The sequence below is a fragment of the Cryptomeria japonica genome, chromosome 9 (genome assembly GCF_030272615.1).
Source record: "Cryptomeria japonica chromosome 9, Sugi_1.0, whole genome shotgun sequence".
NCBI classification, from domain to species: Eukaryota; Viridiplantae; Streptophyta; class Pinopsida; order Cupressales; family Cupressaceae; genus Cryptomeria; species Cryptomeria japonica.
This window is the reverse complement of record NC_081413.1, coordinates 404,017,798-404,161,976: the sequence shown is the minus strand read 5'-3', so window position 1 is coordinate 404,161,976 and position 144,179 is coordinate 404,017,798.

Below are 144,179 nucleotides of genomic sequence, written 5' to 3'. Positions count from 1 at the left end.
TTGTGTTATGTGCTTAACGGAAACTGTAATCAGGCATGAGGAGATGATATTTCATCAGCTCATGATCCCCCAAATGTAATTTGAATATTTTTGTAAGGCAATTAGCCTTCCTAGGGTTGTAGCCCTTCTTGTTAATTGTATTTGAGTAGTGAGCTCTAGGTAGTGTGCTTGAATGCATGTGCATTCCCCATTGTAATATTGCATTTACTCCTTACAGGGTATTATCTCATTGTGGGTAGGTTCCCACTGTGTTTTTTCTCTTAATTGGGTTTTCCACGTCAAAAATCTGGTGTTAAGTGTGCTATTGATGTGGTGTTGATTTGTGCTTTAATTTCTAATTATCAAAGCTGAATTTGTGTTTGAGGTTAGTAAATTTTTTGAGCAAACTGATTCATCCCCACCCCTCTCAGTTTATTGCATTGTTGCCAACAATTGGTATCAAAGATAGACACTCCAAAATAAGCTTGACCCCTGAGTTTACCTAGGATGGAAACCTTTGATTTCAAGAAGGATAGTTCGAGATTTGATGGAACAAATTGCACTTTCTAGAAGAACTGGATGGAATGTCATTTGAGATGCATCGGTGAAGATTATTGAAAGATTACTAAGAATGTGTATAATTCTCCTATGAATGGTTCTACAACTCTAGATGAGATAAATGAAGTTGAATTTCATATTAGAGCTAAGGAAGCATTGTTGAGTGCCTTGTATAATTTTGAGATGACTAATGTGATGGATTTGCAGACTGCTTATGAGATCTGGAAGAAGCTAGAGACTTGGTATGAAGGTGAAAACCATGTGAAAGTTGCTAAGTTGTAGAGCTTGAAAGGAAATTATGAGATGCTAAAGATGGGCGAAGATGAGAACATTACCTCCTTTATGCAGAAAGTGAATGAGCTTGTGTTGAATATCTGATGTGTCAGTGGAGTGTTGAAAGAATATGAGATTGTAGATAAGGTGTTGATATCCTTGCCTCCTTATTATAATCACAAGTTTGATGCTATCAAGGAGATCTAGACTGTGATAGATGTCACTAGAGACATGTTGATTGGAAAGCTTGCTGCTTTTGAGTTGAGTCAGTTTGGAGAAACTCTTCCTAAGTCTAAATCTGCATTGAAAGCTACTATTTTTGGGAAGCAGAAATATGATCCGAGAGAAAGTTCTACAAGGTTGTCCAGATATGAGAAGGATATGAGAGAGCTTGAAGAATAAGAAGGAGAGATTGAAGAGCTTGAAGCCCTGATTTCCAGAAGATTGCCTAAAGGTGCTAGTAAGTATGAAGGAAAGTTTCCTCTTAAATGTTTTTCATGCAATAAGATGGGACATTTTGCCCCAAGGTGTCTAGAGATATTTTCTAAGAAGCCATTGAAGACATATAATCCTAAATATCAAAAGAAGTGTTATTTTGATGTTGATGAAGGTGTGATAGATGATGAATTCGATAAGGGAAATTTAGGAGATGAATGGTTGTTCATTACTATCAATGAAGATGATTTGGTTATTGTTGATTCTACTAGTTGTGTTAATGAGGGGAAAACTTTGGCTACTAAAGTTGAAGAGAAAGATGAATGAGTTATTGACATTGGTTACTCTCATCATATGATAGGTGATAAGAGTAAGTTTGTGAGTATGGAAAAGTATGATGGTGGTGTGGTAAGATTTGTAGATGATAAAGCTAGTATAATATGTGGTAGAGGTTCTATTTCTCTTGATGGATGCATAACAATGATGACGTCTTATATATTGAAGGAATAAATCATAATCTTTTTAGTGTTGGACAAATGGTTGATAAGGGATATTATTTGCAATTCAAGAATAGAAAATGTAAGATCTTGATTAACTCCGAAATTGAGATTGCATCAGGTACAAAGAGTAAACGTAATATCTTTCACTTGAATGCTGGTGGTAAAATTTATTTGATTTCTCAAGTTGATGAAAGTTGGTTATGGAATAGAAGGATGTGTCATGTAAATTTTGATTGCATGGTTAAGATAAGTTCTACTCAAGCAGTGAGATATCTTCCTAAGTTGGTAAAGCCCTCTAATCTAGTATGTAAGGAATGCCAATTAGGGAAGCAGAAAAGAGTTACTTTCAAAAGAAAATAGTATACTTCTAATGGAATATTGGATCTTGTGCATACTAATTTGTGTGGTCCTTCTAGGGTGAGAAGCTTGTAGGGTGACAGGTACTTCATGTTGTTGATTTATGACTATTCAAGGATGATGTGGGTTACTTTCTTGAGGGATAAGTCTGAAGCATTGGAGAAGTTCAAGATTTCCAAAGCTATGGTTGAGACTAACACTAGATTGAAGCTAAAGTGTCTAAGATTTGACAGAGGTGGTGAATTTACTTCTGGCGAGTTCAATTCTTTTTGTGAAGAGCATGGGGTCAACAGATAGTTATCTGCTCCACGAACCCCTCAACCGAATGATGTTATACAAAGGAAGAATAGAACAGTTCATGAAGCTGCTAGAACAATGATGATTTAAGGAAATGTTCTACATATCTATTGGATATAAGTTGTGAATACTATTATATACACCTTGATTCAAGTACATATCAAAGGTGATACCGGTAAGACTCCCTATGAGTTATGGTTTGGTCATGTTCCTACAGTTAGATATTTCATAATTCTTAGTAGTAAATACTATATCAGAAGAGATGAAGATCTAGGAAAGTTTGATGCTAGATGTGATGAAGGAATGTTTCTTGGTTATTCTACTAAGAGCAAGGCCTATCAATGTTATAATAAGAGATTGAGAAAGATAGTTGAGAGTGCTCTAATATAAAATTTGATGAAGGAAATAGTATCAGCTCGATGGTCTGGATATGATTCAAATGATCAGGATGTTAGTGCAGATAAAGGAAAGCAAGTGTAGACCCAGAATCAAGTGCAGAGTGTTCTAGACAAGTCGAGGAATGAAGGAGAAGGCGCAAGTGCTAGTGCAGAAGAAAGAGCTCAAGAGTCAGAAAATCATGAAAATCCTAAGACTCCCGGGTATGTAAGGTTGAATCATTCAGAGAATCAAATCATAGGTGATAAGAATAAAGGTATGATGACTAAGAGAAGAATTTTTTAAGAGTATTTCTTGATTTCTAAGATTGAACCTAAAGATATTGATGGAGCGTGTAAAGATAAAAATTGGGTTAAAGAAATGGAAGAAGAATTGAATCAGATTGAAAAGAATAATACATGGAATTTTGTTCCCAGACCTAAGGATAAAAATGTAATTGGAACTAAGTGGGTGTTTTGGAATAAATTGAATGAACGAGGTGAATTTGTTAGGAATAAAACAAGACTTGTTTCTAAGGGTTATTCTCAAATGGAAGGAATTGATTTTGAGGAGACTTTTTCTCTAATATCTAGAATTGAAGTTGTTAGGTTATTTCTTGCTTATGTTGTTTACAAAGATTATAAAGTTTATCAGATGGATGTCAAGCCAACATTTCTTAATGGTGAGCTAGAAGAAGAAGTCTACATTGAGCAACTAGATGGATTTCAGTTGACAGATCAAAAAGATATGGTTTGTAGATTGAAGAAAGCATTGTAAGGATTGAAGCAAGCCCCAAGAGCTTGGTATGCCAGATTGGATAAGTATTTGATGAAGCTTGAATTCAGTAAAGGTACTACTTGTAGTAATCTGTATTTCAAGATTGATCATGATAACATCTTAATTATTGAGGCATTTGATGATAAAAAATTGTTGGTGGAAATGATGGTTTGTGCAAGAAGTTTGTTGATGATATGTAGAATGAGTTTGAGATGTCTATGATTGGTGAGATGAAATTCTTTTTGGGGTTGCAAATTACTCAGTTGGATAAAGGTATTTTTGTTAGGACTTGAGAAGGACAACTGAGAGGGGGAGGTGAGCCAGTTGTGAACCAGTTGTATATAAATTATGATCCACGGTAAACCAAACTTAAGTGCGGTAAAACATATTAACAGTTATAGCAGTATCAGTTTAGATTAATGCATGAAATAGAAAGAGAAACAACATCCACAACACATGACACAAATATTTTGATGTGGAAACCAGGTAAGGGGAAAACCCATGGTGGGAAACCTTACTCACAATCAAATGATACTATTGTAGATAGTAAGTGTATACAATGGGGTCTACACACGTAGAAAGGCCAACTGCCTAGAGCTCACTACTCAATCACAAAATAGGAGTCACACTGACTACACAATTGGATGGTTAAATCCAATGATAATGTACTTCTCAAAATAGCATCTGCAATGCAGAATTCAGTACCAGTTTAAGCTCTGAACATGAGTGTCAAACACCTTCATTAACTTCCTTCAATCTTCAAATAGTGTCTGCGTGATTCACACAAGGATCTACTTATTTTCGCTCTTCAATATTTGCACACACTCATCATGATGATCTTCAATAAGATCTTACAATCATTTATACAAAACCTAAGACCAAATGTATAGGTCCGCTCACTAAAGATATTATAATTAAATAAATTACAAATAAGTCTTGATGCAATAAAACATGTCGGCTTAATATATTTACCATATTATCCAATCAATAAATAATCTCCATATTGTGTCATGTTGATCTGGAATACCAGTCCATAACCTAGACCTAACTGCCAATAAAGGCAAATCTGTCAACCCGATTAGACCAATAAGCAAAATACCAAATCCAAACTTCCAATCCATGTCTTCAACATAACCAAATGATCTTCAGATGATAACAAGTCGTCATCATTGTTGGTGAACCATATAACCTGCTGGTGAACATATATCGGTGACTGTGCATAAGCTACTAACCATACCAATGAACATAATGTTTCGGTTCAACAGTAAACCAATATAACCATAGTGCCAAATCAATAATGTAGACCTCCAAGAAGATAACTATTGACATCAATGACAAAACTAATGGAACACATAACAAAGTCATCCATAATACCAATAATATCCCCCTTTGGCATTGATGGAAACACTAGATGGAAAAACATCTAAGTGCCAAAAACAAAATGCCAAAAACCAATAAACCAACAATCTCCCAAAATAAATCAATACAAAGTTCTGTAATAGAAATAGAAACCAAAACCAAAATAAATCTCTCCAAAGAGTATATCTCTCCTCCAAGGAATAATGTTTTTCCATAGATTTCTCTCCCCCTTTGACAACAAATGCCAAAGCAGTTAAGAATTCAAAACTTAACATTCAGCCAACTACTCCCCCTGAGAAGTGCCTCTCCTCCATCAAAGCTGAAAAAAGATTTTTTTGTTAGTCCCTGTCGGTTTGATGCCAATGTTCATCATCTAAGTCTCTTCCGATGGGGAAATTATCCCAAGCTTCTCTCTGAGATATTCAAATGTTTCCTTAGGCAAAGGCTTTGTAAAGATATCTACAATTTTCTCTTTAGTATTCACATAAACCAATCTCACTTCATTTGCTTCAACATTCTCTTTTAGAAAATTATACTTAATAGAAACATGCTTTGTCTTAGAGTGAAATACTGAATTCTTTGATATATCAATTGTTGTTGAATTATCACAATAAAGGATTATTGGTTCTTTGCATTTTACCTTTATATCCTTCAACATTTGCTTGATCCATAATACCTGAGTACAATTAGTTGTTTCTGCAACATATTTTGATTTTGTTGTTGATAATGATGTATAAGTCTACTTCTTTCTTATCCATGAAATCAATCTTCTACCAAGAAAGAATGCACTACTAGTGGTACTCTTTTTTCATCTACATCTCTTGCCCAATTAGCATCAATGTATGCACATAAATCAAAATTTTCATCCTTGGGATACCATAAACCAAGATTTGTTGTGCCTTGTAGGTACTAGAAAATCTTTTTAACTACTGATTCATGATTTTCATTAGGATTTCTTTGAAATATAGATACAATACATACTACATTCATTATATCAGGTCTGGTTTGTGTCAAATACAGTAAACCTCCAATCATATATTTGTATCTTGTTGGATTAATAGGAGTTGAATCACCCTTCAATGTCAATTTATCAGTTGTAGTCATAGGAGTGCTTACCGATTTGGAATTTTCCATACCAAATTTCTTCAAAAGTTCCTTCAAGTACTTTGTTTGACATATGAATATGCCTTTATCTGTTTGTGAAATCTGCAAACCTAGAAAAAAATTATCTCTCCAATCATATGCATTTCAAATTCTTCCTGCATCTGGTTAGCAAAGTCTTTACATAATCCATCTTCACCTCCAAAAATGATATCATCTACAAATAGTTCAATAACCAAAATATCATCATTGGTGACTTTTTAATACAAATTGTTGTCAGCATTACCTTTTGTTTAACCAAGCTTCAAAAGATATTTATCCAATCTAGCATACCAAGCTCTGGGAGCTTGCTTCAATCCATATAAAGCTTTCCTTAACCTGCAAACCATATCCTTATTATCTGTCAAAGAAAATCTATTAGGTTGTTCAATGTAGACTTCCTCCTCAAGATCTCCATTCAAAAATGAACATTTTACATCCATTTGATAAACTTTATAGTTCTTATAAGCTGCAAATGCAAGAAATAGTCTAACTACCTCAATTCTGGCTACCAGTGCAAAGGTTTCATTATAATTTGTTCCTTCTTTCTGTGAATAACCTTTACAAACTAATCTTTCTTTGTTCCTAATTACTTCACCATCCTCTTTAAGTTTATTTCTATATACCCATTAAGTTCCAGTTACATTTTTGTCTTTAGGCCAGGGAAATAATGTCCAAGTATTATTATTTTCAATTTGTTCTAATTCATCTTCCATTTCTTTTATCCAATGTTCATCCTAACATGCTTCAATAACATATGCTGGTTCAACTTGAGAAATTAAACATACCCCTTCATTTGCCAATCTTCCTCTAGTCATAAAACCTTGATTCTTGTTTCCAATTATCTGATTCTCTGAATGATTCAATCTTACATACCTAGGTTTGTTCTAATTAACATTCATAGACTGTTGTTCTTCAGGCATAGTTGAGTTTTCTGATGATGTCGGTATGACTGGGTCTTCATTCTGTACTGGTGCAATCTGTGGCAGTTGACCTATGATCATTTCAATTGTCGGTTCTACAGATTTTGAATCTCCTCTAAAGTGTTCATTTATCTTCACATTAGTACTCTCAATGATTTTCTATAACCTTTTATTATAACATCTATATGCCTTAATTTTAGATGAATAACCAAGAAATATTCTTTCAACACTTCTAGGATCAAATTTTCCAATATACTCATCTCTTCTAATATAATATTTTCTTCCAAATATTCTGAAGTACTTACGAGTAGGAATATGACCAAACCATAGTTCATAAGGGGTCTTACCAGTTTCACTTTTGATGTGAGCTCTATTGAAAGTATAAACTGTTGTATTCACTAATTCTCTCCAATACATATGAGGTAGATTTTCTTCCATCAACATGGTTCTTGCTGCATCCAGAATAGTTATGTTCTTCCTTTCCATAACACCATTATGTTGGGGTGTTTTGGGTGTTGATAGTTGTCTTTTGATTCCATTCACTCACAGAATGCATTAAATTCTCTAGATGTAAATTCACCTCCTTGATCTGATCTCAAACATTTGATTTTCTTGTCGTTTTCATTCTCTACCATTTCCTTGAATACCTTGAATCTTCCAAAAGCTTCTGATTTCTCAAAAAGTAACCCAACACATTCTAGAATAATCATCAATTATTAGTATAAAGTATCTATCACCTTGTAGACTTCTTGTTCTTATTGGACAACATAAGTCAGTATGAATTAAATCACGAATATTATTGGATTTCTTAGTAATGCTCTTAAATGTTGTTCTAACTTGCTTTCCCATTTGACATTCCTTACATAGTGTTTTACCTTCATACTTATTTCCTGTTGGACCTTTAGGCATCTTCCTTGCAAATAGTGATTCAAGTTCTTCAAGTTCTTTTGCATAAAGTGCTTTCCTATCAGTTTTGTCAGATGATGATGATGTTGATGATGATGATGCTACTTTGAAAGCTAAATCAGTCTTATAAGTAGCAACAGGACCAAACTCTTCAAGTTCAAATGCAGAAAGTTTTCCAACCAAACTATCTCTAGAAACTGAAGTATTAGGCATTGCTCTCATTTCATTAATAGCAGTCACTTTCATTTTGTAAGCCGGTGGCAAATCTCTTATAACTTTAGACACAATTTCATCTTCACTTAAGAATCCTCCACAACATTGTATTCCTAAAACAATTTCATTAACTCTTTCCATAAATGCAAAAATTATTTCATCTTCTTCCATTTTTAAATTTTCATACCTGACCTGGTAACATTCCATTTTTGCAATTTTGACAATGGTATCTCCTTCATTCAGTGTTTTCAATTTATCCCAAATAGCTTTAGCAGTAGATCGGTTTGATAATCCCATGATTTGTTGATTTGATAATGCGCTTAGAAGTGCTTCTCTTGCTTTGCAATCATTGTCCAAGTCCTTAGCCAATGTTGGTGGATGAGGTTGATTCAGAATAGGAGCAACATAGCCATTATTTGTAACATCCCATATATCTCTTCCAATGCAGTTCAGATGTGTTTCCATTCTAATCTTCCATATGCAATAGTTAGTTCCATCAAGTTTCAAACTGTCCTTCTTGAAAATATGTGTTGCCATAGGATCTCCTCAAGTTGTTAGACTTCTGCAAAAAGAGGACTTATCTCTTATACCAATTGTTAGGACTCGGGAAGGATAACTGAGAGGGGGGGTGAATCAGTTGTGAACCAAATGTATATAAATTATGATCCAAATACAAATTATTCCAACTTAAACTTAATTTTGGTAAACCAAACTTAAGTGTTGGTAAAATAGATTAATAGTTATAGCAGTACCGGTTTAACTTAATGCATGAAATAGAAAGAGAAACAACATCCACAACACATGACACAAAGATTTTGGCGTGGAAACCTGGTAAGCTGAAAAACCATGGTAGGAAACCTTACCCACAATCAGATGATACTATTGCAGATAGTAAGTGTATACAAATGGGGTCTGCACATGCAGAAAGGCCAACCGCCTAGAGCTCACTGCTCAATCACAAAATAGGATTCACACTAACTACACAATTGGATGGTTAAATCCAATGATAATGTACTTCTCAAAATAGCATCTGCAATACTAGATTTAGTACCGGTTTAAGCTCTGAACATGAGTGTCAAACACCTCCATAACCTTCCTTCAACCTTCAAATAATGTTTGCATGATTCGCACAAGGATTTGCTTATTTTTGCTCTTCAATATTCGTACACACTCATCATGATGATCTTCAATAAGATCTTACAATCATTTATACAAAACCTAAGACCAAATGTATAGGTTGACTCACTAAAGATATTATAATTAAATCAATTACAAATAATTATTGATACGATACAACATGTCGGCTCAATACATTTACCACATTATCCAATCAATAAACAATCTCCATAATGTGTCGTGTTGATCTGGAATACCGATCCATAAACTAGACCTATATGTCAATAAAGGCAAATTTCTCAACCCGATTAGACAAATAAGAAAAATACCAGATCCAAACTTCCAATCCATGTCTTTGACATAACCAAATGATCTTCAAATGATAACAAGTCATCATCATTGTCGGTGAACATATACCGGTGACTATGCATAAGCCACTAACCATGTCCGTGAATATAATGTGTTGGTTCAACGGTAAACCAATATAACCATAGGTTCAAATCAACAATGTAGACCTCCAAGAAGATAAGTGTTGATATCAATGACAAAACCAATGCAACACATGACGAAGTCATCCATAATACCAACAATTTTTATATCACAGACAAAGTATGTGAAGGAATTGTTGAAGAAGTTTGGTTTGGATGATGCAAATCTAGTTGGTACACCTATGGTAACTAGATGTAATTTGACTAAGGATGATGATTCTCCAAAAGAAAATTAGATTAGATACAAATCTATGATTGATGCATTGTTGTATTTGACTTAGACTAGACCGGATATTATGAAATTTGTTTGTCTTGTTGCTAAATTTTAATATGATCCCAAGGAATCTCATGTTGTTGTTGCTAAGAGAATTTTCAAATACTTGAAAAGGGTAGTTGGTTTTGGTTTGTGGTATCCAAAAGCTGATTACTTTACTTTGAGTGCTTTTATTGATGCTAATTGGGTAGGTGATGTAGATGACAGAAAGAGTTCTAGTGGTGGTGCATTTTTCTTGGGTAAGAGATTGGTTTCATGGATGAATAAGAAGCTGAATGCAATTTCTTTATCTACTATAGAAGTTGAATGCATTGTTCCTACTAGCAATTGTACTCAGGTGGTATGGATGAAGAGATGTTGAAGGATATAAGAGTTTTTTTATTATCCCATTATTGTATATTGTGATAATTCAAGTGCTATCAATATTTCTGTGAATCCGGTGTTGCATTCTAAGAGCAAGCATATATCAATCAAGTTTCATTTCTTGAGACAGAAGGTGACTGAGAAGGAAGTCAAATTAGAGTATGTATCTACAAAGGAACAAATTATAGACATCTTTACAAAGCCTTTGCCTAAAGATACATTTGAGTATCTCAGAGAGAATCTATGGGTGCTTCCTCCTCTCGATGAGAACTAAGATGTATGGATTTGCATCAGTCCAATGGACTTCATAGAGATATCTTGTGATTCAGATTGATGAGTGAGGTTGCTACTCAGAGGGGGTAGTCAGTGTTCTAGTTAAGATGTTCAGATTTGTGTTTTGTTTTCTAAGGGGGAGAGAATAATGATTTGTATGTGCCTTTTGCATTGATGTCAAAGGGGGAGAAGTGCATGTGAAAAATTGCTATATCCTGTGCTGAACTCAGAGAGAGATTGTTGTTTGTTGTCTTTGTATTGATTTTTTTTTACATTCATATGTTTCCATCAATACCAAAGGGGGATATTGTTGGATATTGTTCAGAAATTTGTTGGAGCTATGTGTTGTCATTGATGTCAACATATTCTTCTGTGTTCCAATGTTCCAGTCAAATTGGATGAGTTGGTTTGGACGTTGTGTTGCAGATGAGTTGTTGATGATTAAAGGGTTTTGAGATAAGTATCTCTAGATGATTCAACGAAAGTTTTATAGATCTGCATGGTGATTTGATCAAGTTGTGAGTTCTCGTATTGGTGTTGGTTTTTTAGTTGGTTTTGTTATTCAATGTTGTGGACTTTGCTCTGCATTGCTTCAGAATTGCAATATCTTGGTTTGCGGATATGGTAGAGTGTTTGTGACATTCAAGTCTACCCTCAATTCAGATGGTTCATGATTTGGAGGTCTGCAAGTGAATTTTTCAGTTTGACAGTCAGTTATGTTGATGTTCTTGAGGTTTGGTATAATGATAATGAAAATTCTAGTATGTGGTGGTGTTGCAGTTGTTGTTGTTGTGGTAATTCATGTTCCTTATGGATGTTTATAGATCATGTTCTTGATAGACTTATAAAGCACTGAGGGGAGGGTGAATCAGTGATAGCAAAAACAATACCACTTTAAACACAGACTGGTAAAGACAGTTAACCAGTTAAGGTAACTGACCGGTTAAGGTCTACAAAGTGCTCTGCTAGGAGTGAATCCTATTAAAGATCCCAAATCTTTGTTAGGAGCTATACCCTGGTAAAGGTAGTACCCTATTAGGATTAACCTCGGTAGAGGAATTCAAACCCAAACTAATGGATCACTTGTTTAGAATATTTGTACAATGAAGCTTGTTAGAGCTTACCCGGTTAAGGTATTTGACTATTGTAGTGATTAGAAAACAATAGGTGGTGTGATCTAAAAATAATACATCTTACTTGAATAGATCCTTGTTTGCTCACTCAAAAGTGCATCATCAACATACTCTACAACTCCTTCAGTAAATCGCATCAACTTATCACTTTTATCTCGCATCATAAAAATAGTTCATCATAATGTCATTATATAGACATTAGATTTCATGTCAGCTCAGGAACCTCATCACAATTTCCTAGGAGTAGTGTTTCTGGACAATCTTTCATAACATATCACAGATTGCTGCCAAATCTGTCGGTTAGGGATAACTCATCACGACCGGTGATAACTCATCACACAATCAGTGAACCCGTTTGGAACACCGATACCGGTTAAGAGTTAACCTCTTCCAACTCATAGACCAATTGTCCTCCACTTGCCTCTTTGATGATCTTCATAGTATCTCCAAGCTGGTGTCATGTCATTCTTACATATATTGGTTGTCTACATATACCGGTTAGACACCTTCAAAACCAATTAGACTTCTCTATGCAAATAATACCAGTTTGCAAGAAAAAGACTTAGGAGTAGTACCGTTTTGTCTTAAGTAAGATGACTATGACAATGTGAACATATGTGTGTGTGTGTATATGTGCCATCAATGACAACACATAAAGTCATCTATTACAAAAAATTATCATCAAGCCAACAATCTCCCCCTTTGGCATTGATGGAAACACTTAGAAGATTTTACAACTTTACAACTAAGAGTGCTTAAAAAAATTGTACATACATATTTCTACTCCCCCTTAACAATACATACAAAATTTTCACAATGCATACATATTTCTACTTCCCCTTTGACAACAATGCCAAATTGAAAAGTTATATATATATATATATATATATATATATATATATATATATATATATATATATATATATATATATACATATATATAGATGTATATATACATATATATAGATGTATATATACATATATATAGATGTATATATACATATATATAGATGTATATATACATATATATATACATATATATATACATATATATATATATGTATATAATATCAAAATTTGCATCAAAACTACATATACAAAAATATAAGGGTTTTTCAAGGAGTGTTCACTGCAATTTTCAAGAAAATGTCACTGAAAATAATCTTCATCTGAGTAAAATCATTATCCCATGTTTCCAATAATGTTTTAGTGATCTCAATAGTTGTCATAACTTGTGCAGTGAATTCTTCCATTGCATACACTATGCTCATCTCTGGAGTCGCCAAAACTGCTTATGCATCCTTGTATACCCTTTGTAGGATATCCACTTTAGGTCTCAATTGGTTCTTTAGGTCTTTCAAGGATCAAAGTCTCTAAGCTTGTTCACAATCATAAACATCTAACCGATGTTGCAAATCATCAACTGATTTGCCAAAAGCTAAGGTTGAATCCTGTAAAGGTATGTAAGCAGTACATATCCTTTCCAGATCTTGTTTTGTCTCTTCTCACCTCTTCTTCAGATCAAGATAGAAAAATGAAACGTTAGATGTATAGGCCAAAATACTTCCTCTAGTTTCAACAACAATTCTCAAAAGATCTTTATTCAGGGATAAAGTAATCTTCCCTTTATCAATATCTATCAATGATTGCTCTCCCATCTTCTTTCTGTAATTCTTCTCAGCTAAAGTTTGTGAAGCTTCTTCTAGTGATTTCAGCTGGTCAGAAGCATTAGCAACCAATTGTCCAAGCTTGTCAATAGGAGTTGACAAGTTGCCAATGTCAGTCTCTGGTAGGAGACTTGACGGGATGTTAACAATAGTTTGTATAGTTTATGCTTCTTTCCTCTGTTCTTTTAGCCTTTTCTTTTGAGCTCTAGATTGCATCATTGTAGCAATCTCCATTAGTTCAAATGCACTCATATTATCTACATCTATAGGTCCTTTGATGTTTATTGAGTCATCCTCACCTTCAGTTTGTTGATTCACCTTTTCTTTTTCCTTTTCAATTGTTTTATCTATTATCTTCTCCTCTCTTTTCTCTTTCTCTTCATCCTTTTCTTTTCAGTTTCCTTCACTTCAACCTCTTTCTCTGGTTTCTCCTTTTTTGCCTCTGATTGTTTCTCCTGTGTATCTGTAGTAATCGGTGGCAATTTATTTTCAACTTGGTGTTCTTTTTCAGGTGGCGGTTAAATATCCACGCTAGATTCAATGACCTGTGCTTCAGCTTCTTCCTATGTATCAGTAGTATCTAGTTGTTGTACAGGTTCCTTAACTGGTTCAATGATATTACTAGTTGTATCAATAGTGTCTTGGATTTCTTTAGTATCATCTACAAATAAAATAACCGGTGGAGAAGTTATGTCATCCTTATTCTTAATAGGATAGACAACATTTGGTGTAATAATCTCTTCTTCATCTAGCTTTGGTTGAGCTCCAGTCTTTGTTTGGTCATTTTTATGAGACTACAATTGCCCATGCATCCTTTGAATGTCTTTATTTATCTAGTGAGTAACATCCTCAAAAAATTGAACCTTTTCAGCCAATAAATTTAATGTCCTTGACTTAGAATGAAACTGTCCTTTGAAATTATCAAGTAATGCTAATAATTCATCTCTAGGTAATTCAGAAAAATATTGAATGAAAACTCTATCAATATTTTCTTGATCCTATTCTACAGCCATTTTCCACTTATTTGCAAGAATAAAATACAAAGAATCATAAATATCCTTTTCAATATCTTGAAGCAACTCATTGTATTGACACAAGTGGTTGATTACCTCTTGAACAATTTGTTGTTTCTAACCATCATCAAATGAATCAAAATACTCTTTCACGTTATCAAACCATTTCCTCCCTAATGTTTTTAATATCCTCTCAAAATCAGTCATAGGTTTGTATGATGTAACATTAATAGGAGTACTTTGCTTTGAAGTGTCTCCTATTGGTTTGGCTTTCTTACCAATCACTTTCATCTTCTTTGGTTCCTCTTCAGTGTCAGTATCCTCAAATTCTACTTGAAGAATGAGTTATCTACCTCTCTTCTTTGTTGTAGTCTGCTTCTTAGCATATACTTTGGGTGTCAATTCCTTTCTTACTTGAATACTTCTTGTCACCCTTGTAACAGTGGACACTGAAGGTGCTTTCTCAACTTTCTTCTTCTATTTGGTACTACTAGGTTGAGCAGGTGCAATCCGTTCCTAGTAAGTTCCTAGTCTTTTCTTCTTCTTATCCTTGGGAGATGCCAAAAGTTTGTTGTCATAACCAATTAATAAGTCATGGTTGACTTCATAACACATTTCTTCCATCTCATCTTCCCTGGGTTCAACGGCCTCCATAATGAAAAAGTTAGTGGTGATTGTGAAACAGATGTCTTTTGCAAAGTGTTTCACCACATCTTCATGTAACCTTAACCTCATGCTCATCTTCTTTTGGAACTCATTAAAATATGTGTTCATGGCAACAAGAAATGTGTTCTTTACAGCCTTAATGTTGTTCTTTATTTGAGTTGTAACCGGTATGTCCTTCGACCATTGAATGTCACCAATTCCTAGTAGGAAATTCTGAAAATAGAAGAATAGACCAATCAAAAGTTGACCATACTTGAACTTTTGACTATTGTCTTTCTTGATTGATTTTAGATTCAACATCAATTGGCTCCTCATTGCCTCACACAAGTCATAATCTACATTCTCTACAATCATCATGTGAGTTGCATGCACAACAGCAGATGGTACACTGTTCATCATGCTGGAATGAAATATCCTATAACCAATGACCATATTTGCAAATCTGACTACTTGATTTGCAATGTTGTTGACCGAAAATGCACGATCATCAATGGTGGTCTTAGTCAATGCAATCACAATATCTTTAGAAATTGTCCTTAGCTTTGGAACTTCACCAGTTTGCCAAAAACCAGTCACTGCATGAATTCCTTCCTTCATGATTATGTGTGACCTGTCAAGATACATATTCTCTTCATGGACATAACTAAGGATTATCTTAACATGCTCTTCTTCAACATCTTCAAGAAAATATGCCACATTAGGAAAACCATTTTCATAAACCCTAATGTACTCGGGTTTGATTTTCCTACTTTTATCACACAAGGATTTGAGTTGTGAATAGATTGATAGTGATCCTAGATCCTCAATTTTATAGTCTATATAACTGGATAAATCACTTTTGATCATAACACCATCAATAACTTGAGACAATGCATTATATGATACTATTTTGTCTGATTCCATAGACTCCATAGGTTCAGCAGTAATCATAAGTCTCTCTGCTTGTGTAGACGACGATGCCATTGTGGATAATCTTGATTTAAGAGAGATTAACAAAATAATACCTTATTCCCTTCATGTTGGCAAGGTTTTCAGTTGATCTCTCAAATGCATGCCCGTTTTGCCTTCTCTAATCTTTGAATCCGAATCAATTTTTGATCTGCGACACAAATCCATTCACAATCATCTAGCAATTCTCTTTTTTGCTCTGCAGGTGCTCAAAAAATATTCTTCGAATGTAATTAGGGTAAAAGTAACTTAGTAAAACTTGCTTTTATAAACTTACCTACTGCATTAATTACTCAACTGATAGGGCAACAAACCCTAATATACTTCTTAACAGACTCACCTAAACTGATAGGTATATAACCGATTGGTAATCATATAGAAAATCGATAGAAAATGATATCAAGAATTCTCATAATACAACTAAAAATGAAAAACTCTCTTACCATACACTCTTCAAGGGTTTCGAAAGTAGATTTATCGCTATGCTCCCCTTAGACTTGTTGAAAAACTTAATTCACCAGTGCGGGATTCTCCACACTGGGTGAAGGGTTAGATTCTTCTGTTGGCTTGTCCTAGCTCTTCTTCTTCCATATTTTGTTCATCTCTACTTTGGTTTCCTTAACATCAATGTTTTGTTTACCTTTCTAATCTTCAGAGTGGTTAACTGGTTTGTTCTTCCTAGATCTACAGAACTTTATCATGTGTCCCGATTTGTGACAATGATAGCAGGCCATCCCAGATGATCTCCAAGGTCCTGCATTACCTCTTCTAGTTCTCCTTCTACTATTCATAGCCACATGTCCATAATTATTGCAAATGGTGCAAATCACATTTGTTACCTTTTCCATTTCATATGGATTGAACCGATTGACATAGGGTTTCTGACAGTTCATTTTTCCCTGGATGTCATAGGTCCTTCTCTAGTCACCATTAGGTCTTAGATTCATGTGAGGTTTCAGGTTGTTTTCTCCATACATGTTGCATGTGAAACAATGACCTTCAAATCTTCTAGACACATAGCTAGCATTATCATTATAGCCTATGTTCTCATTACGTCTTCTTCTACACACATTAGCAGTATGTCCAAGTTTGTGATAGATAAAGCAAATAGGTCTGAAAGCTTTCTTACCGGTAGGCTTGTTAGCCTTAGGAGAAGATTTACCTTTGTGCATGTTGCTCTTGATACCGAAAGATTCTCCTTTCTCAAATTTATTGAAACCTAGTCTAGATGTGTCCCCTTTCATCCTCTGAGATTGGATCTACTCATCCAGAATAGAAGAACTCTTATTGAACTTTTCAAGCTTCCCATTGGCCTTAGTAAGCTCTTTGGTAAGATCTTCATTGTGTTTTGTAAGTCTCTGTTAGAGATATTTCCATTTCAAAATCTAACTTCAAATCCTCCTTCTCTTCTTTCTCCTCATACCAATGTTCATGCAAAGCTGCATTCTCCTACTTGATCTTATAAATATCATGATCTCTCTCTTTGATTAGGTCTTTAGCTGCCCTCCTTGCTTCAAGTTCTTGGGTCATGTGGATTGTTAGGGCTTCAAGTTCTCTTCTTGGATTTAGATTTTCACCATTCAGTTTTTCAACTTCTTCAACCAATGCATCAATGTTGGCCTCATCTGAAGAACTATTGTTAGAGATCTCCAATAGTTTCTCTATTGGCTCTCTCCTTTTAACTTGTGAATCTTTGAATCTGACCCTCAGGGTTTCAAGATCTTCCTTGGTTGCATCAAGCACTCTAGCCATCTCTAAATAACTCATATCCCCCATAGTGGCTTTAGGGTTTCCTTCCAAGCGATTAAGCCTTAAGGAAGGTAGGCTCTGATACCAATTGATAGACTTATAAAGCACTGAGAGGGGGGTCGAATCAGTGATAGCAAAAAGAATATCACTTTAAACACAAACTAGTAAAGATAGTTATCCCATTTACTTAAAACTATGCATGCAATCTAAAGTGATATTAAAGCATCCACATCAAGTAAAACATCCACCATAATACAAGTGTTTATACATGGAAAACCCAATTGGGAAAAACCACGGTGACATGGGACTCAAAAGTTAATTATCTACAGTAATAGGTAACTGGCCGGTTAAGGTCTACAAAGTGCTCTACTAGGAGCAAATCCTGTTAAATATCCCAAAGCTCTGCTAGGAGCTATGCCCTATTAAAGGTAGTACCCTGTTAGGAGTAACCTCGGTAGAGGATTTCAAACCCAAACTAATGGATCGCCTGGTTAGAGGATTTGTAAAATGAAGCTTGTTAGAGCTTACCCAATTAGGGCATTTTACTATTGTAGTTATTAGAAAACAACAGGTGGTGTGATCCAAAAATAGCACATCTTGCTTGAATGATAGGGGTTCACCTAGTTTTCTCAACACTTCACCTAGTTGGTGTTGCTCAATTCCACCAACTCTCCAAGCCTAACTACATTCTAGACCTCCAAGTCCTTCTCAATCTCTTCTAGGGCTTTCTTCTTAACCATTCAAAGGTGTTTTCTTCAAGTTTTTTAGCTGAGAACCCTACCAAGTTACAATGCTTCCCATGTGCTCAGTTATGGCTTTCTTGGCTTCAACTTGTCAAATTGACCTCCTATTGTTATGAGTTGATGTAGAGGTGTGGAGGTTTCTACTAACATGTTTTTAATGCCTTTTGGGTCCATTTGAGCTTTACAATATTTTCCCTCCTTAAAGATTTCACCATTTTGCCTAGAAAAGGGCTACAAGGAATTAGCCCTATTAGGCCTCCAAAATCCAGTTTTCTAGGGCTTGGAGGAAAATGGTCCAAAAGACCCCCTAGAAAGTTTGTATTTTATTCAAAGATACACCTAGCCTCAAGTTATTTTTTATTTTTTGGCTCCTTACTCCACCGTACATATGCTAACCCCAAAATGAGGGTTTTGAAGGGTTTCTAGGCCTTCTAGCCGGCAGTGACTGGTCAAGTTGGTGTTTGGGAATCAAATGATTTTTTCAAGGCTTCTCCTTGCATTGGAAACTCTTTCCCAACTTCATGAACCCCTCCAAAATCTTAGATGGTGGTTTGGCATTCACCCCTACACTTAGCACATCAATTTCACCTTGTTTCCTCTAGTCGAGTTGCTCCTGGACTTGCCTAGAACAAGGTGACAGTCATATTTAAAATCATCTCTATCACTTTTCCCTACATATGTACACTTTACAAGTGGTTTCCCTTCAACGTGATGGTAGCACGTGTGGAATTCATGGGGCAAACATTTTACATAAAACTACTACATACAAGCCAAAACTGGTTGTGTGCAAACCAAAACAAGAAAACACTAATGTAAACTATCTAAAAAGCTTGAAATGGAACTAAAAAATCTATAACACACCAAAGACACTCAATCCATTTCTAGATTAATGGATTCAATACATTTGCAATTACAGAAATGAACAAAACAAGCTAAAATGTTGCCAACTAGTTTGAAAATGAGTAGTTTCAGATTGTTGAACTTACAAAACCAAGTCTCCAACCTTGGAACCATGCAAGAGAGGGTTCTTATATAATTTCCCATGTGTGGAGTATTTCTAGGGTATTTTACAATCCCTAACTCCATCGCTAATCAAATTAGGACAAAAGTTGTCATAACAACTTTCAAAAGTTGTCATGACAACTTTTTGCAACTTTGCACTTTTTTCACTTTTTGGCCTTCTCAACCTATGAGGCCTATTCTAAGTCATCACACATGACTTTTTAAACATTTATAAGACTAATTTAACCCTCCCTAATTCCTATACCAAGTTTTGACATTTTTGACCATCAAGAAGGTCAACTACCTACTCAAGCCACTATTTATGCACAAAATGCAAACCTAAGAAGAATGAACTCAACCTAGGCCTACATTGACTCTAAACACTAACTCTTGGACCTTCCTAGAGTCCATATTCACTAAATGACTTGGCTAGGGTCATTACAAGCCAAAATTGAGAAATCACCACTAGCCTAAGTCCTAGGTGCTCCTGCACCATTCCCCCAAACAAAAGAAAATCATGTCACGTCCTTGGGAATCAGATTCTAATAAAATCCTTGCTTCTTAAACTATGTCTCAAGCACCCATGTAGCTTCATAATCATCCATACCCTACCATTTTATTAGGTACTCCCAATAGGCTTGATGCCTTGTCTTCTTGGTGATCCTTAAACTCAACACCTTCTCGGCCTTTGGATTTGGTTTGGCGGGTAATTGAAGGTTGTTCACATCATCTAATACCTTTGAGTGACTGAAATCTGAACCTTGAATTGGTCCCTTGTAGGCAACTAAGTCTTCTATGTTGAAAACCAGTAACAATCCTATGTCACTAAGTAGATCCACCTTGTATGCATTTTCTCCATTCTTGGCTAGAATGGCACATGGACCTATCCTTCTCATTTGCAAATTGTTATGCACTCCTTGTTGTAGACTTTCTTTGTTTAGGTACACCATGACAAGATCTCCCACTTGAAATTGTAGATTCTTCCTTCTTTCATCAACTTTTTGTTTGAGTTTTCTTGTGTTTTCTATCAATGATTGCTTGACTGATTCATGGACCTCCTTCATTGATTGAGAAAAGTCTTTTGCATATCCACTTCTTGTTGATGCACTTCCTAAGTCTCTCAACTCTAAAATACCTCTTGAGTGCACACTGTAGATCAGGAAATTGAAAATCGTCAAAACAATAGCAATTAGGACAACCACAAAACCTAAAGCTACTATGAAAGCAATCCCAATCCAATCAATGAAGACATAAAGACAAGATATTCAAACCAAATGAAATCGAAACAAACCGACACAGATATCTCCTTCATGTGGCTCCATTGTTCTTCTTTCACCTTCAAATTTGATGTGGATCTCACCTACAAGTGCAAAATGCAAGTGGAAAGCAAGTTGTTGATGAAATTCACAGTATAAGGTTACTTGAAAATGTGATTGATTGATTGATTCCTTCATTGAAGAAAATCATCCAATTTATAGACAAATTGGAGAGAGGAAAAGATTAGCATGAAGAGATTTGAAAGGAAATTCAAATCAAGAATGGCAAAATTAAGACAAATGTATGACAAATTATGACAAGATTGAAATGCCATTCCCATGAAATTAGGGGAAATATTAGAAAAATTAAAGAAAATAGGAGAAATAGAAATTAGGTGAATTAATTAATAGGTTTTCATTCATTAATTAATTCATGAAAGAGACCTAGGAATAAATAAATAGATTTATTTAACCCACAAAGAAGAAGAAAAGGATTAAATGAACAAATTATAAAACCCTAGAAATAAGAGGACAAGGAATTAGGTCAAGACAATAAGAAATTAATGTAGGTTCGATCATGATTCTGATTGACAAAGGACCAATGTTGATAACTAATTGAGATTGGTTGACAAAAATCAATGACAAATTGACCAAGATTGACAAGGAGACCAAATTGATAGGTGCCAATTGATGAGGAAAAATGACTAATCGATCCAAATTGACATGATTGAAAAGGACAAGGATCGATGACGAATCGATCACAAAATGACAAGATTGACAAAGACAAGGATCGATGATGAATCGATTGCAAAATGATGAGATTGATAAGGACAAGGATTGATGACAAATCGATTGCAAAATTATGAGATTGACAAGGACAAGGATCGATGATGAATTGATCGCAAAATGACGAGATTGACAAGGACAAGGATCGATGACAAATCGATCGCAAAATGATGAGATTGACAAGTTGATAATCGCAAATGATTACTAACAAGCTAAAGATGATTGAAAGATTGACAAGAGGACAAAACCCTAATTCCATCATCGATTAGGATTGACGATGTCCAAAATAATGATAAATGAGCACGCACCATGATGCGACAGGATAAGATCGACCAAAATCATGACTGAAGATTGCTATCAACAAGACTTAATTTGAAAGCAAGAAAAATGAGGAATGCAAAAGAAGGACTCGATGCTCGCAAATGATAAAGACCAAGTGCACAACATAGAAGAAATGTTAATGCAACACAAGAACCCTAAAATAAGGCAATGCACAAATGTTAAAGTATGACTCCACAAGCATTGACCATTTTTAGATGTCTACACACACCATAGATCACTTCAAAAGGGCTCTTTCTGGTAGTCCTATTTATGGTGTCATCATATGCATATTCAACTTGTGAGAGTACTTGTTCCCATGTCTTACCATAGTCTTTAGTAAGCCATCTTAATAAGTTCTCTAAGCTTCTATTCACCACTTCGGTCTGTCCATCTATTTGAGGATGGTAGTTTGATCCAAAAGAGAGGTTGGTGCCAAGCTTTTGCCAAAGTGTCTTCCAAAAATGACTCATGAACTTTGAGTCCCTATCTGAAACAACGCTCATGGGTAAACCATGTATCCTCACTACCTCTTTGAAGAACAAATGAGCTATTTGGCATGCATCATGAGTAGTCTTGCAAGGCACAAAGTGATCCATTTTGATAAATATTTCCATAAGGACATAAATGCTATCATATCCCTACATTTTCCTTGGTAAACCTACTACAAAGTCCATACTAATGCATTCCCAAGGTCTATTTGGTATGGGAAGAGGTTGGTATAAACCGGCATTTGAAGAAGTACCTTTGGCCTTTTGGAAAACTATGCAAGTCTCCACATACTTTTTCACATCTTGATTCATCCTTGTCCAATAGTAATACCTCTGAACCAACTCTTGAGTCTTATTGACCCCAAAATATCCACTAAGGCTGCCATTATGCTTCTCTTGAATGAGATTTTCTCTCATTGAGCCTCTAGGCACACAAAGCTGCCCACCTCTAAAAAATAGTACATTTTGCAAAGTAAAATCAGAATGCTCACTATGGAAGTGATTTTGATACTCCTTACACACCTTGTAGTCATTTGAGAAGTCTTCATCCTCCAGGTACAAGTCTCTAAAACTGTCAACACCTATGCTTCTCAATTGGATTTCTTGGACTGTCAAAAGTCTCCTACTTAATGCATCAGCAACCCGGTTTAACTACCCTTTCTTGTGCTTAATTGTGAATGTGTAGGCCTGCATGTACTCCACCCATTTCATGTGTTTATGACTAAGTTTGTCTTGTGAGTTTAGAAAACTCAATGCTTGGTTGTCTGTATAGACTACAAATTCCTTAGGGAGGAGATAGTGTCTCCACTTCCTCAAAGCCTGCACTAAAGCATATTATAGATAGGAATCTGGAAATCATCAAAGAAAGTAGATATTAAACTAGTTCAATCACAAAAACTCAAATGCAGTGATAGCAATCCTAAAAACACTCAATAAAGACATGAAAACAAGACATCAATTCAAACGCAAACCATTGCAAACTTGAATGTCTCCTTCATGTGGCTCCATTGTCCTTCTTTCTCCTTCAAATAGCTTTTGTTTGTGGATCTCACCTACTAGTGCATGAGCATGATGTGAAAGCATGTAGACAAGATGATAGCATAAGAATACTCGAATTGTGATTGATTCGACCAGGGATCAGGGGGTTCAAAAATGCGATCAATTGGGGATCTTTGATTGAAGAAATTCTTCCAATTTATAGATAAATTGGAGAAAAGACAAGATTAGCATGACTTTGATATTAGAGGCAATTGATTTTAAAAATGGCACAATTGAGTGGAAAGAAGAAGGTTATGACACCTTCTATGTCATGAATTATGACATATTGCCAATGCAAAGGTTAGATGACTAAAAGCTTTATGACATCTTGCTATGCCAACAGTATGACACATGAGAAATTCATGCTTCCACCGAAGCACAAAAATAGGGAGAGACTAGAGAGGAATTGATTAGGTGGAAATTGAATTTAGAAAATGAGGTGGAAATTGAAATTAGGAAATTATAAATTGATGAAATTAGAAAAATAGGTGAATTAATTAATAATTTTTCATTCATTAATTAATTCACAAAAAGAGGGGGAATTAATTAGCCAATTAAATAAATATTTAATTGTGACAAGAAGACTTAGGATAAATAAATAAATTATTTAACCTAGAGGGAAAATGGAGAGAAAATGACAAACAAGGTTAAATGAATAAATCATAAAACCTTAGAAGATTAGGTCTTGACAAAAGATAATTGATGTAGATTCGATTTGATCATGATTCTGACTTGATAAATGATTTGATTGATAAACAATTGAAATTGGTTGACAAATTGACCAATATTGATAAAGAGACCAAATTGATATGCGCCAATTGACATGATTGAAGAGGACAAGGATCGATGACAAATCGATCGTAAAATGATGAGATTGACAAGTTGATAAGAGATTGACAAGATTGACCAAAATCATGACTGAAGATTGTTATCGACAAGACCAAATTTGAAAGCGAGACAACTAAAGAATGTAGAAGAAGGACTCGATGCTCACAAATGATAAAGACCAAGTGTGTGACATAGGAGAAATGTTAATGCGACGCAAAAACCCTAAAATAAGGCAATGCGCAAATGTTAAAGTACGATTCCGCAAGCGTTGACCATTTTTAGGTGTCTACATTTTGCCCCTCTTTGAGACAATGTGATTTTAAGCATTGTTTCAAAGAACAATAATGAAAATGCCCCAGACACTAACAATGACATATGTATGCCCCCTCAAGGAATTGGCCGGAAACATCTAGAAAAGAGGCCAATTGATCGATAAGAATGATAGAACATGATAGGAGCAAACAGACTGAAAATCGGAGATCGGATATACGAATGACAAGCAATTGAAGGTGAAAAAGACCATGACCAACATGAGATGGAGAGAGTGCATGTCCATCTATGCATTGACAAAGATCTATAAATGAGACAAAGAGAGTAAAAATTGCTCATTTGCACTAGCCCAAGAAGAGGATTTGTTGCTCTGGAAACGGACACTTGCAGAGAGATGGCGAACATTCCAATGGAAGATCACCTTAGAGAATGTGTACACACCTACAAATGATCAGATGACGTGGGAGCAGTGGTATGTATCTCAAAAACCCATATTGTCAATTTTATGAATTTTGATCGCTTGCGGGACATTGTGGGGCCCACAGGGAATGCAAAAACTGACTTTTACGCTTCTGTGAGCACATCTTGTGCTTATGTAAGGTAACCTACACTTGTATAAGGTACACAGGTGTAGGTTGTTGCTACACAGGTGCAGGACTTAGCACACAAGCGTAGTTGTGCATGGGGAACCCTAATTTGGCCAAAAACAGCATGCGAATGATCCGAAAAGGGGGGATAAGAATAGGATAGGTCAAAATAGATGAAAAACACCCTGATTTGGACATGAAACAAGGAAATGCAGCCCATAGGAGAAAACCCTAAAACTAACAAAATGTGCCCCAATTGTGATGCAAAGTCGACAGTATCCACTGATTACACGGGAGAACTGACCAGACTGCTTCATGTTACAGCATAGACTTAGGAGCACGGACAGAGATACATTAGCAGGACTTGGATTATACTATATCACATTCATGCCTGAGATTAGGGCAAACATAGGACTGCTTACCACATTGGCAGAGCAATGGCATTCAGAGACTTCCTCTTTCCATCTGGCGACTAGAGAGGCGACTGTGACACTAGAGGATGTATGGCGTATCCTCCGCATTCTAATTCATGGAGAGATGATAAAGTATGACCCAGTTACAGGGAGAGACACTTTGTGTAGATTATGTGAGTACGACATAGATGATTTGGATATTGTAGAGAGGGAGATTGGCTGGGAGACAACGGCATCAGAGTATGATCGGCGATATGTGGTGATAGCAGTGGTTATAGAATGCCTACTAGCAGGAGACAGACGAGGACATGGATTCCCTATTGGATGGGGAAGAGTGCTAGAGTGGATGGTGACAGAGGGGATGGTGTACGCATAGGGACCATGTGTGCTTGCCATGCTATATTTTCAGCTGCATCAAATAGCATATCAGGGAGTGTAGACTTTGAGCTATGGAGTCACACTGTTATAGGTATGGGCATTTGAGCACATAGCCATATGTCGACCGATCGCAGAGAGACAGGTAGTACCACACCGACCATATGTGTACTATTATGGGGGAGCACTGAGATAGGGTCCATTTGGATACATACTGTATTGGCAACATGAGCTAGACAGATTGAGAGAGTTCACATGGAGGCCATATCTTGATTGCCCTGGATGGTCAGATGATAGTGATGAGCTATTGTATTGTAGATGGGAGAGATACCTGATTGGGTGACCAGTGAATCGCCAAAGAGTGATTGAGATGTACCTGCCAGAGAGAGTCAGATGATAGTTTGGAGAGAGGCAGGATGTACGTAGAGGGACTACACACTTTGCCTGATCTCACAGAGAGATGAGCTAGTGGGGGAGGATGATTCAGCCACACATTGCATATACTGACTTAACACAACTACAGCAGAGACAGTGGGATTGGAGATCAAATGTAGTGGATGTTGAGATGACAGACGAGTATGAGTGATGGTTTGCACAATGATGGCCAGTGCCATTGACAGATCCTGATATTCCAGTACCGAGGAGACAGGAGGACTTCCCACTCATTGGAGAGGAGGAGGGAGATGATGAGGATGAGGAGGATGAGGGTGATGAGTATGAGGAGGATGAGGGGGATGATGATTATGAGCTAGACTCAGCTGGTCAGGAGTCATTGCAGGATATACCCATAGAGCTAGAGACAGCTAGGATAGAGGAGATGGAGATGTGCAGGGCTACCATAGCGAGTCAGCATGATCATATTGCGACATTACAGAGATAGAATTCCATCTTGAGGACAGAGCAGGATCGGTTTAGAGCAGAGATAGCCATACTTATAGTGGCTCAAGATACAGCAATAGCTCACGCACAACGAGAAGAATAGAGAGTCACTGACTATATTGGGTCGATTAGGGATGCCAATGCACGGGAGATGGCACAGATGTTGGTAGAGACCAGAGAGGTGATACGCCATTGGAGGACACTATGTGAGAGTGCAATTCCACCAGAGCAGAGAGCAGCTTCATATCGGGCATGATCGAGGACAGAGAGTAGGGCACGCTCTCGGAGGTCAGTGAGCAACATGGGGGTGAGTGGACCTATGAGACCACCACAGCCAGGACCAGGAGGGACATCATCCATGAGACATGGCATGGATGAGGAGGACAGAGGGAGCACCCAGTGACAGAGGCATGTGCTCCTTAGGACAGAGATAGATGTAGTTTGACATTATGTAGTCAGCTTGCGGGCCATACTTAGGACAGACAGTCCAATTTTGTATGCCGATATTATGTGGATATATGATATGATATGCATCGATATGATGGGATGCAATGTGTTACGACTTATGTTATTTTCCATGTATGGATAACTTATGCATTGTTGATGTATGAATGTATTTTTATGTATTTTTGATGCATTTATAATATGAAATGGATAAAAATGCTTGATGTGATGCTTGATGTGATGTTTGATATAATGCAAATGTACTAACCAATGAATGCAGGATGCAGCATAGGTGTTTGGGGAAATTGGAGCACTAGACCGAACTGACTATCCAAACTGATGGAAGAAATGTTAGTAAGAAGAAATGAGACAGAGGATAGTTAGAGACGAAGAAAAACTTGCTTTCAGTAATGCACTTTATAGGTGAGAACCTTTATTTTAATGTAGCAAAACAGACACATAGCATCATGGCATTGAAGGCCAGAGCTGAAACGCAACCATTTTTGCAAAAGATAGACACATCGCAAACAGACAGCAATCACAACAACAAAAAAGAAAGGGACCATGAACCATCCCGGTCACTCTAAATCACTCAGTGACATCATCAAGCAACATAGGAACATGATCAAAGATAAATCAATAAATAATAAGACTCACTAATTCCAACAAGTCAAACAAACATCTTGATCTTCATCGTCAAAAGTTGAAAGTGTTGATAGGATGTTCATGTTGTCTGGTTTCAGGACATTCGATACCCCATCTAAGAAAGGACACAGTCTAGTTTCAAGTATACCACACCCTGTATAAGACCCATGATAGTAGTGACAAAGTCAAATGATATTGATGTTGATGTTCAAGTGATATGACAATTGTGATCATTTTGAATGTCTGGTTTGATTGAAAAAGTTCATCTATTAAGGCGTGATTTCATTAAAGCATAGTGTGTGATTGTGTGTCGTCAGAGGTATGCTCAGTGATCTGTCTTATGCACAAAGGGGATATTTTATTTTATTTTTGGAGTTTTATAATGTTTTTGTTCATTTTTTTAGGACTTTATTTGATTTTTAGGGATTTTTTCAGGACATTTTTTTTTTATGATTTTTTCAAGACATTATTTGATTTTTTTGGATTTTTTCAGGACATTTTATGAATGTTTTTGAATTATTTCATGACATTTTTTGATGTTTTATGATTTTTTCCCCCAATGTCTAGCAAGGCAAGGAATATGAAAGGTGAATAAATAGGCTTTTTGAAATGATGGTGGATAGAGGGAAGACAAAGGCCTTTTATTATGGAGACAATACGGATGCAATTTTCAAGGGCTATTGCGTGATGGCACAAGAGACTGGATATGACAATGTAAAGAAGTGACATGGCATGAGGGACATGTCAAGAGGTTTTTGAAACCATGTTTAAATTTTGCATCCTTATGTCAAATCAAGATCAAGGAATGAAAAAGAGTGTATGGATAGTGATAAGATATGGATAGGATAAGCAAGACCAAGAATGGATAAGGGACATGGACTGAAGGTCGGGATAGGATAAAGGATAGTGGCAGAAAGTTGCAATAAGCTAGGGAATATGGATGAAAGGTTGTAATAAGAAAATGGATAAAGACCAAAAGCTATGATGGACTAAAAGCTGCAAACAAGATGCATGATGCTCATGAAGATTGTCAGCCTTGTCAAGATCAAAGGTGGAAAGAGGAAATGGACATGAGGGACAATAGGATAATGGAACAATGAAGGACAAAAGGATATGAAGGAGGAAACCTGCCCCCAAGTGTGGTGTGCAAGAAGTTCATAAATTACACATGACACCTATTTGCCAGGTTTTCATCATGGTACTTGTCCAAGGTGCCTATTTGCTAGGTTTTCACCAGAGGACGAATTATTTTTGCTTTACTTTTTTTTTCTTTTTTTTTCACTTTTTTTTTTTGTATTTTGAATTTTTCAATAGAAGATGGACACGTGATAGGGGATGGAAGAAGGACTCAAGCATCTTTTTGTTTGGATAGTAGCCTTGAAAAAAATGGACCATGACCTTTAAAAGTATGCTCAAAGACGTTGGTAGGATAAAGACATGGAAAATGAGATGAAACTAAGGCAAAGATTTATGCAAAGGATGGGATCAAAGGGATCGAAAGATGGAAAATATGCATTGGATAATGGATAGGGTATTGGAAGAACTATGCTTCACTGGATGGAAATGAAGGCAAGATCAACATTAGCACACACCTTGAGGGGTGATTGACTGATGGAGGAAAAATGTATTTTGGATATTGAGATTTTGATGAAGGAATAGCTAGGGATTTGTGGACATAAGGGCCCAAAATGGAAGAAGGAGGTGATGGAGGAACAAATTTGAGAGGTTTGGATGGAGGAATAGCAATTTTGGATGCCAAGTTGGATTTTTCTCTAGGCTTTTGTGCTTCAAGGAGCCGCTTAGGGATCCACATGGTTTTTGATTTTTCATTCTTTTGTGGTTCCTTGGAGTGCATTGCTTGCACAAGGGATTTAGGAACCCATATATATTTTGACTTTTCTTTATTTTTCTCAGTAGGCCTTTGTGGCCTTTTGGATATTTCTTTTTCTTTATAGATCATATTGTTCTTTGTTTTGACATGTCGATTATATTGGACATGTTGATCCTTGAATACATGTGGATTTCTAGACTTATGACTTTTATGCTTGGCATCCAAATTGCTTGGAGGGGGAAAGGAATGCATGGATGGATATGAATGAAATGGACATCTTTTGGATTGATGAAATTTACTCAAGGATGTGTGCCTTTGCTAACCTTGTATAGAGGATGAAGGGATATAAGGACCTAAGATGGATGGAAAGTATGATGGGGAAGGTGTATGTTTTGATTTTGATGGAGGGATACCAACGTCTTGAGAGTGAGTTGTGTAGACATGACCCTTAAGATCTTCTTCGATATGGAGGGGTTCTTCCTCATGAAGGTCTACTCCTTTACCTTTATGAATATCTTAACTTGTAGGATACTCTTTTCTTTGGGAAGAAGACGCGAGTCCATTATGAGGTGGATATGATATGAGAGAAATAATGAGATTCTGAAGTGGATCAGATTGCACCAAAGTGGAAGAACCCATTATGCATGTCAAGGGTTCATGAACATCTTGCACTGACATGTTAGAATCATGAGGGGTATTAGGATCACTAGGGGGATCAGGATCACGAGAGAGACTAGGATTGTGTAGTGGACATGGTTCAATGACTGGTTCTTCAAGAGATGGAATGGGAGAAATAATGGGATCATCAAAAGGAATGAGATCTTGGAGTGTATATGGAGCATTAGGATGTGGAGATGGAGGAACAAGTGGGTCTTGTGGAGGATCTGAAGGAATGATAGGGTCATGTGTTGGAAATTAATTTGGAACGATACTTTGATCTTGACAAGGAGGAAGATCATTGGATTCCTCTTTAAAGGTGCTTTGCTCTTGACTTTTAATGGAATCATCGGAAAATATGGAAGGGATATCTTGATCTTTCTTAGGAAGTGGAATGTCAATGGGATTTGAAAGGACATTGTGTTCTTGGATAGAATTGACGGGAATAAGTGAATCATCGTGAGTGTTTGGGAACATGGGGTCCTGTTCAATAATTGGATGGGATGATAAGGTTTCAGGATCTTGATCTTCATCTATTTCAAGACACGTTTCTTCATGCTCTAAATTATCCTCTTGACATGGGGTTGGACTTTGGATATGCATGGGGTATTCTAGCAAGGAATCAATGCTTGAACATGAGGAAGAGGGACTTCGAATGGGGTCCTCTAGAATAGGTAATGGCAATAAAGTGCATGGTGGCATTGGGTCTTGTATTTCTAAAACATGACAAGGATATGCGTCATGAAGTGGATTATCTTGGAAATCAATTATGGATAGTCCTTGGATAATTTCATCCTTGGGTGTATTGTTTGATGAGGACAATATAGAAGGTTCTTGTGAAACTTCTAAAGGTGTAGGGATAGATGCCACTGGAGAGTCAATTTGTTTATGGGGGGATGAGGCATTGCTAGACATAAGTGTATTATCTTGATCTTCCTCAAAGAACTCACTTGGTAATTTCCTTAAGATCATTGCAATAAAGCCACCTTTCTTTCGAGGTTTTGACATAGTTGTATCTGGAATTTGAACTTGTTTGGCAAGGAGTTGGTTCTGATCTGATGTCATGTTTTGATGTTGAACTAGATGTTGATCAAATTGGTTTGACATGTTCAAAATTTGGCTTGGTGCATGCTACAACCTTTGTTTTTGAATGTTTGGTTGTAGTTGTTCACATTGATATGTTGATTGAACTAGTTGATATTCCACCATTGGTTGAACTATTTGTGGACATTGTATAGGTGGTTGGACATATTGTTGAAATTGGACCATTGGTTTTGTTGGTTGAATATGTTGGACCATTGGTTGTGTCTATTGGAAATGTTTGAACTGTTGAACCATTGGTTGTGATGGTTGAAAATCTGATTGATAGTAAACACCTTCTTGTTCTTGTTGTGGAGGCAAATAATGTTGAAATTGATGTTGTCTCTTTTCTTGAAATTGTTTCATCATCTCTATTTGTGAGAGGAGAGCTGGTATGTTTGATCGTTCAAGAAGAGATCTTACATCAATTGGCTCAATCTTTGGATTTCGACCTGGAAATTTTTGAAACATTTTGGACATTTGTGATCTATTCTTCTCAATGTTTTTCACTCTTTGTTCCAAAATCTATTGAAATGATGTCTAGACCTCAAAGGACAAAAGGACCAAGTGACAAAAGGACAAAATGACAATGTCTCCCCTATATGCTTGGATACTAAGCTAGGTTTGACCAAATGACATTGATGAGAAAAAGAGAAAAGGTTTGATAAGGTCTAGACCTCCTAACAATGACTTAGGGTTTATCAAAGATTTGGATTACTCAAGTATGACAAAACCTAGTTTTGACACTATATGCCAAGGGAAAATTACTATGCAAGTGACCCTAATATGATATGATAATGACCTAAGCTTAATGAAGAAACCTAGGGTATGCAAATGCAAATGTATGACAATGTCAACCTAAGGTTGAATTTTGAAATGGTATTACTCTAATGCAAGAGGACACATGCAAATGGATGACCTTTATTGATATGCAAAGGAGTATGACCTAGGTGAAACCTAACCTTGGTAGTTGACAATGAATTTGCAAAATGCAAACCTAGGATGAACCTAAATCTAACTGACATGAATGTTGAGACAGGATTTTGGAAAATGTTTGACAACCATGTTTGAAGGTGTTTTTGAACTTTGTTGAATGAAATACTCCTATGTTTAACCTTGTTTTGAATCAATTTATCTTGTTTTTGAAATGAGACACAATTCAACTTTAGACAAGCAAAGAAGACAAGATATTTCAACTTAGACTCAAGACAATCATGCTCATTCACACATTTCTTATGGTAGGCAAGGACAGTAGGTACTTGAGAGGTAGACTCGTTATGAGATTCAAGGAGAATACATAGATGCTTGACCCCACGAGCTCCCCTCCATGGCACTCACTTGTTAGGGCAGCCAAGCAACAGTCCCCATGGAAATCTCCCCATGGCAAACTTAGTATCTCTTCCAAGTATCCGAACTTGTCCTTCTCAAGCAACTAGAAGGATTTTTGGCCTCTAAATACAAGGTGTTTAGTAAGGATTTCTGTTAAGCGTTACTCCTTGGTGTCACGGAAGCGTGATTGAGACATTAAGCCCACCAAGATACCAAACAAATGTAGTCATGCAAGCATGATTTAGACCATGAGGCCCTACTTAGATGTTGATATGAGAAAGAGTTCAAGGGTCATCACTTCCCAAGTAACTACAATTCCCACGTAACCCTTCCTTCAAAGCTTTCGCTCATCAATTTATAGTGAGTTAGAATGCCAAGGTATTCTAGCCATACTCACTTTGGGTCGTTCCCTTCTCACGATTTGTCACTTGCTTGCAAAAGCAAATGGTTGGGAAGGCAGGCCCTCTAAAGGTAACACACAATCAAAACATGAGAATGATATTGAAGATCTAGATTTCTGATCACCGTAAGAAGGATGAGAGCATACTCTCCTGCTCCAATGTCAAACTCAACAATCAAAGCAAACATACATTCATTCCATCCTATTTAGAAATCATACTAGGTGCCTAAATATGAATTACAAACATAAAGTTTAGTTGTAATCCAAGGCAACCTGCAAAACCACCAAGTTAGAAGTTTGATATGTGTGATCTTTGACTATCAAATCTGCATAAAATTTGTTAGTAGTTTCATCTTTGTATTTTCCATGCATAATGCCAAGGTGCTACACAAAGAATCAGTACCATAAAACCAAAAAGCAGAAACAGAATGCAAAACAAATCAATTTGCAAGTAAAAACACTGCTTTTTTACCTCTATTTCTGGCCTTACACAGGCGCAGAAGTCTTGACACAGGCGTAGAATGATGCAACACAGGTGCAGATCCCTTTGACACAGGCACAAATCCCTTTGACATAGGTGCAGAAGTCTTTAACACAGGCGTAGAATGCTTGACACAGGCATAGATTGCTCCTACACAGGCGCAGAAGTGCCCAGAAAGGCCTACATTACCTTATTTCTTGGGTTTTTTACCTGCAAATCATCTCAAAAGCACTCAAAAGCATGGTTAGGGGGTTAGTTCACATCGGGTTCACCAATTAATGTAGATAGGAATCTAGAAATCATCAAAGCAAGTAGATATTAAACTAGTTCAATCATGAAAACTCAAATGTAATGATAACAATCCTAAAAACACTCAATAAAGACATGAAAACAAGACATCAATTCAAATGCAAACCATTGTAAACTTGAATGTTTCTTTCATGTGGCTCCATTGTCCTTCTTTCTCCTTCAAATAGCTTTTGTTTATGGAACTCACCTACTAGTGCATGAGCATGATGTGAAAGCAAGTAGATAAGATGATAGCGCAAGAATACTCGAAGCATGATTGATTCGACCAAGGATCAAGGGGTTCGAAAATGCGATCAATTGGGGATCTTTGATTGAAGAAATTCATCCAATTTATAGATAAATTGGAGAAAAGACAAGATTAGCATGACTTTGATATTAGAGGCAATTGATTTTAAAAATGGCACAATTGAGTGGAAAGAAGAAGGTTATGACACCTTCTATGTCATGAATTATGACATGTTGCCAATGCAAAGGTTAGAGGACTAAAAGCTTTATGACATCTTGCTATGCCAATAGTATGACACATGAGAAATTCATACTTCCACTGAAGCACAAAAATAGGGAGAGACTAGAGAGGAATTGATTAGGTGGAAATTGAATTTAGAAAATGAGGTGGAAATTGAAATTAGGAAATTAGAAATTGATGAAATTAGAAAAATAGGTGAATTAATTAATAATTTTCATTCATTAATTAATTCACAAAAAGAGGGGGAATTAATTAGCCAATTAAATAAATATTTAATTGTGACAAGAAGACTTAGGATAAATAAATAAATTATTTAACCTAGAGGTAAAATGGAGAGAAAATGACAAACAAGGTTAAATGAATAAATCATAAAACCTTAGAAGATTAGGTCTTGACAAAAGATAATTGATGTAGATTCGATTTGATCATGATTCTGACTTGATAAATGATTTGATTGATAAACAATTGAAATTGGTTGACAAATTGACCAATATTGATAAAGAGACCAAATTGATATGCGCCAATTGACATGATTGAAGAGGACAAGGATCGATGACAAATCGATCGTAAAACGACGAGATTGACAAGTTGATAAGAGATTGACAAGATTGACCAAAATCATGACTGAAGATTGTTATCGACAAGACCAAATTAGAAAGTGAGATAACTGAAGAATGCAAAAGAAGGACTCGATGCTCACAAATGATAAAGACCAAGTGCGTGACATAGGAGAAATGTTAATGCGATGCAAAAACCCTAAAATAAGGCAATGCACAAATGTTAAAATACGATTCCGCAAGCGTTGACCATTTTTAGGTGTCTACACATATAACTCATGATCATAAGAGTATTTCCTCTTGGCATCACTTAGCTTCTCACTATGGAAAGCTAGTGGTCTTTCTTCTTGGCTTAGGATAGCACCTAGTGCATCATTGCTTGCATCACATTCCACTATGAAAAGTTTCTCAAAATAAGGCAACACTAGCACCGGTAATCCCAACTGCTTCTTAACAAACTCACACTTATCCAAGTTCATGGTTATCTTTTCATCATACAATCTTTGTAATACATCTTGCAAATGACTAATATGATCTGCCTTATCCTTACTGAAAATGAGAATATCATCTAGGTATACCACCACAAATTTAGCTATGAAGTCCTTCATCACCTCATTCATGAGTCTCATGAAGGTTCTTGGAGCATTCGATAAGCCAAATGGCATTATAAGCCACTCATAGAGACCCTATGTTTGATAACTCAATGATGAAAGAATAGTACCAAATCGGTACTGAGAGGGGGGGGTGAATCAGTACAGACAAAAACACACTCTTAAATTGGTTTGTCAGTAGACATTGTGCATTGACAGACAAACAGTAACATCGGTCCTAAAACAGAGTACAACTGGCAAAAACCCAAAATAAATGAGACAAGCATAAACTGGTTGATACCTATCTTCTCATATACTCTAACACTTCATTTCCATTTCACCCTAATACATGAACAAGTAATCTACCATCAATGATATACATATGAGCAACTAGATCAATAATATTTACCGCTTGACAGAATACAACAAAGCTTCACATGAGAAAGACATCACACATAACACACATATTTTTCATGTGGAAACCCAACTGGGAAAACCACAGCGGGGTTGAATACCCACAAGCTTGTTTTTGAACTCTTTAGAAGTTCGCTTTGGTAGGAGCCTTGTCTGGTTAAAGACTGATACAATAGCTTCTATTAGGAACCAGTCTTAGGGATCACCCGGTTAAGGGATGGCAAGAATACCCAGTTAAGAGTTAAACCCTGTTAAAGGTTACCTTGTTAGAGGATTTCAAGAACTCAATTGTTTTGAGTCACCCTGTTAAAGGATTTACAGCAAGCCGGTTAAAGCTACCCTGTTAAGGGATTTTCCAACTGTTGAGGTGGTTAGAGATCAACAGGTATTACAATGATCTGGTAATAGCACTCAATGCCAATGCAGATCCGCTTAAGCTCCTCTTCACCTTCTGCACTTACACTCTATAGGTATCACTTCTCTCCTTTGGTCTGGCAAGAATCATGTATCCCTTCTCTTGGATACACACACAACTTTTGCCAACAACCTCAGAAAGAATCAAAACATTGACCTTATAGGAAAATAGATAGGTCGGTAGCATAAACCCTAAACCCTAAAACCTGTTAGGTTAAGGAATTCAAATGGTTCAATCCTGACCATTGAGCACATTGCATTAAATGCAACAGTCTTGATCCAATCTCCATCATCCATTTTCCACCGATTTCATAGTGGCTGATAACCCATCACATGTTATCACCGTTTACAGACTTCGCATATTCCCAAGGTAGATAGGAACAATCTCCTTCATGCAAGATCCTTCACCAGCACAAGGCTTACGTGGCAACATAATCTATTCTTTGTTACCATGCTAACTCATCACACAAAGTCATTGGTTGAGCCACATAGACCTAAAGCACTTCAACTAGAAACCCTGAAGTTGAGACTACCAACTGGTAGTCATACAACGCTTCCATGTGTCGGTTCCCATACCATATGCCGGTTCACCTTGAACAAACACACCGCTTCACTTTGGTACAAATGTCGGTTCACAGTGTTACACTGGTTCTCACATATGCCAATTCTCACCTCTTCAACATATTGACATCAATGACAACATACAATGTCATTATTTCCTCATACAGGTTCACATAATGCCAACAATCTCCCCCTTTGGAATTGATGGCAATATACAAAGATATCTCTCCACTTCACATCTTCTCCCCCAATTTCTGCAGATATCTTCTTTGCTTCACATCTTCTCCCCCTTTCACAACAATGCCAAAGTGGAGGCACAAGCTTCCCTATTCCATTATGCTGCTTCCCCTGAAGAGTAGCATCCTTCAACATAACAATCCTGAAGAAAAATTTGACTATGGAATACCTGACTGATGTGGAGCATATACCTTTAGTTTACCTCCTAAAGGGGCAACACCCCTAATTCACCTCTTAAGTACATAAATGTAGCCTTTGGGAGAGGCTTGGTGAATATGTCTGCTAATTGCTCCTAACTGGAAACATGTTCCAGTACAATCTCTTTGTTCTAAACCTTTTCCCTCAAGAAATGATACTTAAGCTCAAAGTGCTTGGTTCTAGAATGTAAAATCGGATTCTTGGAGATATTAATTGCACTAGTATTATCACAAAGTATACTTACCAATTCAGATACAGGAACTTTGAAGCCATTTAATACATGCCCAAATTGTCTGAGTGTAGTTCATGAAAGCTGCAACATACTCTGCCTCTGCTGTAGACTGAGAGATACAACTCTGCTTCTTACTCATCCATGAGACCAGTCTACCACCGAGAAAGAATGCACCACCGGTTGTGCTTTTTTGGTCATCTATATTGTCTGCCCAATCAACATCTATGTATACTTTCAAGTTGAAATCCTTGCAATATGGATACCACAATCCATAGTCAACAATTCCCTTCAGATACCTAAGAATCTTCTTGACTGCAACCAAATGGGATTCTCTTGGGCTTTTCTAGAATCTTGCAGTAATGCCAACTGCATGTGCAATATCCACTCTGTTATGCACTACATAATGCAACTTACCAATCATTGATCGGTATTCCTTCTCATCAACCAATGCTGAGTCAACTTCTTTGGATAGTTTACAACCAGTCACCATCAGAGTACCAACCAGTTTGCTATCTTCCATGCCAAAGGTCTTCAACACCTCTTTGACATACTTGGACTGAGTGATAAAGATTCCATCTTTCATCTGCTAGATCTGCAGTCCAATGAAGAATTTAATCTCCCCTATGAGTGACATTTCAAACTCTTTCTTCATCTCATCTGCAAACTCATGACTCATCTTGTCATCTCCACCAAAGATAATGTCATCAACAAATACCTCATAGATCAAGATCTGATCTCCTTCAGACTTCAAGTAGATATTGCTATCTTCACTTGTTCTCTCAAATCCAATCTTCAAAAGATGGGAATGCAGACGTTCATACCATGCTCTAGGTGCCTGTTTTAGACCATATAAGGCTTTATGTAGCCTATGTACCATGTCACTATCTTCAGATAGGTCAAACCCATCTGGTTACTCAATATAAACCTCCTCTTCAAGTACACCATTTAGGAATGTAGATTTTACATCCATTTGATATACTTTGAAACCTTTAAAAGCTGCATATGCAAGAAGCATACGGACTCCTTCCAATCTGGCTACAGGAGTAAAGGTTTCTCCATAGTCTTCTCCTTCTTCTTGAGAATATCCTTTGCACACCAATCTGGCTTTGTTCCTAATCACTATGCCATCCTCATTCAGCTTATTTTTGAAAACCCATTTGGTACCAATGACATTTTTATGCTCCAGTCTGGGTACCAAAGACCATGTACCATTTTTCTCTATCTGGTAAAGTTCCTCTTCCATTGCCTTGATCCAGTCTTCATCTTTATGGGCCTCTTTGAATGATTTAGGCTCAAATTCAAAGATCATACATGACTTTTCTCTGACCTTTCTTCTTGTAAGGATTCTTGCATCCTTATCTCCTATGATCTGCTTAGGATCATGATTCAGCTTGACATACCAAGGAATGGTCTTAATGGATTCCTCTTTCTTTTCTTCTTCATCCTCATCTCCATCAGTATCAGCATCTAAATCTACCAGTGTAGGAGCACTGTTACTCATACTTGGTTGACTGACAACCGGTTCATAGAAGGTTACAACTGGTTCATTTACCGCTTGCTCACTATCAGTTTCCTTAGTTTTCTCAGAGGTTTCATCAACTCTTACATTGATGCTTTCTATAATTCTCTGAGTCCCTTTGTTGAAACACTTGAGAGCTTTTCTCTTGGTGAAATATCCTAGGAATATTTTCTCATCACATTTCGCATCAAACTTGCTCTGGTGTTCACTCCTCTTGATGTAACATTTGCTACCAAACACTCTAAAGTAGCTAACCATAGGTGTCTTACCGGTCCAATACTCATAAGGAGTTTTATCCTTACCTTTCTTGATGAGTACCCAGTTCATTGTGTCGACTGCAGTGCTCACTACTTCTCTCCAAAAGGTGTGAGCTACCTTTCCTTGAATCAACATGGTTCTAGCTACTTCAACCACTGTCTGATTATTTCTCTCTGCTAGGCCATTCTGCTGTGGAATCCGGGGGGTAGACAATTGCCTCTTGATTCCATTTTCTTCATAGTACTTGTTGAATTCACCAAAAGTGAATTCCCCTCCTTGATCAGTTCTCAGGCACTTGATCCTTTTACCACTTTCCTTCTCCACTAATGCTCTAAAAGCTTTGAACTTTACAAACACTTCAGACTTGTCTTTCAAGAATGTGACCCACATCATTCTTGAGCAGTCATCAGTGAGAATCATGAAGTGCCTATCACCCTGCACACTTCTAGTTTAAATAGGACCACACAAATCAGTATGCACAAGATCAAGCAAGTTGTCAGCAGTGAAAGATTTACCTTTAAAGGTTGAGGAAGACATTTTCCCCAATTGACACTCTCTGCACAAGGTATTATCTTGTTTTCTTAGCACCGGCAACCCTCTAACTACCTTGATCCTACTAGCCTTCACAATGTTATCAAAGTTTACATGGCAGAGTCTCCTATGCCATATCCAGCTATCATCAAATTTAGCCATAAGACATGTACTTATATTTGCATTCAACTGAAATAGGTTACCTTTGGTTTGCATGTCGGTCACCACCAATTCACAATTCTTTCCTTTGATTCTAAAAACTCCATTCTCGAATTCCAAAGTGAGGCCAGTGTCATTCAGCTAGGCAACACTCAGAAGGTTGTGTCTGAGACCATCAACCCAATACACATTGTCAGCACTACTCTTTCCATTCAGAGAGATGGACCCTCTGCCTTTGACCATACATGGTGCATCATTGCCAAAGTGAACCACACCACCATCATACTCTTCCAAGGATAGAAACTTGCTCTGGTCACCAGTCATATGGTGAGAACAGCCACTATCAATAATCCACTCATTGGAATTATCAAACCGGGAGACAAGAGCCTTCTTGTCTGACACATCTTCCTTGACAGCAACAAACACAATATCTTCATTTTCTTCATCCTCTGATTCCTCATCTGTGACACCTTCATTGACTATCACAAAACAGTTTCTCCAGTTTCCTCCTTTGAATTTCTTGAACCTTTCCAATTTATCCTTGTTGTCGCCATTAGGACAGTTTACATCAATATGTCATATCTGGTTACAACAAAACCATTTCAAAGGTAGCTTACCTTTGTATTTTGTGGTTCCTTTAGGAAGTTTCCTGGCAAGGAGAGCTTCAAATGCCATCAGAATCTCCTCATCATCCATTTCTCTGCTCTGTCTTGGTTCACCACTAGTGCTAGCTTCTTTTCCTTTTCTGGATGGTACAGCAGAAACTTTAAAAGTTGATTCAGTCTTTTGAACACTACCATCAAAACTATTTAGCTCATAGGCTATCAGCTTTGCAATGATGGAGTCTAGGGATACCTTAGTCTTATCTATTGATCTCAGCTCCTGAATAGCAGCAAGCCTTATTGCATAGACCAACAATAGGGATCTCAGGATTTTTCTTACCATAGTGGAATCTTCTATTTTACCACCTGCATTGTTGATATCTCCAACAATGGTTTTGATTCTTATTCCATACTATTGAATGGTCTCACCTTCAACCATCCGCATATCTTAAAACTTCCCTCTAAGGCTTTCTTCCTTAGCTTGTTTTACATGCTCATCACTGCCATAGATATTTTCAAGAGTATCCCATAACTCTTTGGGATTTGCCTTATCTTGGACATCAATAAACTCAATGTCAGATAAACTACTAATTAAGGCTTCCATGACTTGCCCGTTCTCCTGCATCTCTCTCTTTTGCTCATCAGTGAGAGTACCGGTAGGGGAAACATAGGCATTCTCAACATAGCTCCAGTGTTGAGCACCCATGCTTTTGATGTATATCTTCATTCTATCTTTCCATATACTGAAAGTTTCTCTGTTAAACTTTGGACCTTCCTTCTTCATCATTAGACTAGGATCTTTACCTCAAGCAATTAAGCTTATAGCATAAAGGACCTGGAGGAAGCTTTGATACCAATTGATAACTCAATGATGGAAGAATAGTACCAAACCGGTACTGAGAGGGGGGTTGAATCAGTACAGACAAAAACACACTATTAAACCGGTTTGTCACCAAACACTGTGCATTGACAGACAAACAGTAACACCAGTCCTAAAATAGAGTACAACCAGCAAAAACCCAGACTAACTGAGACATGCATAAACTAGTTGATACCTATCTTCTCATATACTCTAACACTTCATTTCCATTTCACCCTAATACATGAACAAGTAATCTACCATCAATGATATACATATGAGCAACTAGATCAATAAGATTTACCGCTTGACAGAAAACAACAAAACTTCACATGAGGAAGACATCACACATAACACACATATTTTTCACGTGGAAACCCAACTGGGAAAAACCACAGTGGGGATGAATACCCACAAGCTTGTTTTTGAACTCTTTAGAAGTCTGCTCTGTTAGGAGCCTTGTCCGGTTAAAGATTGATACAATAGGTTCTGTTAGGAACTGATCCTGTTAGGGATCACCTAGTTAAGGGATGGCAAGAATACTCGGTTAAGAGTTAAACCCTGTTAAAGGTTACCTTGTTAGAGGATTTCAAGAACTCAATTGTTTTGAGTCACCTTGTTAAAGGATTTACAGCAAGCCGGTTAAAGCTACCCTGTTAAGGGATTTTCCAACTATTGAGGTGGTTAGAGATCAATTGGTATTACAATGATCTGGTAATAGCACTCAATGCCAATGCAGATATTCTTAAGCTCCTCTTCACCTTCTGCACTTACACTCTATAGGTATCACTTATCTCCTTTGGTCTAGCAAGAATCACGTATCCCTTCTCTTGGATACACACACACAACTTTTTCCAACAACCTTAGAAAGAATCACAACATCGACCTTATAGGAAAATAGATAGGTCGGTAGTATAAACCCTAAAACCTGTTAGGTTAAGGAATTCAAACGGTTCAATCCTGACCGTTGAGCACACTGCATTAAATGGAACAGTCTTGATCCAATCTCCATCATCCATTTTCCACTAATTTCATAGCGGCTGATAACCCATCACACGTTATCACCATTTATAGACTTTGCACATTCCTGAGGTAGATAGGAACAATCTCCTTCATGCAAGATCCTTCATGCGCACAAGGCTTACTTGGCAACATGATCTGTTCTTCGTTACCATGCTAACTCATCACACAAAGTCACTAGTTGAGCCACATAGGCTTGAAGCACTTCAACCAAAAACCCTGAAACCCTGAAGTAGATACTACCAACCGGTAGTCATACAAAACTTCCATGTGTCGGTTCCCATAACCATATGTCGATTCACCTTGAACAAACACACCGCTTCACTTTGGCACAAATGTCGGTTCACAGTGTTACACTAGTTCTCACATATGCTGGTTCTCACCTCTTCAGCATATTGACATCAATGATAACATACAATGTCATTATGTCCTCATACCGGTTCACATAATGCCAACAATGTTGTCTTAAAGGTAGTTTTCCATTCATCGCCCTCCTTAATCCTAATTTGGTGATATCCACTTTTAAGGTCAATCTTGGTAAAGTACTTGGCTTCCCCTAAACAATCTATTAGGTCTTCTATTCTAGGAATTGGGAACCTATATCTGATGGTGATCCTATTTATAGCTCTAGAATCAATACACAATCTCCAAGTACCACCTTTCTTTGGGGCTAACATGATAGGGGCAGCACAAGGGCTAATGCTTTTCCTAATTAGGCCTTGGTCTAAGAGCTCTTGGATTTGCTTGGCAATCTCAACATTTTGTTGGGGAGTCATTTTATAAGCTACCTTATTAGGCAAGGATACTCCGGGAATGAAGTCTATTTGATGGCTTATGGTTCTTTTAGGAGGTAAGGTGGTTGGTTGGTTGTCCATCACTTACTATGCCTTTGAATTTCTTCAATAAATCTTGCACCTCTATTGGCAAATTTGGTTGCTCTTTCTTGTCTTCCTCTTTGGGCTTAATTACTAGTGCAAACCCTATACCTTCACCTTCCTCAAGTGTCTTCAAGAACTATTTTTGACTCACCAAAAGAACATTAGGACCTGTTGTCCTCTTTTCACCTTCCTCAAGGATAGACTGAATCTTGAATGTGACTCCATCTTTCTTGAATGAGTATGCATTCTTGGCTCCGTCATGGATAGCTTGTCTATCAAATTTCCATGGTCTTCCTAATAGAAGATGGCATGCATCCATGGGTAGGACATCACATAACACCTTGTCCTTATACCTCTCAATGGTAAAATCCACCCATGCTTGCTCATTGACTAGGACATGTTGGCCTTTGTTCAACCAAGTGACTCTATAAGGATTCTTGTGAGGTATCCTTTGCAATTTGAGCTTACTCACTGCCTCTTCTGACACAATGTTGTCTGTAGACCCTGAATCAATTATTACTTTGCAAACTTTGTCCATAATCTTGCATTTGATCCTAAATAAGGACCTTCTTTGGCTTGGCTCTTCTCTGACTAGTTCTTTGATCAAAGTTCTCCTTATCATCAAGTTGTCACCTACCTCAAACTCTAAGGTAACCTCTGGAGTATTTCTTCTTGAAGACTCTTCTTGAAGATAGTTCACTCTTCTTTCACTACCATGTGATGATATTCCCTTCTCTGGACACCTATATGCTGGATGACCAAGTTGGTTGCAATGGTAACACTTCATTGTTGCAAATATGAGGAACCTCTACCTTGTCCACTAGATCTTCCTCTAAAACCACTGTTTGATGCCCTTCCTCTATTGAATCCTCCTTTACTAGTGCCACTCTCTTGTTTCTTAGTGAGTTTAGACTCTCCTCGTGTTCTTTGTTCAGAACTTCTTCCTCCAAAGCCTCCCCTATAGCCTCTATTATCTTTTCCTCTACCCCTGCCCCTATTGTTGCTTGAGTCATGTCTTCTTTTTAGTTTTTCCTCCACTTTAAGGGAAAGTTGATAGGTTTCATGGACTATTTTTGGGCTCATTAAACTGATTTCTTCTTGGATGTTCCACCGTAGTCCATTTAGGTACCTAGCAACCATGAGACTCTCTTCTTCCACCGCATGAGATGTAAGGATAATTTTGTGAAACTCCTCCATATAGCTACTGACATCAAGTTCTTTTTATCTTAATTTTTGCCTCTTCCTATGAATTTGCACTTCATAGTCATCAGGGAGATAGACTTCTTTGATTTTGACTAACATTCCTTTCCAAGAAGAGATGGGTGCTTTGCCAATTTTCTTCCTCTCATCTTGTAAAAATTTCCACCATGTGAGAGAAGCTCCTCTCATCCTTCAATTGGCTACTTTGACTCTTTGGGCTTCAATTATGCCTTCACATTCAAAATTATTCTCCATGCCTTCTATCCATTCTAGGACCACTTCTGCCTCCATCTTACCAGTGAACAATGGAAATCCTTCTAGTGATTTACCACTTAAGGTCTTCAATGCCTTCAGGAAAGGTTCTTGTCCTAGGATAGGATCAGGTTCACGTACTTTGTCTATCTCTAACACTTCTTTACCCTTCCCTTCTGCTCCTTCAACCTTTACCAACACTTCATCTGCCTTGGTTTCTACCTCACCAAGCTTACTCTCCAATTATAGCAACTTATCCTTCAAGAATCTATTCTCTTCCTCCTGATCATCCACTTTCTTTGTGAAATATACATTGGTCACCATTTTTTATCTCCTACAAATTCCATTGAGTACATCTACTCACCTAGCCCAAATCTTATAGCCTCTGATACCAAATTGATAGGGGTTCACCTAGTTTGCTCAACACTTCACCTAGTTTGCTCAACACTTCACCTAGTTGGTGTTGCTCAATTCCACCAACTCTCCAGGCCTAATTGGATTCTATACCTCCAAGTCCTTCTCAATCTCTTCTAGGTCTTTCTTCTTAACCATTCCAAGGTGTTTTCTTCAAGTGTTTTATCTAAGAACCCTACCAAGTTACAATGCTTCCCATGTGCTCAATTATGGCTTTCTTGGTTTCAACTTGTCAAATTGACCTCCCACTATTGTGAGTTGATGCAGAGGTGTGGAGGTGACTACTAACATGTTTTTAATTCCTTTTGGGTCCATTTTAGGTTTGTAATCTTTTCCCGCCTTACTGATTTCATCATTTTGCCTAGAAAAGGGCTACAAGGAATTAGCCCTATTAGACCTCCAAAATCTAGTTTTCCAGGGCTTGGAGGAAAACAGTCCAAAAGACCCCCTAAAAAGTTTGGATTTTCTTCAAAGATACACCTAGACTCAAGTTATTTTTGTGTTTTTGGCTCCCTACTCCACTGTACAATGTGCTAACCCCAAAATGAGGGTTTTGAAGGGTTTATAGGCCTTCTAGCCGACAGTGACTGGTCAAGTTGGTGTTTGGGCATCAAATATTTTTTTCAAGGCTTCTCCTTACATTGGAAACTCTATCCCAACTTCATGGACACCTCCAAAATCTTAGATGGTGGTTTGGCATTCACCCCTGCACTTTGCACATCAATTTCACCCTGTTTCCTCTAGCCGGGTTGCTACTGGACTCGCCTAGAACATGGTGACAGTCATATTGAAAATCATCTTCAGCACTTATCCCTACATATGTACACTATACAATTGGTTTCCCTTCATTTTTGAATAGTATTTTATGGTAGCATGTGTGGAATTCATGGGGCAACCATTTTACATAAAACTGCTATATACAAGCCAAAACTGGTTGTGTGCAAACCAAAACAAGAAAACACTAATGTAATGATGCGGAGCTTCAAAGGACCCAACTCAAACTTAACAATACAAGACTATTTGATGATAAAGTTTACACAAATGGTATCATGATACTAAATCAAGAGAAGCATGACCCTTTGAGACTTTACAAACTGCCTCAATGTATTGACAAAGAAAAATCATTGCAAAACTACCACCTTGCTGCCATATTGATAGACCCTTACACAGTCACCCATAACTTTTGAAAATGAAAAAATTTATTTTATTTCTCTAGTATAATTATTTTTAACTTTTTTATACAAAACATATCCAAAACTTAGAAAAATCCAAGGTGGAAATGTGAGATATGGCCCCCATATTAGGACTGTATTTTCTGCAATAGCCTGCCCCTAAAATTTCAGACCTTTACTCCCACAATGAAAATGCCATCTTGTGCATGGCCTCCTGAAACCAAAAATTATGAAAATATACAATATAATACACCATCATACCTATTTTTGGGGTTAAATCAATCTTGAAATAAAATATAAAACATTTCCATGCCCACTATTAACTCTAGGGCAGGGATATGACTGTTTTCACAAGAAATTAGACATCTTCACCGAAACAAAACCAAATCACTTCAAACCAAAGCCAAAATAAAATTATTTCATTATATAACCATCTCCAACCATGAAGGAATGAAAAATAATTCATTAAAGTACTCAAAACAATGGAAAATCATACTGTTCTACGTGGAAACCTGGAAAATACACATGAAAATTAGATTTTTATTGCTTCAAAAATCCAAACTGTCAAGTTTGACAACTATGTATGTCAACTTGCCAAACCTATATCTGAACCTTCTAAAATATTAAAATGGTCATTATATGACCTTATAAACATATTTTATCCACCTAAACACACTTCTACCCCAAAAACCCAATTTTAGCCTTTTCTAGGCCTAATTTCTCAAAATGGCAATTTTACACTTTTTGACCATTACATTTTATGGCTCAAATGGCCATGTTACATAATTAAAAGACCTTATAGGTATTTTTTGTCTTCATTTTTCATCAAATCCTCCATAGGGCCTATCAGTGACCTTGCTCCACCTTGTCTTCCTGGGTGCTCCTGCACCATACTCCCGGGGATAAAAAGAATGCAAGGTCCCCTTGCATGGCTGCCTCCTCTTCCTGGTTTTCCAATTCATTGGAACTTGCATTGTATTCCCTACAAAAAATTTTACATTCTTTGGCAACTCATGGCACCTCCTCTCAAAAAAATGGTACTCAAGGTAAGCACCTCCAACGTGATCATCCTTGTAAACACTCAGCAAACCTGCATACAAAACATTAGGATAAACAAAAACATCTTCTTCATTGATTACAATATCATCTTGTTCCAGAAAACCCATTTAAATCTCTTCATATTCAAAATTCCATTCTCCTTGGCATGTCACCATAACCTCACCCATCATCAAGGCTTCATCATGAGCCTTCTTCTTTGTTGCAACTAGCCTCTTCACATGCCAAACTACCTTCTTGTGCACCCTCAAGTGCCAACTCTTTGTTGTACCCTCTAGGTTTTCCAATTTCAACTTCATTTGTGCTTCCCTAAGTTCATCTTCCTTTCTTTTTTTCTCTACTTCCTCTTTAAGCTCCCTCAATCTTGCTTCATTTGCTTCTAAAGCCCTTCTTAAACTTCTCAACTCATCTTGTTTCTTTTCTTCTTCTTCTCTCTTCATTCTTTCTACTTCTTGTTTCATCAACTCTTCTTCCTCTATTTTCTTCTTTCCACCAAACATTAGTTCTTTCCACTTCTTGTAAGCACCTACTATCTCTTTCTCAGATTTTGTTAACTCCATCTTCACCCCTATATCCCAGACCTTTTGCTTGCTCTGATACCACTTTGATGCGGAGCTTCAAAGGACCCAACTCAAACTTAACAATACAAGACTATTTGATGATCAAGTTGACACAAATGGTGTCATAATACTAAATCAAGAGAAAGACAACCCTTTGAGACTTTACAAACTATCTCAATGTATTGACAAAGAAAAATCATTGCAAAACTACCACCTTGCTGCCATATTGATAGACCCTTACATAGTCACCCATAACTTTTGCAACTGAAAAAATTTATTTGATCACTCTGGTAAAAAATTTTGTAACTTGGTTATACAAAACATATCCAAAACTCAGAAAAATCCAACGGTGGAAATGTGAGATATGGCCCCCATATTAGGACTGTATTTTCTGCAACAGACTGCCCCTAAAATTTTAGATCTTTACTTCCACAATGCACATGTCATCTTGTGCATGGCCTCCTGAAACCAAAAATTGTGAAAATATACAATATAATACACCATCATACCCATTTGTGGGGTTAGATCAATCTGGAAATAAAATATAAAACATTTTCATGCTCACTATTAACCCTAGGGCAAGGATATGACTGTTTTCACAAGAAATTAGACATCTTCACCAAAACAAACTCAAATCACTTCAAACCAAAGCCAAAATAAACTTAGTTAATTATAGAAACATCTCCAACCATTAAGGAATGAAAACTAATTCATAAAATAACTCAAAACAATGGAAAATCATATTGTTCTACGTGGAAACCTGGAAAATACACATGAAAATTAGATTTTTATTGCTTCAAAACTCCAAACCTGAACAAAACACCTTTACCAACAACCACAAAATGATTCAATTTCATCCATTTATAACCCTCAATGCCTTCTAGGCTAAAATCCAACCTAAAACCAACTTATAACTAACTTATGACAACTTTTTGCATTCTTAACAACTTTTTGACAACAAAAAGTTGGTCCAAAGTTGTCAAGTTTGACAACTATGTATTTTAACTTGTCAAACCTATATCTGAACCTTCTAAAACATTAAAATGGTCATTATATGACCTTTTAAACATATTTTATCCACCTAAACACACTTCTACCCCAAAAACCCAATTTTAGCCTTTTCTAGGCCTAATTTCTCAAAATGGCAATTTTACACTTTTTGACCATTACATTGCATTTCACTACATTTTATGGCTCACATGGCCATGTTACATAATTAAAGACCTTATAGGTCTTATTTGTCTTCATTTTTCATCAAATCCTCCATAGGGCCTATCAGTGACCCTACTCCACCTTGTCTTCCTAGGTGCTCCTGCACCATGTAAACTATATACAAAGCTTGAAATGGAACTAACAACTCTGTAACACACCAAAGAAACTCAATCCATTTCTATATTAATGGATTCAATCCATTTGCATTTACAAAAATGAACAAAACAAACCAAAATGTTGCCAAGTAGTCTGAAAATGAGTAGTTTCAGATTGTTGAACTTACAAAACCAAGTCTCCAACCTTGGTAACCATGCAAGAGAGGGTTCTTATAGAATTTACCATGTGTGGAGCCTTTCTAGGGTGTTCGAAAATCCCTAACTCCATCAGTAATCAAATTAGGAGAAAAGTTGTCATGACAACTTTTTGCAACTTTGCACTTTTTCACTTTTTGGCCTTCTCAACCTATGAGGCCAATTCTAATCATCACACATGACTTTTTGGAAATGTATAAGACTAATTTAACCCTCCCTAATTCTATACCTATTTTTGACATTTTTGACCATCAAGAAGGTCAACTACCTACTCAAACCACTATTTATGCACAAAATGCAAACCTAAGAAGAATGAACTCAACCTAGGCCTACATTGACTCTAAACACTAACTCTTGGACCCTCTTAGATTCCTTATTCACTAACTGACTTGGCTAGGGTCAGTACAAGCCAAAATTAAGAAATCACTACTAGCCTAAGTCCTAGGTGCTCCTGCACGATTGAATAGATCCTCTTCTGCTCACTCAAAACTACATCACCGACATACTCTGCAACTCCTTCAATAAATTGCATCAACTTATCACTTGTATCGCACATCATAAAAATACTTCATCACAATTTTATTATGTAGACATTAGATTTCATGTCAGTTCAGGAACCTCATCACAATTTCCTAGGTGCAGTGTATCTGGACAATCTTTCATAAAACATCATAGATTGCTGCTAAATCTATCGGTTAGGGATAACTCATCACACAATTAGTGAAACTAATTGGAACATCGATACCGGTTAAGAGTTAACCTCTTCCAACTCATAGACTGATTGTCCTCCACTTGCCTCTTTTATGATCTCTGCAGTATCTCCAAGATGGTGTCATGTCATTCCTGCATATACCGGTTGTCTACATGTAGTTGTTAGACACCTTCAAAACCAATTGGACTTCTCTATGCAAATAATACCGGTTTGCAAGACAAAGACTTAGGAATAGTACCGGTTTGTCTTAACTAAGATGACTATGAAAATGTGAACATATGTGTGTCTGTGTATGCGCCATCAATGACAACACATAAAGTCATCTATTATAAAAATCATCATCAATCCAAAAGTTTTATCTGTTTTGTTGGTTCGCATTGATTGGTGTCTGATTTATTGATCATTTTCTTGATCTGGTGGTGTTCTTCATGTTATGCAATATTCATGATGATTGTAGCATGTTGCGGATGTTTGAGGCATAATTCTTGATGGTGTTTCATGTTTGCAGTTTTTATTTAGGTCCAGACTATGTCTTAGCCAACATTTTTTTGGTATGCATGTATTATTGTAGTGTGTTAGGTTATTGCTTTGTAACTTGTGTTGAGAATTGAGCCGACCTTGAAATATAGGTTGATGATTTATATAAATATATGTAATAACCATGTGAGAGGTATATTTGCATGTGCGAACTTTGATTTGATCTTTCAGTAGTAGAAGAGAAGTGTGAAGAAGTGTATAAGAGTAGAGTTTGTGTTATGTGCTTAATCAGAACTACAATTAGGCATGAGGAGATGTTTTTTCATCAATTCGTGATCCTTCAGATGTAATCCAAATGTTTTTGTAAGGCAATGAGCCTTCCTAGGGTTGTAGCCCTTCTTGTTATTTGTATTCGAGCATTAAGCTCTAGGCAGTGTGCCTGAATGCATGTGCATTCCCCATTGTAATATTAAACATTTACTCCTAACAGGGTATTATCTCATTGTGGGTAGGTTCCCACCGTGGGTTTTCCCTTAACTGGTTTTCCCACGTCATAAATCTTGGTGTTAAGTGCGTTATTGATGTGGTGTTGATTTGTGCTTTAATTCCTAATTATCAAATCTCAATTTGTGTTTGAGTTTAGTAAAGTTTGTGAGAAAACTCATTCACCCCCTTCTCAGTATGCCATATGGTTGCCAACATACCTTTTATTCCCTTTCATTTCATGAGGATGAAAGCTATTATCCACCTCCTTACCAACAATATCAAACTAGGATTTCTCCTAGTTTCATCCCAACCAATCTTACCAAATCAGCAGGTGGATATTGTCCTAATGCTTGCCACCCACCCACCCCTGCATGGCCTTCTTAGTAGTCTAATTGTACTCATCATCCCAACCAGTCCCAAGAGAGTTTTTTTGTTCAAAGCTAGTAGTAATGTCTCCTAACTAGTTCCAAAATAATCAAAGAATGGAAGTTGTAAATATAAAAAATATAGTGCTTGACTTCACAAAATAATTGAGTGAAATCAAGAAGGAACAAGAATATAATATGTGTCGACTTGAATTTCATCCTCAGAATGTTACCTGCAATAAGTTAGTTTCACAAAATACAAATGGAAATACTACAAGAAATCCAAATTCAACCAATGAAACTACATGAAGTACATATGAAATAAAATACTAATATTACCTCCATGGTTTATGTCTCATTGTGTCCTAACTCCACTATTCCTAGTTGCAGATGGTGTGCTCTCAAACAATGCACTGATGGCTTCCAAGATGGCATATGAAGAATGGACTGATAACTTGTAGTTAACTGATGCTATGATATGCAATACTACATGATTATGTTAAAAATGATTATGCTATGATGCTATATGATAATTGCTATTTGCTTCAAAACTAAAACTCACGGATGCATATGATTAGCTTGCAAAATGCACTTGAAGTATCTTGAAGTCTAACTCTCTCTCAACTGAAGCTCATGATTTTATAGACTTTGAGAGGATGAGATGATGTGGCTTAGATCAACGGTCAAGATCAGATCTGCAGAATTTGAATGGTTGTGAGCAAAGGTGAAGGTTGAGAGAAAGGGGGAAGGAGAAGATAGGTGTCACTCATCTCACTTTGACTGGGTTGTTGACTGAGGGAATCTAGGGATGGTTAGAGGAAATTTAGACATGAGAGGACAAGTGGACTCAAGTCCTTCCTAAGATGTAGGGGGTGTTGGAGAGAATATAGGAAATGTTTATGAAATATGTGTACATACACAATTTTCATTAAGTTTGGAAGTTGAAGATAAATGATAAATTAATATTTAAGAAATATTAATTTCCTTAGCCACCTGTTGAATGAGTTGGAAAAGGGAAGATGAAGTGGAGATGGAGGGTGAGTTGGAAAAGGGATTAAATAATTTGGAGAATTATTTAATATTTGAGACTATGGGATAGGAGAATAACCATTAAATATTGGATATTTAATTAATTAGAGAAGATAATTAAATATTAGATATTTAATTAACTTGGTTAAAAGGATAATTAAATATTAGATATTTAATTTATTTAGAGAAATATGATAGATAAAAATTAATAAAATATTAATTAATTGAAAGACATGAAAATGAATTAAATAAATTAATCTTTTCAAATTAACTATTTAATAAAAGAATAATTATTAAATAAATATAAAATATTTATTTAATTGATCAAAGCCAATTTTTATGTGTATACATTTTGTCCCTCTTTGAAATGATGTGAAGACAACATTGTTTCAAAGATTAAATCAAGTCTCGATAATGCGCCTGATGGAGATTGAAAATCTTGATTGTGTGCCCCCTCAGGAGATTGATGGTGAAATTGTCAAAAATTTTGGTTTGAACGATTAATCTCATGATAATTGATAAAAATTTAGTCAATTAAATTCATTTGGAAAAAACAAATTAAATTTCCCCATTGAAATTAATTACTCTTCAAATAGTAAATATAAAATTAACCAAGACTAATTTTAATTTCATTGTTATCCTTGTGAGCTTGTGGAGAAAATATTATTGGTGAGGTGGCGAAATGGTGATTCATGTGGAGAACCATTTATTTGAGTGTGTTCGGCATTATTAGCAACCTGTCAAGCATGGATATATGGTATGTATCTTATCCCGAGCTTTATTTTCATGTTTTGAGCATGTTTTGTTTTAGAGCATATGCAATTAAGTTTAGCACATGTGCATTTTTTAGCGCAAATGGTCTTTTTGTTAGTGCTTATGCATAGGGTGTTAGCGCTTTTGCATAGGATAGCTCAAATGTTTCGTTTGTTAGTGCTTTTGCTTAATAAGGTAGCATTTTTGCATGTGTTTGTGCATATGCTTGTAGATTTAGCGCATTTGTTCAAAAGAATAGTGCAAATGCCTTTAGATTTAGCGCATTTGTTGTAGTTTAGCGCAAATATTCAATAGGATAGCGCTTTTTCTCAAATTTGATATTTTTGATGAGTACAAAGGCTAAAAATCACTTTGATGATTAGATTTAACATGTTTAATGTGCATTGATGATGAATAGGGACCTGATTGAGTGATTACGTGTTTGATAGATTGATAGATAGCTTTGATTGTTGGATTGATTGATTGATAAATTTGATTGATAGATTTGATTGATTTGATTGATAGATTTTTTGATTGATCGCTTGATTGATAGATTGATAGATTGATAGAGTATCTCTAAGAAACCAATTTAGTTTCTGATGCAAGAACTTAGCAAATTTTTCATTGAACTCAGTGATTGATAGAAAACCATGATTGATAGGTTTTAAAATGATTTGATGGCTTAAGTTACTTAAATTTGATTTGATAGATAAATAGATTGATTGCTTCAGTTTGATCTGATAGATAAATAGATTGATTACTTCAGTTTGATCTGATAGATAAATAATGATTGTTGATCGAATTGATAGATTGATTTGATAATTTTGATTCCTTCAATAAAGAGGAGAAACTTGATGTTCTCCAGTGTTGGGAGAAATTACCGACAGTGCATCATTTACTTCCAGAGCTGACCCAGGTAGAGATTAGACACATAGATGCCTGTAGTTTATGTCATTTGTTGTATATGCCTGAGATTACGCATAATAGAGGATTATTGACAGCGTTGGCCGAGAGATGGCACGGTGAGCATAACACTTTCCACCTACATACGAGTGAGATTAGTGTGACTCTTGAGGATGTCTATAGGATTCTACACATCCCAATGACTGGCGAGCTAGTGTAGTATGATTTTCAGGATCGGGTTGGGACAGAGGTTTGCAGATTTGTGTTTGTTGATAAGAGCATTGGTAGAGGAGAGATGTGATGGGTAGATATGGTGATGTATTACGAGGCTCTTCCCATTATTCTTACTGGTCTGATTGGAGGATTTATATGTCCTAATAGGAGATCACGAGGTTTTTCCATTGGATGGGGTGAGATTCTCCTGAGTATGATGTAGCATCATACTCGATATGCTTGGGTGTTTGCATGTTGGCATATTTATATCATGATCTTCATCAGGTAGTGTATGATGAGAGTGTGAGTTTGTCTACAGGATGCACTTTATTGCAGATTTGGTAGTGGGAGCACATTGCTATTACTCAGCCTATCCATCATAGATTTCATGGAGAGCGACAGCCATATGTATATTTTTATGTAGGTATCCTTACTCAGCATAAGCTGGGTAAGATGGAGTATTGGCATTGGGTGCTTGATTCATTGGATAGTATTACTTGGAGACCATATGTTGATTGTGAGCCATGGATGGATGATGTATAGACATTACCATTTATCATGAAGAGTAGATATCTCATTGGTCAGACACCTTACATTGTTGAGCGACAATTGATTGGTCACATTTTGAGATAGTTTAGTATCATCCAGCCTATGCCTACTAGTGTCACGATATATGCTCTGCGGTACAGAGATAGGCGAGATTGGGGACCTTCTTTGTCATTTGAGATTGCTCATGCAGAGTTTGTTGCTACTCTGAGAGTGGCTTATGATATGAGATTGCACATTCTTGATCCTGGGGTTACTGCAGATTATGCTTAGTATATATTAGCTCATCCATTTCCTTGTATTACTGATCCAGCAGATCCTCCTCCCAACTCAGGAGATGAGGGTGATGATTCAAATGATCCAAGTTCTAGGAGACAGAGACGAGAGCTCAAAGTTGCTCATGAGGTTGGGGGAGGTGGAGATGATGGTGGGGATGGAGGTGGTGATGGGAGGAGACCTAGATGGAGGGGAGGTCGACTGAGAGTCCGTGGAGGACCATTTGGATCGGCTAGCAGGATTGAGAGAGTGCATCCTATGGGTGGGAGAGATGTTGGATGGATTGGGAGGGAGCATGGTAGGGTAGGTATGAGATCACCGAGAGGGTTGCCATTGACAAGAGGTAGGGTGAGTGGGTTGGATGGGGGTTACGGGAGAGGTATTGATTTTGGTTAGATTTAGCCAAATCCTAGGGTTATTACAGCTCATGGTGGAGATGATGAGGACCCTGAGGATCGTGTTCCTCTTATTAGATGATGGGTTTGGAGAGTTACTTAGATTGAGATTCTAGCAGTTGAACAAGTTGGTGGTGAGGGGATTAGGGTTCATGCACCATAGTAGGATTTACTAGAGCAGGATGCACTAGTGCATGATATGCTAGAGCAAGATGCAGCAGAGCATGATGTGCCAGGGCAGGATGCACTAGAGCATGATGTGCCAAGGCAGGATACCATTGATAGCCTGAGAGCATAGATTGATCAGCTTCGAGTATAGGTGCAGACTCTTATGACTGAGAGGGATAGAGCTATTAGGAGATAGTAGGATACTCGAGGCCTTCTTAATCACATTCAGTAGGTTAGATCAGGTACTCTCTCGGCTGACATTGTTAGAGCATTAGCTCATGCTGGGAAGGAGACTTCCCACTGGCGATGATGATATGAGAAGGTAGTTGTAGAGAGATAGAGAGCAAGTAGTTATCATACCATCATGTTGATGGATACTAGCATTAGTGGGGTCATGGGACCTCCTTAGAGGAGTGGTGATCATGGGAGATAGGCATCTGAAGGATCTTCTTGCCCATAGCCATAGAGATGGACACATTCAGGTGGTAGTGGTATAGGACAATCGTGACTTGATTTGCATTTGATGAGGCATTTGTATTGTTTATTTGATATCATTGTAAACTTGGCATTTTATTCTTTTATGATGATCTATATGCAGACATGGACTTTGTATGATGATGATGATTTATATGCATGTATTTTTTTATTTGCTTTGATTATATGGATGCATTGATTAGATGAATGATGATATGATGATGATTGTCTTGCCTTATGATTATTATCTATATGATGCAATGATAAATGTTTTTGTTTTGATTTTTTATTTTTGATTATCTTGGATGAAAAAGAAAATGATTTATATTTTAAATTATGCAAATGCAATGATCTATATGGAATGTTTTTGTATTTTTATATGTAATGTTTATAATGATTATGAATCTAAGTGCAAAGATGCAACTAAATGATCGTTAATGGAATGATAATGCAAATAATAATGATGATACACTACATGATGAGTAAAATGCACTTAATTGAATGCAAATTAATGCAATGATTTTTATCCAACTAAATGAAATGGATGATAATTAAAATGATTCTAAAAATGAATGCACTTACAATGATTAAATGCAAATTGTTTTTGTTTGTCCAAGTATACTCAATCTTTATTTATGACTGTTGATCTATTAATGAAATGATATGCTTATAATGCAACTGAACATGAATGCTTATAATGCAAATGAATAATGAGCTAATCTAAAATGATCGAACTAAAAATTGTACTACCATTCTTCATATGCGATCTTGTAACAGTGCTTGATTTCATCATTGAGCTTTAAAATATTGTAAGAAAATACAAGCAACTTGACATAATGATTCAAGATGAACTGAGTATTCCTTACATGGATTTTGATATAGCAAGTTAATACAAGCAACTTGATATAATGAATCAAGTTGACCTGAGTATTGCTTGCAGAACAAACAAGGAGTATCTCCTTTCATGCACGACTTGGAACGTCCTCCTTGATCTTTTGTCAATCATATCCTGAGACAAGTACATACCATAGTAAGAGATAAACCACAAATAGTAATCAAAGAAAAATAATCATGCCCCATCATAGCTTCTCTAGTCATGGACATCCTTGAGTTGCATAGAGTACATGATTAGCAATAAAATTAAGATATAAACACTGAATCTTGTATGTCATTCACATGTTCTTATGGTCATTAACTGATATAATCATCTTGACGAATGATCTTTGATAATCTCGTATTACTTGCTAATCGATTCTTCAGTTTTTAAGTTTCATGATTCAGTTGTTGATGAAATGTCTTGATTTTTTTGTTGCTTTGTTGCTTGTTATCTATTTCAAAATGCTAGGTGTTTTTGGTTTTTCTAAATTTTTCGAATGTTTTGGATTTTCAAAGATTCAAAAGATCACCTTAGCAAAAGGAATTAGGATTTTGCCCTCAGCGGAAACAAAAATTTATTATGGATGTATGAATTGATCAAGATCCAAACCATGGAGGGATACAAATGCAGATTGATTGATTCTGATAAAATCTAAGATAGTGACTATGACAAGTGTGTCAAAGATTGATAATTTTTGGTAAGCTGCATATTTCTTGCTAAATGGTTCAGAGCAATGGCTGCAAAAGATGGAATGGATAAGCTAGGATAGATGGAAGCGATAGATGTTATAGGATGGAGTGGATAGGTATGCAAAGCGATCTCATAGATGGAGGAACCTACTTCTTAGATAGTGCCTGTTTACCAGGTTTTCACCATCTAAATTTATTGCATTTTTTGGATTTTATATGCTTTTTTAATGATTTTTTTTTAGGACTTTATATGCTTTTTGTTGATTTTTTCAGGACTTTATATGCTTTTTGTTGATTTTTTCAGGACTTTATATGCTTTTTGTTGATTTTTTCAGGACTTTATATCTCAAGCATGGAATTTCTTGAGATGGATAGAATTGATAGGTTCATCAAACCAATCACCTTTAGGGGTAGATAACTTGTATGCTCCTGGTCCATATGTTGCTACTATGACAAAAGATCCTAGCCAATTCAGTTCAAATTTTCCCTTCTTTTCCTGATCTTGTTGATTTGTTGGATTCTCCCTTAGAACTATATCTCCAATCTAGAAAATAAGTGGTTTGACTCTATGGTTATAGCTTCTTTCCAAATTTTGGTGACGTTCCTGAATCAGTTCTAGTTCCTGGAGTCAAGAGACTCGTTGTTCTTCTTCTAGTATAATATCATGCAAGGATACTCATAGAGAAGGTATCTCTACTTCTATAGGTAATATGGCTTCTAATCCATAGAGAAAACAATATCAAGTTGCCCTTGCTGGAGTGTGGACACTAGTTCGGTATGCCCAAAGAGCATGATTTAGCTAAATGTGCCAATCTTTTCCAACTTCATTGACTATTTTCTTCAAGATTTTCAAGATAGTTTTGTTTGATGCCTCAGCTTGACCATTACCTTGTGGATAATATGTATTAGAAAACCTATGTTGGATATAAAACTGTTCACATAGCTCTTTCACGTCTTGATTTTTGAATGGTCTTCCATTATCAGTGATAATGGTCATAGGAACTCCATAGCGACAGATTATGTAATTCAAAATGAATGATGATATTTGTTGTCCTGTCACTATTGTTAAAGGCACTGATTCAATCCACTTAGTGAAATATTTAGTAGCAATCAGAATGAACTTATATCCATTAGAAGATGAGGGATTGATCTTTCCTACCAAATCAAGGCCCCACTGTCAAAATGGCCATGATCATGTCATAGGATATAATTCTTGTGATGGCGCATGAATTAGATTTCCATGGATCTGACATTGTTTACATTTTCTAGCATAGGTGAATGAATCTCTTTCCATATTAGACCAAAAGTAACCCATACAAAGAAGTTTCTTAGCCAATGTTAAACCACTTGAGTGTGTACCACAAATACCTGCATGAATGTCATTAAGAACTCTCTCAAATTTGTCTTTTTCAAGACATCTCAACAATGTACCATCTAGACCACACCTATATAGTATATCAGCAATAATAGTATAGCAAGAGGACTGACGGATAAATTTTCTTCCTTGATTACAAGATAATTCAAGAGGAAGGATATGATCTTTCGAATATTGGTAGGTTTGATCGTGTAAGGATTGATTGGTTCCTGATATGTGGAAAAATTGATAGGTATGCTAGGATTGGATGGTAGGGGTTAAGATATCTTCCACGAGAAATGTGTAACGTTATTGATTCTCCTTATTTTGCAAGAGAGATGTTATTGTAGCCATTGCATCTGCTGCTTTATTCTCATTTCTGGGAACCTGGATGAATCTGATTTCTTTAAAGTGCTGTTTAAATTCCTCCACTAGCTATTTGTATGGGATAAGCTTATCATCCTTTGTTTGATATTCATTATTTATTTGATTAATGATAAGTTGTGAATCACCATAGACATGTAGCTCTTTGACATTCCATTCAATGGTCATTTTAAGCCCTATAGCCAATGCTTCATACTCTGCAGTATTATTGGTGCATGGAAATCCCAGTCTATACGATTTTAGAATTTTGTGTCCTTGAGGTGTGATGAAAAATATTCCTATGCCTGATCCATATTGGGTATAAGAACCATCAAAGTATAATTCCCAAAAGTTTGTACTTACTATCAAGATATCTGCATCAGGAAATTTGATGTGCAAAGGCATGTCATTTTGTAAAGGTGCATCAGCCAATTGATCAGTGATGACTTGTCTCTTGATAGATTTCCAGTCAACATATTCTATGTCAAATTCACTCAATATCATAACCCATTTGGCTAGTCTCCCTGTTAATGTTGACTTACTTAATAGATATTTGAGAGGATCTATCTTTGCTATTAGTTTCATAGAATGAATCGACATATAATGTCGTAGCTTCTGAGTTGCAAATACAACTGCTAGACATATCTTTTCGATTGAGGAATAATTTAATTCATAGCCAACAAGTGTTCTGCTGATATAATAAATTGCTCTTTCTTTTCCTTCATCATCATGTTGAGCTATGAGAGCGCCTAATGATACACTTGTTGCGGAGACATGGAGTAACAATGGTTTCCCTTTGGTTGGTGATATTAGTACTGGAGGACTCATAAGATATTCTTTTATTTGCAAGAAAGCTTCTTCACATTTTAGATCCCATTTGAATGGAACATTTTTATGTAGAAGATGGGTAAATGGAAGATATCTATTGGCCAACTGAGAAACAAATCTCCTAATTGATTGTAATCTTCCTTGTAAAGATCGCAATTGACTTATGTTCTTAGGTGACTCCATCTCCATGATAGCTTTGACTTTTTCAGGATCTACTTCAATGCTACGAGCTGATATAATGTACCCAAGGAGCTTTCCAGAGGTTACCCCAAATGCACATTTCTTTGGATTTAATCTCAATCGATATCTTTCCAGACTGTCAAAAATCTTGCTTAAAATGTTCAAATGTTATTTTCTTGTGTGAGATTTTCCAAGTATGTCATCAACATAATCTTCCATAAATGTATGCATCATATCATGGAAAATTGTCGTCATAGCCCTTTGATAAGTTTCTCCTGCATTCTTAAGCCCAAATGGCATAACATTTCAGCAATATGTTCCCCATGCACAGGTGAAAGTTGTCTTTTCTTGGTCTTCGGGTGCAATTCTTATTTGATTATATCATGAGAAGCCATCCATTAATGAAAACATCTCGTGTCCTGCTCATAAGTCCACTATGATATCAATGTTTGGTAGCAGGAAATCATCTTTTGGACATGCTTTATTTAGATATCTAAAATTTGTACAGACTCTTATGCTCTTATCTAGTTTTGATACTGGTACAATACTTGAAACCCATTCTAGATAAGCAACTGGTCTTATGAAACCTACTTCTAATAGTTTCTTTAGCTCAGTTTTTACAAGAAGAGCAATGTGTGGATGCATCTTTCTTAGATTTTGCTTAATTGGTTTTGCTTTTAAATCCACATTAAGATGATGCATGATAAGATCAGGATTAAGTCCTGGCATATCAGCATAAGACCAAGCAAAATTTATTTGTCTTTTCTTAAAGAATTCCATGTATTCTTTCCTCTCTTTTTCTGATAATGACGCAGCAAAATGAAGTATTTTAGGATCCTTTGATGTATCAATGTTTACTGATTTTGTTGGTTCTATCAGGATAGTAGATCTCTCTTGAAAATATGTAGGAATAATGTCAAACTTTCCATCTTCTGGCACCTCAAGGAGGTTTTCACCATCAGATACATCCTTTGTTTTCTTTTTTGATTGATCTAATGTTGCCATGAAATGGTTTTCAACAATAGGTCTCTTTCCTTGTTTTATTTCACTTTTCTGACTTGAAAGTTTGGCATTCTCCTAAATATGAGAAACATTACTTGATTCTGCAATGGAAGATATCTTAGGTGGGATGGGTTCAATAGCGTTAAGGTACACAGCTAAGTCATGATCATTAGAAAAGACATTCAGTTTGGGATTGTCTAAATTATCCCAATCAATTAGTTTAGGATGCAGAAGGGGTAAATCATAATCACTATCATCATTAGGTGTTTCAATGTTCATGACATAATGATCATAATTTGGCATAGAATAGGTACTGCCATAGATTAAATGTTTTTGAGAATTTTCTTTCCCAAGCGTCTCTGAACTAGTCTTAACAAAATTAATATTAGCATTGTGTAGTTCACACTCAAGTAGTTCTTCAACTGATGTTTGTCCCTTAAATGAATGGATTATGTCCACACACACATCTTTAACACTACAAATTCCTTCTTGATTGACCTCATTTGCATTTTGGATTTGACATACTTGTGTATGTGATAAAGAAGATTTGTTTGCTAGAATTTGTCTTCTTTCAAATTCAACTTCTTCTAGACTAATAGTCAATCCAACTTGACTATCTCTTAATTCTTCTATGGTTCTTCCATATCTAATCTTTGTTTGCAATTCTTGTGGCATTGCTTCTTTGTCTTTGTCATTCCCTTTTCTTTTTGCATACGCCTCTTTTCTCTGAATTCTGAGTTTCTCTTGTCTTCTTTCTAACTTCATCTTTTGTTCTGCAATAGACAAGTCTTCTTTCATGATAGCTGCTTGATCTTCATTGTTTTCCTTACTTGATGTAGTGGATAAGGTATCTGGACCCCATTCATATTCATTGGAATCTATCTCTAAATCTTGATCTAAGATTACTCCACTATACCATACTCGAATGTTGTATGGTGCAAAAAGTTCTCTGATTTCTGCCATCTCTATTTTTACTACTTCTGGAATATCTTGTTCAGATTTTGCCTTTGTTTGACAAGATTTTTCTTCACCTTTGATAGTAATTTCCTCTTCTTTATTTTCATGTTCTTCTTGCTCTTTTTGTTTATTGGTTACTGTTTTGACTGCTTGATGTAGCTTTTCTTGCCAATTTTCTTCTCTAGAAACTGATTTATTTCTCCATTTTTGTTGTTGATAATTATGTTGCTTTTGATTAGACTTTAGATATCCCAGCCCAGATTTATCTTTTGTGGATTTTGAGTGTAGACAAATAGGTTTTAAAATACCTTGATGTTGCTTACCAATTGGTCCTTTTCCTATATATCCCAACTTTTGCATGATTTCATATCCTTTGCCATATTGTTTTATGGGAATATTGACTTATGTCATTGTTGCTATAGTTTTGTCATCCTTGTACAACCAACCAAGAATGTCTTTGTCTTCATTTTCTTCTTCAAGAGTTCCAACACTAACAAATGTTCCTTTAAACATATGTTTTGATCTTTCTGATGGCTTTGATTGAATATTTGTAGGCTTACCATATGACTTAGGGGAAAGTGGAAAATTATGCAAAGAATATTTTCCCATTCCTTCATCATTTAACTTGAGTTTTTCTTCAAAACTTTCCCATAACTTTTCTGGAATTTCTTTGGTAGGATATACTGATTCTCTATTATGTGGAACTCTTGTATCTTGTGCAAGCTTCAAATTATTGCAATATTGACTAGAATCTACAATTATAGTGATCTCTTTTCCTTCATGAGGAAATTTTACACATTGATGATATGTAGAAGGAACTTCTTGCATCTTGTGAATCCATGGTCTTCCTAGAAGAATGTTATAAGAGAGGTTCAAATCTAAAACTTGACACAATGTATCCCTTTCCACGGGTCCTATCCCTATTGGTAGTATAACAGTTCTTTTAGAAGAGTGCTCTGCTTCATCATAAGCCTTGATGGTTATGTTCCTTTTTAGGTCTACTGCATTTTCTGAATATCCCAAAGCTTTTATCAAACTTAATGCATAAATGTTTAAGCCATCTCCTCCATCTATGAGTACATGTTTAACACAATTTTTATTAATGGATACTTCAACATGTAAGGGAGCGTTGTGAGGATGTTGTAAGGATGTGTCATCATTTTCAAAAAATGATAAGCAATGAGGAGCTATAAGGTGTCCTACCATGTTTTGGAACTAATCTACATCCAAATCTTTTGAAACTATTGTTTCCACTAAAGCTTTCTCCAAAATTTCCTTATGCATAGGTGAAACCTTGAGAAGTTCCAGAATTGATATTTGAGTGGGTATTCTTTGTAATTGCTCTACTAAATTGTACTGTTGTGATGTGGATGTTGAGTCTTTTGCTATACCTAGAAAGGTAACCTTTTCTTTGCTTCTCGTGATAACATTGATTGGTTCTGAAGATGGATTTTCATTAACAATGATCACATTTACTACATCATCATATGTATAAGTGTAATTCACTTTGGCTTTTCCTCTGTCATCTTTTAATTGGGATGATTCACCTTTGTCATAATTTGGAAGTGGAGTTTTGAAAGCCAAGTGTGATTTGTTTGTCTTATGGCTATCCACTGTGATGGTTCCATTATCGATTAGATCTTGGATTAGGTGTTTCAATCTCTAACAATAATTTGTTAGGTGTCCTTTATTCCAATGATAATTGCAAAAATGATTGTCATTCCACCAATTGGGCTTGACTGGTGGTTCATAACTTCTTGCTTCTAGTAAAATAATCAATTTGTTAGCAAGAAAATTTTTTAGAGTTGATTCCAAAGATTCTCCAATATTTGTGAATTTCCTCCATGGATTGGAGAAAAAGGACTTGGCTTTATTGTTTTCTGGATTGCTATTGCTTGGGATTTGGCTTGATAGATTAAAAATTGGTTTTTGTTGTTTTGTAGTACTATTATCGTCATTCCCTTCATTGATGACATTCCTATTCTTTGACCAAAACTTGGGTTTGTCATTGTTGTTGTTGTTGTTGTTTTGTAAGTTATTCATCTTGGGCTCTAGTCCAAACTGGCATGTGATTATTTTAAAGTTGTTGAAAGTTCCAAAGGATAAATTCAATAGGTGATTATTAGTTTAGGAAGATATGCTTTGTTTATTTTACCACTATTGTTTATTTGTTGGGATAAAGTGTCTCTTTGTTGAAAAGCATGTCTTTGCAAAATTTCACCATCAAATTTTGTACTGCAGCCATGTAAGTAGTGACGAAAATGGTGTAGGAATGTCCTATGTTTCAATAAGATCTTGCGATTGATATACAAGAATCTTATCCTTTTCTGAGTAGCTTTATAACTAGTTTTCTTTTCTTAGGGTGATACTTAAAAGTCATATAAGCATTTGGCAATTCACAAGTTTGTTTGATTCCAATGTTGGTGCAATTCTGGTTTTGATATATCCTAGGTTCAAAATAGGAAAGATATATCCAAGATTAGGAACCTAGTATAGATTGATCAAGCTTTGTGATAGAGGATTTGATTACCTGATGAGAAGCTTGACAAGGATGTTGATTTTTGCACTTAAGATGTTCAAATCAATAGCTTGTTGAATGTTGATGTTTATAGAACCTTTTGAGTATACGTTGGATTAGTGACCTAGTTGTTTGAGCTAGTTTGAAAATATGTGATGGTTAAGAGACAAATCTACTTCAAGAATTATTTTGATATTGATGTTTTGACACTTTGATCTTGATCTGGTATTTGAAGTGTTGGAAAGCTTTTTGTATTACTCTTTTTGATCAAACTTTTTCAGCAATTTGTTGGATTTTTGCTCACTTGTAGATGATAATTTTCTTTAATTTTTGACCATTTGGAACATGTTACAGACATAGAAGACACAATGTCTAATAAACAAAATGCACAAGCAAGTACAATCCCTATGGCAGGCAGAGACAATAGTTGTTGAATCTCACGTGGGGTTTCGCCCAAGGCTACGCTATTCAAAGTGGATATTTAGATGTTTGACCCCACTGGCTCCACCCTCGGCACTCACTTCTTCAGGGCATCCAAGCACCAGTTTCTATGAAAACTCCCCATGGCAAACTTTATATCTCTACTAGGAACCGTATGTATGTGATCTGCCTCAAAGGTCCAACTTCTTGCGCCAACAACTAGAAGGATTTTGGCAACTAGTACAAGTGGTTTTTAGTAAAGGCTTTCGGTCATGTGGTCATACATGCGGCACTTTCAGCTCTATAAATATAGAAGGTTCTTGGCCTATAGAGGTTATACTCCATAGGGTTTATGGGGAAACATAGTGGCGATATGAACTTATCAGCACATTTTGTTTGGGACTTTCATCACAAACATGATTTATTTATAGTGGATTGGAAAGACTCTGTATTAGCCTGTTTCCACTTTAGGTCGTTCCTCTCTCACTGGCCCCCTCAAGGCAGCTCAAGAAGGCAGGCCCCCTCTAAAGGATTTAATTGCTTGAAAGTAAAGAAAGCTTAAAGGAGTGGGTTTGGCTTTTTGGTCACCCAATTAAGGGGAGAGCATATACCTACCACTTTCAAGACATAGAATACAAGTGTTCTTTTTAACCTTTTCAAAGCAATTGTTGGCTAAGTCCTATTTGGAGATGTTGCTCCAAAAAGCATGGTGTTCATTTTAGTCCATTTAAAAGTCTATGTGCAACTATTTTTAGAGAAAATACTAAAAATTCAAGTTGCATGTTGTCAATTCATCCTCTTAGTTAAACTAGATGAACAAGATATGATATATTACTTCCCAAATGAAGACTTCTAATTAACTAGATGAGGAAATGCATAAAATTTGTCTTAAACACCATCCTGCACATGCATGTTAGTAGTCTAAAAAAAATGATTTCTTGGACATTTGGACCTACAAGAATTTTTTGTCAGTTTGTAAATAGAAGCACTAATCTAACACATGTGCTATCTTTATGCTCAAAAGCACTAACCTGCAAGTCAAAAGCGCTAACCTATACTGCAAAAGTGTTGCTTTGTGGATACAAAAGTGTGATTTCTTTGACAAATGCGCTAACCTAGGACACAAATGCATGAACCTGTAAGGCAAATGCACAAACTTTAAAATAAAAGTGCTATCCTAAAATGCTCCTGCACTAACTTATAGTGCAAATGTGCTAACCTAGAAGGCAAATGTGCTAACTTGCGGAACAAAAGTGTTGTCAGAATTCAAACATGCATGAATCTGCATTACAAATGTATTAATTTAACTTTTTGCGAGATTTTTAAAGGTATATGTGAGGTCCATGTGCCCCACGATGAGCGCCAAAATGTGTCAACTTGAATTTCATCCTCAAAATGTTACCTGCAATAAGTTAGTTTCACAAAATACAAATGGAAATACTACAAGAAATCCAAATTCAACCAATGAAACTACATGAAGTACATATGAAATAAAATACTAATATTACCTTCATGGTTTATGTCTCTTTGTGTCCTAACTCCATTGTTTCTAATTGCAGATGGTGTGCTCTTAGACAATGCACTAATGGCTTGCAAGATGGCATATGAAGAATGGACTGATAACTTGTAGTTAATTGATGCTATGATATGCAATACTACATGATTATGCTAAAAATGATTATATTATGATGCTATATGATAATTGCTATTTGCTTCAAAACTAAAACTCACGAATGCATATGATTATCTTGCAAAATGCACTTGAAGTCTCTTGAAGTCTAACTCTCTCTCAACTGAAGCTCGTGATTTTATAAACTTTGAGAGGATGAGATGATGTGGCTTAGATCAATGATCATGACCAGATCTACAAATTTGAATGGTTGTGAGCAAAGGTGAAGGTTGAGAGAAAGGGGGAAGGAGAAGACAAGTGTCACTCATCTCACCTTGACTGGGTTGCTAACTGAGGAAATCTAGGGATGGTTAGAGGAAATCTAGGCATGAGAGGACAAGTGGACTCAAGTCCTTCCTAAGATGTAGGGGGTGTTGGAGAGAATATAGGAAATGGTTACGAAATATGTGTACGTACACAATTTTCATTAAGTTTGGAAGTTGAAGATAAATGATAAATTAATATTTAAGAAATATTAATTTCCTTAGCCACATGTTGGATGAGTTGGCAAAGGGAAGATGAAGTGGAGATGGAGGGTGAGTTGGAAAAGGGATTAAATAATTTTGATAATTAATTAATATTTGAGACTCTAAGATAGGAGAATAACCATTAAATATTGGATATTTAATTGATTGGAGAAGATAATTAAATATTAGATATTTAATTAACTTGGTTAAAAGGATTATTAAATATTAGATATTTAATTAACTTGGTTAAAAGGATAATTAAATATTAGATATTTAATTAATTTAGAGAAATATGATAGATGAAAATTAATAAAATATTAATTAATAGAAAGACATGAAAATGAATTAAATAAATTAATCTTTTCAAATTAACTATTTAATAGAAGAATAATTATTAAATAAATATAAAATATTTATTTAATTGCTCATAGCCAATTTTTATGTGTATACATAATATACAACAAGAGGATCTTTCTTCTCAATCTTATTACTATCAGCAATAGATGGAGAGTCGGAGACAACAATACTAGCAATCTCTTGCAAAAGTGCACTTCTTAGGAAGAGCAGATGAAGGTATTTCTTTCTCAAGTTCAGATGTTCGAGACTCAATTAATTACTCACATTCCAAATCAATTTGTAGAGGAGGCAGTTCCCAAAGTTAGAATTCCAAGCTTTAGAAACCATTAGCCCACTATTGAGATCCCTCAGTTTCCTTTATGAAAAACCCCACCACTTGGACCTTCTTGTCTTGATACTATTTCTCTCTTCAAAGGTGGACCTATTGTGTGGAGGGTGGATGGTTCTCATGAACCACATTTGTAGGAGGTGTTGTTGGCCATTTGGTGGAATTCATTATGTGTTGCATTGGTGTTTTGTCATTGATGCCAACACTAGTTGTTTGGATGCTTTCCCAGCACCCTTCTGGTCCTGGTAGGTTGAGTGGTTTTTTATTAACTTAGATCCGACATGATCTGGTAGGCTCTGGTATAGTCTGATGATGGAATTGGCTTGTTCATGATACTTATACTCATATTTGGTCAATTGGTTTTGGTTTAGAGATTGGATGCTATCCTGCTTGCTTAGAAGATTGGTTTTTGGTTCCGGCAAGGGTTTCACCATAGAGCTTCTGATACAGATATTTAATGAATTGCATAAGTGGTTTTGGTGCAACTTCTAGTGGAGTTTCAGGATGCTGTCAGTCATCATTTTCAAGACTTGGCGGTTGGAGATCATTGTTGTATCATATGGACCTATACTGGGTCCCGGTTGATATTGGTTATGGACCGAATTTAATGTAATGTGTGGATAGGACCTATGGATGTATTTTCGGGATGTCTTATGTGTTAATATTATTTGTTTGGTCTAAGGCCAACATGGTTTGTAATTATGTAATTGGATTATCTTCTAGTGGTCGACCTGACTGTTTATGATCGAGGGTTTTGTATAAATTGATGTAAGATCTCATTGTAGATTATCATGGTTAATGTAAGAGGTCATGGTCAAGGAATGTAATGTGTGAATAGTGTAATATCATTCAAGTATAGGAGTTGGTCAATCATTGGATATCGAATTGGGTTTATGTAAGAGGATTTAGTCCTCTGGTATTGATCTTAATTGAAACTGTACTCAAGCATAGGAGATGTTATCTTTTGCAGTTCAACACTTCTCTGGATTGTAGTTTGGATTTGTATGTAGTCAGTGAGGCTCCTTTTTGTGATGAGCAGTGCACTCTAGGTTATTAGACTTCCTACAAGTGCAGGCCCCTTCATTGTAATTCACATACTTACTACAGAAGTATTATCTGACTGTGGATAGGCTTCCCACTGTGGTTTTTCCCTTTACTGGGTTTTCCACATACAAATCTTGGTGTTATGTGGATGGCTTTTATTCTATGATTATTGTTTATGCTTAATTTATTTATCTTCTATTCTGGTATTAATGTTTTTGGTTTCGGTATTAAAGTTTAAATTGCTAATGGTTCTTGTAATATGAGACAACTGATTCAACCCCCCCCCCCCTCTCAGTTGTCTTCCAGTTATCTGAACTATTGTAGGAAGATATTAATAATTATTAGTTGTACCAACAAACCATCAGACAAGGAAAAATTGATAATGAAGGAGAGGACTTTATCTTCTCATTAGATTATATTCCTTTCTTCATTGATCATGAGGAGGACTTTCGTATGCCCACATCAATGGTGGTCTTAGAATAGTAGGGTGATTTTGGTGAACTCAAGGAACATGTGCATGAGCTCAAGTTGGAGGTGGAGGGAGACCATAAGGATATTCTTGTCCTTGAGTACGAGGCTAATGTGCATGAGGTTGTTTGCCAACCTATGTATGATGCTATAACATAGCCTACATTTCAAGAGAATGAGCCTATTGTTTCTTCAAATTATCATGAGGACTATTGTGAAGAAGAGACATTTTATGTTATGGAAGGCCTCAAGGATGCTCCTATTTCAAAATTAATAGTCCTTCAAGGGAGTTGCAACAAAACAAAAATTATTCCTATTATGTAGAATAATGAAGAATATCTAGAGGAGGATTCTTTTTGGGATGAATTGAAGGGTTTTTATTTAAGTTTTAACATTAGGCCACCCTTTTCCCAAGAGTTAATTCATTAGCAATATAAGTAGTAAGTGTAGGTTATTGTGTTTCTTGCGAAGGCAATAAATCATGAACAACAAATGCATCTCAGAAATGTCTATTCTTTTGCCAGATCAATAACAAAAAGTGAGCATTTCCAGTCCACAAAACATGAGAAAAGCGGTCCACAAACAAGAGGCCAACCATGAAGTCTTGATTTTTGTTCCTTCAAGGGGATGCCCTATCAAGCGCTTAGATTTGATATGCAATTCATCCCTAGTCATGCTTACCTTTGAGCATTAAGTGAGCATCAAGGAGAGAAATTTATTTTTTCCCATCCACCTTAGGAGGAAAAAAATTAAACATGGGTGAGCCTCTTTGTTCTTGGGCTATGGGAGGCATTCCAATAGCCATTTGGATGCCTATCATTTTTATTTTCTTGGCTAGTTGACCACAAACATAAAGAGCACCAAAAGCTAGTTAGGAAAGGAAGCTATTTTGATAAGCCAGTCAATGGCTTTGTTTAATTCATTCCATTTAAAGGTTATACATATTTAGACTAGGTGGTCTTTCATTTTAAAAAAGTTCTCATGCACAAGTTATTTCCCTCCTAGGAGTTGTAATTTGTTTTAGTCTAGGTTGTAGAAGTTTTGACAAAGGAAGGAGCATGTTCTCAATTTGTTGCAGGCTTTGACTTTGCTCCCAATGGATATATAGGTATTTAGTCTCATGCAGAGTAGGCTAGCATCCTTTTTGAGATGCCAAAAATATTAGCATTCTCATGTCTACCTTACATCCATCACAAATAATCTAATCCAAGGCATCAAAATTAACTTTTAAATCCCCTTTGCAACCTAAAATCCTAACCCCTAAGTCTCATGCCTTAGTTATTTTTTTGTCCTACAATTATAATCTCACATTGACCTATCTAGCTAGTCACATTTAATTAATCTTCACCGATTGGAATATACCTAATCATTTCTTGACCAGTCCCATCCTATCTACTCACCGGCTCGACCATTGGCACTCAAATATTTCCTTTCCCCCGTAACCCGCGTAGGCAACACCTTAACCCCTTGTTTCCCACAAGGTTGTGGGGTTAATCCTTATGCTTCATCTTGTCACCCCGTGCCCCCATGGGTGTGATGAAATCATTGATTTTATACTTGTGAGGAGGTAGGGTAAGATATTATGGCCCCCACAATCCATATGGTGTGTCCTGGTTTGGGATTGCAGGGATTCAGGTAGCACTATTTGAAAACCCAACGCGATATCCAACATGTTTCCCATGTGGCGTGGTGGGCCCAACTCTAAGGGGGAATGATGTGAATCTTTCACTTGATCCAAGACATCCAATTACAATGAGGACCTTGATCAATGACTATTATTTGAAAGGCCATTCTAGAGGATTCCAAGCACATCTCGACTACTCTTTTCTACATCAAAATAGGGATCGATGGTTAGGATTCAAACATCATGGGTTGCAGTTCAAACTCTAATGGCTAGTGGTGGTTGCTAATAGATGAGGTTGAATTTAAATGCTCAGTGACCCCAACTACTTCTACCCTGATTAGATGTTCCAAGAGGTACCATTACTTCATCTAGGCCCTACAGACGCTTCCCAAGTATTTTCATGCCCATTTATTGTTCACAAAGGCTTTTATATCTCATCAGAGAACAATTAGACTCCATCATAGAGACAAAGTTGTCCTGAAATTTAGGGATTGCATTCCTACATTGATTGTAGATATATCCTTCTCAATCCCTTTTAGCTTCTAGAGGATCAAAGATGCACACAAGATCAGTGTTGGCAAATGCACACTCCAATGAGATATTGTAGGTGATTGAAGGTTTTGTCATTGATGGAAACCTTGCAATCATATGATACCGGCAAGACAAAATATCGGCACCGGCAACGACAGACTCTATATGGGCACATAGGACATCGGCAAACAAAGGAAGGATACCGGCACCCTGGCCGACAGGAATTTTGTTTCTAATGTATTTTGTAATTAATTGTAAAATCATTGTAAGCCGACATGGCGAGTTGTAATGTGACTCATATATGTATGAGATCATTGTAGAACATTTTGTAATAGTGTGATAGGTGAAATAAGGCAACCCTAATATGCAAATTATAGGTTAAGGGTTTATGTATGAAGCAGAGCTAAAACCGGTACTGGATCTGGCATAGAAGATGCTAATTTGAAGCAGTACAAGACATTGGATTTGTATAATCCATTTTGTAATTCAGTGTGACTTCTTATTTTGTATTTGAGCAGTGAGCTCTAGGAACTTGGCCTTCCTGCATGTGCAGGCCCCTATTATAAGAGTAATATTCACTTATTGTTCAGTAAGTGAATATTATGGGTCACAAATCCCACTGAGGTTTTTCCCACACTGGGTTTCCTTGTTAAACTACTATGTTATGGTGTGTTTTTGATGTGGTTGTTGTTATCTTTGTTTGCTACATTATTTATGGTTTACCGGTATACTGTATTGATATGTTTTACATGTTTTAAATCAAGTAAATTCTATAACCGGTTAGATACTGATTCACCCCCCCTCTCAGTATCTTTGGGAATCCTAACAATCAGATCCCTAATCTGATTCATTCAATTTCCCATATTCTTGTATCATGACCCTAGTTTTGTTAGGGTTTTGAACTCAAAGCTCAATTAGAGTTATGCCTGATCTATAAAGGCAAAAATTGTAATATATCTAAGGGTTCTCTCCCAGTTTCTCTTATAAAATTCATGCTTTTCTATAACTATAAACATCACCTTTCCTTTGAATTAATAAAATTGTCCATTAAGCCTCTTTTCAATTTAGACATTTTGTGTAAAACATACTACCTTTATGTTTGAATGCATTTTTCTCTATTTCCAAATTTTGTGAATATGTTAAAATATTCAATAGAACTTTTTGTTAGTGCTCTTAGCTCCTTGCAATGTCTCATTGATCTCTAACCTCCATATGTTCTTCAAGAAGTTGATTAAAGTAGGAAACTATGTATGTCCTTCGATAGTTTTTATTGATGTCTTGTGTAGTTATAGGCAGAGAGGATCAAAATTCTAATCTTGGTGCATCACCTCCTTTTATTTTTTGTATTCCTTCTCTCCTTTTCCTCTACAAGTCATTACAATAGGTCTATAATTAAGCTTTAAGTGTTGGGATAGTTCAACACTCCACCCTAATCATAGAAAAAGTTGGCCTTCTCTGAAGATTCAACCTCACAATGAAAGGTACCACACTTGGAGGTTGTTTCCATGTTTCACAAGGTTTCCTAAGTTAAGAGCTTAGGAAAGGGTGCAAACATTTGTGACAACTTCACGAGATAAATTTCTCAAGATAAAAACTTTAATATCTTCCAAACGGTGTAGGATATTGTGATGATTCTTACACTAATCATTTTATTTTTCAATTTTTCTCCTTGGGGTCAGTTTTCTTGTCCATATGAACCTGAATAGGTCGACATACTGAAAATAGTAGCTGAATATTTTTTGTTGTTTCAAGCTTCTAATTGTCCTACACCCTGTATGTGTCATCATGGTGTAGAGGAGGGGATTTTCTACCCTTGAAATGATGAAACCTCAAGGAGAAAACCTTCCTTAACTACCTCACTAAACTAGTACTCAGGTGAGCCAGGAAGATATAAACAGCTAACTATCCAAACCTATAAACATAAATTACTTAATATAAGAAGAACATATCACACTAAGACTATTTTAATCACCAAATCCGAAAGAACAAGTCACAAAGACCCTCTAGTGATATATGAGCTCGCTCTCTTCTCGAGGAGGCACATGTGAGTCATAGACAATAGCATGACACACTAGCATCATGTATGGATAGAATATAGAGTCTCACAAAGAGAATACAAAATACCTAGACTTTGGAGTTCTCTTATATTCTTAATGATATGATGGTAAATGAAATAACAATACTAATAAGGAATGAAAGGAAAAAATCTCACAACAGTCCCACGTTTGAAGCCTCCAACTAGCTCATAAACTTCAATTGATAAACTACACACAAAACATATGGAGACAAAATTTTATGGTTGTGTTTTAGAGGTTTGTCATAGTCAAACCCCTTCTTTTGTGTTTCCACCTCCATAGACAACCAAGATAATAGATAATGGATAAAGAAGATGATATATGATAACACAAGATGAATGGTATACTATTGGAGATGTAATTCTTTAATAAAAACAAAGAGGAAGAGGCTCCCCTTCAACACCAAGAGAACAAGAACTTTTCAGAGTGAAGGTAAGCACCAAGAATCCTCCAAAACACAACTTTAATGATTATGACAAGATGAATTAAATATAATACTTGTAGAATGCAATACCAATTATCAAGAAGTTATAGGTTGTGTAGAAAGCTCAAAGAGTGTCCTAGAGGTTTGAATGAATTTCTAGAGAGGAAAGATATGCATGTTGGGGATGAAACTGATGTTAGTGGCCACTGGGAGAGACATTACAAAATCTTCTAGTTGTAGGAATAATGCTCAAACAATTAACTACAGACTATAGATTCATGGGACGCTAGTGCAACATGAAGATGTCTCCATGATGCACATGAATTTTTGAGCCATAAAGCTGGCAAGGTCAAGAAAAGGATAAAATAATGGGTGATGGAGCGATGCAAGCAAACAAAAAGACAAAAGGGAAAGGAAAATCTCCAATGAACACAAAGAAAAGGTTCTTATGTAGCATGAAATTACATAGGGTGCAATTTATGAGATTACACATGGGCTCAAAAATAGCTAAATAAAACTATAAAACAAAAGGAAAATATAATATTTTTGAGTGATGCAAGATTTCCCTTACAGCACTAGATGCTCTTGCATCAGACACATGGGGTAATTTGAGAAGTGACCTAGTCACATCTTAGGTGTTGGCGGAAAAATAAGATGGTCAACCTCATCCTAGACAACCATGATGAATCTTCAACAAGCCTTCCTTTCCACTTTACCATATACTCCTCATATTGTTTGTTTCTTTTTCTTCTACCCACATGACAATCCAAGATTTCTTCTATCTCCTCCTCTGAAGTAGTTGCTGGAATATTCCACTATGCTTCGGCCATTTCATCTTCAATACTACCTTCAGGATACTCTATCAAATTTGAAATATTAAAGATAGGTGAAATGTTAAGTCCACTTGGCAACTATGCCTCATAAGCATTTCCTGAATCAGGCTTCTTCAAGATTTTGCATGGTCCAAAGTTCTTCATCTTCACCTTATTATATGTTCCCATTGGAAACCTCTCTTTTATTCAATCTTGACTTCTCCAATCTGAAATTCCTTATATCTCCTTTTTTAATTTTCCTTAGCCTTTTACTAAACATTCATCTTGTTAATATTCTTTATCACTTCTTCATGAAAATTATTTAGATGCTCTACAAAGTCTTCAGCTTCGGCACTACTCTTTTCTCATTTGTCCATCTTCCTTAACTCAGAAGTATTTCTAGGACCACTTCCATATACAATCTAGAATGGTGTTTTACCAATACTCATATTGATATAATTATTCTATGCAAACTCTATCCATGGTAAAATCAAATTCTATAATTTGGGCTTATCTCCTACTAAGTATCTCAGCGAATTACCCAAACTCCCATTCACCACTTCAATTTGCCATTGATTTGTGGATGGTGTGCTAAATTGAAAATTAAATTTGTCTTCAACTTTTTCCACAATGTCCTCCAAAAGTACCCAACAAAACTTGGTGTCTCGATCTAAAACTATACTCTTTGGTAGACCATGTAGTCTCCCCACCTCTCTGAAAAATAACTTTGCCACATGAATGGCATCATTATTCTTCTTACAAGGAATAAAATGTGGCATCTTTTATAATCCTTCCACCAGCACAAAAATGGAATTATGTCCTCTTTGAGTCCTTGGTAAACCAATAACAAAATCCATACCAATATCCTCACATGGCCTTTCTGGTAAAGATAACGGCTGATATAGCTTTGTATTATGCCTAGTTCCTTTTTTATATCTAACATACTCGACAACTTTACACAAACTTCTTAGCACCCTGCTATAATTGTGGCCAATAATAATTCTCACTAACAAGATAAATGGTCTTATCTTGACCAAAGTGTCCAGCAACCCTCCATTATGCTTATCCTTAATTAGGTTTTCCCTCAAAACTCTTTGGAATGCACAACTAGCTTCCTCTGAATAACATCCAATCTTGGATTATAAAATCCAACCACCTAGTACTATCTAAAGTAATAGGCTCCATGCAAGCTCTCCAAGCCTCTCCAAAATCAGGATCCTCTTAATACAAACTCTTGAGTTCATGGAACCCAACAACTTTAATTTGCATCTTTGTCAACAAATTCTACCTTCTACGCAAGGCATATGCAACTCTAACTTTTCTTTTACATGGTCTATTTCACCAGTATTGGTTAAATGGTTTAACCTCTTATGGGTAAATTACAAATGATATTATAAAAATAATAAATTAAAGGATTTACAAGGTTGATGGCACCTAAATCCTAACAACGCAAGAAAGGTTTTTTGTGGATTTAAAATAATTGAAAAACACCTATTCTAATTTTAACCTATCCATCGTGGTTTTAAAGATTTTAATATTCTAATATTTTTTTCTTAATAATAAGTCTTTTCTTTTTAATTTTTGCCTCATTGTTATTTGATCATGTTATGTTCAAAGCTATGTGTATTTTGTTGGGCTTATTTATGTTGTATTATGTATGCTTGTTTGTTTCTATATATGTACTTGCATATTTTTGGTATTGTATTTTATTTATAAGATAGTTATAAGTGGAATTATTGTAATACCCTAAAAATGGTCATCTAAACCATGGGCCCCTAATCTCGACAACATCACCAAGGTCCTAACCAAAGGCAATTAATGTTGGCATTCTACACTCTTATGAGAATAGTGGTGTTTTCATTGATGGCAACCATATGGCAACCTTCTGGCACTCATCTGGTAAAGCCACCAGCATAGACATCTACATACACCGGCAGACACTTCACCGGCAGTGGCAACAATGCATACCGGCACCCCAGCCAATAGAGAATAAACTTTTGTTTATTGTATTTAATTGTAATTATCTTTTGTAAAGCTGACATGGCATATTGTAAAAGACTCATATATATGTATGAGATCTTATAGGTCATTTTGAGGAGTAAATATATGCATGGAGAGAATGTATGAATGATATTTTGTATAATGAGATATAGTTGACAGCGAAGGTTTTGGTTATAGAATGAGCTTAAACCGGTACTGAACCTGGCATAGTTGATGTTGATTTGAAGCAGTACATTGTATTGGATTTCATAATCCACTTTTGTAGTCAGTGTGACTCTTATTGAGCAGTGAGCTCTAGGCAGTTGGCCTTCCTGCATGTGCAAGCCCCTCATTGTAAGTAATATTTATTCATTGGCCAGTGAGTGAATATTGTGGGTCACAAATCCCACAGAGGTTTTTCCCACACCGGGTTTCCTCGTTAAACATATTTTGTTATGGTGTGTTTTCTATGTTGTTCTTATTGTTCCTATTCATTGCATTAATTCTTATTTACTGGTACACTATTTTAAGATGCAAAGTTCTTAATAAGTCTAAATATTCTGCTAACCGGTTAGATACTGATTCACTCCCCCCCACTCGGTATCTTTGGGACTATCATTAATCCTAAAAATTGGTATCAAAGCCTAGTCCTCTATTTTCAAAAGCCTAATAGCTTAAGGAAGATTCTGACACCGGTACATATGGAAAACTTAAGAAAACAATTGGAAGGAGCTCTTGTAGACTATGATGCAGAGAAGTTGAAGAATATCAAACTTGAAGATGATCTAAGGACTGCACAGGAATTCATTCAAGGACTTTAGGAGAATCTTACTATATCTCGAAATAAAAGAAAACATCTTCATGAGAAGACGTGGAATGGTAATGATGAAAAGGAAATTCTTAATGAACTTGTGAACAAATTGAGACAAGAAAAAAGTAATATGAAGAATGAAATGCAAGATATGACTATGAGGTTTTGTAAAGACATTGAAGATAGAAAGAAGAATGAAGATGACTTGACTAGGAGACTCAATGATGTTGGAAATGAAAATCTAAGACTCAGTCATGAAAATGATATGTTGAAGACAGATCTAATTCACATGCAACATGATAAAACTGAACTTATGAGACAAAAGGGAATTCTGGAAAATGAGTTGGCTACTGCAAATCAAAACAAAGAGAAATTCAAGAAAGGTTCAGAAGAATTTGATAACATGCTAAAAAGTTAGAAACCTAATGGAGATACCAATGGACTTGGATTTGAAGTTGGAGAAAGTTCTGGTACTACAAAAAATCATGATCACAGTAAACCGGTAGGACAACCTAGTGCTTAAAAATTTAATGGGAAATTATTTAACTGTAACAAGTATGGTCATAGAGCAAATCAGTGTAGATTCAGAAACAATCAGAACATTCATGCACCCACCAGTCAATGTGCCAAATGCAACAAAGTTGGTAATTGTAGAATGAATGTGAGATGTTATGTTTGTGGAAGATTTGGGCACTTATCTAATCAATGTAGAACACAAACCGGCATAGGATATGGAAAAGCTATTCAGAAGAATAATGTGACTTGTTTTGCTCATAACAAAGTTGGACATATTGCAAAATTTTGTAGAAGCAAGACTTCACCGAAAAATAATAAAGGACCCAGTTTGAAAGGCAAAGAAAAGGTAGATGAGGTAAAGCAAGAATTTTCAAAACAATGGATTAGGAAGACAGATCAGAATGTTGATGAGACCATCTCTTCACTGGTAGAACAGAGTATTACTCCACCGGTAGGACATTCTTCATCCAACTGAGAAGTAACCCTTTGGGGGTATTGTAGCAAGTTGAATATCATGCAGATTACCCTCGGTTGATGGTGACAAGATAAATTTCTTCTTTACTGGTAGATGTGTTAAGTTTTCACTTAACTAGAGAGCATTTAATGCAGTTGTTGAGAGAAATTTCATTATAAATCATCAGTTTTCCCTCATTTTTTATTCACTGAGCATTCAAATTAGTAGAGAGTGTGAAATCTAAGTGAAGGCATTCAAAGCGAAGGAGTGAAGTGATTTCTTTCAAGCATTCAAACATTATTAGGTAGCTAAAGGTATTTTTCAAATGGCTTCTTCTTCTACTCCTGAATTTATTGCGAACCCTACTATTGTGGAAAACATAAAACGCCCTAGGCCCATGTTCAAAATTATTCCTGAAGTAGCTAAGCAAGATGATTCCATAGGAGCATTTTCGAATATTCCTAAAGGTGTAGCTTATGTTGAAGACCCTAGGATATATATTCATTACAACATTGAAGAATTAGGTTCTGAGGAATTGCTAAAAATGTTTAGAACCGTAATTTGTGATGAAAATGGCATTGTTAAACTCGAGCACAAGATTGCGGAGACTTTAGGTTTTGTTGAGATACTGAATATCCCTGAATTTCTGGAAGAAGTAGTGAGAATCGTCCTAAGTAGGGCACATGGAGAATTTTTATGGTTAGACTTTGTCTACAAATTTACCCAGCAAGCAATTAGGGCAATAACAAGTTTACCCTCAACCGGTAGCAAACCAGACAAGACAAAGAAAGTCGCTAACAACAAAGTAATGACTTTAACTAGAGCAAAATCAGATAGTAGATCACTAAGAGTGAATGACATCAAGGACATCAATGTGAGATTCATAAGTATGGTTTTAGGTTACAAGACTACTCATGCAAAAAGACTTAATTTAGTTTCTAGTCTTTGCATTAATAGTGCTTATGAAATGGTTAACAGCAATGCAAAAATAGATGTGTGTGAATGGCTGAAAGATGAACTCATAGATAATTTGAAAAAGATTAAAGGTGATAAGAAAGGGACATTTCGCTTTGGTAATCTTTTGGTATGCTTAATGTTATATTTCACAAAGGTAATCCTCAGTATAGGATAGAAAGACTTTGGATATGACATACCGATAGGAAAACAATTACAGGAAGCCTTTACTGGCATGGGAACTACAAAAGATAGCAATATAACTAAATATTTCAAAGCTTTTCAAGCCAAAATGAAAACTAGAGAAAGACTACCGCAGAGTGTAGTGGATAAATATGACAAAGAAATTTGTTTTGTCATCAAGAAGGATGAGACATGGATGGAAGTTGTACTTCCTAGGACTGTATGGGTAACAGAAATGGGTTATGAGGTAGATCTCAACATAATTGAGACCTGTGCAAAAGCTTTGTTAGATGCACCAAGAGAACCAACAGAAGAAGTTTTTGGTAGTTCTGAAACAATTGAAAGTAATGTGAAAACAATGAAGCAAAGGAAGAAAAGAGAGAAATATATAAAGGATGCATCAAAATAGGTAAAGGAAATCAAAAAAAATGTTATGAACATTACTGGTATAACGACTAGTGAGCTGGAAGGACCGCAACCGGAGGCACACATTTCACCGGTTGGCACATCTTCTGACAGTGAGATACCAGCTGAATTCAAAAGAGTTGAAAGGAAGAGAAAACCTTCACCGATACCCTCTCCTCCACCCAAAAGGACAAGGACATTAAGGAAGAAAAAATAGGCAATAAGGCAACCGGCTAAGAAACTAACTCCCAAGAAGAAACAAAAACCGGTCATACCCTCATTGGATAATTTTCTAAATGAAATAACTGATGATGGTAATTTGGCTAATGTGAGTAAATTGTATAACACATTCAAAGATTCAAAAAAGGAAAGCATTGAAAATAGTATAATTTTACATCTGGATATATACAAGAAAGTTTTAATTGAAGTTGTGGATGACTTGCCCAATATAGAAGATTAGATGCAAAGAGGATTGCAGTGATGGAATTGGACAAGAAACAAAAAGTTGAAAAACTTCTAGATGTACATCCGGTTAACTCAAAAGAGGAGTTTGATGACCTGATTTGTGAGGCTAACAGATCCATTTTTTCTAGTGGTCACCGGCAAGTAAGTTTGATGGCAGGTAGAGTAAATGAGATTGCAGATGAGACTGCTGATAAATGGGATCTCTTTTTTGTGGAAAAATAAAAACAAGAGGAATTGAACCAACCAAAGAAAACATTCAAAGTTTATCAGAAGAATAAAGACAAAGGGAAAGGTAAAGTTGGTGGAATACCAAACATCAAGATAACTGATAACTTGCCACCACCTTTGGATACTACACCGGTACATATTGATGTTCCACCGGTTACTGAAAGTGAAGGTATCACATATGACAAGACTACTCCTCAATCTGAAATACTATTCACCATGAATGTAGACACTCAAGAAGTGAATATTGTTGTGGATAAGGATAGTAAAGAGGCTAAGGATAATAATGTTGATAGATAGTGGCAACATTGTTGATAAACTGATAGAGACTATTGAGGATGAGATCCCAAAAGAGCAATCATTACAAACAGAGCAACCATTGGATACTGGAATGAATATTGATGGTATAGATGTTAGCACAAAGAAACCTACTGAGACAAAGATACCGACAGTTGTGCACACTGAGAAACTAACAGAGGCAGAGGTACATATTGAGGTAGTGAAACCGATAATCACTGAGATACCTAAACAATTAGACAAACCTTTATTGGTTGAAATGCAAACTCAGACTGATCCATCGGAGGATAACACAGGAAAAATGGTTACAAATGTTGGAAGCACAAAGGTAATCAAGGTATTTGGTCAGACATTCGGTACTTCATCAAGTGAATTTACACCTACTAATGTGACAGAGGTACTCCTAGACTCTATCAAGAAGACAACTGACTATAATGCATTGGCTTACAAGGCAATTGATGACACCATACCAATTCTTAAATTAATTGCACCGAAATGTAGCATAGATCATGTAAAGGATTCTTTAGGTAAATTGGACACATTGTCCAAATTCATTATTGACAATGTAATAATGGTTGATAAGGTGAATGAGGACACCTTCAAAGAGAAAGTTGAAAGGGAAAAGGATAAATTCTTTGAGGATACAATAAAGAAGTGCACAGAACACATGAATACACTTTTACCGGCACTGATCACTACAATTTTGGAATACAAAGAGTTGTACAGAGAAACATGCAAACCACATCTTTTGACAAAGGACATAGAAAAGGAAATAAGCAGAGTACAGAAAGAAATAGAAGACATAGCTGATAACATAATTGGTTCATCCAAACCTATATCAGTTATTGAGTAGGAAATAGTAGGTTTTGAGGAGAAATTGGAGAAATTAGAGAAAGAGAAGGCAAGGATTAAGGCTAATGCCAGAGAGCTTAAGTATAAACATAGTCCTAAGTTGGACAACCTTATCTCTTTGAGAAATGAGATCTCTAAGGAATTACTTCAAGAAGGAAGATCACCAGAAGAGCACATGCATCATCTCACTGGCACAATCCAACAGACTGAGGCAACCTTAAACAACAGCAACAGATTCATGCAGAGTTTAAATTTGATTTTAGCAGACATATTCCAGATTGTAACCAACCGATTACAAACTTTGAGGTGAAATTTTTGCACTCGTTTGACAATTTTTGACAACCTTTGTCATTGATGTCAAAGGGGGAGTAGTGGAAAGAGAAAAATGATTAATCAGAGTAGTGCACATCTTTTTGGTAACTTTTTGGACTTCAGTTTTTGGAACAATTTTTGGATTTTTCTCATGAGTGTTACCATCAATGCCAAAGGGGGAGATTGTTGGCATTCTACACTTATGAGAACAATGGTGTTGTCATTGATGGCAACTGTTGGTGTAAATAAATATTCATTATGGATATTATTACACTTTACTTAAGTTAACTTAGGATAATGCATCTCTTCATAGTTTGGATTTGACACACTTAGGGAAGTGTGCACATAGGGATAGAACTTGTAGGAGAAATTCCACCTTTTGTGGTCTTATTTTGTTGTTACACTCCACATTCGGTGGGTCATCCACCTCTTATGGAATATTATATTATTTCTCCTACCTACCCCTAGTATTTCTTGCCTACCCTTGTTTCTCATTGAGCCACATGTCATGATTGTGTGCTTGTACATCCATATGGCCTTGCCTATATAAGCAGGCCTATATTCATTGTATTCATAAATCCAGTTGATCATTTTGCATATTGATGAGAATACAGTTTGTTCTTGTCATTATTTTGTCTTTCTTTTATACTTTTCATTGTGCCCTTGATCTTGGCAAAATCTCACATGGTATCAGAGCCATTGGGGCTTCATTGATTGGTTTTTGGAGACATTTTGGAAGGCTTCTATTTTTGGATCTGAGGAACAAGCATTTTTTGGAGGCATCTTAGAGCATTTTTTACCTCACCATTGCGTCCAGGTGGTCATTTCCATAAAAATTGAGTATAAACTCGACCATTTTTGGCAAAATTTGACTTTTGGGGGTGGAGGAATTTTTTGCCCAATTTGGGCGGTACGGTACGGAATTTTTGGATTTTAAAAAAAAAAAAATTCTGAAAATTTTCCCAGTTTTTGAAAAGTTTTTTTTGAAAAAAAAAAAACGAAAAGGGTTTCTATTTTTTCAAAAAAAAAGAAAAAATAAATTTCATTTTTGGGGGTCCTTAGACCCCCCCTGCACAATCGTACTTCTTTGTAGGTCCTGTAGGCTGCTCTGGTCCCACCACCAGCTGGTCCACCGGAGCCCCGAAGACCATTGGCTCCAACAGCCCCGAGACCACCAGCCACCGGCAGCTCCGGCCCCGGCGGCCCTGTCCTCCAACACCGCCCACCTCTCTGTGACCCCAATGCCTCAACTTCATCGCCAACCCCTATGCGCAGCTCCCCACCAGGTGCCACCCGTAGTCTATGCCACCACCCATGGCAGACCACGTCACTGCTCGCATGGGCACCTCCAAACACTGTCGCTGCCACCGCCACTAGCACCTCCCGCCGGCCCTCTAGTCACCGCCGATAGTCTTTTTTCAATCGTCGACTGTCCTTTTTTCAGCGACCGTCGACAGAAGATAGCCTGCCTGCCACATCAGCGCCACCTGGCATTTTTTGCCCAATCAGCATTTTTTGGAAATTCTCAGACCCCTCTCTATTGAGTTGTTTGGTTTTTTGGGCCAACTTTGGAGGCTCATAACTTTCTCAATTTTGCTCCTTTTTGCGTGCAATTTTTTTTTATTTGGGCTAATTTTTTGTGCTCTTCGCATTGGTATGGTTATTTTTTGATTTTTGTGCACAGGATTTTCAGAATTTTTAGATTCTCTCAGTTGTACATGTCCAATCCTCAATTCTGCAACTTCAAAGGCCTCATTTGAGCTCATACGACCTCCTTTTCAGGTGTTGTTTTTTTTTAAAGTGCATGTTTTTTTGTCTACTTTCATAATATATGATCAGATTTCAGAGATTTTGAGTGGAAATTGTACTTTCAGATATTGGTCTTATTTGGCCTATTTGGTACTTGAAAATTGCTTGGATCTTAGTTTAGATCTCTTGCACTACTAGTTTGAGTCTCTTTTGGCCTTATTGAGGCAATTGTAAAATTGAAATCAAAAGTCCACTTTGCCAATTTTTTCAAGTGGCCCATTGTACACACACTAAGTATAAAGTGCCAAATCATCACTTTTGAGGGGGTTCTTTGTTTGAGTGAATTTGGGGGGGTGTCTTGTGTGATTATGCCTCTCTTTCATTGTGCTCTTTCATTTTTGTTGCAATGAGTCCTCATAAATTTCCACCTTTAACTCCACATAATTATGCATCATGGAAAATTAAAGTATGGAGCAAATTAATGGAAAAAGGTCTCACTCATTACATAGATGGAACTATAGCAGCAGCACCTGATCCTAAGGCTAATCTTAATGCTCAGTTAGAATAGCTCACTAAGAATTGCATGGCTCTTGGAACTTTGTGCAAGTATGTATCAGATGACCTCATTTTTCACATTGAGAAGTGTACAACAATCAAAGAGGCTTGGGATATGTTTCAGAAATTATATGGTCAAGTTGATGAAATTACAAGTTACAAGATTGACAATGAGCTCACCAACTTGAATCCCAAGAGTTTTGATACAATCCAAGATTATGTCACCAAAGAAAATGAGCTAAGAGCAAAGCTTAAGGATTGTGGAATCGACAAAAAGGATGCTCAGTTGATATTCAACTTGTTGGACAAGCTTGCACCAGAATATGCAGCATTTGTGTCTAGCTTCCAAACTCATTGTTTGACAATGGGGAGTTCCTATGTTATGCCTTCATTTAATGCTTTCACATAAATGTTGCTATTGGAACAATCTAAGTTGTTGAACATGGGGCTTCTCAAGTCTTCAAAGTCCAAGGCTTTGGTGGCTAATCAAGGGAATCAAGGAAGTCAAGGCAAAGATTCCGACAAGAAGAAGAAGCAATCTAAGTCAAAGCCACAGTAGGAAAAAGGACAATCATCCTCTCCATCACAAGGTGATTTTTCATCCTCTTCCAAGAAGGGGACTCCACCTAAGAAGGATAAACCAACTTCTGCATATTACAAGAAGTATGGTCATGATGAGCATCGATGCCACACCAAGCAAGTTGATGAGTTAACTAATCTTCTTAAGAAAAACAACATCAACTTGCCATCTGCCTACACAAAGAAGGATTCATCTCCTTCCTCTTCCTCACATTCTAAGGGAAAAGGGCAAGCATTTGTGGCTACTAAAGGTTATTCATAGTAGTGGGTACTTGACTCGGGTGCCTCATATCACATGGGTTCTACAAAGGAGCAGTTTTCTTCATTGGAGCCATCTAAGGTACCTCGCATTTACATAGATGATGATACACAAGTAGAGGTTGAAGGGAAAGGTTCAGTTGACATGGATGATGGAACATTTGAGAATTTTCTTTCTATTCCTAACTTGTCTACCAACCTTCTCTCTATCTACCAAATCACTCACTATGGGAATGGGAAAAAGGTTGAGTTTACACCTGATTCAGTTGTGGTAAAGGAACCCGATGATGATGCCTTAGTAGCAATGGGAAAAGTCAATGACAACTCAAGGCTTTATTCATTCTCCCACTTTGTACCAAGTTATCCTTCTAGGGCCTTGCTTACTCATTCAAATTCTGAAAGTAAGCTATGGCATGAGCGGTTTGGTCACCTCAACTACCGCTATCTTCAATAGCTTAGCATGAAAGACATGGTCACAGGTCTACCTTGAATCAATTTTTTAGAGGATGTATGTTCAGGTTGTTCCATGGGCAAGCATCTTGAGGAGAAGTTTGATAAGGGGAAAGCTTGGAGAGCTTTGGCAGTTCTTCAACTTGTTCACAGTGATGTAGCAGGTCCATTTCCAGCACCTTCATTTAGCAAGGCCCACTATGTCCTCACCTTCATTGATGACTACTCCCACTTCACTTGGGTCTACTTTCTCATTCATAAGAGTAAAGTATTTGACAGATTTCAGGACATCAAGACTCGTGTGGAGAAGCAATCCGAGAAAGTGGTCAAGATTCTTCGCACAGATAATGGAAGAGAATATGTGAACAAGAGACTTGAGGATTTTTGTACATTTGAGGGGATTGATCTTCAGCATTCTATTGCATACACTCCACAATAGAATGGAGTTGCAGAATGCAAGAATAGAACTCTCAAAGAAATGGCTAGTTGTAGGATACATGCACGTTCTCTTGATCCCGCCTTTTGGGAAGAGGCTATCAGTTGTGCCACACACATCCAAAATCGAGTTCCTCACAAATCTTTGCAAGGTATTACTCCTTTTGAGGCTTGGGTTGGTAGGAAACCGATTGTGAAACATTTCAGAGTCTTTGGTGTCCATCATGGGCTCGAATACCTCCACAGAAATGCAAGGCATTGGAACCTTAGAGTCATCCTTGCATATTTGTTGGATATCTTGAGGGTGTTAAGGCATATAGATTGATGTATCTTGAGACACATGAGATGTTTATTGAGAGGAGTTTTCACTTTGAGGAAAGTTCTCCTAGCTTAGCCTCTCTACCTCCTCCACCTTCCTCCATTATGGATAGTGATGCTAGTGATTTAGATGATGAGACTCCTTCAACTCTGACTCACAGGGTTACACCTCTACAGGGTCCACTTGCAGTTGAGGAGCCTCATTCTCCACCTCCACCTAGACCTTGTTGGGCTCAACAGACACTTGAGTCCACAGGTTCTCTGTTGGGGATCCTGCAGATACACGCAGGACTCGATCACAGCATCAGGATCTTCCACATGCATTCATTGCTATAGCTTCCAATCCATAGACATTTCGAGAAGCATCAGGGGTTCCTGAGTGGGATCAAGCTATGGAGGAAGAGTATAGTTCCTTGATGAGGAACAACACATGGGATTTAGTCCATCTCCCTAAGGGGAGAAAGATGGTTTGATGTAAGTGGATCTTGTAGACACCTAAAAATGGTCAACGCTTGCAGAATCGTACTTTAACATTTGCGCATTGCCTTATTTTAGGGTTTTTGCATCGCATTAACATTTCTTCTATGTTGAGCACTTGGTCTTTATCATTTGCAAGCATCAAGTCCTTCTTCTGCATTCCTCATTTTTCTCGCTTTCGAATTAGGTCTTGTTGATAGCAATTTTCAGTCATGATTCGTCATCAATCCTTGTCCTCTTGTCAATCTCGTCAATTTTGCGATCGATTTGTCATCGATCCTTGTCCTCTTCAATCATGTCAATTGGTGCATATCAATTTGGTCTCTTTATCAATATTGGTCAATTTTTCAACCAATTTCAATTGTTTATCAATCAAATCATTTATCAAGTCAGAATCATGATCAAATCGAATCGATATCAATTATCCTTTGTCAAGACCTAATTGTCATCCTTGCATTTTCTAATTCATCTTCTAAGGTTTTATGATTTATTCATTTAATCTTGTTTGGCATTTTTCCTCTAGGTTAAATAATTTATTTATTTATCCTAAGTCTTCGAATCACAATTAAATGTTTATTTAATTGGCTAATTATTCCTCTTTTTGTGAATTAATTAATAAATGACAAATTATTAATTAATTCACCTAATTTCTTAATTCCTAATTTTCCTCTTTTTCTAATTTTCTAATTTTCTAATTTCTAATTCAATTTTCTCCTATTTTCCTCCTAATTTCATGGGAATGACATTTCAATTTGTCATAATTTGTCATAATTGACAATCAATCAATTTTGACATAGAAAGTTGTCATAATTTTGTCATAAATTATCAATCAATCAATTTTGACATAGAAAGTTGTCATAATTTTCTCATAAATTATCAATCAATCAATTTTGCATAGAAAGTGCAAATTTGTCATAAATTTGTCATAATTGACATAATTGATTTGCAATTTCCATTTGAATCTCTTCATGCTAATTTGATCATCTCTCCAATTTATCTATAAATTGGATGAATTTCTTCAATCTCAATCTAATAATCAGATTATCGAATTTCTAATCACTTTGTCCAATCAATCACACTTCGAGTACTCTTGCGCCAATATCTTATTTACTTGCTTTCATCTCATGTGTGTGCACTTGAAGGTGAGATCCACAAACAAAGGCTATTTGGAGAAGAAAGAAGGACAATGGAGCCACATAAAGGAGACATTCGAATCTGCATCTCGTTTGCTTAGTCTTAAGTTTTGAATGTTTTGCTTTTCATGTCTCTATTGAGTGTGTTAGGATTGATCATTGCAATCTGCTTTTGTGACTGAGCTATTATTGATATTTGCTTTGATGATTTCTGATTTCCTAGCTATAGATCTATCAGACCAAGTATGCAGTGGATGGTAGTGTGGATAAGTATAAGGCTCAACTTGTTGTGAAAGGTTTCTCTCTGGTTGCAGGTGTTGACTATACTAAGACCTTTGCGCCCGTAGCCAAGATGAACCCCATTTGTTTGACACTTCCTATTGTTGCAGCTCATGGATGGATTAATCATACATCAGATGGATGTGAAGAGTGATTTTCTTCAAGGGGATCTTGATGAGGATATTTATATGGAGCAGCCACAGGGTTTCATCCAGGATACTTCCTTGGTTTCTAGACTAAGGAAATCCCTCTATGGCCTTTAGCAGGCCCCCAAGAATTGGTACGCCAAGATGGATTCCTTTCTTCTCTCAGTAGGGTTCACTAGGTGTCATTCTGATTTGAATGTCTACATTTTGTGACAAGATGACTCTCACTTGATACTTGTGCTCTATGTTGATGATTTGATCATTAAAGGGAGTACCGCATCCATCATTAGTAGGGTCAAATCTGCTTTGCATGATAGATTTTCTATGACTAACTTGGGTCTTTTGCACTACTTTCTCTAGATAGAGATTTCATAGTCACCTTCTGGGATTACACTATCACAGCCCAAGTATGCTCTTGATTTACTTTCACACTTTCATATGGATGATTGTAACCCTACCCCGACTCCCTTTCTTTCAGGAGTCAAGCTTGAGGCTCAGTATTCTTCTCCCCTAGTTGATGCCACATTGTATCATTAGCTTGTGGGTAGTATCATCTACTTGACTCATACATGCCCTGATATTTCATTTGCAATTGGCATGGTTTCCTGCTTCATGCAGGAACCACATGAGCTTTGTTGGAAAGTTGTCAAATGCATCCTTCATTACATCCAGGGTACACATCACTATGGGATTCACTATACAGCAGGCATAGGACTTCGCTCCATTGGTTACACAGACTCTGATTGGGCTGGTGATCTTGATGATTGTAAGTCTACTTCAGGTTACAGTTTTCACCTTGGTTCAGGCCCCATTTGTTGGTAGAGCAAGAAGCAGCATGCTATTGCTCTTTCTTTAACTGAGGCTGAGTATTGAGGAGTTGTTAACGCAGCAAATGAGACCATTTGGCTTCAACAGATTCTCACAGAGTTTGGGTTCACCACTCCATGGCTGATAGTTCTACATTGTGACAATCAAAGTGCAATTGCAATCTCCAAGAACTCAGTCCAACACCAATAGACCAAACACATCGAGATTCATATGCATTATATTTGAGAGCTGATTGAAGAGCGGGTCATTGATTTGCAGTATTGTCCTACATTGGAGCAGGTTGTAGACATATTCACCAAACCTTTCACCAAGAGTAAGTTCCACTAGTTGCGAGCTCTCTTGGGGGTGTGAGATGTGTCACTAGGGGGGGTCAGTTGACTTTTTCCTCTCTTATGGGGGGGACTTTTTCCTCTTTGAGGTTTTTTCCTTCTTCTTTGAGAGTCTTTTGTACATTCATCTCTCTTTTGGGGGGGATTTTTTTCCCACTGGGTTTTCTCTCTTTCTCTGTTTGTGAGAGATTGCATTGCATAGTTTTGCTTGCATATTGTACATGGGTACCTATCATGGCCTAGTAGTTGGGACCCATCTTGCATTTTTGACTTAAGTCTTCATTCCCCTAAGTTGCACTTAAGGGGGGGTGTTGGTGTAAATAAATATTCATTATGAATATTATTACACTTTACTTAAGTTAACTTAGGATAATGCATCTCTTCGTAGTTTGGATTTGAGACACTTAGGGAAGTGTGCACATAGGGATAGAACTTGTAGGAGAAATTCCACCTTTTGTGGTCTTATTTTGCTGTTACACTCCACATTCAGTGGGTCATCCATCTCTTGTGGAATATTATATTATTTCTCCTACCTACCCTTAGTATTTCTTACCTACCCTTATTTCTCATTGAGCCACATGTCATGATTGTGTGCTCGTACATCCATATGGCCTTGCCTATTTAAGAAGGCCTATATTCATTGTATTGGTAAATCCAGTTGATCATTTTGCATATTGATGAGAATACAGTTTGTTCTTGTCTTTCTTTTATACTTTTCATTGTGCCCTTGATTTTGGTAAAATCTCACAGCAACCATCTAGCAAGCTTCTGGCACTCATCTGGTAAAGCCACCGGCAGGCACCAGCACCGGCATAGACATCTACATACACCGGCAAACACTTCACCGGCAGTGGCAACAATGCATAATGGCACGCCAGTCAACGGAGAATAAACTTTTGTTTATTGTATTTAATTGTAATTATCTTTTGTAAAGCCGACATGGCATATTGTAAAAGACTCATATATATGTATGAGATCTTATAGGTCATTTTGAGAAGTAAATATATTCATGGAGAGAATGTATGAATGATATTTTGTATAATGAGATATAGTTGACAGCGAAGGTTTTGGTTATAGAATGAGCTTAAACCGGTACTGAACCTGGCATAGTTGATGCCGATTTGAAGTAGTACATTGTATTGGATTTCATAATCCACTTTTGTAGTTAGTGTGACTCTTATTGAGCAGTGAGCTCTAGGCAGTTGGCCTTCCTACATGTGCAGGCCCCTCATTGTAAGTAATATTTATTCATTGGCCAGTGAGTGAATATTGTGGGTCACAAATCCCATTGAGGTTTTTCCCACATCGGGTTTCCTCATTAAACATCTTGTGTTATGGTGTGTTTTCTATGTTGTTCTTATTGTTCATGTTCATTGCATTAATTCTTATTTACCAGTACACTATTTTAAGATTCAAAGTTCTTAATAAGTCTAAATATTCTACTAACCGGTTAGATATTGATTCACACCCCCCCCCCTCACAGTATCTTTGGGACTATCATTAATCCTAACAATTAAATCAATCTTGAGCACACAATTTATTAATTCTTTAATCATCAAACGTCACATGGCAAATCAATTACTCAATATTAATTAAATATTGATTTAATTAATTAAATATTTATTTAATTAATTAAATATTTATTTAATTAATTAAACCATTCCAAGAAAATCATTTTGATCAAATATCCTATTTAATTTATTAAATATCCTAGCATATTTAATTAATTAATAAATTTGCCATTTAATCATGCAAAAAGGAATTAATTTATTACAAAAGAGGAATTAATCACAAAGCAAGAGTTAAATTGAAAATAAAATAAAAGAATTGAATTGAGAGAGAAATCAAACTTGAGATATTATTTCTTCTTCTAAATTGAGAACTTGAAATCAGAAAAGCAATTAAAAGGAATTTAATCATTCTCTAAAATTAGAACTCAAAGCTTTTGAGAAAAAGAAGTTCAGTTGCATTGGAAAGACTCTTTTCTTGAATAAATCAAAGAATTACCTATTTTTATCTTAAGTGCATGGAATTAATTGATTAATTCTATCACCAATGCAAACTCAAACTTATTTTCTGAATGCATTTCAATTAAACTATAATTGGAATCTATCTCAAGGTTAATTGAATATGATTTCTCAATTATTTCAATTAATCCTAAATTGTGCTTTTTCTTGATCTCTCTTGTGAATTTCTATAAATTCAGCCTTCAGCTCTCATTCAAAACACCCTGGAGATTTATTATTATACACTTTTCGCTCTGGAGTCATTGAATATATTGTGCTTGCTTTTTGAGATTATTTGCATCTTAGTTTAATTTCTTTTTGCATATTTCATGATTGCTTGAATCCATATTGCTTGAATTCATATAGCTTACTATGCATCCATCTAGCATAATCTTGCATCCATTTAGCTTAATATCATGCTTATATAGATTAAATCCTTCATCTTGGTGTATTCTAGTCACTAGTATTGCTTATACAAATCTAAGAGCAATCTTATACTCGCATCTTTTAGAAGGCAATTAGTCAATTTGTTATGGTTTTCATATCTGTCTAACCATACATGTAATGACTTAATTGAAGTGTTGTGTCTTGCAGCTTACAAACTTATTCCACTTTTTCACACACACATTTCTGGCACCCACCGTGGGGCAAAAGACTACATTTTTTCGACCTCGAAGACTAACTTTTTTTTTCAGATTTTTTTTTGGGGGGGGGATTTTCGTTCGTACACTTTCTGCGAATTGTTGTATGAATTTTCCCACAGTGTTGGATGACAAATTGCAATTATCGTACAAACCTATACAAATTATCATACGAGTCAGTGAGAATTGTCGTACAAATCTGTATTTCTGTTAAAAAGAAGATTTCTTTTGTCAATTTTTCTCATTCAATTTTTATCATACTGACGCTGACCCTGGCTTGTTCTTCATCTGTCTGAGAAATTTTCACAACGTAATCAGTTTTTTGTAGAACACTTTTCGAAGACTATGCTTGTCGCACAAAGACAATATGATTATTGATTCCTTGTCTTTGCAAGTTGCCTGAGGAGAATAGACAAAACATCATGTATTCATTAAATTCATTTTTTTTAGGCACCTAACTTGCTATCTGGTTAAAGAAAAAATTTATATTTCATGTTTTAAGAAAATTCTGAGAGATAGGAGAGTATGCTCTTGTCTTTATAGACAATTAGAAATCCAGACCCTTGAGGCATTTTCTTTAAGTTTGAGATTTGTATATCTTTAGTGGGTCTACCCTCCCGAGGAGCCAATAACTCTATAGCCATTACGATCGGTAAGAGGGGAATGACCCAAGTGGGAACGGCTAAATGCCAAGTACTCCAACCCACTATAAAACAAATGTGATTTGATAAAAATCAAGTCAACGGTAGTGCTCAGGAATAGCTCTCCTTTGTACCTTCGGGTATATTAAACCTTGGTTTTCAAGGCTAGGAGACCTCTTAATTGATTTTATGCCTCAATGCATCGAACAGATCCCTTACTAGTTCCAATTAAAATTAGAAGCTACCTGGTTCACCTCCAAAAGGGGAGATAATCCTTGTGCAAGAGAGATAGTAACTCTCCCAAGATACTTGTCATTTCGTGCCCCCATTAATCTTTGGAGTCGGCTAATACGACAATGAGAATCCATTGCATGAGACTCAATGGTCATATTCTGATTAGCTATTTTGTGTGTACCTAAGTCTACAAGCAAAGGTTTTCTTCTCTCACCAATTTTCATAGGGTTTGCATGTTGTGATTGGAGTTATTATTCATATTACATGTTTTCTATGTTTTCATCCCTAAAACTAAAACTGGAATACCAAAACTAGAGAAAACAAGAAATAACTCAGTGATCAAAACTCTGTCTGTGTCAAAAACTAGTCTATCCTAGTCGGAACTCTATCCTAGTCAAAACTTTATCCATGTCAAAAACTAGTCTATCCTAGTCAAAACTCTATCCGTGTCAAAAACTAGTTTATCCTAGTTAAAACTCTATCCATGTCAAAACTAGTCTATCCTAGTCAAAACTCTATCAATGTCAAAAACTAGTATATCCTCGTCGAAACTTAGTCCACCTCAAAACTGGTCATCGTCAATCAGTTAAAATAGTCCATCTCAAAACTAGTCATACTCGGTCATTAAAAACTCAGAATTTTGCCTTTGTCTAGGAAATAGTCATACGAGTCTTCTAATTTATCGTCCTGCTTCATATCTGTGTAGTACGAGATTCCATCAATCCTAACAGTCTATCGTTTAAGCCTCCATTCAATGTCGTACGAAACTTGATTATCTATCATCCTGTTTAGGGAACTATCCTTTGAGCCTGCATCATGTGTCGTGATGGTGCCCAAAACAAAAGATTGGAAAACCCAAAGACTTGCCAAATCCTCAAGCAGTCCAATCAACCTTGGCCAACGAACAGGGATAGTCAAAGACTAAATCCCTCTGCACTTTAGGCTCCACTAAACCTAGGCGGGTGTACCTCACACTCTCAAGCACAAAAGAGATTATTTAAAGTGGATTTAAGCCTTTTAGCAAATTATAAACAAGCAAATTGTTGTCTACAATTATGCTTTATTATGTGCTTTAAATAAATGCCCTCAAAAAGAAATGATTGTGAATGTATATTGAGAATGAGATTGCTTTTAGGACCTAAAAGATATATGCATAGATCAGTTCATAGATGATTTGGAAGAATTTTTTTCTATCAAGGACCTTGAATGCATACAGATTAAAACCTAAAAAATCAATAACAGACTAGTGCCTCTATCCAGGGATATATATGATACTTTGTTGACAGAATATCTTATCAACTCAAGAGACAATTTCTCATCAACTATGAACATTCAATATGTGTTACACAAACAATAAGAACTCAATCTTTCACTTAATGCAACAGCATGTGATTCACATTATAGCAAATCTATAAACAGATTTATCAAGAGGACAAAGATAATCATCAACACAAAAGTGTCACAATATTTGGAAAAGAAACAGCGAACCTTGTATATTATCCTTTAGGAAATGATTGCATGCATAAGTTTCACTTGCAAATACTTCATTACAAATTGCTTGCACAAAATGGTACTTCTTCTTCCTATAGACTTCCCTAGTTCAAATGACTTCCAGTCCTTACAGCAGTATGATGTTCTCTGAAAATCTCTTCTTCCTTCTATAAAATGACTCCCTTTAAATATATAAATCAACAGGCACATATGAAAGGACACACCCTTTCACACTCAGGAGGGAGTTACAAATAGTTGCCTTCCAAAGGACACACCCTTTGGTTTAATAAATGATTACAAATAAGAACCCTAAATACATACTAAATAAAAACTTTAATAATACTCTTTTCAATCTTTCACTTTGATAAAATTTCATTTCCTTTTATGCATTCTTTGATATTCCTCGTCATCAAGCTTTGATGAAATATCCTGCACATGAATTAAACCAATCAATTTCATTGATAAATCATATATTACTCTTGATTAGGTTTTTCGTTTGAAGAATTAATAATCTTTATTTCCTCATAAAACTCAAAGCACTTTACACTTGTAAATACTTATTCATAATAAAATAATAATTTACCCTAAGATAGACATTTGATTTTATGACCTAGGGCAAATAATAAGTATATGCAATATAAGTCCATTTTAATACACAACTGCTTTCATCATTTTACTTAAGGTAAAAAAGAACTCTTCAAAATAAAACACATTTTCTCTTTTGATCCAAATATAATATTTTGATCTTTAAATGCATCATCCATATAATAAAACATAGTACTTTCCCCAATATGTATTCAATTTAATGATTTATGGGTAAAAATATTAATGTAAAAATAATGATAAATAATACATCAAAATAATATTAATTATGTAATACAATTTCCCGTTTGGCAAAACATATATACCTTTATAATTCCTCAAAGGAAAATAAAATATTATCATAATTATGTCAAATGCTATAAATGATATTTACTTTCCATAATGTTATTGCAAGTAAATAAAGATTGTTAGTGAGAAATACTCCCTCCTCAATATGTGCTTTTAGGAATAAATGTAAACTTTCATATGTGAACACCATGCACACTAAATAATGTAATCAATTTATTGATTTACCAAAAACTCATATTGCTAGGGATATTTAATAATTTGCTCCTAAAAATAAAATTCTAGAAAAAATGTTTACGTAAATAATAATCCCTAATATTCACATGAATTTCAAATATACTTTTCAAAAGTAACATTAACCATATAAATTTCCCTTTGGAAATAATCACTTTGGATAAATATTCCATCTTTGCAATAATATATTTTCACTTTTCAATTTGATTAGGAAAACATATCATCATAAAAGTCAATCAAACTCTTTATAATTTACCCTAATGTATATTCAAATGATAACATAATGTAAAAAGGTGATATATAAAAGAATATGCTTCCCTCTTATATACCATAAGAATACATTTTTCACTTAATAGGGCAACTTCGATACACTTGCAAGAAACCAATCAAACCATTATTATATGATATAACCATATCACCCCTTAATTATAGAATATCACCAAGAAGATACATTGCCAAATGATTAACTTTACCTTAATAAATTATTCAATTTATTGATTTATGGTATCAATATTTATGAAAAAATGATAAGAAATATCAATAAGTACTTCTACCTCAAAGCATCTATGTAATTTCCCTTTGACAAGATATATTTATTTATAATTATTCAAAAAGGTAATGGAAAAATAAATATGATTCTTACCAAAGTAATTTTGCAAGAAATAAAATCATTGTGTTTTAAGAGATGATAAATAAAACATTGTATCCAACTTAGGGTAAGGAATACTTCTTGTGAAATATATGCCAAGGAAGGAACAAATGTATCCTTCCTGCACACAAAAAACATAGTTTATTGATAAATCAAAATATTCACATTAGGGATAAAATTTAAAAACTTTAAAACATAATCCCCGTGTAAAAGAGTTTGCCCTAAAAGAAATAAATTTACATCATATATGGTAAACTTTTGAGGCAAAACTATTTCAAATGCTTCATCAAATAATATTAGTAATAAAATAAACCTTTAAGGGTAATAAAATAATTTCTCAAAATGTAATTATGTTAGTGAATAATATTGAGAAATAATTACTTAAGAAAGCTTTAAAAGTAAAAATGATGTTTGATAATCTTTTGAAAAAATAAAATCATTTTTACCTTTAACTATCAAATTAAAAACCAAGTATCGAAACAATATACTTACCTCCTTAGCAGAATTAAAATAACATTACCTTCACCTCCTCGGAGTTCATCGGTGTAACTTTCAATTATCGAGGTAGCACGTTTTTAATTATGTCAATACCCGATGGGAAAAATAATCTTCTACTCCTTACAATCGAGATAACATATTTTTAATTGTTCCGATCTCCCGATGAGAAGAAAAATAAATGAAACATTAATGCTATGTCATCAGCATAATATTTCTCCATCGGGATAGGCATTTTTCAATTACCCTGATGCCCGATGAAAATAGGGTTAGGGCAGTTTGGGTGCGGCGACATTGACAACAGTGACTTTATTCGGTTGCTTTCTTGCATGTTTCCACATCTTTTGACATAGCTTACAACATCGGCTCAACTGACAATTGCATTTCTTAGAACATCTAAAAGACATGGAGATACTGCCGCTCCTAAAATCTTTAATCTTCTACGGACAACCCTCACTGCTTGAGGTAGTTGTTGGCATTGAGATGCAGCTTTGAAAATGAAACTTATTACAACATTTAAGTTTTGTGTCTGGTTTCTAAAGGCGATCTAATAATGCATATGCAGCCAAAGAGTGTTTAAATTAATCCACCAGCTTCCGTACCAGTGCAATAAGATCCAAATATAAATGTATTGGAACTCCTTCCAAGATCAAAGCAATCTTGTGTACTGACTGGGGCCTCCGCTTAGGTTCTGGACAACCTTTAGGAACTACTCCATCTAGTGCCCTAAGAGAATTGGTGATCAATCCCAATAGCTTGTCCAACTTCTCTGGCCATTTTGTCTTTTGCATTTGGTTAGAATTACTGAATATGAAGGTTTATATGCAGTTGAGTCTGGAGGTGAGGAAGTAGGCAAGACTGCAGTCTTTCTCACCAGCTCTGGTCTTGACAAGTCACTGCTTTGTACTACCCGAGTTCCTACAGCTCCATCAATTCCAACCTCAAGTCACAGATCAATAGGATTATTTACAGTCTCAATTGTTCCATTTGTAGTTCTATTAGTTGTAGCTTCATTACAATCCAAAATAGTTTGTGACCTTGCTTCTGGAGCATCACTACATTCTCTATTAAAACTTGAAAAATACATTCATCCAATTTATAATATTCCATTCTGCATCTACAATGAATTGATATTTTGTTGGATCTGACAACGGACTTCTGCATTTTCTTTTGAAACTCTCGCAGATAAAATGAGTGCCCATGGGCATGAATCCCTCATCAGGTGATCGGGGAAAGCCAAAAACACCTATGTCGATACCCAATGGGTTTCACCATGGAATCCTTTCGCATTTGCAACTACATACATACCTAGAACTTGACGCATCGAACCTGACATTTGAGAGTTGGAAATGAAAGAACCCTACTTGATTATAAGCATTGCACATGATTGAATTTAGAAATCTTTTTCCATGCATCAAAACTGGAACTCTAAAATTTGAAAATTTTAGGGTTCCAACAGGTTGTACATGCTCATGAGTGTTTTATTTGTTGAGACCAATTTTCTTAAATTTAGGATAATCTAGGCCCTCCCTTATCTCACACTTGCTTAAGCATTAACATTGGCCAATGCATATTCTTGTTTGGCATCTCTTACCAACAAGACAAATTTCCAAAATTCCAAATTTGACCAAAATGACCAAAGTCTTGTTTAAAACTATCCATCAATTTTCCTTCCATGATTCCTTTAACTTCTCACTTTGCTACTCCTCTACTGCTCACAATAATATCAAACACAAATAACTGATAATGAAAGAATGAATTCAAAAAGTTGATACTTATCTTTCCAAAAATACTTCCTAGGGTTTTTCCTCCAAGAAATGTCTTGTTGATGATGTCAGCAAAAAAAATCTTCTCATTTACTAGATAGCACTTAAAACACTATCATGTCAGATTAATGACATGATCCACTTTAACCCCCATAGAATTGTAGGGGGGTGACCATGTTATGTATATTGAGGATAGAATATTTATCTTTCCAAACAAACTCCCCCTGACCCAAAGCTTTGTACTTAGTTACCTGAGGAAGAGGTGTCTGCACCAGATTCTGATACATCGGGCTCACTTCCTTTGTTCTCACTCTTCTTTCTCCAAACCAAACTTTCTTTATTCTTTCTTTCATCATTCTTCATCACATTCTTCTCAGCAGATTTCTCCTCATTTCCACTTTTGCATTGATTAGTATAATATCTGGATTGCTTGCATTTGAAACAACTGATGACTTTCCTTTTAGGTCTTATTGAATGTGATTTGTGTCTTTATTTATTATCCTTATGTCCATATTTATTGCAAATGTAAAAATATCCATGAAAATTGTAACCCTTCTTGTTTGCATTAATCAGATTATAATTTTGATTCCCAACATGATTTCTACAAAGACTTGTTTTATGTCCAAACCTCATGCAACTATAGCACTTAATACTTTTACAATTTACATCGTTATGTCCAAATTTATTGCATTTAAAATAATAGCCATCAAAATATGGGTACCTTTGTGCATTAGGTTGTCAAATCGGTGGTCTTCTTGCATTAGAATTTTGATTACAAGATTTTCTTTCATCTTCTGTCTTTTTCTCCACTTCAACTTTGACTTATTTATCATTCTGATATGAATGCATATCGGGTTGGAAACCAAGTCCAGTTTTGGCCGCATTATCTTACTACTATCAAGGATCTTATTTTTTGCCTTTAGATTCTTCACCTCTTGCTCAAGCTTTTCACATTCCTCAGACTTCTACTTTATTGTTTCCAAGTTAGGATCTTCTATATCTTGTCTTTTTCTTGAATCTTTTGCATCGGGTCTTTAATAGCCTCATTCACCTACTTCAATTTATTGTTAACCTCCATATTCCTTAGTTTTTGCACACATTCATTTGTTATCTTCACATTCTCTTTCAATTATTCATTCTTTGATTCAACACTTTCCAAATCTTTAAGAGTTGTCTTCAAATCTTCATCCAGTTGGAAATATTTGGTCATGCATATAGCTGCTATGATTCAACCAACACGGATCTCCCTCAAGCGGTTAAGCTTCCAAGCAAGGAACCAAAACTCTGATACCAATTGTTGATTAGGTTGAAAGCACCAAGATACTAAGAGGGGGGTGAACCAGTATTCCCACAAATTTAAAAACTTTCTTCTAAATTTAATCTTCAATAGAGATATCACACTTCATCCAACAAAATTAACAAATATGAAAGATCAAATGTAGAATAAACATGAAGAACACAACCACAAGACAAACACCAGATTTTAGACATGGAAAACCCAACTGGAAAAAAACACAAAAAGTGTTAACTCTTAGGAGAATATAACTAGTTATATAGTGTTTACAATAGGAGTGGCTCACTGCCAGATTACAAAAGCGGCTCACTGCCAGACTGCTCACTGCAAAGATACAAAGAAACGGCTCACTGCTAGAACGCTCACTGCAACATAAAAGGTTGAACTAGAAAAGAATAGTATCTACAATTGTATGTGATCATTTCTCAAATTAATCTCAAATTACAATTCACAAACTTTACAGTAGATCCGGTTAGAGATCTCTGTATAGCTGTCCTGCAACAGGTCCAGTGAAGGACTTCTATACTACTGCAACATTGTCTGCCTTTGTTGTTCACAACTCACACTTTACACACTTCTACCTTTGCTGATAACTCTCTTTCCCATATCACATGAAATCCCTTAATCTCCTTCTCACACATGCCTTCATATCATTCTTCTTTCATACCTCATGCTATTACATATGTAAATGTAAATATATCAGAGGACACAAATACAAAATAGTGTATCATCCAAGCCCAACGCATTATCAAGACACTCATGTCGGCCTCTACAAGATCTCTACACGCTTCCTTTTATAAACTTAATTAGCCAATGCATATACAAACATTACCGAAATGGGGCAGGGTCATCTGGACCCAACAACACTAACCCATTATAACAAAATCAAGTACAACATCACCAAACTATAGACTCCATACATACCAAGAATACCGAAACATGAAACTCAAGGAGATACTACTGATATTACCAAAATAGCAAATATCGAGACACATGATTGATATTGAGATCAATGAGAACTCAAAATTATGGAACAAAGATCTTCCAAATATTACCACACTATATTACCTCCATCATACTGCATCATAACGCATGTCCAAAACATAACCAAAGGACTACACATACTAACTACATATAACATCTGGACCAATCTGGGCTACATATATTGTCTAGTCTAAATTGAATAACTAGTTTGACATCAATGATAACAATATAAACAATATTCACACAAGTCTAACAATCTCCCCCTTTGTCATTGATGGTAAAACATATCCAAAACATAACTACATACAGCTCCCCCTTACTCATATGACTCCAAAAAACCACATTCCTTTCTCTCCCTTTTGACATCAAGGACAAAGGATGCCTTTGAAGAAAGAAAGAATGAAAAGAAAAAGGAAGAAAAACATAATATATAACTAAAAAATGCAAGAACCTAAACATCGCACAAGAATCTTCAGCTGCTCTTCTTCGAAAAGATGAACTTGTATTTCTCCTTCAGATCTAGAAGAAGAACTTCCCAAGAATGTATGGCTAGTTTAATGCTAATTAAAAGATTTATGCACTCTACCAACAGATCAATTGCATGGGACAATCTATTAGAAGCAAATGGGTTCTGCTCATTACTCAACTAAATTCCCAAGAAATACTAAAAAATGCTCCAATTTGGCCTCAACAATTTCCTTAACCTTCCAAAACATGTTCACAAAGTCTTATTTCTGCCTCTGCAGCAATAAGAGTTCATCTTGAAGAGAATTGATTATTTTCCTCTACTCACCATCCTTAGCATTCATAGAATCAAAAGACATGCCTAGATTTGTTAACTCATCCTCAATAGCTTCAATCTTGCTTTTGTGCTTCACTGTAGTTGTCGACTAATAGATATAATACCTATAGACTCTTCTAGCACTGTCGATAAAGTTCCTTGATTTCTCAATACATACTGATAATATCTTTCGCACGTTAACACATTCATTTAGTAGCATATCGAAACCTTTTTCTTCAACTGACTGCTCAAAGAACTTCTCATTTAGAACTTCATTCAGAGATTCCAAAAGAATATTACTAATATCTTCAAGACTCATGTTGTTCTGGATCAAGTGATTCAATAGAACACTTTCAATTCTATCTAACTCAACTAAAGTCATCCACAACACACCAATATTTTTATTCCATCCATATTGTCAACTGATTTTAGCAAATTAGATTCATCATCTAAATCTCCAGCTTCCTTCTCTGCAACAACCGAATCTCCTTTAGCTACAGGAGATTTTGAATAATCAATCACCACCACATCTTCTACCTTGCTTCTCTTTGCCTTTGAAACATTAACAGGAATAGACTATCTCCTTTTCTTCTTTCTGAAGGAAGACCTCTAGAACCGAAAATGAAAGATACAGATACCATGCCAACACTCCACATGTCCAGAAAAGATTTAAAAGAGGAATCACGGGCTTCTTCTTTATTGTTCAAATTGTTCAAATGTCTAAATATCTACCTTGCAATCGAAACAACAGATTCCCATATGACATTATCTTTTGCTAGAAGGGATCCCAAATAGTACATAACCAAACTCACAAGCAATGACCTAAACCGAACATCATAATTCTTCTCTTTCTCATCTTAATATTCTCTAATAACAATTCTTTCAATAATTCACACAAGTCAAATGATTTATTTTCCATTGTAAGCATATGTGTCATATATACTACAATTTCCAAGGTGGCACCTTCCCTATTTCTGAAATAGATTTTATAAGAGATGTTGTAGGCACCATATCTCACCACAGGGTTGATGATAGTGTTAAAGGTTAAAGATCATTGATCACCCTTCACGCCAATTAGGGATTCCACTTCTCTTTTCAGGATAGAATTCTTTGTCGGTACTTCTCCACATTTGCATAAGTTGGTGATCATAGAAATAACTTCCTTCATGATTGGATAGGGTTTATGCAACACGATGCTATCATCCCTCACACAGCTAAGGACCATCCTGATAACCTCTGTATTATCAAACCAAGGGAATTATGTCCAAATATTTAAATCTTTTCTTTCCAAACCTTTGACCTTTTGCAACTCATCATCACTCAAACCAGCTTCAACATCTCTGATTTTCTCTGGGTTAAATTCATCCAAGAGCACCTTGTCCAAAATATGAAATTCCTCACTACTAGATTCTCCAATGATCAATTTTCCTTCCATGATTCCTTGCACTGCTCACTTTTCTACTACTCTACTACTCGCAATTATGTCAAAAAAAAATAACTAATAATGAAAGAATGAATTGAAAAAGTTGATACTTTTATCTTTCCAAAAATACTTCCTAGGGTTTTGCCACCAAGAACTATCTTGTTGATGATGTCAGCAAAAAAAAAATCTTTTGATTTACTAGATAGTACTTAAAACATTGTCATGTTGAATCAAAGATATGATCCACTTAGATGGGGAGGACAGAAGATTTTTCTTTCAATACAAACTCCCCCTAACCTAAAGCTCTATACTTAGTTACTAAAGGAAGAGGTGTCTGCACTAGAATCTGCTACATCAGGCTCACTTCCTTTGTTCTCACTCTTCTTTCTCTAGATCTAATTTTCTTTCTTCTTTGATTGATCATTCTTCATCACATTCTTCTCAATAGATTTCTCCTCATTTCCACTTCTGCATTAATTATCATAATGTCTAGATTGCTTACATTTGAAACAATTGATAACTTTCCTTTCAGGTCTTACCAGATGTGATTTGTGTCTGTATTAATTAGCCTTATGTCCATAGTTATTGCAAATATAGTAGTATCCATGAAATTTGTAACCCTTCTTGTTTGCATCAACTGAATTATCATTATAATTCCCAACATGGTTTATACAAAGACTTGCTTTATGTCCAAACCTCTTGCAACTATAGAACTGAATACTTCTATAGTTTACTGCCTTATGTCCAAATTTATTTCATTTAAAACAATAGCCATTAAAAGATGGATGCCTTTGTGCATTAGGCTATCAAACTGGTGGTCTTCTTAAATCAGAATTTTGATTTCAAGATTTTCTTTCATCTTCTATCTTTTTTTCCACTTCAACTTTGACTTCTTTAAAATCATTTTGATCTAAACGCATACCGAGTTGCAAACCAAGTTTGGTTTTTTCTACATTATCTTGTTGTGTACTGATCAAATCTTCCAAAAGCTTACTACTGTCAAGGATCTTATTTTCTGCCTTTAGATTCTTCACCTCTTGCTCAAGATTTTCACATTCCTTGGACTTCGGCTTTATTGTTTCCTTCAGGAATTGCTCTATCTTTTTTTTTATTCAATATTTTGCATCAGGTCTTTAATAGTCTCATTCACCTACTTCAACTGATTTTTAACCTTCTTGTGCCTCAGTTTGAACTTTCAGATTTGCTCCCTGAGTTTTTGTACACATTCATTTGTTATCTTCACATTCTCTTTCAATTTGTCATTCTCTAATTCAACACTTTCTAAATCTTCAAGAGTTGTCTTCAAATATTCATCCAACTAGAAATCTTTGGTCATGCATATAGGTGTCATGATTCAACCAACACGGATCTCTCTCAAACGGTTAAGCTTCCAAGCAAGGCACCAAATCTCTAATACCAATTGTTGATTAGGTTGAAAGCACCAAAATACTAAGAGGGGGGTGAATCAGTATTCCCACAAATTTATAAACTTTCTTCTAACTTTAATATTCCACAAATATATCATGCTTCATTCAACAAACTTAACAGATATAAAACAGCAAATGTAGAATAAAAATGAAGAACACAACCACAAGAGAAACATCAGATTTTATATGTGGAAAAACCAAATGGGAAAAACCATAGAGAGTGTTAACTCTTAGGAGAATATAACTAGTTATATGGTGTTTACAATAGGGGTGGCTCACTACCAGATTAAAAAAGTGACTCACTATCGGACTGCTCATTGCAAATATACAAAGAAATGGCTCACTATCAGAATGCTCGCTGCAACATAAAAGGTTGAATTGAAAAAGAATTGCATCTACAAATAAATGGGATCAATTCTCAGATTAAGCTCAAATTACAATTCACAAACTTTATAGAAAATCTAGTTAGAGATCTTTGTATAACTATCCTACAACAGGTCTGGTGAAGGACTATTGCACTACTACAACATTGTATGCCTTTATTGTTCATGACTCACACTTTACACATTTTTACCTTCACTGCTAACTCTCTTTCACATATCACATGAACTTCCTTAATTTCCTTCTCACACACACCTTCATATCATTCTCCTCTCATACCTCATCCTATTACGTGTGTATATGTATATATACCGGAGGGCACAAATACAAAATAGTGTGTCGGCCAAGCCCAACATTTAATCAAGACACTAATGTCAGTCTTTGCAAGATCTCTACATGTTTCCTTTTACAAACTTCATTTTCCAATTCATATACAAAGATTAACAAAATGGGACAGGGTCATCCAGACCAAAGAATACTGACCCATTATAACAAAATCACGTACAAAATCACCAAACCATACTTCACACATACAAAGAATACTGCAACATGAAACTCAAAGAGATACTACTGATATGATCAAAATAGCTAACACCGAGACACGTGATTGATACCAAATGATTGATACTGGAATTAATGAGAACTCAAAATTCTAGAACAAAGATCTTCTAGATATTACCACACTATATTACCTCCATCTTACTGCATCATAACGCCTGTCCAAAACATAACCAAAGGATTGCACATATTGTTTGCATATAACATCCAAACCAATCTAGGCTACATATATTGCCAGGTCTAAATGGAATAGCTAGTTTGACATCAATGACAACAATATCAATAATATTCACATAAGTCTAACACTTGCCATCTAGTATTCCTCAACCAGCAATATCCTACTAAAATATTCATCATCTCGGTAACCTTCATCTTTTCCTACCCATCTGTCTTCTAACCATTCTTTCATAATCCTTGTGGACTTAGTGCATCAACCAAAAATTCAATCCTTTGATCCAAATTTACCCAATTCATGTCTAGTAATCATTGATCCCTAAACCAAGGTTAGAACTTTGCAAAGTCTAGTCTAGATCTTTTTTCTTTGAAAATCTCTAATTAGTATAGTGCTTGAGAAACTATCTATCTCAAGTATTGTTCTTAATTAGCCTTGATCATTTAGATTTATCCAAACCATCATCCATGTCCAATCTTTCTTGGGAACCTAACCTATCCTAAGTTCAAGAAGACTTAATCCTAATCTAATCACAATCAACGGATCTAGATTTAACCCAGCTTGGTTTTTACCTTGCCTTCCAAACCAATTCATTAATCCCTACACCCCATCTAATTTTTCTTGGGAACTTTTTCTATCCCAAGTAAGATAAGATTTTATCCAATCCCACCCAACGTAATCCTAATCAAAGGACTAAGGTTCTATCTGATCAAACCAATTTCACCTAATCCTACCCCTAGGGTCAAATTTATCAATTATCAACCTAAAGTACTAAGTCTAAAATCCAACTCTCATATTCCTTCATACTTCCACATCCATCCTATTCCCACATTCCTCCATTATTGTCACCTTAATTTTACCATTGTATGGTCTATACATGCATACAAAAGAAAAAAGATGCTTGTCCAAATAGATGAACTCCCTGATCCCAATTCTTATTTTGACTATGAAAATGGAGAAGAGGAAGTACTTGTGGAACAACCTAAACATTCACCTCGCTTGCAAAAAATTTTAAGGGACCTAAATAACCAAAGCTAATAAAATACAATCTTGGTGGTTTCCTAAAAGAATTATTAAACAGGGAGTGAAACTACTGCCTGACTTTGATAGGATTATCCTTGATACTCCCATGGAAAATGATTCTGTCAATCGGCTTGTCCTTGACACCATCCTCAATCCTCAACCAAACACTTCCATACCTCAAAGCACTACCAATCCTACCATTCGACCATCAACAACTTCCGCACCTTTGAACAATTCCACCAACTACATCAATACTAGCCTTTCACCCATTAGCATAGCACCTGCTTTGCACCATCCAACCACATCACACTTGACTACATCTTCCTACTAGTACATTGGTGGTGGCATTCTAGTTGTGTCTACTCATATCCTAGCATCCAATTTGACTCTTGGGTTTTTCATTGTCCAATACCAAGCACCCAACCTCACCAAGGAGATCCAAGACATGGAAAACATGATCAAGAACCTAAAGGAAGGGACCTACAAGAAATCGTATACCTTTGAAGAAATATGTCCTTGTCCTTTCGATTTGTCACTCTCAATGGCTCCTTATCCACCTAGTTTTGAGATCCCTGAGTTTGAAAAGTATAAAGGCAAAGGAGAACCTAGGGAACATGTTAGAGAATTTTGTGTGGCTTGCCAAGAGGTCTCTTATAGTGATATTTACTTGAGAATACTCTTTCCCAAAATTCTTAGTGAGTCTACTCTTGCTTGGTTCATTGCCTTACCTCATGGCTCTATCACATCATTCCTCAATCTTGTTGAAAAATTTGTGGCTCATTATGAGTACAATATTGAGAATGATGTGTCCACGGTTGAACTATGTAATACCAAGTAGAGAAATGGAGAGACCTTTGCCAAATTTTTACAAAGGTGGTGTCACCTCTTAAGGAAACTCCCTAGGGATATCCCTAATTCATACCAAGTTGATTTATTCCTTTGCAACCACGTACCTAAGATGTCCTATTGTTTGAGTTGTAAATTTATTGAGAGCTTTGAATAAGTCACTAAAAAGGGTTTATCTCTTGAAAGAGTCCTTGAACAAGGAGTCCTTAAGCCATATCAAAAAGATTCCCAAGGGTCGTAATCTAATAAAAAGTCTAACTAGTGGTCCAAAAATTAAAATATTGTCAATTGTGGTGTGATAGATGCTAAACATGTCCAAACCATTACCATACCATCCAAGCCATCAACCACAAATAACCCATATTATACCCAATTCAATCCTCAAAACCAAACCAAACCCCATAACACTATATTTGTTCCTGGTTGATCATCTCATCCTAATAATCAACCTCAACAAGAGTACACCCTTCTTGCCAAACCTATAGAGATTGTCTTCCAAAATATTGTCCACAATAATGTCATGGTCATTCCTATGAACCATCCGTATGAACCAAATCAACCCAAACCTCGGTGGTACAATGAAAATGAATATTGTGATTACCATCATGTACAAGGTCATGACACTATAAAATGCATGAAGATTAAGAATTACATTCAAGACCTTATTGACAAAGGTGATGTTGAAGTTGCAGTTGGTAAACCTAACAACTCCAATGACAATCTTAAAATATATCTAGACCCTTTTCCTAAACATATCAAAGATAAAGGCTCAACATCTCATGGCATTCCTCATGATTACACCAATACTATAATAGGATTTGACTCCCTTGTAGGATGCATTGAGCCCATAGAAAACTATGTCAATACTATAACTATTCAAGGGGTCAATCCTACACCTACACCTCACAAGGAAAGGATAACCATTTAGGTCATTGCTCCTTCTTCATCATCCAACAAACCAACCCAAGAAAAGCTTGTCAAGGTGCCTCACCTTCAAATCCACACCCTTTAATCAATTGCAATGTGACTACCCAAAGAGGAAAACTAACTATTCAAGGAGCTCCTCCTCCTCCATCTTCTTCTTCCTTACCATCCACCACACACTACAATGTCCTTGATCACCTTAGTAAGATGCCTGCACAAATATCAATTCTTTAACTCCTTAAGAATTCATCCATCCACAAGGAAATCCTTGAAAAGGCCTTTCTAGAGTCACACATACCTGATAACATTAATGGCACATAGTTTCAGGAGTTGATATGTAACCTTGCCTCACAATATCACCTAGTCTATTCTTCTAAATATGTTCCATTTGATGATCCTTCGCATAACAAACCCATCTACATTGAATCTTTTGTACATAAGCACAAAATCAAGAAAGTCCTTTATATGGTGGATCCGATTCAAATCTATGTACATATGAGTTGATTAGACAGTTGGGACTCTCCGAAGACCTCATTGATCCTAAAAAAACAATCACTATCAAGGGATATGATGATGTTGAGAGAGTCTCTAAAGGCACAATTAAACATTAGCTCCAAGTCAGCCAAGCAAAAATTGAGACTACATGTCAAATCTTGAAACTTGATCTCCCATATAACATCCCTCTTGGTCATCCATGGATTCATTCCATCCAAGCCATCCCCTCTGCCTATCATCAATGCTTGAAATTTCCATAGAATGGTAGAGAAGTCACCATCCCTGTTGATCCACAAACCTTTTAGTATTGAAAGCTCTTAGAGGGGAAACACATTCACCATTTCCCACTTAATTCCCTCACTTCCACATCACCTGCTACTTCATCTATTGACACATCCAACTTTAATCCTAATCCTAAATCTCATGGATGACCTAAAGAACTTGAGATTTCAAATAAACCTACCATCTAGTGTAAGAATACTACTTTCCAGCAATGGGGTCCCTTCAATGAAAAAAATATGGAAAAGGATGTCACCTCTTGGCTATATTGAGAAGCAGATGATGATCTTGTGGATTTTCCTAGACAAAATAATCCTAAAGCATTTGTTATGGCTGAAAAAATAAATTATAAAGGATATGGTCTTGGACCTAAAGAATAAGGTAGGAGAGATCCCATTGTACTTGTTTCATACAAGCACAATAGATGATTGGGCTACTCTCTAGTACCTTAGGTTACTATTGTTGGTGTTCCAATAGACCCTCCTTCTGATGTTGATGACTCTGATGAAGAGAAATTCCATGAAATTCCTTTTGAATAGCTCAAATAATTATTTTCTAACACACACATAATGATCATCACCCAATATATCCCTGATGACCTTCCTCTTGTCTACCCTAAGTTAATAGATTGGGACCAACAAGGACTATGTGCTCTCGACATATGCGTAAATGACAAAACTATCCTAGCACTTTTAGAGATACAATACCTGGAAGACCACACTAAGGTTTATGGTATTTAGCTACATGAGAATGTATACTTTGGTAGTCAAGTCAATTCCCTTAGTCATAAAAAATGAAAATGAAAAGAGAAATCAAAATTCCCCTAGTGAAAACCTCAAAGAGGCACCATCAGACACAAAAACTGTAAAAAGAAAAGACATATCCCCTAGTGAAAAACTAGAAAAGACACTAGAGGATGAGGGAATTGACTTGTCACTTATGGTACTGTTGACTGATAAATTATTTATTATTGAGGAAACTAAGGAAATCAATATGGGCACTACAAACAATCTCAAAAATACTTTTAGTGTGAAATCCCCCACTGATCAAGAACAAAAATATACCATAGCATTTGTACAAGCTAAAAACCACAACTTTGCATGGTCCTATGCCAACATGCCAATATTGGATCAAGATCTTTTCGTACACCACCTTGCAGTCCATCTGGATGCTAAGCTTGTCAAGCAAAAGTTGAGAAAGATGCATCCCCATTTTTTACAAGCTAAAAGCCACAACTTTGCATGGTCCTATGCCAACATGCCAATATTGGATCAAGATCTTTTTGTACACCACCTTGCAGTCCATCTGGATGCTAAGCTTGTCAAGCAAAAGTTGAGAAAGATGCATCCCCAAATAGCTCTATTGGTCAAATCAGAACTCAAGAAGATGTTAGATGTAGGATTCATCCATACTATTATCCTGAATGGGTCTCCAATATAGTACCAATTGACAAGTTTCCTAGGGACATCTGTATATGTACTGACTTTAGATACCTCAACAAGGCATGCCCTAAAGATGACTTTCCTCTACCGAACATTAACATGATAGTTGATCTTATGGCTAAACATGAGACACTCTCCTTAATGGATGGCTTTCCAAGCTATAATCAAATCAAAATCATAGCTAAAGACAATAATAAAATAGCTTTCACTACTCCATGGGGAACCTTTTGTTACCAAGTGATACCTTTTGGACTAAAGAATGGTAGTGCAACCTATATGAGAGCTATGATCATAATATGTCATGCCCTCTTGAATAATATCATGGAAGACTATGTAGATGATCTCCTCAGAAAGTCCAAGACAAGAGAAGGCCACATTGTAGTGTTAAAAAAGATCTTTGAATGCCTAGAGAAATATAAACTCCAACTCAATCCCAAAAAGTGTTTGTTTGGCATTACTTTAATAAAAATCCTTGGTTTAATCATGTCTAGAAGAGGCATAAAATTAGACCCCACAAAAGTCAAGGCCATCATGGAAATGCCTCCTAAAAATCTCATACAGTTACACAAACTATAAGGTATTTAACTTCAATCTATCTGACATTTCATTGCTCAGCTCCTTTCTCGAAAAACGCCATCCATTTTCTCATCTACTTCAAAAGGATACAAAGTTTCAATGGGATTGTTTATGCTAGGAGGCCTTTGAAAATCTCAATGGATACTTAGCCTCCCCACTAGTACTCATGCCTCTTATTCTAGATAAATCACTCCTCTACATATCAGCAACAACAGTAGCACTAGGGGAACTCTTAGTACAAGCAGATGACGAAGGTAAAGAATGAGATAAATATTAAATAAGCCTAACCTTATTGAATTATGAGCTTAATTACACACCAATTGAATGGGATTGTCTCATTGTGGTCTTTAGCACTCAGAAACTTTGTCATTGGATTCTTAATCACAAAACAAATCCCATTGCTAAGATTGAGCCCTTGAAATACCTGCAATCAAAGGAAGCACTCACAAGTTTAATGGCTAAATGGGCCAAGATACTAAGTGAATTTGACATTGAGTATGTGGATAGAAAAGTTATAAAAGGACAAGTCATTGCAGATCAACTAGCAGAAGCACCCCTAACAGTAGATAATCCTCTCATTACAAAATTCCTTGATGATGTTATCATGACAATTACTCAAGCTACTACATAGAAGTTATACTTTGATGGTACTTGTACACAATAGGGATTCGGGGCAAGCATTTTGTTTGCTACCTCAAACGGATATTACATATCTAAATCCTATAAGTTGGCATTTCCATGCACAACTAATGTCTCTGAATATGAGGCCCTTATCACAAGACTTCGCATGGCTATCAAATGGAAAATCATTGACGTGTCTATGGAAACTCCCAGCTTGTGATTCAGCATATTAATGATGAATATCAAACAAAGGATGGTAATTTTTGATTAATTAAAAAATAGGTTTTCAGGACCTGAAACCTTTACAACATAGATAGAGAAAAAGCACCAAAAAGAACAGTGCTTTAAAGTCTGCATACAAAAAGATTGGCCAAAAGACTAGCAGACAGAAAGAACAGCTTAACAACAAAAAATAGCAAAGAAACAGAGAAGGCACTACATAGTAATTTTCTTCAGCAAATCCTCCACCTTAATCACCAGCTCGTCATAGGTGGCCCCAACAACTTTCAGGTCTTCCAGATCCTTGTTCGGTTTCTTTTCCTTCCTCTTGCCTCTAGTGCGGGTTTTGGGACCTTGAGCTTCCCCTGTTCCTTCAGCTTCCAGGTCTATGTCCTGGATTTCCTTTTCTTCATCTAGTTTGTTGATGAGGGTGTGGGTGTTGTTAGCTAAGATCTTCAGGATACTTAGGGTCTATTCAGTAATGTTCTTCAGACACTCCTCAATTTTACCAATTTTGGTAACGATCTCCGAGAGGGTTTTATCACTAGTGTCAGCAAGGCTCTTCCTTTCCAACAAATCCTTCTCAATATTCTCAAACCTAGGGTTAAAAGAATCTCTAATGTCTTCAGCTTTGGCAATGGTGTTTTTCAAGTCCTCAATATAGTCGGCCATAGTGTTCCCTTCCCTAGTATTAATGGTTTCCAGGATCAAGACTCTGTTGCAGAGTTTTTTGTTTTCATCCTCAGCTTTCTTGTAGCCATTAATGAGCCACTCCATATTTTCCATGAAACCATGCAAACCCTCAAGAGGAGGACCAGATGGGGGGGCAACTTTTCTAGGGGTAACCTGTTCCTCTTTAGGGATGTGGAGGGCAGAAATTGTATCAGCAGCCCTAAGAGTCTCTTCCATGGTCTCCTTTTCCACACTCTGATCAGCTTCTAGGGCCTTAGCTTGCTTGTTGGTTGTCGGGTCCTTACCAATCTCCTCTTTCTTCTTGTGCTTTTTCCTAGTCTAGGTATGGTCTTTTTTTTTATTCTTTGGCAACCTTTTAGGGTTCTCCTTTTCAGAGTCATCTAAGTACTTCTCTTCTGAAGAGATACTGATCAGGGGTATGCTTTTTGGCTTTTTGCCCTTAGAGGAAGAGGGTCTTGTTTTACTGTATTTCCTCTTCTTCCCACTTTCATACTCCAAGACATTAGTGCTATCCTCTATGTCAGTTGAAGAGTCACTATCGGATTCCTCCTCCTCAGAAAAGGCAGAATCAAACATCTCTTCCTCAGAGTCCATGGAGGGCTGCATCCGAGCTATTTGGTTGGTTTTTAAATGGTCATAAATTAGGACCATTAGGCCTTGGTGCATAGCAGAATCACCCAGAGGATTCTCCTTATAGGCCTTGAGGGATGCTTTCATCGAGCAAAGCAGGAAATAAGGGAAATTAACCTTATCATTGTGCCTAAATTGGTTTAACAGAACAAAGTGATAACCATAAACTTTCGTAAACCTACCATCTAGAGTGATATAACACATTAAAACAAAGAGGATTTCCCTCCAAGGTTTGGCAAAATCCCTGGGCAGGTAGTAGGTTTTGCTCAACTTTACCAGTCATTTTTTCTCTTTCTCTATTTTTGGGTACCTTTCAATAGCTTCCCTACTAACCTTCCTATCTCTATAGAAGTTATAGCCTTCCCTTGTGAGGCCCGTAGCTTGATCAACTAAGTCTTCATCGATTTCAACCATTTGATCGCCCATTTTTAACATGCCCTTCTTCCAGTTCTTGCAGAAAAGACTGGTAACCATACCATCTCAACCATGGAGTCTCTCCATGAAGTTTGAGAGACCACCCTGCTATAGTATACCCCAAACCTTTTCCTTCTGTTTCCATTCTTTACAACTACTTGGTTCATATCTCCTCCTGTTTCCACCCATGTTGTCGCTACCCACGATCAAATTTTGAAGCTTGCAGAGCAGATAAACCAGAGAGCTTTTTGGAACTATAATAGTTACCTAGAAAGTGTGAGAGTTAATGGCATTGATGTTAGAATGAGTGATATTCTCATTATTATAGTAACTCGAAGTACTCACATTAGTACTTTTCATAATTATCTTGTCCATCAAGAATCTTTGGAGTGCTTCTATATCTCTCATTATTAATGATTTGTCTAATATCTTTGGGGAGTCTGCGTTCACCCATCCACGTGGTAATTTCCTCACTTTTAACCGCTGCATTGGCAGCCCAGTCAGCAGAGCCGTTGGCCTCCCGGTAGATGTGGGATATATGGCAATTTTTAAAGGTGCTAATAAGATCAATAGCATAGGTGATTATGTTGTGAATCGACCATGAAGGCTTTGAAGTCCCTTAAGACACTTTATAATATTATTTGAATCCCCTTCAACCCATAGATAGGGGCAATTCCACTTTTTGGCTAGGAGGATGCCTTGAAGAGCTGCCATTGCTTACAAAGGATGGTAAGTTACTCCCATACCACCACATAGTTAAAGACCTCAAACAATATTTTACTTTAATAATGTTTGAATAGATTTCCAAAGAAAACAACATAGTTGTAAATGCTATCGAAATAATTGAATCCTTGCTAGAGATTCCAAACAATAGTACCAAATGTGACTTCTTGGTTGAATATCTCTTAGTGCTTGCATACAACATACCTGAATCTAAAATAGTCTATGAACTTGTTGGTCCTAATTCCCATTGGTATCAAGACACATAAGCCTACCTTACCAAAAAAACCATCCCACCCCATCTCACCAAAACCCAACAATAAACCTTCATTCATGGATCCACCAGCTACACCATCCTTGCAGACACCCTATTTTGAAGGTACTTTAATGGAACCATCTTATAGTGTTTAAACAAAGAAGAGGTTGAACACGCCCTGTGCAAAGTACACAAAGGTATCTGTGGAGTACACTCCAGTGGCCTCACATTGGATATGAAGCTTCTAATAAAAGGTTATTATTGGCCTACAATGGAACAAGATGCTTACCACTTTGTGAAGAAATACATACCCTATCACAAGCATGGTGATAAAATTCATGCATCATCACAAGAATTGCAGTCATTTGTTACACTTTGGCCCTTTTCACAATGGGGGCTTGATCTCATTGCAAAATTTATTCCACTTCCTCCAATGGCCACAAATTCATTATTACAATCATCGAATATTTCACCAAGTGGGTTGAAGCCATTCCACTCACCTATACCACTGGAAAACAAATAGCAAAGTTCATCCTGAACTACCTCATTTGTCGTTATGGTCTCCCCAAGACCATCATCATAGGTAATGGACAACCCTTCAAAAATCAAGATGTAAAAGAATAGTGCCAGAAGTTTGATATCCAACATAGCTTTTCCAACCACACTACCAACAAGGAAATGGTCAAGCTGAGGTTTCAAATAAAACCCTTATTAAAATCCTCAAAAAAACAATCAATGAAACTAGTCGTGATTGGCACTTACAACTCCACCCTACCCTTTGGGTTTACTGCACAAATATTTGCACACCCATAGGGGCCGCTCCATATTCTCTTGTCTTTGACTCCAAAGCAGTCTTGCCTCTTGAGATTGAGCTTCCCTTGCTATGGGTATTGCTGCAAAACATTCTTCTTGATGAAGAGTACAGAGTAGCTAGACTCCAAGAACATGAATTACTTGATCAACGATGCCTAAATGCTATGAATCACCTTTGAGTTTATCAGAATCACCTCTATCTTAGTTACAACAAGAAAGTTAGGACCCGAGAGTTTGAAGTTGACAACATTGTTCTTATGGAAAATAAGAAAAATATCCAAGATCGTGAAAGAAAGGAAATTCTGAGCCTAATTGGCTAGGACCTTATGGCATTACTTCTAAAAATGGATTTGGGGCCTATCAATTGGCCACACTTGATGGAGAATCATTGGATGAGCCCATGAAGATCAGCCATCTAAAGAAATTTATATGCCTAGACTACAGGGAATCCCAACTTTCAAAAAGCAAAACAAATTTAAAAAAGCCAAAAGAATCAAAAAACCCAAAAACTACAAAAAAGTAAAGAATAATCATTTCATCCATCAGTGAAAACCACTTCGTGGTGCTATGGGCACGTACCTTGGTGAAAACCTATTTTCAAGCGCCAAGGTAAATAAGTCAAATCCACCATCTATTTGGATGCTTATCGCCTTCTTGCCCATCCATTCCTTTTATTTCCCTACGGATTGGGTCGGTGAAGAAAACCCTAGGCGTGTGAAGATTAAATTCCATTTTGGTGGGAAAGCCTGAATATAAATATGCAGATTGGAGATATAAGATAGTGTTGTTGATGATCCCAGTTGCCAGAGAAGAGAGTGTTTGAGTGAAAAAAGACTTGATCTAACTAAGTGTGATCAAAAAGATAGAAGCCACTGAGTATTTGAACTAGAACCAGCAGGAGAGGTTTAACTGACAAGAGGGGTTCAACCGGTAAGAAAAAGAGTAACTAGTAAGCTATCACAAAGTTAACAGTCAAGTGAACCAGCAGTTTTTGAACCAGTAAGAAGCCATTAGAGAGTGAATGAGTGCAGAGTAAAGATCAGAGGAAGTCAGGAAAGGCAGAGGTTGATTGGTAAGGGGTCAAAGAGAGTGAATAGATAACCGATAGTAAAAGAATTTTTGAGATAGAGAAGAGTTGAAACTAGCAGAAGAGATTGATTGCAGGAGTTACAAAATTTCATTTGTAACAAGGAGATTTCATTGTATCTGAATTTATCTCATTGTCTTTCACTAAGTGGGTTCTCTATGCAGGGGTTGGTGCTCAAAATAGTGTAAGGGTTGGTGCCCATAAATTGCTAGGGGTTGGTGCTCCTTAGGTTAGTGCCCTAAACTATTGTAAAAGTGTTATTCCATTGTGAGGTTGGATTGGAGTAGTAGTCTCTAGCAACATTTCTCATTGATGTTTTTCCCACATTGGGTTTTCCTCATATATCTGGTGTTGTGTGAAGCATTCTTTGTGTGTGTTTGATTACTATTGTTTTCATTACTTTACCGGTTGTACACACATAGTTGAAATTTTTTTATAATCACTGATTCACCCCCCACTTAGTGATATCTTGTGTTCTAAAATTGGTATCAAAGCCTTAGGTTCCCTATTGGTTAAAGCTTTCTCTAGCTTGGGTAGATTTTGGTTTAAGAACACAATGGCAAGAAATGAGTCCTCCTCCTCCAAAGCCCCCATGTTTGATGGAACCAACTATGCCTCTTGGAGCAAAAGAATGGAAACCTATATGTCCTCCCTAGGTTTTAATTTTTGGATGTCGGTTAATAATGGGTATACTATCCCTCATGTTCCTCCTATAGATCTGGATGATAAGAAGGAGTATGAAAACAATGCAAAGTCTAAACATGCTATTCTCGGTGGGTTGTCTAACAATGAGTTTGTTAAGGTTATGCATTGCTTATCCACCAAGGAGACTTGGGATAAAATATGGAGATTATTTGAAGGATATGTCAAGGTCAAGGAGGCCAAACTGTAAACACTAAGAGGTCAACTTGAAGGCTTGAAGATGAAAGATGAAAAAAAGATTGCAAATTATCTTCAGAGAGTAGATGAAACTGTGGACACCATCAGAGGACATGGAGAGGATATATGTGATGAAGTTATTGTCAAAAAGGTACTTAGATCACTCACATCTAAGTATGATACAAAGGTCTCTGCTATAGAGGAAGCCAAGGATCTAAAAAACCTTTTCAATGGGTGAGTTATTTGGCTCCCTAACTACTTATGAGATGAGGACAACCAATGAAGCAACTTCCAACAAAGAGGTAGATTTCAACTCCACCAAAAAGGGTAAGGAAGAAATCGTTCATAGAGAATCCAGTGGATACTCAGATACAAAGGTGGCAAACTTTGTAAGGAAGCTCAAAAGAGGATCTGGTAAGTATAAAGGAAAATTGCCTTTCAAATGTTTCAACTATGGTAAAATAGGACACTTTGCTTCTAAATCTCCCTATGGTGAAAACGATGGAGATAAGCAAAAGAGCTCAAGCAGATTTTTTGGTAAGGATAGAAAGAAGAAAGCTTAGAGGCAAGACAAAAGAATTTACTAGGAGAAGAACAGCCTATATATCTTTGAAGATGATGCTACAACTGAAGAAAGTGTATCAGAAGAAGGTTGTTGTGAGGATGAAAGAGAAACAAATCTCCTTATGTCACTAGATGAACCAGTTGATGAAGATAATGAAGATGAAGACATTGAAGCTAAAGTAGACTTGGAAGGTGAACTCATAAGTGCACTTGAGGAGATGAATAAAATAAGAAGAGAACTCAAGAATATTAAGTATGTTGTTCAAGAAGAACAAGATTGTTTGAAGCAATCCCTGGATGACTCCAAGAAAATAATTTTTGATCTACAACTCTAGTTGGAAGAAGCTAAGAGGATATGTGAAGTTACATTCTCTAATTTGATAAAGAAGGAAAAGGAGTAGCAGAATCTACAAGAAGAAATTGTAAGGCTTAGAAAGGAGATAGAAAAGAGAAAGGATGAATTGAAGATGAGGAGCAAGTATGAGGGCAACATTGAAGCCTTAGACAAGATGTTGAGCAAACAAAAGCATGCAAAAGATACTGGTGGTATAGGATTTGAAGAAGGACAAAGTTCAAACAGCAAAGACACATCTGGTAAGGAGATACAATTCACTTCCTCAAGCGAAAGTAGAGAGAAACAACTCTTTATAGTCAGCAAAGATACTAGAAAGAAGACCTGTGCTAAAGCTACAAGAAATCTACCTATGAACCAGAATGCTCAGTACCAGAAGGGTCACACATTAAACCGGTATGCAAATCATAAAGGAAAGCCCAAGTTAGATAATGAAGGATTTCATGTAGAGGCCTACCCAAAATCCTAATGACAAGCCCAAACAAGGTTAGGCTAGTGACCCCCTAACTACACACAAGGGTCCTGCAAGGAAGGAATCTACACCTTGGATGGAAGTACACACACATTCACTAAGCTTAGGCCTACTCAAGATGAGTAAAAGGCTTCAACTCCTCAAACATGCTTTACCGGTGACCTCTACTCCTTGGTATTTTGAATTTGGCCAACACATGTCATCTAAGGACTCTTTCAAACACCGGTTTTGGTTTAGGGCACCAATTCCTTATACCTCCTTTGTAAACCTACCCCCTCAGCCCCTTAACTTTCAAATGGTCCACACACCCATACAAAAAAATCATCATTTCAGACACCCTTTTGGAAGTTATACTAATCCCCAAAATGGGTTGGTCATATCTACAATTACAAGGTCTGCTCCCTTTAGAGGCTAAGAGACCTAATAGGGGCAATTAGCTCTATTTTCCAAAGAACTACCTTTACCGGTACACCAAATGGAAATTAAACTCTATGGTAATGTGGGAAGTACTTATAAACCTATAATTCTAGGGTTACACACATGGACTCCATCGCTATGACAACTTATGATGATTGTCCTAAAAGTTGTCCTAGGTAGTCACATAGAGATGCCTACCTAATCTTGCTCTTTTCTCCACACAAAAAAGTTTCCCCTGATACACACCATGAAAAAACTAAATTACAAAGGCTTATATTTCATCCCTCCATAGGAAGGGTCTTCTAATGGACTGGAGTGCAAGACAAGGCCATTTTTGTTCAAAACCCTCTCCAAACCCTCAATTTTTGAGGTACAATCAGAAGAATGGGGGGTTCTTTGTACTCCAAAATAAATAAGACCTCAGACCACCACCAAAAGAAATATATTTCATCTCCCTATCTACTCCATGGATTGTGGGGTTCCAATTAATTTGTACAGACACGTACAACTCCTGCAAACACAGAATTTCTAGGAAAATTGTAGTATTTTGTGTATTATTGATTCTCAAACTCTAACTCCAACATCAGCAACCTAAGTAATCATGCCCACAAGGCTTACACAACTCTCCAACTATTTCCCACCAAATTTGGAGTAGATTGGATTTGTTGAAAGGCTTTCCCCGACCGATTTACAAAAAAATTGCACTTTTGCACTCAAAAGTTGCATTTTACAAAAGTTGCATTTTTGCAATTTTGCACAAAAAGTTGTCATACTCTCTAAGGTTGGGATCCACATACATGGACCAACTAGATATACATAAAAAATGTCTGAAACCTATCAAACACAAATCTAGACCATCTATTACCCATTTTTACCACATTGTCCCAATTGGCTTCTCAAATTGCCTAATTGGTGACAAGGGCTTACATGGTGAGGTTTATTGCATACATGGAACACAAGACACACTAAGACACCCTAATGATCCTAGTCTTGATTCGTAGGGTCATGAATAGCTTGTTGATGAGGTGCTCCTACACCAAGATTCACTGGAGTCAACAGCATGAGAGGAAGACATCCGGTAAGACAAAGGTTTGTCGGTCCAAAGCAACAAGACTGGTATGTACCCAAATTCCATAGTTATTGCTACCAATGTAATAAGTTCGAACATAAAATTGTTGATTGTACACTAATGAATAAGCCCCCTATTAGTTTTGAAAGTATAAATTATGTTGTTTCACTCTAGGAGATGAATGTTGTGTGTTATCAGTGTAATGATTTAGGTCATAGGAGTTATTAATGTAGGAAAAGTCTACCGGTATCCTACAATAGGTTTTCAAATTCATCATTTAATGTCAATGTGAAGTGTTATAACTGTCAAAAGTTTGGGCATATTGCAAAACACTGTAAACTTGGAACAACCAAGCAAAAGAAATCAATACCGGATCAAAAACTGGTAGAAAAATCAGAGCATGAAATTGCAGCAGACAAGAAGAAAGAAGCCAACCCGGTTTGGGTTGAGAAGGACAAAAATAATGCAGAATCAAGTTTGATTGTGCAGACTGCCCTACATGCAGAAAGAAGAAACTTATGGGTTGTAGATAGTGGATGTTCAAATCACATGACTGGAGACAAAAAGAAATTTATTAAGCTTGAAGATTGGAATGGAGGTTCGGTAAGATTTGGAGACAACTCTTCCATCAAGATAAAAGGAAAAGGTACTTTAAACATAGAAGGAAAATTTAAGGCATGTGATGTATATTATGTGGAAGGTTTAAAGAATAACTTACTTAGTGTGAGTCAAATGTGTGATAAAGGATACAAATTCACTATTGACTCTATTAGTTTCCAAATAAGAAAAGAGAGTATCGGACAGATTGTAGCAGAAGGAAAAAGGACATATGGAAATGTGTACAATCTAAAGGAATGCTTTGTCCCAATGCATGATGGGATAAGTGGATGAGTTTGTTGTGGAACATGAGATAAGGCCATATAAATTTTGATAATCTAGTTAAAGTAAGCAAAAAGGGATTTGTGAGACATATACCACCAATCATCAAATCGGTAAGCACATTTTGTGATGAATGTGTAAGAGGAAAGCAGACTAAGGTGACCTTCAAGACTAAAAAAAATAATACTTCAAGGCCACTTGAACTTGTGCATATTGATCTATGTGGACCAACCACAACAAGATCTCTAGCCAGTGAAAGATACTTCATGCTCCTCATTGATGATTTTTCAAGAATGACATAGGTCACTTTCCTACATGACAAATCTCAAGCATTTGAAAGATTCAAGATTTTCTGGAAGATGGTTGAAAGGGAAAGTGGATGCAAGTTGAAATGTCTAAGATCTAACTGAGGTGGAGAGTTCACATCAAATGAGTGAGAAAATTACTATGAGAGACATGGAATTAGAAGACAGTATTCAGCTCCAAGGACACCACAACAAAATGGTGTTGTAGAAAGGAAAAACCGAACTGTCAAGGAGATGGCAAGAACTATATTATTTCAAGAAAACATACTTGATATGTATTGGAAGGAAGTAGTTCATACTATTGTATATACTTTGAACGGGGTTTAACTAAGAACAAACGGCAAAATGACACCTTATGAACTATCGTATGACCGGAAGCCATCAATCAGATATTTTAAGGTGTTTGGAAGTAAATGCTTCATCAAGAGAGATGAGGATGGCTTAGGTGGCTTTTATTCCAAGAGTGATGAAGGTATCTTCTTGGGTTACTCAACTCATAGCAAAGCATACAAATGCTACAACAAAAGACTAAGAAGAGTCATAAAGAGTATACATATCAGAGTTGATGAAGATATGCATAAAGGCAGACAAGCAAAAGTAAATTGCAATGATGTTTCATGTGACGAAGATGAAATGCAGTCAGAAAGTGAACCAGAAGAAGCACCTAACAAGTTCCATAACCTGTATGTGCATATTATAGGTGATAAAAATGATGGTGTATAGACAAGAAGAAGACTTTCCTAGAACAATAAACAAGTAAATTTCTACCTCATGACAGAGATGGAACCCAAAACATTAAATGAAGTCAGAAAAAGTCATAAATGGATGGATGCAATGGAAGAAGAGCTGTAGCAAATTGAAAAGAACAAAACTTGGAAATTAGTTCCTAGACCGGCAAATAAAATGTCATTGGCACTAAATGGTTCTACCGGAACAAGATGAATGAAAAATGTAATATCATTAGGCATAAAGCAAGGTTAGTGTGCAAAGGGTATTCCCAAGTAGAAGGAATAGGTTTTGAAGAAACATATGCACCAGTTGCAAGACTTGAAGCCATTAGAATGTTTTTACCATTCTCTACCTAAAAAGGATATAAGGTATATCAAATGGACATTAAATCTACTTTCTTAAATGGTAATTTAGAACAAGAAGTCTACATAGATCAGTTGAAAGGTTTTATGTTGCATGATGATGAAACTTTTGTGTGTTAGTTGAAGAAAGCTTTGTATGGTTTGAAGCAGGCTCCAAGACCATGGTATTCAAGTTTAGATAAGTATCTAAAGGAGAAGGGTTTCAGAAAGGGAACTACAGATAGTAATATGTACATTAAAGCAGATGGAAACCATGTGATTATTGTGGTTGTATATGTGGATGACATAATTTTTGGAGGCAACGAGGACACTCTATGCAAAGACTTTGTTGATTAGATGTAGTCAGAATTTGAGATGTCAATGCTTGGAGAGTTGTCATACTTTCTTGGTTTGTAGATTTCATAGCAAGATAAAGGGATATTTATCTCTCAAATCAAGTATGCCAGAGATATGTTGAAAAAGTTTCAGATGGAAGACAGCAAACCGGTAAGTACCCCCATGGTGACCAGATGTAAGTTGAGCAAGGTTGATGAGTCACTGGTTGTGGATTAGACATTGTATAGGTCCATGATTGGCAGATTGTTATATCTTATTGCTTCAAGACCAGATATAGTGTAGGCAGTATGTATGGTGGTAAGATTTCAAGCTGCACCCAAACAGTCACATGAAAATGTAGTCAGAAGAATCTTTAGGTACCTACAAGCAACACTTAACTATGGACTATGGTATCCTAAGCAAGGAGAATTCACCTTACAAGCATACACCGATGTTGATTGGGCAGGCTGCATTAATGACCGGAAAAGCACAAGTGGTGGTGCATTCTTCTTAGGTAACCGGTTGGTTTCATGGCACAACAAGAAGCAGGATTCAACTTCCCTATCTACTGATGAGGCATAATATATTTTTGTTGCTACATATTGTTCTTGGGTGTTATGGATGAAGCAGACCCTCAAGGATATTCAAATAGATATATCTGACCCTGTTTATATTTGATGCGATAACTCAAGTACAATCAACATATCAAATAATCCAGTTATGCACTCAAGGACCAAGCACATCACCATCAAATATCATTTTATCGAGGAGAAGGTGGCAGAGAAGGAAGTTAAGGTAGAATATGTCCCTACAAGTGAACAAGTGGTCGATATATTCACAAAACCTCTACCGGTAAACTCATTTGAGTATCTACACCACAAGCTAGGTGTGGTTTCACTAGCTTCATACACTTAAATGTGTATGGAGATCTATGGTTCAGGGGGAGTTCGCTGCCATATCTTTTGATTCTTGGACCATTTGATGGACAAAGGGGGAGATTTGACCAAGGGAGAGATTGTACTAATTGAGTACATGCAAAGTCTTGTGCACTTCTCTACCGAAAAAAGGGAAGAAAGTTTTTTGTTTGTGCCCTTTGTCATTGTTGTCAAAGGGGGAGAAGGAACCGGTATGATTGAAACATGTGTGTGTTGACATCAATGCCAAAGGGGGATATTGTTGGCATTGTATTGTCATTGATGTCAACCAGTAAACAAACTTATAAAATAAGTTGTTGACTGGCATAACTATTAAGTTGTTGTCAACTGGTAAACGGGAATAGAGAAGTGATCAAGCCACTAGCATGGATGATTGGAGAGGAGTTAGGTGTTGCGATTCAAAATATATGTTCATAACATTGGCATAAGTCTGTGATTGAAACCGCATCAAATTTAGTGAACCGGAGAGCACACTTATAATTGACTGATATGAGCTCTATGAAGATGAAGGACTTTCGGTCTGGTATGCAGGGAGGTGTTGTATCAATTGGTAAACATGTCCACCGGTAAGCAAGAAAGGGACAAGAAAAACATAGAGTATGGCATTGGTTCATATGCAGTGAAAAGTTATTGTGTCCTAACCATTTGAATAGAGAAGAGCATGGCTTGAAGGTTAACAGGTTATTGTATAACTGGTAGGGTAAGATGAACTGATAGTATAAGGTGAACATTAGTTATGTGTTTGGTCAGTGCCTGAGCCTAAACCGACACGGTGAACTAAGGTGGATGCCGACAAAGATGACACGTAGGATCCAGGTGGCTAACATGCAGTGGTTGGTGAAGAGTGTGTCGGTGAGGTAGTTGTCGACTAAGTCTGCATTAAATGTTGACTACAAAAAAATCATGGATGAGTTGTAGATTATTGTGGCTCAAAGTAGATCAAAAGTTATCTCTTGGTGAGTTGATCAAAGCAAGACATCTGATCATCTTGTTGACCTGAAGAACAACACTGCAAGATCATTTATTGTGATTGACAAAAAGTAGGGCCGATGCTTGCTAAAGATAGTAAACTTGTATTGAAAGAATAAAATATGGAAGTGTTGTTTGATTTATTGTAGGTCATCAATCTTAGAGATGAGATCATATTTGATTTGATACGGATTGGTTCGGTGAAGAAAACCCTAGGCGTGTGAAGATTAAATTCCATTTTGGTGAGAAAGCCTAAATATAAATATGCATATTGAAGATCTAAGATAGTGTTGTTGATGATGCCAGTTGTCGTAGAAGAGAGTGTTTGAGTGAACAGAGACTTTATCTAACTGAGTGTGATTGAAAAGATAGAAGCAATTGAGTATTTGAACTAGAACTGCCAGGATAGGTTTAATCGGCAAGAGGGGTTCAATCGATAAGAAACAGAGTAACCGGTAAGTTGTCACAGAGTTAACAGTCAAGTGAACCAACAGTTTGAATTGGTAAGAAGGCATCAGAGAGTGAATGAGTGTAGAGTAAGTATTAGAGGAAGTCAGGAAAGGCAGAGGTTGTCCAGTAAGGGGTCAGAGAGAGTGAATAGATAACTAGTAATAAAAGAAGTTGTGAGATAGAGAAGAGTTGAAACTGGAAGAAGAGATTGATTGCAAGAGTTACAAAATTTCATTTGTAACAAGGAGATTTTGTTGTATCTAAATTTATCTCATTGTATTTCACTGAGTGGGTGCTCGGTGCAGGGGTTGGTGATCCTTGAGTTGGTGCTCAAAATAGTGTAGGGGTTGATGCTCCTTTGGGTTGGTGCCCATGAATTGCAAGGGGTTGGTGCCCTAATCTATTGTAAAATTGTTATTCCATTGTGAGGTTGGATTGGAGTAGTAGTCTCCAGCAGCATTTCTCACTGAGGTTTTTCTCATATTGGGTTTTCCTCGTATATCTGGTGTTGTGTGATGCATTCTTTGTGTGTGTTTGATTACTAGTGTTTTCATTACTTTACCGGTTGCACACACATATTTGAAAATTATTTATAATCACTGATTCACTCCTCTCTCAATGATATCTTGTGTTCTACAATGAATCCCCCAATCAGCCCATATGTTTCCTCCCACTAGTTTGTCCATCAGGATGCATCCTTCCCATGCCTGGAAACCTATCCAAATCCATATGCTTCTTAGAAAGAGAATTTTGTTAGCCATATGATTTGTTTGCATGTATGATCTTTTAAGTTTGATATTATGTTGTGTCCCAAGCCTATACATATTCATGGTTGCCTTAAACATCCTATATCTTGGTATGTCTTGGTTGGTGTATATTGGGGCATACTTTTTATGGCATGGCATGTTTGATGGTTTCTCTTGCATGATCGAGAAAGTCTAACATATATTCCATCATTTTTATTTGTGAGTTTTCATGCATTGGGATAACCTATTGTTTGAGAGTTTATTCCACACATCAAATATTCATAACATCCCAATTTATATAATCAATGGTGTCAATAATCCATTGCAATATAAAACCTAGGAATGCTTTCCACACAATACACAACAATAACCCCATTTCCCCCCATTCATCCAACCCCATATTCCTAACTCCAATTTATTCACCCCTCCCTCCCTCTTCCTCCATATTCCTATTTTATTGTACTATGGTTGACACACAAAAATAAGCCCCTCCATTTGGATTTCCACCTTACATTCATTTTCAACTTAAATTGCATTAATTTTTATCTTTCATTACATAGTGCATTTGTTACATAGTTTAGGTTAGATTCATTTAAATTGCATTTATCTTTCATTACATTGCTTCACTTGCATTTATATTTCCTTGGATTATTTATATTGCACCTTGCATTCATTATTCATTACATTATTTAGATTACATTCACTTATTGTTCTTTTTCCCATTAGATTTCATTCATTTTTTCATATTACATTGCATTCATTTTTCATAATTAGATTGCATTACATTTTTTCATCTTAGCTTGCATTAGTTTTTCATCCTTCATTGCATTTCATCTTTAATTTGCATTGTTTAGATTTCACATTGCATTTAGTTTTTAGATTGCATTCATCTTTATTTTTAGATTATCTTTTTCTCCATTTTAGGATTCATTCATTTTAGACATTTAGTTCGTACTCATTTTAACTAATTACATTAAATCTCATTCATAAATCATTGGCATCTCGTAAATATCATATGCATCCCACAACCATATCATAAGAAATGCAATACACCACCATTAAATCATAATCATATCCATCAACATTTCATACATAGATACACACATACATCATAGTATAATCATCCTACATAGATCACAATAGTCAGACCATCATGCATACATCATCATAGATAAGCATAAAATTGCATGCACACATGTTACACCTGCATTGAACACATGTTAGGCCCATCCTACATAGCATATCCATGTTAGCATCATACACATCATATAGAATTATACATCCATACATCCATCCCGCATCACACACATGTTAGGAACATCATAATAATCATCATAGAATAATCATAATATCATCATCCATATCCATAATAAATGTCCATCAAAATACATAAATAACTCAATGATCCACCAAAAATAATCACCATCTCATATATATCAAAAAAAGATAATGTGTCACATCATAGTACAATAAATCAATCCTTGTGGGGTCCTCAAAATTGGTTGTATCAAAGCCTCTATCATGTGCTCTCTCTACTAGTGGAGGAAGGATCTTCCCATCCTAACGTAGGACCTAGTGGTGGAGTTTATGGAGCTTGCATCGAGACCAATCCTCTCAATGTATGTGATCTAGTCCCTTTAGACTGTGTACTCTCAGCATATGATGCTTCTCTTTGGTCAGCAGGGACCACCTGCTCATATAGTGTGCAATAATACTAAGCCTCTTAGGCCACCCACTCCACATGTGATTGTGCTACCATGGCATCACTTAAGACCTATGATAATCCTTAAAGTGCCATTATATGTCTAGTTGTATGCCTCTCTCCCCTCAGATGCATCACATCTATCTGAGCCCTAGCTAGTTGAGCTTGCAATCCATCCTACTCTACCTCTACCTCTTACAACTTGGCCACCATATCCCTTTCCCAGATCTCCAAAATGGACTCAATGTATGCATCTCACTCTATCTGGTAGGTGTCCCTCTTCTCCATTGGCATATCCAATTCTACTTGTAGGATATCCCTCTCAGCCTATAGCCCATCATCCCAAGTCCTCTTCCTCTACACCTCTGCCTCCAAGCTTGTTGTATAATCCCTCTTTGTGTCCCTCTTTGCCACCACCTAATCATGTATAGCCCAGGTAATATGTGGTTAGTCCTATGTCCCTGGCATTGCTCGTACCTGTGGATGTGGTACTGGATGTGCATTTACATGAAAAGGTATTTGTACCTATATTGGTCCCTACCCTCAACCTCTCCTTCCCTAGCTCCTCAACATCGGCACTTGTCATGCCCTTTATCCCCTCCACTCTCCTCATTCTCTTTCCTCTATCATAAGGATGTCTCCATCCCCTCCCTTCTCTCCCTTACCCCCCATCACCTGATCCACAGGAGGTGTTGCCTTATCTGGCTCTAGAAATTCTAGGATTCTCAACCTATATGGCTCGTGATGCTCCCACCATACACTTTAAACACTTGTCATCCCAACATCAACAATATTGGCTCGGGGACCCCATGGAATCAATGTCATCATAGTGTAGCTACTACAAGAATGCTCGGGCTCTATAGCATCACCCTAGGTACCTATCCCATGGGTAACTCATAAATATGTCATCTCCTCTTCAACGATGTCCTGTCGGACATCGAATTATTGCATGACTCGATGGGGTAGATACTAATCGATAACATGAACCATCTTTCCCATCAACCAGCACTAGGTTTGTACAAATGACAAATAGTATGCATCCTCCTCCTAGACCTCATAGGTCCTGTATGGTCTCCAAAATCCCATAGCTCCTATATGATTGTAATGAAAAAGTTCACCATATCTATTAATGTATGGTAATTATGGGTGTTGATCCCTAACCCCTATCGGTCGATAGACAGTGATATGCTTGAAATCCTAGATGTGTAGCAATGTGACTCTTGTCCCTAAACTCTTGTACCCTAGATATACACACATGTGTATATCATGGTATAAATAATTGAGCATCACATCCCCATGCATACTGGGTTCCCATAGTCATCATCTGGTACAGGCATCATGACCATCCAATGAAAAACCATCTCCACTAAGGTCGAGCATCAATCGCCCATTGATCAGCTCTACTAGACAAAGAACAAACTATAGTATCCACCTCCTCCACTCCTTAGTGGGCTCTAGTTTTATATGGGTGTATTCTATCAAGAGGTCCTTTGTCCAACAAACCAGCTACGAGTAGTACTCCACATCCTCCAATCTGTACTACGGAATCACACCTCGGATTAGTAGTCACAATATCCTCCAGGCATCCTCTAAGGTGATAGATGCCTCTCGAATAGGTAGATGAAAATAACAAGTGTCTCTATGCCACCTCTCAATCAATGTGGACATCATCGCATTATGTAATCACATATGTAACCACTCTAAAACATGGTACAACTCGAGCACAACTAACGCCCTTCGCTCCATAAATCCCAACCTCTGCCTTAGCCACATTGTTGGCAACCAGTACTATAACTCAATGGGTGCTAGAGTTTTCTACATACATAAAACCACACCAATCAGCCCATTTTTATCCATTTTCACTCTCTTGAAAGCTAGAGAATCCCCTTACTTGCCTTGTTCCCCTTGCCCCCTAACCTAGTCACCTATTTAGGTCTCCCAAATGGAGATGTTGTTTTCCCCAGCAGAGATGTTGAAATTGAGGCGTATGTGCCATTTCATAGGCACAAACATCATTCCATCCTTTGACCCCTTTTCTGCCCCAACACAGATGCCAATCCTTGGAATGGTGTCTATGCATACGCCTTCCTACCCCTGCAGAAGATGCCAATATGCACAAGCATGGCTCTCCAAGTAGACACGCTGCTAGAGGGTCGCAGATGCCAAACTTGTGATTGGAATTTGCGCCCTGAATTATTTTATACCCTATTAATGAGTTATAAATGCACCTATCCTACCAAATGACAAAATTAGTATGGGGTACTCACCGATGCTCTGTGCTCAGGCAACTATTGGAACCATCAGACCTGCTCTCCTTGTTGTAGGTGATTTAGAATGATTGGTATAGTGATCATACTTTTTCTCTAATGGCTCCTTCAATTGTTAATTGGGTGTATGCAAATGACCCTTCCATGGTCCCCTCATGGCCTATATATGCCCTTCCTCTGCCCCTTCCAACCCCCCGTTTTTGCTCCATTTTCTTGCTACTCAGTTCTTTCCTTCAGCATTTTCTTCATTCCCCCTCCTCTTTCTTTTTCCTCTATTTTCCTTCATTTTGATAATTTCCCCATAAAAATTTAAATTTTTCAACCAAATTCTCAAAGGGGCATCTGGTGCAGGAGCACCTACGGATGATCATGCCTCCATGAGGCCAACTAGAGTTTTTAAGTTCTATTTCATGTTAATGATTTTAAATAAGGTTATAAAGACCATTATTGATGTAATAAGGTCCGAAAGACCATTTGTGATCAATTCCAATCATGTTTAATCATTTCAAATCAATTTGTAAGGCCTTTGATGCCATTGGAGTCATATAGACCTATAAGGTCCTAATGGGGTCAACATTGTTCAAACCGCTCCAATAGTGTCCAAAATGAGTAGAAATTGTGTAATAGGTGTTCTATGGTCTATTTCAATGTCTTTGTGGTACATGTGATTTTTTGAGTCCATATGATGAGTAGGTCAAAAGTTGTCAAAAGATGTAAAAGTTGCTTGTCAACTCACTAATACATTTGGTATAGAATTCTGACGAAGAAGGTATATTGTGACTAAATTTGATTTTTTTTTTTTAAAGTGTCCGCGTTCGTCGAAATTTTGACAACAATGGGCATTACTTAAAAAAAGAAAGAAAAAAGAGAGCAAGTCATTTGTGCATTCAATCCCGCGCAGGCTTCCACGTCGAGCTCAACCCTTGGCTAGATCAAATGACACACTCACCATTCGAGGTAGGATCTTCACCTTCATTTTGGATTTGGATAATATGAGGAATTTCTGAACTTCACCTTCATTTCAGATTTGCATAATATGAGGAATTGTTTAATCTTCACCTTCATTCATTGAATCTTCGCATTTACATAATAATTGCATGAGGAATTTCGGATTTGCATAATATTTGCATGAGGAATTTCGGATTTCCATAATGTTTGGATGAGGAATTTTAGAATTTTGGATTTGAATCTTTACCATGACAGGGGAAAGAGGTTAAAATAGGTTTCCGTAGAAGTCATCTCCTCTATGCCCAAGGGTAGTACGCTTTGTAACCCTTTGCCCACATGGAACCATCACCGTACCACTCTTGCAAGCCTACTTCCCTTCTACCATGGTTGGAAGTACTCAATCGTATGAAAGATTCTAGTATCAGACATATACTTAGCATAAAATAAATAAGTTGCGAAATTTCACAAATTAGAGGGTGAACCCTGGTAACAGTAGACTGATCGGCAGTGAGACCTTGTGGTTTGATCGCGAGATGCTTCCCCAACAAGATCAGATCGATACTAGACTAGGTAATAAAGGAACCGCCAACAATATATTTCTCCATGATTAGTGTGTAGAAGTATATTCATTAATCCAACATCCATTTTATTATATACAAAGGAATTCATACCAAATAGTATTAATTAATCAATCTGTTTTATATTTAGTGCCTTATCAAGTATTAAGTGCTTGGTTTGATGATCTTCTAACTATTGGGAGTGCACTACTTATATCTCTTCATTGGGTACAGAAGTGGTGACCACTCAATAAGGGGTGATTGTTGGAGTGGTGGTGTCCCCTCCTAAACCATGATATCTCCTCCTAACAACTGGCATGCCTCTTCATATTATTACACACCCTTAATATGTTATCACTCTTAAATATTCACCATCGCTAGAGATTAATGATGAGGGTTGATATTTATTGTCTTTAATCCATATAAGCTTGACTATAGTAAATCAATGATTTCCTCCATGAAATTGTGAAGTCTTACCATGTAAGACAATTTCATCATTTGGACCTTCCGTGAAGAAATGTTAGTTGTTCAAATCAGGGGCATCACAGTCCTCCCCTCCCAAATTTTCTTGTCCTCAAGCAACTTTAGGTTTAGATGATCAAATATATCAGCCCCCTCCCAAGGTTTGTAATATTAAGAAAAGTTTTCTCTCATCAATTGTAATCATGAGACAAAATAAGGGCAAACTTTCCATTTATTGTCTAGAAGCATGCCACACATCTATCACCTTAAACATAATGTTCTCTTTTGAATAAATTCTTGTTTCTTTTTATTCTCTTAGTTGTTAAGCATCATTCTTGAAAATACATTAAGTATGAACCAAGTACAAAGTATACACATGCCAATATATGTACTATTATTAGATCCTTCTTATTTAGTAGAATGCGTTCACTCTTTACTTAACGATGAAACCTTGAGGTTCTATGAAGAGGTTTCTTCTGTCATATTTATGAGGGTGTTGTGATTATTGGATTGGTTCCTCCACAAAACTCCATTCTTCAATTGTCCCCTCTTCTTTTGATGGGATTCTCTTATGGTCTCCTTCACCATATCTTTCTTTTTTTCTCAGGTTTCCTTTTGCTTTTTCATCGTATACTGCCTCTATTTTTTGTAGTTGGCCTCCACATATATGTCCTAGTTCCCATTTTTCTTTGCATTTATAACACAAGTTCTTTCTTTAAATATTCCTTGAATTACATTTATGCATGTGTGCCCATGGATATTTTCACATAAAAACACATCTTTCCCTCTTCTGTTTCATCTTGTTTACAAGTGTGTCCTCTTTCCCATTTCTTCCTGCAATAAAAATATAGGCCTTTCTTCCTTAGTTCTTCTCATTTTTCATGAGAGAGTTTCATATTCTTGTGAGTTTCATATACTGTAGTGACTAAATCATGAGTTTCCATGAGCCATAAAACATAAAATATTGTCAAGGCATAAATAATTTTCAAGTCCAAAACTAGATAAAACATCAAACTAGGTTACACATCTTAATCTTCTTCATTTTCTTTTTGTTGATCTTTCTGGTTCTTTTCTTCCTCTTCAACATCTCCCTCTTCATTAACCTTCTTCTTGCCCTTGTCTTTATCCACCTTCTTTGGCTTTGTTCAGCTATCCTAATAGGAGTCAAATGGATATCCCAATGAGGGGGAAATTCTTTCCTAGCTAGTTATATCATAGTTCTGATGTATAATTTCAAGGTCCCTAACTTCTTCATCCCTTCTCTTTTCATAATGATGTTCCTTGCACTACTGCAACCTTAAATGATATTAAATAATATCTCTTGTTGTAAGAATTTTTTTAGTTACAACACTTGGCATAGAATTTAAAGAACTAAGATGAACTAAGCCCTACAAGTCCTATATCTCATCTCAAATAATAAAAAGAATATAGGGTTGCATCTATGAAGAAAAAAAATGTTGCAAAATACTATTTCCACCTACTTGGCCACCTAGGAGTGGTTTTTGAGGTTTATTCAAAGCTTTTACTCCTTTTGTTGAATTTTCACTTGAAATATGGTTGAATTGGCTTTGTAAGCTCCTAGATACTCGGTACATGTTCTAATTGAGTTAAAAGAGTCTCAAGACTACCCTATAGTCATGCTCTACCTTATCCAGCTACTCAATTAGCTTCCCAAACTTATAGGACATATGATTTTATTCCTTACTTTGAGTTGAAATTGTCTTGGGTTAGATATAACTAAAATAAGCCATTCCTTCAACTACTTCAAAAATCATCAAAAAGACTTCATACTACTATCTACATGTGTTTCTATCCTTAAGAAGTCTAATTTATGCAAGTGAAAAAACACCTAAGAGGTCATAGCTACTCCTTTTGACTTGGTAATATTCATGGTTTTTCTTTGTCTATTTAACTTCATTCCTTTCATCTTACCCACTATCTAGTAGCATACTTTGTTTTCGTTTTTAGTGAATTGCATTTAGTGGACTGTTGTGCATCTTTAAAATCATTTGACAACTTCATATAATGGTTTTCCTTCTTTATTACTTGACTATATCATTTAGTATGCATGGGTGTTATTATCATTTAATTTTCAAGATGGACCTTATGTGGATGGTCCTTGAACCCTTTTCAAATTGAACTTTTGCAAAAGTCCAAATTCGGAGAGGAAATTCCTACTATTTGCGAATCCAACATTCATCTTTCAAATTTTAGGTCCAATTTCCATGAATAAGGGTTCCCAAGACCCTAGTCCTATAAAAATAAGTCATGAGGAACATCATGAATAAGGGAATGAACCAATTTATGGAAACATTCTCAAACCTAAGTACAATTAGGCATAAATAAGGCACAACCACTAAAGTGAGTCCAAACCTAGTGTATATTTTTAAAGAGATACAACTTATGATGCAATATTTAGCCCCCTCTTAGCAAGGGTATGAAATTATGCTCATGTACTCTTGGGAAAATATGGAGAAACCAAATATTCTTTCACCAAGATATTGAAGAGTCAAGATGATTACAAGTTTGGAAAGGTGGTAGCTCCCAAGACTTATGATATTGTCAATCTACAATATTGAGATAAAAGGGAAGTATAAAGTGAGTAATATGAGTAACATTGGTAACACACATAGAGCATGAAAAAAAAAAATTTATGACATTTAGAACTAGTAAGATCCATATATTCTTACTAGGAACCATATCAAAAAGGTAAGGCATAGATCTAGGACTAGTAAGATCCTTATATAGTTACTAGGAGTCATTTCAGAGACACATAAAAGCATGATACCCAAGTTAGTAAGATCCTCTCATACTTAGTCATATATCACATTCTAACAACAAATAGAGACCTAATTGTGAAAGATTGAGGTCCATTGGGAAAAAAGTTGTCATATTGCCATGACAACTTTTGCATTCCTTGTAGAAACTTCTTTAAAATATGGTTGGAAAGTAAGTTTATGGTGGTTTGAGGTTGTAACCCACTAGGATGGGAATAAATAGGTAGTTGGTTTATGGTGGTTTGAATTTATAACCCACTAGTATGGGAATAAATAGGCATTTGGCATGCCATCCAAGAGTTTTGCTTAATGAAATTGGGGTTTTATGTGCATTTTTTGACGTTTTGGTCTGATTCTCTTCATTTTTCATTGTGAAAATCATCATAATTTGATGGGAAGTCAATTGGATGTGGTAGATCAGTGATTTAACTTCATTTTTTCTTTTTGTGGCATTGAATTTCATTGTGTTTTAAATTAGATATCATAGTTTTTCCCAAAAATGTCAAAACCCTGCCTAGTGTTTACCGACAGGAATAAATAATGTAAAGTTTGGTCTCCCATGCATATAAATTCACCCAAATGTGTGGGAATAACTATTTTCATTCTATGTATCATATTATGTTGTGTACAGAGCTCCAAATTAGATTTGGTATGTTTGGGCATGAGGACAGCCTAATATCTCTATTTATCAGTCAGTAAAAGGTAGTAAGAGTGAAGAATTTGGTGGGATGACCAAGCGATTGGTATTATAAAGTGGTTGATGATAGAGAGAGGGGCGAGGGGACCCTATGAAACCTTTGGAAGGGTTTGTCGATAAAAACCAAATTAAATAGATTAAATTTCTATGATTGTCCTAAGGGTATTGATTGTCACAGTCATAGTTTTACTACTGATATTGTTTTTGTTTTGACAGAGTTGTGTTTGTAAACCCAAGTGTGGACATGTAATGGAGTCATGAGATGTCTTAAGAATAAATCAATACTTAACAACAACATAGTGTGTAGGCACCTAAAATATGAAAGGACTAGATATTGGAAGGCGTGTGTGATGATGCCATGAAAGGTCTGATATCCCTATGTGTTGGTCTGAGAAAACCAGTGAAAGACAAAAAAAAATGAATTGAGAAGGCAAAAGGTTGAATTGTCTAATGTTTTTTGTTGAAGTGATGTGTGGGGACCTTTCCAATTCAAATACCTTGTTGTAGTTTCAAAGGGTGGAAAAAGAATAAGCATTTTATTTACCATCCTAATAGACCATCTATCATAACAATTATTACCAATATTGATGTGTGTGTTGCAAACAAAGTTCTAGAGGAAGGCTCTTTCTATTTTAATACCAAGTGAGTGTTCATAGACCTTGCATAGGGTCCTCCAAGCCTAGAGTAAGGAATTATAATCCTACATACATTGATTTGGCCTTGTGGCAATCAATGAGTGCTGACCCAATAGGAGAAGTCTGGAGACTGACAATTTTGGAAGTGTGGCATTGTTGAGAGCCAACACTTATGTGTGAACCCTGTCTTCACGTATTATGATTAGTTGCCATGATACTTGACCCTATCCTCATGGTGTTGGCTCAATTCATATTAGTCTTTTTTGTTAAAGAAACATGATGTGAGAAGTTTGATGCGGAGTCAAGGGTAGAACTCGGTATTTCATATTAGGACAGCAACCACATTAATTAGGCAAGTCAGATAAGGTCTCTCCAATGTTTAGGATATTGAATTCACATTAGACACTCATGGATTACCCTAATTATACATTAGTCAACTTAAGATATGATACAAGGATTGCATACCACAAAGCCATTAGATATGTTTTGAGATGAAAAAGAAGCGCTAAATGGTTTTGGTTCAATGATGATATTTCTATTTTCAAGTAATTTAATTTGGTATATTATACTGAAACATGATTTCATAACTAACATTTCAACTTCTATATAAATAGTTCTATAGCCCAATTTTCTTGCCTGTGAAGAAAGACCATGTCAGACAATATCAGCGAATAACAAAATAAGAAGACAATTGCTAGATTGTGGTCTAACTTGAAAAGAAAAGGTGATGGAAAATGTTATTGTCCCTGCAAAATTTGTAAGGGGTTAAAGACTAGAATACTTCTAATCAAAACAGCTAAGAAACATTGTAGGCTGCATGGTCACATTGAAGGTGGACATGATTATCATCCATTGGTAATTGTTTCATTATATCGTTTTAACAATTTATATACATAATAAATCACTTGATGATGAGATCATAATCATGGTTTATTTATGTTTATCAATTTTATATAGGTCGAGCACCCCAAAGCACATGGTATGGATCAACACAACCCAGAGAATATAGTTTTCAAAGTGGACAAACATGGAGGTGTGAATATCAAAGCTGAAGATAATGATCACATGGAAGATGATGATCATGAGCCACAAAACACAATTGAAGATGATGGTACAAATGCATTGATCCATGACACATTTAGTACTCACGCACCTAATGATGATGATGAAGATGACCTTGATGTTGTTCATGATGTCCCTCTACTTGAGAAGGCATCTGAGGCGCTTTACAAAGGCTCGCAGACAACTCTTCTCTTTGTTGTATTGTTGTTGGTGAACTTGAAGGTTATGAATGGTTTATCCAACATAACAATCTCACGTATGTTAAGGTATGTCATATATGTCATAATAAATTGTGAATCATGTTGTACCATTAATATTCTTTATATTAACAAATTATATTTTTTTGTTGTAGATTGATAGGTGAGTTTTTGTTACCACCATCAAATATTCTACCTCGCTCATACCAAGAATTATGTGTCATTATGAAAGATACTGGAATGGAGTATCAAGCAGTAGATATCAAACAAATCAAATAACAAAAAGGGTTCCTTGCAAGGTTCTTCGCTATATTCCCATTATTTCACGTATGCAACGATTATTCAAGTGCACTAGCTTGGCATAATTTATGGATTACCATGCACACAATAGAAGTCGAGATGACATTATTTGAATGTCTATGGATGGTTCAGCATTTATGGACATAGAGGAAAAGTGGCCACACTTTAAAGAAGAACCTCATAATCTCAGGCTTTCATTGGTAGCGGACGGTGTCAATCCATTTGGAGAGATGAGATTTGTTTACTCAGTGTGGCATGTTTTTGTTATCAACAATAACATTCCTCCATGGATGTCAATAAAGAGGGAGCACATAATGTTGGCAATGATTGTTCCAGGTATTTTATCATTTAAATATAGTCGTCTACATTTAATTATAAATATTACAGTAAAATGGTCGTAATAATTATGTAATGTTTTTGTTCATTCGATTAGGTAAGTACCAAGTTAAAGATATGAATGTATATATCGAGCCTCTTATCAACGAGTTGTTGGAGTTATGGAATGGTGTCATTATGTATGACGTCTCTAGACCAATAGGACAAAGACAATTTCAATTCCATGTGATGCTTCTATGAACAATACACGACGCCCCAGGGCTAACACATTTTTGTGGTATGTTATAGTGTTTAAGCTGTGCATGAACATTATAATTCAAAAAATTGTCATATTTAATCCAATTATACATTATCTTGTAGGTCTTCAAACAAAGGGAAAATTTGCATGTCTTGTTTGTGGTCCAAAGATGAAATCTCATCATTCAAAAAGTTTAGGAAAGCAGGTGTTTGATGAGTATAGGCACTTTTTCCACAAAAATCATAAGTATCGAAATACTGAAAAACATCTTTTCATTGGAAAAGAAGAGAATACATCAAAGCCACAAAGAATGACACCTCAAATGTGGAAGTTGGAATATAATAGAATTAATCGTCAAGGTAATGCCATTCCATCTATTGGTTTGTCATAAAACATTTTTTCTATTTTGTTTTGTTTACTAATGATGTGATTGATGATCATGAAGGTCGTGAAGGCATAAATGACCACCTTCCTAAGGGACTAAAAAGTTATCCCCGACAATTTAGTAGGTTGCCCTACTACGAGCAATTACAAATTGTTCATTTGTTTGGTACTATGCATATTGGAAAGAATATAACAGAGACATTATGGAAAATATTGGATGGAAGGCGTGACAAAGAAAAAATTGTCAAAATATGTAGTGACATTCAGGATTTTAATCATGCAATGATAAATGTCATTCAATCAAATAGCCATGGAGACCAGATTAATATAAGTGAGCTTCGTTGGTTATTAATGGACTAGCAAAGCAATGCTATAAAAGAAGTCATACGAAAAATTCAATTTCCCACAGGATTTGCTGCGAACATATACAATCTCATATCAAAGAAAAGTGAATTTGGGCCAGGGATGAAAATGCATGATTGGCATACCTTCATTAAGGTAATTCATGTTCTTGTGTTTTTACTATGTATTTAAGTACTGTGCGTACATGTACTTTTCATTGTATTATGTTAGAAAAAAATGAAAAGATAATTTTATAATTGTTGCAGTACGTTCTACCTCTATCTCTCCTAGATGACTTCGACAATAATGTCAAGCAAGTCATATATGATCTTGGAAAATAAATGAGGTAAGTAGTGATATTTATTCAGTTTGTTGTATAGATATTATATTTGCTATTTTTTTTACTTGTTATGTAATATATTTTTTTACGTCTTGAATATCTTGTAGGTGGTTGTCATATAAAGAAATCCATAAAGATGATATAAAATATTGGAAGAGAAAAATTTCTCATTTAATGTGTGAAATGCAAAAGTGTCTAGCTCCAGCTTTTTTCAATGCACAAGAACACTACCTCATACACCAAGTTGAGGAGAGTGAATTGTGTGGACCTATACACACTAGGTCAATGTGGATGGTTGAGAGGCACTTGAAATTTTTAAAGGCTTTGGTTTGACAAAGAGCACATCCTGAGGGTTCTATGGTGGAGGGATATATGGTATACCAGACTATGGTGTACATTTCTGAATATCTTCCTAACTTTGTAGTAAAGATCCACGTGGATCGCATTTGGGATCCCAACCCCATTAGCAAATTCAAAGGGGAGTACTTGACGGGGAAAGGTAGATTGAGGAAAGTGAGAGGTAATTATAAGATGTTATTGTAGTTAATTAATTCTTAATCTTCAAAATAATACGGTTGTAAGACGTCTATTTATTTTTTGTACAGTTGGTCGAGAGTGGGATGCACTACATTTGTATATTGCAAACAATTTTGATTGGATGATGGTATGGATTGAACATTGTCAACATTCTGGACGCACGTTAACATGGGAAGGTGTGGTTTCATTGGTTAAAGAAGCTCATCGTAATGGAGATTCCAATGTTACACAAAGGGAAATTGATTTAGCATATGGTTTAAGAGATAAACAGGTATGTATAAATTTATTAATCACTCATATGTTTATCAACTCACAATGCAATAAATTTTACATGTTTGACATATCGCAAGTCAAACACCACAACGCTATGCGTTGCAATGGTCATAAATTTCGCATAAAAAAGTTGGATGACACGAAGAAAAATTGTGATTCTAGCATCACTACAATCTTCAAGGTGACAAATATTTCATCGAGAAATGACATACATCCTCAACAGTCTCAAAATCGATACTATAGTATTCTGGATGATATATTTAAGTGTGACTTTAATTCCTTCAAATTAGTTTTGTTCGTCGTCAAATGGTACAGGCTACGATTGAATAAAAATGATCCTGATAGAACTATTGATGCTCTGCGAAATGGACAAGTGTTAGATTAAAGCATGTGGTGGTATAACACACAAAAACAACAAGAAACAAAGTTAGTGTTATTCAACCAAAAACTAATCTAAGCAGGCATATCAAAAGAGACACTAAAAACATGTTAAAGTATTTAACTAGGGAAACAAATATCACAAGGCATCTCCAAATGCCTTCTAACATGCTCTTAGCTATTTCTCCTTTGTTCCTCTCCTCTCCAAGTTCCAAACTAGTGTAGCTCTCAGCTGCTTTTTGCACTATGAATGCTTATGGAGTTTCAAGATTGAAATGTTTTAACTATGCTATGCAAGTGTAAAACAAACTAATTAGACATATTATGAAATGAACTAAGATTTATTTTAGTCCAAAATGACAATATGTGTGATTTATGCTAAATGTTTTCTCTAAAATTCACTATAGATTAAATGCATACAAGTTTTCAGGATCTGGATTATGAAGAAATGGGCTCTATTTATAGTAAAAATGGAGCAATGGATGGTTGAGATTGAGTAATCTCAACAAGGGTAAAGATTGAATGATATTCAATCCATGTGAGGACTTTCAACCCAATCACAGGATGACAAGTGTCAATGTGAGATAGGTTGAGAGGAGAGGGAATAAGCATTAAATGCTTGACATGACCTGAGAGTTAACTTAGGAGTTAAGGTCGAGGTTGGGTTGAGTGAATAAATTCTTTATTCAAAGAATAAAGCCTTTATCCAATGGATAAACTCTTGTGCAAGGGTAAAAGGGATAATCATGGTCAAAGCAATAAATGCTTGAGGAGACACAGGAGTCACATGAGGGCTAAGTTAGGGGTTAACCATAAATGGTCATGTAAGAGCCATAAGTGGTTTGGAAGACTTTAGAGGTTAAATTGTTGAACACACCAAGCATTTAATGCTTTTCAAAGACTTTGAAGTCTTTGAGAAGTGACTCCAAGTTGCTTAGGAATGTGACAATAATTAGGGGATGGATTAGGTTAATTAGGAAGGGTTTAGAAGAACCTAGAAGGGGGTTTAGGAGATGGTGGGTGAGGGAAAATAGGATTTTAATTAAAATAAAATTAATTTATTTCAACTTGTGGTTGCAACTTGCATTTGTAGGAAAATGCAAGTGGGGGGAATAAAGATTTAAATAAATGTTTTATTTAATTTATTTAAAATAGGAAAGAGGATTAAATTGAATAAATAGAATTTATTCATTTAATTGATTGTGAATTTTGGTTTAATGAATTAATTAAAATAAATTGAATAATTTCTTTAATTAATAGGAGAATGTTTGAAAATGAATTAATTAAATATTAATTTAATTAACTGATGGCTAGTGGGTTTTTAATTAAATAAATACGAAATATTTATTTAATTAAAATGGATAGATTTATGTGACTACAACTGTTATTGAACATGATAATGGTTTTACAATGCTAAATACAAGGTCATTTGAACCAGTTGGGGATGAGCCCTATGTTCTTCCAAGCCAATGTGAGCAAGTATTTTACTCAAAGGTTCCACATAAACCAGTTTGGTCATTTGTTGTTAGACATGATCCAAGAGGAAGGTCGATAAAGTATAATGTGATGGAAGAAGAAGATACCGAAGAAGTAGAAGATGAAGTGGATGATGATCACGATCGATAGTTTCTCAATGATGATGAAGAAGATGATGATGATGATGATGATGATGATGATGATGATGATGATGATGATGACTAGTTATACATGTGCAGGACCCTGAACCCCTTTGACGAGGATCCTGCACAATCTCATGGATGGACAGGTATAACTAGTCAATACACCCTATAGAAACAATTTATTTATTTTAAATTACATGGAAAACAAACTTCCTCGATTTTTCAAACCTCAACATTAGTAGCAAATCTAATACAGTTATCAACACTTGAGGCCCCAGTTGGACTTATTCCAATTTTAATCCCAAAATCAACTTTAGGGCAGACTTCTTCATCAACATTACCCTCATTTGTAAAATTTCTCTCTCATTACCAATTAACTCTCTCATTTCATGGAGTGCAGGTACCCCCAAATAGGTATTTGTCAGATTTGTCTTCATCGAGTGAGGAAAATGCAGGAATAGAAAGTGAAAGTGACACATGTAGTAGGTCTACAATAAGGAGATCAATAAGAGGTCAAAAGATTAGAAGAAAATCAATAAAAATGCATGAAATTTTTCCTTGCTCAAGGGGGGTTATGTTCTTATGATGATGAGAACAAAGGTGACATTGAGGTGCCACTGAGGTACAAACATCTATAGAAACAATGGGTGCCCAAGGAACTTCCTCCAATAAACACTAATTTTTGTGTTAACAATAGGATATATCGCATAGCACCTTCGTCGTTACATGGTTTAGGCTTATTTTCCATGGACGGCATAAAGATCTGTTACAACAAAGTTGTTGAATTGATGGAGTTTGTTGGACCTTGTTACAATTACAATAATTGGATGCAGATTGTTAAATATAAAAAAAGTATGCGTAGGTATGCAATGTCAGCAAATTATATACAACAGAAAGATAATGATCAAAGTAAACGAGTGGTTGTATACATTGATGGTCGGCCAAAAGCAACAAGGAATATTGCAGGTTTTATAAATAGTACGCGACCTGGGTCAACTAATAAACAACCCAATTGCATATTTGAGGCATGTGAGGGAAATCATGTATTCGTATGTGCGATAAAATCAATAAGTGTAGGCGAAGAGCTTCTAATCGATTACAGTTTGAATCGTATAGATACAAACAAAGTTAATATCATGGGGGCGGTACGTACTATATACCATTTAAATTAACCAACCTCCAATTAATGAAT